Source organism: Gorilla gorilla, chromosome 19 (genome assembly GCF_029281585.2).
Source record: "Gorilla gorilla gorilla isolate KB3781 chromosome 19, NHGRI_mGorGor1-v2.1_pri, whole genome shotgun sequence".
Taxonomy (NCBI): Eukaryota; Metazoa; Chordata; class Mammalia; order Primates; family Hominidae; genus Gorilla; species Gorilla gorilla.
In genome coordinates, this window is record NC_073243.2 from 6684215 (window position 1) to 6828393 (window position 144179).

A 144179-nucleotide genomic window follows, 5' to 3' on the forward strand; every position below is an offset into this window, starting at 1 on the left:
GAACTTCAAGGATGAGGCTTGGTACGGATATGTTTTTATTTATTTTGAGTCGCAGTGGAATTATTTGGTTATATGATCAGTACTAAGTTTAACATTAAAAGAAACTGCCAAACTGCTTTCCAAAATGTCTGTACCATTTTGAAGTCCCACTAGCCAGGTGTGAATAGCAATTCTTCACATCATGTGGTATGGTCAGTTCTGCTCGTGTCAGCCACTCCAGTGGGTGTACAGTGGTACCTCAATGTGGTTTTAACTTGCATTTCCCTGATGACGGGTAATGTTAAGTATCTTTTCATTTGTGTATTGGACATCATCTCTTTTTAAATTAAAATATCTGTACAAATATTTGGTCCATTTAGGTCAAAATATTATGTTAAATGAGTTATTTGTGTTTTGTTATTTAGTTTTTTAGTTATGTGTACATTCTAGATGAAAGTTCGTTATCAGACATATTTAAAATTATTCTGTCCCAATCTGTGGTTTGCCTTTTCATTTTTTGATGCTATGTTTTAAATTGCAAAAGTCTTAATTTCATGAAGTCCAACTTACTATTTTTTTCCATTTTCATCCATCCTTTTCTTATCTAAAAAATTTTTAGCTATAGTAAGATTATTAAAAATTTTTCCTATTCAGTAAGCTTTATACTTTTTATATTTACATTATGTATAAAATACATGTTGAGTTAACTTGAGGATATGGTGTGAGGTAATTCTGAAGTTCATATTCTCCATTTAATATCCAATTTTATTAGTACCATCTTTATAAAGACATTGATTTCCTTATTGAATTATTTTGGCAACTTTGGCCATGTAAGGCTGGATATATTTCTAAATTATTTATTCTGTTTCACTGATATATATGTCTTCTTCATGCCAGTAAGTTTACTGTACTGGTTAGTGTAGCTTTACAATATGTCTTGAAATTTGGAAAGTTTTCCAACTTTATTCTTCTTTCTAAAACATGCTCTGGCTATTCTAGGACTTCCATATTTAAAAAAAAAATTAGAATCAGCTTTGTAATTTCTCCAAAAAGGCCTATAGGTTTGATTGGGATTGTGCCAAATCTGGAGATCAGTTTCAGAAGAATTATCATCTAATAAGTATGACATGTATATTTACCAATGAACTTGATACATATTTCTACCTATTCAATCTCTCGTATTAGTGATTTAGAAATTTTGGATCAGCATACCTTTTATTAAATTTATTCTGAATTATTTTATTATTTTTGAGGCTATTATAAGTTAAATTGCTTACATAATTTTATTTTCTAATTGGTGTTGATTGTGTATAGAAACACAATTGATTTTATTTATTGATCTTTCATCCTACAACTTTGTTAAATTCACTTCATACCTCTAGCACACTTCTGCAGATGCCTAAGGATTTTCTGTGTATATGTTTACATCATGTGAGAATAGTATTTTTCTTTCTTCCCAACTTGGGTGTCACTTATTTCTTATTTTCTTTTCTTTTCTCTTTATTTCTTTCTTCTTTCTGTCCATTCCTCCTTCCTTCCCTTCTTTCTTTCTCCCTGTTTTAGAATCAGTTTTGTAATTTATCCAAAAGGACCTATAAGGTTTCATGGGAATTCCACTGAATCTAGAGATCAATTTCAGGAGAATTATCATCTCATAAGAATTAAATATTTATCAATGAACTTGGTATATATTTCCACTTATTTAATATTGAATGCAATACTTTAAAGAACTAGGGAGAGAGGACATCATTGCATTTTTCATAATCTTATGTAGAAAGTATTAAGGCTTTCACCATTTTAAGTAAGATGTTTGCTATAGATTTTCTGTAAACACATAATCAGTTTGAAAATGTACTTTTCTATCCTCAGTTTGCTGGGAGTTTTTAATTTAAAAAATGTGTTACATTTTGTAAATTCCTTTTTTGCATCTATTGAGAGTGTCACGTGATTTTTCTTTTTTCTGTCAGCATGGTAGATTTTCAGTTGTTGAAACCAACTTGAGATAAGCCCCACTTGGTTAAAACACATTATCATTTTTAAATATTCCTAGACTCACTTTGCTAATATTGTATTAAGAATGTTGCCTCTAAGTTCATAATGGTTATCAGTCTGTCATTTTTGAGTTGTGATATCTGTATTTGTTTCTGATATCGAGAGAATCCACGTAAAACATCTACTTCTGTCATCAGTAATAATCTGACCAGGGATAACACCAACAGTTAGAGAGGAACCTGTCATTACCTGTGGCAGCAGAGATATCAGAGATTCCAAAAAGAAAAGCAAGGTTAAAATTTCAAATATAATCACATGAAATATCAGAAAGCCAGGGGATAGAAATATAGGAGAGCAAAATCTTAGAGGTCAAAACGAGTAGTTAAGTACTGCACATGATAATAAAAAGTAAAGTCTTTTCCTAAGGCAGAGCCTGGCTGCTGCCTAGCTTCTTTGACAATTCTTGGTAGGCTTTCATGGCTTTATAAGGGCTTATACTTTAGGTAAAGTTATAGTCAGGGAAACGGTGGGTGTAGGTTGGCTCTGTAGAAATGAAGCATTACAGGAGCACTGCAGTTAGAAAGAAACTGATACTGATGATACTTCGGTCACACTAATAATACATGCTAATGATAATCATAGCAATCATGGTAATGACAGAAAAAATATATATATAATATTAACATGCTTCTATTTGCACATATACATATGTGAATAGAAACATTGATTTAAAGACATGAAAGTATAGAAATAGCCTACACCTGATAAAGATATGCTCATACACAATAACAAACATCAGTATAAACAGAGATTTTGATGTATCACAGAATTCTCCAATAGATCACAATTTTGACACTATGGGAAGTGTCATTTTCAGAACTTTTCTTTATCTCCATTATCTCCATTCTCTATTTCCAACATTCCTGGAGACTGAACTCAAGGATCAGTAAATATTCTCAACCTTAACCATAGCAGACTTCATTCATCCCATATATGCTTGTTATTTTTCCCCATTGACAGAAGGCATTGTACCATGAAATATACAACATATCTCTGACACACCTGACGGAAACAAACAATGGGGAAAGATTGACTATTTAATCAATGGTGATGGGAAAACTGGCTAGCCATATGAAGAAAGCTGAAACTGGACCCCTTCCTTACACCTTATAAAATAATTAACTCAAGATGGATTAAAGACTTAAACATAAGATCTAAAACCATAAAAACTCTAGAAGAAAACCTAGCCAATACCATTCAGAACATAGGCATAGGCAAAGACTTCATGACTAAAACACCAAAAGCAGTGGCAACAAAAGCCAAAATTGAGAAACGGGATCTAATTAAACTAAAGATAGCTTCTGCACAGCAAAAGACACTATCATCGGAGTGAACACACAACCTACAGAGTGGGAGAAAATTTTTGCAATCTATCAATCTAACAAAGGGCTAATATCCAGAATCTACAAGGAACTTAAACAAATTTACAAGAAAAAAACAACCCCATCAAAAAGTGGGAAAAGGATATGAACAGACACTTCTCAAAAGAAGACATTTATGCGGCCAATAAACACATGAAAAAAAGCTCATCATAGGCTGGGCGTGGTGGCTCACGCCTGTAATCCCATCACTTTGGGAGGCCAAGGCGAGTGGATCACAAGGTCGGGAGTTTGAGACTTGCCTGGCCACTACGGTGAAACTCTGTCTCTACCAAAAACACACAAAAAAAACTTTAGCCAGGCGTGGTGGTATATATCTGTAATCCCAGCTACTCAAGAGGCTAAGGCAGGAGAATTGCTTGAACCCATTAGGTGGAGGTTGCAGTGAGCCGAAATTGTGCCACTGCACTCCACCCTGGGTGACAGAGTGAGGCTGTCTCGAAGAAAAAAAAAAAAAAAGCTCATCACCCCTGGTCCAATGAGATACCATCTCGCGCCAGTTAGAATGGCAATCATTAAAAAGTCAGGAAACAACAGGTGCTAGAGAGGATGTGGAGAAATAGGAATGCTTTTACACTGTTGGTGGGAGTGTAAATTAGTTCAACCATTGTGGAAGACAGTGTAGCAATTCCTCAAGGATCCAGAACTAGAAATACCATTTGACCTAACAGTCTCATTACTAGGTACACATCCAAAGGATTATAAATCATTCTACTATAAAGACACATTCACACATATGTTTATTGCAGCACTATTCACAATAGCAAAGACTAGGAACCAACCCAAATGCCCATCAATGATAGACTGGATAAAGAATATGTGGCACATATACACCATGGAATACTATGCAGCTATAAAAAAGGATGGATTAATGTCTTTTGCAGAGACATGGATGAAGCTGGAAACCATCATTCTCAGCAAACTATCACAAGAACAGAAAACCAAACACCACATGTTCTCACTCATAAGTGGGAGTTGAACAAAGAGAACACATAGACACAGGGAGGGGAACATCACACACTGGGGCCTGTCAGTGGGTAGGAAGGAAAGAGGAGGGATAGCATTAGGAGAAATACTTAATGTAGATGACGGGTTGATGGGTGCAGCAAACCACGACAGCACATGTATACCTATTTCACAAAACTGCAAGTTCTGCATATGTATCCCAGAACTTAAAGTGTATGTATGTGTGTATATATATACACACAAATGTAAATGTAAATGTAAATAAATTGAAAATGGTAAAAATAGAAATATGTTTCGTACACAAATAGTGACATAATAAAGCAAGATAGAATGTATGTTTGAGTTAAAAAAAGTTGCTTAGAAGACAACTTGAATTCCATTCCAAGGAACTAGTTTTCAAAAGTTTACAACCAGATTTCAGTTTGGCAAAAGGCAACAATGCTGTTTTGAAAATAATTTCTGAAAAGAGCTTCCCCAGCAGTTCCAAATGGCAGTCCTGATACAAGGAAGTAGGAGCAATTTTGTTACCACCAGGAACATTGAATTTATTTTCAGACCTTGAAATTCTGGGAGGCCCTCGAATAATAATCAACTACAATATTTTACTTTACATAGAAATATTGTTTTAATGTTAATATAAAAGCTTGTATATGAACTAAAATTGTCAATCTGCCACTTTTAAGAAAGAAGAATCCATTATGTCCCTAATCTATAGTGAGTTGATATGTTCCATAAGCAGTTCTGGAAGGAGGCTACACTTAGAGCATAAATTGGTATAGATCGCTTTGCTCTCACAGATAGCGACACAATATTTTCTGCTGAATGGGAAAAAGTTTGAAGGCATAAATCAAGATAAAGCAACCATCTGACAAAGAATTACAAAGAGGCCCCATACCTTTTTCTTAGTGAACGCCATGTGACACATTGATTTTCCACTGAAGATAAAAGCCAAAATCATGTGTCATCAATAGAAAGCAAGCAAAACTATTTGGTTCAATATGTTATGGTACTTAACAAAAAAAAACTTGCAGAGAAAAGACAAATCTAAAATGTTGCACATGATTCAAACAAGTCTGGATCAGAAGAGACATTTCAGAGGTCACCGCTAGAGAGTCAAGGATACATTAGAGAGAAATAAACTCCTGCTTTTTTGTTTATCTACTTACATACACAGATACTGTCTGATGAAGATGATTGATATCAGGTATGGTATTTGATGGTATAGTCATTTACAAAATAATTCATCCCTTATGATCTAATGCAATTTTCTTCATATTACACGTGTATATTTAAATACTTCCTTGTGAAGTGGCGGCTAGCCAGGCTGCTGTTAGCATATCCAGTACATTACTGCAAATTCCAAAATGGCAAATCCCACCGTTGAAATTTCAACCTCTCTAGCGTCCCTCGGCTGGAGTGCATAATCACGGCAAAAATCTGCAACATCAGAGGTGGCCGCCACAGACACAAAGTCTATGTTTCTCATTCCATTCTACCAAATCTAGTCAGCAGTCTGGGTGAGGGGGCTTGGCAGTATCTATGAGCAGAAAGCATTCAAATGGCTGGTATATGTGCTTCCGGGGAAACTAAGGGAAAAAAAGAGAGAGGGAGGGAGGGAGGGAGGGAACAAGAAAGAAGAAGGAAACTCAAGGAGAGAGGAAGGGAAGGAGGCTGGCAAGAAGGGATGGAGGGAGCAAGGGAGGGAGGAATAAAGGAAGGAAGTTACACCAAGTTTCAAAACTGGCCACGGACTGAGAAGGATTAAGAGACAAACGGAATTGAAAGCACTTATGTTCATACTCGGTATTTTTCTTACCCATTCTTGCAAATTAGTAATTTAAAAATTTTCATTTCCACAAATCCACGTGTTTTCTTGTTCCTCTCTCTCCGCTCTTTTTCCTTCTTTCCTTCCTGCCTTTCTTCTTTCTTTTCAACATAGGTTATATAAATGTGTGAGAGCTATCACTAGTCTACATTAATCATCAGGATTTTCCTGTATATTTCCAGTTAAGATGACCCATAATAATATTCTACTGTAATTTTGGAGGGTCCAAAGTACTAGATGGCATTTAGTGTTTTGGAAATCATGACAAGTCTAACAGGACTTTAAAAAACCTATCAAGACATCTGATGTGTTTTCTTGCCCATACACTCTTTAATGAGGTCTGCTTGACCCTTTCTTCTTCCCTTCTCTAGTCATGGGTCCTTCACACTGAAAACTAAGCTTTGCATCAGTGTTTGACGAACAGGTGACATAATAAACTGCAGTAACATTTTAAATTCAGCTCAAGATGGTAGATGAGAAATCTAAGCTTGTGAAGTGAGGTTTAGCATGCTGTTCAGTATGCAACAAATCTGAGTGTTGCTCACACAGGATTCATACCAATAGGCTCCTTCCAAAACCTTTCAATGCAAATTCTAGCAAATGCACACTTGGAAGAAAAATGTTCCATGAAGTTGTATATGGAAATTTATACTTTCAGCATTTATGTATATAATTTCAGGGGAAGTGGGATCAACTTAACATTATTAAACATAGTCCAATGATATTTACAACATAACTTCAGAAACATTTTATTACTAGAAGTATTTTAAAAAGGATGTACCATTTAGGATTTAAGACACACCCCACAAATGAAAAAACAAATTAGATTATAAACAACATTTAAAAAAAATTATGCCATCTCTTTCACTACAAAATCCTCCTGGGGGAAAAATATCTTTTCCTTCATTATTAAAGGATGTTATCAGAGCACACTGGAATTCTTTCAGATTTAGTCAGAAGGTTCTCTGGAGTTCAGAGATCTATTGGAGAATATTTTCTTTGAAAGTCCATGTCCTTTCCCCAGGCCTACATCATATATAAATAAACATTTCAGAAAAGGGGCCATGTTAGGAAAAAGTGGGTTGAAGATTGTAAGACCTGGTTCCTGGGTGCCAAATAATTCACAAGTTGGAATAAGCTGGGTTTTTGTAACACTTCTCTATGACTGCCATTGATACCGAACTATGCCAAGGAACTAAGTCCTACCAAGGAAAAGCAGGAGGAAAACAGGTGTAAGAAAACATTTCCTGTCAGTGTGTCCAGAGATAGCATGAGTCAACAGCGGCTCCTCATGAAGCCATCGATTCATAACACTGGAGTATCTAGAATGCATCTGGGTCGAATTATTAAAAAGAAAGTTCTTCTCAAGCTAGTTGTAATGGTAGCTAATTTAAAAAATTAATGTTCTGCGATTCTGATAAAAATCTATGTGGTGAACCAACAATAAAGGCGGCTGAAGATATTGGTATGAAATAGTTATTTTTCCTTATATACCTGGACGTTCATGTAAGAAATTATACTTTTGGAAGGTCTGTCATATTCTCAGTGTATAAGAGTGGAATCATTTTTAGAAGTTATTGTCAGAATTTTGCTTTAATAGTGCAATAAAGTGTGCATTCTCTCTCTCTCATTTTCATTCAACAGCCTCTACAAATTGAGCCTGGCTCAAAGGTCTTTCCCTCTTGGAATATGACTCCTCCCCTGTCCCTCTACATAGGCTATTCTATAACAAATTATTTGGCTGTCTTGATTTTTTCAGAGACCTCATGCTAGTAGTAGAGAGCCAGGAGAAAGTGAGATGTCCTATATAAAAGGCCTGCTAGAAAAAGAAATCAGCACTGAGTTCTAAGGATACTGAACAACTTTTTAAAAAACAAGCAAGCCATATTAAACACATTAGTTACAACCAAATTAGATAAAACAATGAAAATTATCCAAGAAGAAAAAGTACATCACCTGTCTAGGTTTAAAATTGCTTAAGGCTGCCATCCAAGGACCATCTATGATAACAAATACAGTAGTCTGTATTGACACAAAGTTTTAGTGATAGACGTAATTACATTCTTCTGCTGGTGGTGTTCTAGAATAAATGGAATATCTGCTGATCAAATCTGAATGCATCCCATAATATTAGCATGTAGGATCCCAGATCTGCAGGCACTATCTCTTTCTCAGATCTACACTTTGAATATTATGTTAGTTAAAATGAGAAGTATGTTAGAAAATGTCTTTTAGAAAAGAAATATTGGCTGAGTATGGTGGCTCATGCCTGTAATCCCAACACTCTGGGAGGCCAAGGTGAGAAGATCTCTTGAGCTCAAGAATTTGAGACCAGCTCGGGCAACATATCTATAAAAAATTTTAAAAATTAGCCAGTGTGGTGGTGCACACCTATAGGCACAGCTACTTCAGAGGCTGAATCAAGAGGATCACTGGAGCTTGGGAGTTTGAGGTTGCAGTGAACTATGAACATGGCACTGAACTCCAGTCTGGGCAACAGAGTGAGAACTTGTCTTCAAAAAAATAAAAAAGAAGAAAAAAATAGGAAACATTGTGTTCACATATGCTATGGTACTCTTTCTTATATAAACTATTTCTTTGCAGTATTCTAGAGGATTTAAGACAAATTTACCATTTAATAATTTCATATGGTATATTATTGCATTAGTATAGTATGTTATTATATAATTAGTATAAGTGACCAGTGCTGCAACAACCACATTCCAAAAAGTATTGTGATCCTCCAAAATTACAATGTCTAAATGACATTATTCTCCTTCATGAGACCATTATACCTTAATTTTTCAGCACCATGAAAATCTACAAACGCCCTCTAAACTATATTTAGAAAACGTGGGAAAAAAATAGATACAGTTTCAGAAGATACATATATTTTGAAAATTAGCCTTTTTGGAATAAATTATTCTTTATGACATATAAATAAACACATTTTTCAGACTGGCGGGGTAACATTTGCATCAGTCAAAATAATTAGATTACTAAAACCTGTAATCTTATTAGAAAAATGGTTTATTCAGAGAATCATTGGAATTATTAGCCTTCAAGCTGCTATATATTGAATCTGATCAAAATAATTAAGATAATATTATTTCATTTTTCAGTATAATATCTCCTTAGTATTTGTGTTTCTTATTTAATATGTGATTATATTTACTTCTGTGAATAATATGGATGAAGATCATTACAGTGTCAAGATCACTGGGTTCAGAACACAGAAACCTCAAGTCTATTCTTTTTTCTTAAATACCTGTAAGACTTTAAAGAAGACAGAGTTTCTGGACTCTAATTTCTCTATCTGTAGAATAAATGGGTTAGACCAAATAACTCCCTTCTGCTTATAAATTTTCTAATTATATGACTGAGCTTACACCTGGAAAACAGTCTATCTCCTGTATAAATTAATGATAGAAATGAAAACCACCATGTTTCATGAAATTAACCACATAAATATTAACATCAACTGCTCAGAAGGACTTAAGTGCAAGTATCACAGGAATTCTGAAGCACAGAGAACTAAATATAAGAAATGTAACACTTCGTATTTTCAAAGAAGATTTTAATAATATATGTAAACACAGTAGCCTGTTCATAAGAAAAAAGAAAAGTGACGTCTTAGCATATTCAGGGTTCAACCAAAACTACTACTGGAATGTAAATCAAAGTAATATTCACCTAACTGTCATAATTGGCATGAATAATTTTAAGTAAAACACTTTTGATATTAAATGTGAACAATAAGCCAAAACAGAGAAAATTAATCAATTGATCATTTATTGAAACTGAAATAAAAATATATAATTATTGAAGCCTCTTATATACATAAACCAATCATTGCTTAAATGAGCTGACATACTAGCTCCATAGTTTTATGTCACTAAGGAACTCTTTTGAACACAATAAAGAAACCAGAATTGAGCACAAAGAATGATGAACTGGGAAGTTCATGGCTTTCTATCTACTAATTAGGAGTACAATCATTCAGTCAAACAGCCACTCAACAAACATTTAGCATACAGCTTCTGGATACCAGGTACTGGTGTAGGTGCTAGAGCAACAAGGAAATATTCCCTGCATTCAGTGAGCTCACAGGCAAGTAAAAAAGTAAGTATAAAGACTGCATGACTGATTGGGAGTGGTGGCTCATGCCTGTAATCCCAGCACTTTGGGAGGCCAACGTGGGCAGATCACGAGGTCAAGAGATCGAGACCATCCTGGCCAACATAGTGAAACCCCGTCTCTACTAAAAATACAAAAATTAGCTGGGCACGGTGGTGCATGGCTTTAGTTACTTGGGAGGCTGAGGCAAGAGAATCAATTGAACCTGGAAGGTAAAGGTTGCAGTGAGCTGAGATCACACCACTGCACTCCAGCCTGGTGACAGAGTGAGACTCTGTCTCAAAAAAAAAAAAAAAAGACTCCATGATAAATGTGTATCTACAAAAGGGCACAAAGGAATGAGTAGCTAATCCCCAAAGCCATATGGAGCAGTCAGTATAAGCTTCAGGAAAAGAAACTGAAGTAAAAAACTAACCTGAATCTGAAAAAAATGAGTAGGTATTTTCCAAGCATGTTTCAGGGGAAAAGTTGCAGGATGCAGAAGTCCTCCCAAGTACAAAAAGAGAATGAACTCTGGACAACTGGCAATTTATGGCACACAGGAATCAGTAAATGTAGGGATGAGAGGCACACAGAAACGTGGGCAAAAACAGGAATTTTGACTTTATTCCATAAATCATGGAAAGCCACCAATGGGTTTTAAGTAATAAAATACTAAGACCGGGTTTGCATTTTAGAAAGATCAATTTGATTTCAGTGAGGAGGTCCAAAAATGAGAGCAGCAAGGCCAGATAGAAGGTCCTACTGCAACTAGCTATGGTTAGAGATGCAGACCAAAATTAAGGTGAAATCATTTAGAAGAAATAACGTGGATATAAGAGCCATTGGTTTGGCCTCTCCACATCATTTTTTTTAATTTTATTTTCATTTATTTATTTATTTTTTTTTTTGAGACAGAGTCTCGCTCTGTCACCAAGGCTGGAGTGCAGTGGCGTGATCTTGGCTCACTGCAAGTTCTGCCTCCCGGGTTCACACTATTCTCCTGCCTCAGCCTCCCGAGTAGCTGGGACTACAGGCACGCGCCACCACGCCCAGCTAATTTTTTCTATTTTTTAGTAGAGATGGGGTTTCACCGTGTTAGCCAGGATGGTCTCGATCTCCTGACCTCGTGATCCACCCACCTCGGCCTCCCAATGTGCTGGGATTACAGGCTTGAGCCACCATGCCCAGCTGGCCTCTCCACATCTTTACTGTTATACTGATAACATGGGGATGAAAATAAATATTATTTGTATTTAAACTATTATTGTTATGTGAAAATTAAACAAATAACATACTATGATAACATCTGAGGTTCAAGAAATATTAAGTCCTGAAAATAGGAAAGATGAAAGGAAGGAAACAGGGAGTGGGGAGGAAAGTAGGAGAAAGGAGAGAATATAGGAATGAGAGAGGAGGAAAATAATAAGAAAGAAGTAGAAAGCTAGGTATAGTTGCTCATGACTGTAATCCCAGCGCTTTGGGAGGCCGAGTCAGGCAGATCACAAGGTCAGGAGTTCAAGACCAGCCTGGCCAATATGGTGAAACCTTGTCTCCACTAAAAATACAAAAATTAGCTGGGTGTGGTGGCAGGCACCTATAGTCCCAGCTACTCGGGAGGCCGAGGCAGGAGAATCACTTGACCCTGGGAGGCAGAGGTTGCAGTGAGCTGAGATCACACCACTGCACTCCAGCCTGGGTGACAGAGAAAGATGCTGTCTCAAGAAAAAAAAAAAAAAGAAAAGAAAGAAGTAGAAAAAGATATAGTATTTCTTAATCAGCAGAAGCTACTCTTATTTTTCAATACTCTACCTTTCTAATGTGTCACTGACAAGGAAAGGTCTTGAATAATTGACTGAAGTCAGAATAGGTAAGGCACTCTACCTGTGGATACGTGAGAGGCCTTAAAAAGTTCATGGAAAATGTATATTATGAAAAAAACTAGGCAAAGGTTTCAATATTGGCAGCAAAATAAACTCATACTAATTTATTATAGCATGTTTGAACAGGATCTAGTTTGAGACAGTAAGAAGGAGTAGACATTAGTTTGAAAAGAGCCCCTAGCAGAGCAATGTAAATTCTGCTAAAATTGAAGCAAGAACAAACATTAGATTATGATGAAGCTTGAGTGAAAGAATGGTGAAATCACTGATGCTTTACAAGAAGCTTGAGGGGACAATGCACCAAAGAAATCAGTAGTTCACAAGCGGACAGCTTTTTTAAAGAAGAAACGAGATGATGTGGAAGATGAAGTCCACAGGGACAGATCATCCATATCAATTTGCAAGGAAAAAAATTAATCTTGTTTGTGCCCTAATTGAAGAGGACTGATAATCAACAGCACAAACAATAGCCAACATCGTAGACATCTTAATTGGTTCAGCTTACACAGTTCTGACTAAAAAATTAAAGTTGAACCAACTTTCCACTGCATGGGTGCCAAAAGTGTTGTGCTCAGATCAGCTGCAGACAAGAGGAGAGCTCTCAATGGAAATTTTAAAGAACTAGGGTCAAGATCCTGAAGGATTTCTTTGAAGAATTGTAACAGAAGATAAAACATGGCTTTCCCAGTATGATCCTGAGGGCAAAACACAATCAAAGCAATGGCTACCAAAGGTGGAAGTGGTCCAGTCAAAGCAAAAGGGGATCACTCAAGAGCAAAGGTCACGGCAACAGTTTTTTGGGGACATTCCAGGCATTTTGCTTGTTGACTTTGTGGAAGGTCAAAGAACAATAATATCTGCATATCATGAGAGTGTTTTGAATAAGTTAGCCAAAGTTTTAGGGCAAAATACCTGGGAAAGCTTTAGCAGACAGTCCTCTAACACCACAATGTTTCTGCTCATTCCTGTCATCGAGCAAAGGCAATTTTGTGAGAATCTCAATGGGAAATTGTCAGGCATCCACCTTACAGCTCTGATTTGGCTCCTTCTGACTTCTTTTTGTTTCCCAATCTCAACAAATGTGGAAAGGGCACCCATTTTTCTTAAGTTAATAATGTATAAGAGACTGCATTGACATTGTTAAGTTCCCAGGACCATCAGTTCTTTAGGGATGAAAACCGAAGATCACATTTTCAATGTTTATCTTTTAACTTCATTTTTCCACAAACTTTTTGAAGTTTCTCCATACAAATGTCTCCATACAAATGAGCACTTGCAAAATAAGCAGAGAGTCTCATTCAATGGACAGAAAGTTCTGTGCCATCTAAAAATTATCTTAAGCAAGTTCAATGTGTAGCAACAGACTGTATTGATAAATATCAGTTAGGTTGACTTCTGCAATGACCATGATGGAGTAACAAGAACTAGACTTTCTCTCCCTCCTGAAACAACCAAAAATATGGCCAAAATGTATGCCACGAAAGTTTGCAAGACCCTGTAAAGTCAGTCTCAAACAAGGTGAGCCTATCAACTGCCCTAATTTATGCCTGGAGAAAGTTTTCCAGCCCACTACTCCAGGAGAAGAGCCCAAGAGGAGCCCATTGTTCTCCCTGAGCTGAGGGGACAGAGCTGAGAGTCCACAGAAACCATCTTGACATGAGCTCTCAGGACAAGGTTTCCGAGAAGAAGGGGCTGCACAGAAAGAGAACTCCAGAGCTCTGCAAAGGGTCCCCCTAAAGTACATAGCTAAGTAATTGTTAGGACAGGCCTAGAGAAAAGTACCTACGGTTGGGGAAACAACACACAGATAAGATGAAAAGTAACAGTACACATGCTCACCAAGGTCCAGTAATAGTGCTTATTTTATCAGCCAACCCAGAAACACCTCAAGATTCCCAGGGATACCCAGAAGGATCTTGCCTCACTAGTTGGGAGTGATTAGCTCTAAAATGAGAACTGGTCTGATCCCACCTAATGAGTTTTTAAAGCAAGACCAAAAAGAGTCAAACTCTTTCCAACTAAACTTAAATACATACCAATACAAAGATCAAGAATATTTATATATACTTCCAGCACTCAATAAGATAAAAGTCACCGTATCTGACATCCAGACACAGTTTAGCAGAGACGCAACAGTAACAACAAAAGACAGAAGAACGTGGCTCATAATAAGGAGAAAAATCACTGAGTCAGAACTGATCCAGAGTAAATCAAGGTGCCAGAGTTATCAGTTAAGAACATTAAAATGCTTATTGAAACAGTATTCTATATGTTCTAAAATAGAGACATGCAAGATACACTAAAGGAGGCTGGGCGCAGTGGCTCACGCCTGTAATCTCAGCATTTTGCGAGGCCGAGGCAGGTGGATCACGAAGTCAGGAGTTCAGGACCAGCCTGACCAATATGGTGAAATCCCATCTCTACTAAAAATACAAAAATTAGCGGGACATAGTAGCATGCGGCTGTAGTCCCAGCTACATGGTAGGCTGATAGCACATTAGTCATTAAAGAAGAAAAGATAGACACCTCTCAAAATAAAATATAGAGAGAAAATAAATTTTTAAAAAACATGAACAGAGCAATAGTAGACAGTAAATTTCAAGTAACTGAATTTACGTGTAATCTCAGTTCCCAAAGGAGAGGAGAGGGAAGATGTGAAAACATTTGGGACTTTGAGTCAGGCAAAGCTTTCTTTGATATGACCCCACAGCATGATTTATATAATAATATATTGATAAGAAAAACTCATCAAATTTAAAAAAAAGAATCTGCTCTTCAAAAGAATCTATTAAGAGACTGAAAAGACAAGCTGCAGGCTGGGAGAAAATATTTGCAACTCATATATCTGATAAAGGGCTTGCATCAAAAATATATTTTAAAAGCTCAAAATTTAATAATGAAAAACAAACAACCCCATTTAAAACTTGGGTGAAAGACTGGAACAGACATTTCAAAGTAGACATTTGTTTGGTAAATAAGCACATATGCTCAACATAATTAATGCTTAGGGCAATGCAAATTAAAACCAAAATGAGACGCCACTATCTATTTTTAAATAGCTAAGATTAGCATGACTGATAATAGCCAAGCACTGGCTTGGATGTGGAGAAGCTGAAACTCTCATACACTGCTGATGGGAATACAAAAATGTGTAACCTTTGAAAAACAGTTCAAGAGTCCCTTAAAATGTTAAACATACTTCTGCCGTAAGACTCAGCCATTGCACTCCTGGGTATTTACCCAAGAGAGATAAAAGTAGGTGTTCATATAATGATATCAACACAAATGTTCATAGCACATGTATTCATAATAGCCCAAACTAGAAACAGTCTAAATATCAATCAATACATTAATGAATTAACTTGCTTTATCCGAATTAATTATGGATACATACTATAACATGAATGAATCTCAAAATAATTATACTAAGTGAAACAAGGCAGACTCTAGAGGTAAAACATGCAGAGAAAAAAACATAAAATGTCAGACAAAAAAGTGCATAGTGTAAAATTGTATTTATATACATTTTTTGACTGTATAAATTACTGTCCAGTGACAGAAAGCAGTTTGGTGGTTTTTAAGGGCCAGGAATGAGGGGCCAGAGAAATGTATTATAAAGAGGCATCAGGAAACTGGAGGTGAAGTATATTTCCATCACCTGGATTGTGTGCTGATGGTTTCTAAACTTTCAATATTTTTAGTTTCTCATATGTTATACAAAATAAAGCTTGTAATAAAAATCAAAAGATTGAGCCATCCTTATTTTCTCTATAAAAGAGCAGAATTCTCCTTTTAGAGATTTGGAAAGATTATTAAAAGATAAGTTACAAAATACAGTACCTGACACGTATAAAATATTAAATAAATATTAGCCATGCTTAATTATTTTGTTTTAAGTCTATATGAGTCAAGTTTTAGTAGAAATATGGGCTAGAAAAAAAAAACAGAAAGCGGGACTCTGTGATCCGACTTGGGCTTATAGAACAGACTGTACTAGTTTGTTCTCATGCTGCTAATAAAGTCCTACCCAAGACCGGGTAATTTATAAAGGAAAGAGGTTTAATGAACTCACAATTCCACATGGCTGGGGAGGCCTCACAGTCACGGCAGAAGGCAAAAAAGAAGCAAAGGCACATCTTAAATGGTAGCAGAGAAGAAAGCTTGTGTAGGAAAACTCCCATTTTAAAAGCATCAGATCTCGTGAGACTTATTCGCTACCAGGAGAACAGTAGGGGGAACCCGCCCCTATGATTCAATTATCTCCACCTGACTCCATCCTTGACATGCGGGGATAATTACAATCAAGGTGAGATTCGGCCGGAGACACAGCCGAATCATATCAATGACTAATGAGAGTTATGTCCAGAACCTAATGAAAACCTGTCTGAGGCCACATTCCCTGTAAAGCAGATTTGAGATAGAGATTTGTGTAGAGAACATTTAACTGGGTAAAATCCTAGGAACCAACAACTGTGGCGAAAAAGCTGAATTGGATAAAGGGAGTTGAGATGTGAGGCAGTCACAACAAATACCTCAGCTAATCTCAAGGGGGAGCTGAGAAGCTGGGGTGACCCTTCAGAGTTGCCCTAAATTGAGGCAGGAGTATGGAGTTTTAATACCTTTCACTGACCATTCTTCAGATACGAGTTGTCCCCAAGGATGGACATCAGCTTGACAAGTTATTAATTAGATCTCCTGAGAATAAATTCTAGAGAGAATCAGCTGAGAGGCATGATTTAGCAAATGAGAACCAAGTGAAAGGCGAAAGGGGTTTCCCCTTATAAAACCATCAGATCTCATGAGACTTATTCACTACCACTAGAACAGTGTGGGGAAAACTGCCCCCATGATCCACTTACCTCTCACTGGGTGCCTCCCACAACATGTGAATTATGGGAGCTACAGTGCAAGATGAGATTTCGGTGCAGACACAGCCAAGCCATATCAGACAGTAATAACTTTCAATTAAATATAGCTAGACGTTCTGTCAATGGGTCACAGCAGTCTAGAGAATACATTGAAAAACTCTGGGAACAGCAGATATAGAGGTCAGATCTAGAGATTTTGAACAAAGTTTAGTGCTACAATGCATTGGTGACCACAGACAAAAGGTGTCTGTTGTTGTTATAGTTTGTTTCTGTCTTGTTTTTCATCATGGGAGGACAAAAAGAAAAAATGGGGGCAATGGTGAAGGAGAAATGAAAAAGACCTGCTTTTCTATGGGTGGAAGCGACTAAACGAGAGAATAAATTTGGATTACACAACAAATGCAAATCAAGTTAGAAGCATGAAAGGCATGATTAAGGCCATGGTTCTAATAGATATCAGCCAGCGGAACCAGGATCATGCCACATCAAGAGAGGCTGCAGAGCCATTGCCTTCTCTCCTGTCAATGCTAAATTAATGAAATGGAACTCACAGAAGCACTATGTAATCAAATATTGGTGGGACACAAGCAAATTCTGAAAAAGTTTCATTGATCAATGATAATATCTTTTGGTGTAAATATCTCCTCAAAACAGTTCAGGAAAAAAAATAAAGCTATAATTTTCCTTTAGAAATATTTAACTTTGTTATACTAGTTTACTTATTTTTTACCTAATACATTCTGATATATTGTTATGTAGGTTAAAGATGCTCGATTCATGCCACTGTGGAAACCACACATAATTTAGGCAATAATGCAAATTCTTTTCAAATTCTTTTATCAGTGTATTCACTTTATTTTTATTTCTAACACAATTCAAAATTACAGGATGCTATCAAAGTGATGCTACAAAACCCCACTAAAATTTTTTCAATTCTTCAAATCACACACTTACACACACACACACACACACACACACACACACACACACACACACACACCACATGCATTCCCCGTACAGGCCTTTTTTGTGGGGGCCCTGAGTAAATAATTGCATTTTATTTTCAATTTTTCATTTTGAAATAATTAAAGACTTACCAAAAATGTTGCAAAACTACGTGCCTTTTTGAAGTAAAGTCTTGAAAAAGTTGTTTGGTATATCCTTTATAGTAAAAAAAGAAAACACGTGTATATTCTGTTGATTAAAGGCATGCTGAGATTGTTAGACATGTGATTTCATCAGAGACTCCAATATAGAGCACAGCTGTAACGACATCCTAAGAGTGTTCTAACTGAAATGTGTTGGAAGAAGGTTCTAATTTTTCTCAACCCTTCTCAAGTTGGCACTTAGCAGATTTCCACTCTATAAAAATAACTCCTGCTCTGCAACTAATGTTCACAGATAAGCTCCAAACATATTTACAGCTCCATTTAAGTATAATGTACACACAGTAAAATTCACCCTTTTCAATGTGCAATTTAATGGGTTATGGCAGATGAATATCATCATTTGACCACAATCATGATCAAGATACAGAAAATCTGCATCATCACAAAATGTTTTCTTTTGCTGTTTTGCATTTGATCTTTTCTCCATTCCTGAACACAGGCAACCACTAATCTGCTTCTGTTTCTACAGTTTGCATTTTCTAGAGTATCCTATTAGTGGAATGATACATTGGTGTCTTTCATGTCTAGCTTCTTTCACTGAGCATAATGCTTTTGATATTCATTTATATTGCTGTTGTATCAGTTTGCTCCTTTTTATTGTTGAGTGGTACTCCATCTACAACTGGTTTATCCATTTACAAGTTGATGGACACATCTGCTATGAACTTCAAGGATGAGGCTTGGTACGGATATGTTTTTATTTATTTTGAGTCGCAGTGGAATTATTTGGTTATATGATCAGTACTAAGTTTAACATTAAAAGAAACTGCCAAACTGCTTTCCAAAATGTCTGTACCATTTTGAAGTCCCACTAGCCAGGTGTGAATAGCAATTCTTCACATCATGTGGTATGGTCAGTTCTGCTCGTGTCAGCCACTCCAGTGGGTGTACAGTGGTACCTCAATGTGGTTTTAACTTGCATTTCCCTGATGATGGGTAATGTTAAGTATCTTTTCATTTGTGTATTGGACATCATCTCTTTTTAAATTAAAATATCTGTACAAATATTTGGTCCATTTAGGTCAAAATATTATGTTAAATGAGTTATTTGTGTTTTGTTATTTAGTTTTTCAGTTATGTGTACATTCTAGATGAAAGTTCTTTATCAGACATATTTAAAATTATTCTGTCCCAATCTGTGGTTTGCCTTTTCATTTTTTGATGCTATGTTTTAAATTGCAAAAGTCTTAATTTCATGAAGTCCAACTTACTATTTTTTTCCATTTTCATCCATCCTTTTCTTATCTAAAAAATTTTTAGCTATAGTAAGATTATTAAAAATTTTTCCTATTCAGTAAGCTTTATACTTTTTATATTTACATTATGTATAAAATACATGTTGAGTTAACTTGAGGATATGGTGTGAGGTAATTCTGAAGTTCATATTCTCCATTTAATATCCAATTTTATTAGTACCATCTTTATAAAGACATTGATTTCCTTATTGAATTATTTTGGCAACTTTGGCCATGTAAGGCTGGATATATTTCTAAATTATTTATTCTGTTTCACTGATATATATGTCTTCTTCATGCCAGTAAGTTTACTGTACTGGTTAGTGTAGCTTTACAATATGTCTTGAAATTTGGAAAGTTTTCCAACTTTATTCTTCTTTCTAAAACATGCTCTGGCTATTCTAGGACTTCCATATTAAAAAAAAAATTAGAATCAGCTTTGTAATTTCTCCAAAAAGGCCTATAGGTTTGATTGGGATGGTGCCAAATCTGGAGATCAGTTTCAGAAGAATTATCATCTAATAAGTATGACATGTATATTTACCAATGAACTTGATACATATTTCTACCTATTCAATCTCTCGTATTAGTGATTTAGAAATTTTGGATCAGCATACCTTTTATTAAATTTATTCTGAATTATTTTATTATTTTTGAGGCTATTATAAGTTAAATTGCTTACATAATTTTATTTTCTAATTGGTGTTGATTGTGTATAGAAACACAATTGATTTTATTTATTGATCTTTCATCCTACAACTTTGTTAAATTCACTTCATACCTCTAGCACACTTCTGCAGATGCCTAAGGATTTTCTGTGTATATGTTTACATCATGTGAGAATAGTATTTTTCTTTCTTCCCAACTTGGGTGTCACTTATTTCTTATTTTCTTTTCTTTTCTCTTTATTTCTTTCTTCTTTCTGTCCATTCCTCCTTCCTTCCCTTCTTTCTTTCTCCCTGTTTTAGAATCAGTTTTGTAATTTATCCAAAAGGACCTATAAGCTTTCATGGGAATTCCACTGAATCTAGAGATCAATTTCAGGAGAATTATCATCTCATAAGTATTAAATATTTATCAATGAACTTGGTATATATTTCCACTTATTTAATATTGAATGCAATACTTTAAAGAACTAGGGAGAGAGGACATCATTGCATTTTTCATAATCTTATGTAGAAAGTATTAAGGCTTTCACCATTTTAAGTAAGATGTTTGCTATAGATTTTCTGTAAACACATAATCAGTTTGAAAATGTACTTTTCTATCCTCAGTTTGCTGGGAGTTTTTAATTTAAAAAATGTGTTACATTTTGTAAATTCCTTTTTTGCATCTATTGAGAGTGTCACGTGATTTTTCTTTTTTCTGTCAGCATGGTAGATTTTCAGTTGTTGAAACCAACTTGAGATAAGCCCCACTTGGTTAAAACACATTATCATTTTTAAATATTCCTAGACTCACTTTGCTAATATTGTATTAAGAATGTTGCATCTAAGTTCATAATGGTTATCAGTCTGTCATTTTTGAGTTGTGATATCTGTATTTGTTTCTGATATCGAGAGAATCCACGTAAAACATCTACTTCTGTCATCAGTAATAATCTGACCAGGGATAACACCAACAGTTAGAGAGGAACCTGTCATTACCTGTGGCAGCAGAGATATCAGAGATTCCAAAAAGAAAAGCAAGGTTAAAATTTCAAATATAATCACATGAAATATCAGAAAGCCAGGGGATAGAAATATAGGAGAGCAAAATCTTAGAGGTCAAAACGAGTAGTTAAGTACTGCACATGATAATAAAAAGTAAAGTCTTTTCCTAAGGCAGAGCCTGGCTGCTGCCTAGCTTCTTTGACAATTCTTGGTAGGCTTTCATGGCTTTATAAGGGCTTATACTTTAGGTAAAGTTATAGTCAGGGAAACGGTGGGTGTAGGTTGGCTCTGTAGAAATGAAGCATTACAGGAGCACTGCAGTTAGAAAGAAACTGATACTGATGATACTTCGGTCACACTAATAATACATGCTAATGATAATCATAGCAATCATGGTAATGACAGAAAAAATATATATATAATATTAACATGCTTCTATTTGCACATATACATATGTGAATAGAAACATTGATTTAAAGACATGAAAGTATAGAAATAGCCTACACCTGATAAAGATATGCTCATACACAATAACAAACATCAGTATAAACAGAGATTTTGATGTATCACAGAATTCTCCAATATATCACAATTTTGACACTATGGGAAGTGTCATTTTCAGAACTTTTCTTTATCTCCATTATCTCCATTCTCTATTTCCAACATTCCTGGAGACTGAACTCAAGGATCAGTAAATATTCTCAACCTTAACCATAGCAGACTTCATTCATCCCATATATGCTTGTTATTTTTCCCCATTGACAGAAGGCATTGTACCATGAAATATACAACATATCTCTGACACACCTGACGGAAACAAACAATGGGGAAAGATTGACTATTTAATCAATGGTGATGGGAAAACTGGCTAGCCATATGAAGAAAGCTGAAACTGGACCCCTTCCTTACACCTTATAAAATAATTAACTCAAGATGGATTAAAGACTTAAACATAAGATCTAAAACCATAACAACTCTAGAAGAAAACCTAGCCAATACCATTCAGAACATAGGCATAGGCAAAGACTTCATGACTAAAACACCAAAAGCAGTGGCAACAAAAGCCAAAATTGAGAAACGGGATCTAATTAAACTAAAGATAGCTTCTGCACAGCAAAAGACACTATCATCGGAGTGAACACACAACCTACAGAGTGGGAGAAAATTTTTGCAATCTATCCATCTAACAAAGGGCTAATATCCAGAATCTACAAGGAACTTAAACAAATTTACAAGAAAAAAACAACCCCATCAAAAAGTGGGAAAAGGATATGAACAGACACTTCTCAAAAGAAGACATTTATGCGGCCAATAAACACATGAAAAAAAGCTCATCATAGGCTGGGCGTGGTGGCTCACGCCTGTAATCCCATCACTTTGGGAGGCCAAGGCGAGTGGATCACAAGGTCGGGAGTTTGAGACTTGCCTGGCCACTACGGTGAAACTCTGTCTCTACCAAAAACACACAAAAAAAACTTTAGCCAGGCGTGGTGGTATATATCTGTAATCCCAGCTACTCAAGAGGCTAAGGCAGGAGAATTGCTTGAACCCATTAGGTGGAGGTTGCAGTGAGCCGAAATTGTGCCACTGCACTCCACCCTGGGTGACAGAGTGAGGCTGTCTCGAAGAAAAAAAAAAAAAAAGCTCATCACCCCTGGTCCAATGAGATACCATCTCGCGCCAGTTAGAATGGCAATCATTAAAAAGTCAGGAAACAACAGGTGCTAGAGAGGATGTGGAGAAATAGGAATGCTTTTACACTGTTGGTGGGAGTGTAAATTAGTTCAACCATTGTGGAAGACAGTGTAGCAATTCCTCAAGGATCCAGAACTAGAAATACCATTTGACCTAACAGTCTCATTACTAGGTACACATCCAAAGGATTATAAATCATTCTACTATAAAGACACATTCACACATATGTTTATTGCAGCACTATTCACAATAGCAAAGACTAGGAACCAACCCAAATGCCCATCAATGATAGACTGGATAAAGAATATGTGGCACATATACACCATGGAATACTATGCAGCTATAAAAAAGGATGGATTAATGTCTTTTGCAGAGACATGGATGAAGCTGGAAACCATCATTCTCAGCAAACTATCACAAGAACAGAAAACCAAACACCACATGTTCTCACTCATAAGTGGGAGTTGAACAAAGAGAACACATAGACACAGGGAGGGGAACATCACACACTGGGGCCTGTCAGTGGGTAGGAAGGAAAGAGGAGGGATAGCATTAGGAGAAATACTTAATGTAGATGACGGGTTGATGGGTGCAGCAAACCACGACAGCACATGTATACCTATTTCACAAAACTGCAAGTTCTGCATATGTATCCCAGAACTTAAAGTGTATGTATGTGTGTATATATATACACACAAATGTAAATGTAAATGTAAATAAATTGAAAATGGTAAAAATAGAAATATGTTTCGTACACAAATAGTGACATAATAAAGCAAGATAGAATGTATGTTTGAGTTAAAAAAAGTTGCTTAGAAGACAACTTGAATTCCATTCCAAGGAACTAGTTTTCAAAAGTTTACAACCAGATTTCAGTTTGGCAAAAGGCAACAATGCTGTTTTGAAAATAATTTCTGAAAAGAGCTTCCCCAGCAGTTCCAAATGGCAGTCCTGATACAAGGAAGTAGGAGCAATTTTGTTACCACCAGGAACATTGAATTTATTTTCAGACCTTGAAATTCTGGGAGGCCCTCGAATAATAATCAACTACAATATTTTACTTTACATAGAAATATTGTTTTAATGTTAATATAAAAGCTTGTATATGAACTAAAATTGTCAATCTGCCACTTTTAAGAAAGAAGAATCCATTATGTCCCTAATCTATAGTGAGTTGATATGTTCCATAAGCAGTTCTGGAAGGAGGCTACACTTAGAGCATAAATTGGTATAGATCGCTTTGCTCTCACAGATAGCGACACAATATTTTCTGCTGAATGGGAAAAAGTTTGAAGGCATAAATCAAGATAAAGCAACCATCTGACAAAGAATTACAAAGAGGCCCCATACCTTTTTCTTAGTGAACGCCATGTGACACATTGATTTTCCACTGAAGATAAAAGCCAAAATCATGTGTCATCAATAGAAAGCAAGCAAAACTATTTGGTTCAATATGTTATGGTACTTAACAAAAAAAACTTGCAGAGAAAAGACAAATCTAAAATGTTGCACATGATTCAAACAAGTCTGGATCAGAAGAGACATTTCAGAGGTCACCGCTAGAGAGTCAAGGATACATTAGAGAGAAATAAACTCCTGCTTTTTTGTTTATCTACTTACATACACAGATACTGTCTGATGAAGATGATTGATATCAGGTATGGTATTTGATGGTATAGTCATTTACAAAATAATTCATCCCTTATGATCTAATGCAATTTTCTTCATATTACACGTGTATATTTAAATACTTCCTTGTGAAGTGGCGGCTAGCCAGGCTGCTGTTAGCATATCCAGTACATTACTGCAAATTCCAAAATGGCAAATCCCACCGTTGAAATTTCAACCTCTCTAGCGTCCCTCGGCTGGAGTGCATAATCACGGCAAAAATCTGCAACATCAGAGGTGGCCGCCACAGACACAAAGTCTATGTTTCTCATTCCATTCTACCAAATCTAGTCAGCAGTCTGGGTGAGGGGGCTTGGCAGTATCTATGAGCAGAAAGCATTCAAATGGCTGGTATATGTGCTTCCGGGGAAACTAAGGGAAAAAAAGAGAGAGGGAGGGAGGGAGGGAGGGAACAAGAAAGAAGAAGGAAACTCAAGGAGAGAGGAAGGGAAGGAGGCTGGCAAGAAGGGATGGAGGGAGCAAGGGAGGGAGGAATAAAGGAAGGAAGTTACACCAAGTTTCAAAACTGGCCACGGACTGAGAAGGATTAAGAGACAAACGGAATTGAAAGCACTTATGTTCATACTCGGTATTTTTCTTACCCATTCTTGCAAATTAGTAATTTAAAAATTTTCATTTCCACAAATCCACGTGTTTTCTTGTTCCTCTCTCTCCGCTCTTTTTCCTTCTTTCCTTCCTGCCTTTCTTCTTTCTTTTCAACATAGGTTATATAAATGTGTGAGAGCTATCACTAGTCTACATTAATCATCAGGATTTTCCTGTATATTTCCAATTAAGATGACCCATAATAATATTCTACTGTAATTTTGGAGGGTCCAAAGTACTAGATGGCATTTAGTGTTTTGGAAATCATGACAAGTCTAACAGGACTTTAAAAAACCTATCAAGACATCTGATGTGTTTTCTTGCCCATACACTCTTTAATGAGGTCTGCTTGACCCTTTCTTCTTCCCTTCTCTAGTCATGGGTCCTTCACACTGAAAACTAAGCTTTGCATCAGTGTTTGACGAACAGGTGACATAATAAACTGCAGTAACATTTTCAATTCAGCTCAAGATGGTAGATGAGAAATCTAAGCTTGTGAAGTGAGGTTTAGCATGCTGTTCAGTATGCAACAAATCTGAGTGTTGCTCACACAGGATTCATACCAACAGGCTCCTTCCAAAACCTTTCAATGCAAATTCTAGCAAATGCACACTTGGAAGAAAAATGTTCCATGAAGTTGTATATGGAAATTTATACTTTCAGCATTTATGTATATAATTTCAGGGGAAGTGGGATCAACTTAACATTATTAAACATAGTCCAATGATATTTACAACATAACTTCAGAAACATTTTATTACTAGAAGTATTTTAAAAAGGATGTACCATTTAGGATTTAAGACACACCCCACAAATGAAAAAACAAATTAGATTATAAACAACATTTAAAAAAAATTATGCCATCTCTTTCACTACAAAATCCTCCTGGGGGAAAAATATCTTTTCCTTCATTATTAAAGGATGTTATCAGAGCACACTGGAATTCTTTCAGATTTAGTCAGAAGGTTCTCTGGAGTTCAGAGATCTATTGGAGAATATTTTCTTTGAAAGTCCATGTCCTTTCCCCAGGCCTACATCATATATAAATAAACATTTCAGAAAAGGGGCCATGTTAGGAAAAAGTGGGTTGAAGATTGTAAGACCTGGTTCCTGGGTGCCAAATAATTCACAAGTTGGAATAAGCTGGGTTTTTGTAACACTTCTCTATGACTGCCATTGATACCGAACTATGCCAAGGAACTAAGTCCTACCAAGGAAAAGCAGGAGGAAAACAGGTGTAAGAAAACATTTCCTGTCAGTGTGTCCAGAGATAGCATGAGTCAACAGCGGCTCCTCATGAAGCCATCGATTCGTAACACTGGAGTATCTAGAATGCATCTGGGTCGAATTATTAAAAAGAAAGTTCTTCTCAAGCTAGTTGTAATGGTAGCTAATTTAAAAAATTAATGTTCTGCGATTCTGATAAAAATCTATGTGGTGAACCAACAATAAAGGCGGCTGAAGATATTGGTATGAAATAGTTATTTTTCCTTATATACCTGGACGTTCATGTAAGAAATTATACTTTTGGAAGGTCTGTCATATTCTCAGTGTATAAGAGTGGAATCATTTTTAGAAGTTATTGTCAGAATTTTGCTTTAATAGTGCAATAAAGTGTGCATTCTCTCTCTCTCATTTTCATTCAACAGCCTCTACAAATTGAGCCTGGCTCAAAGGTCTTTCCCTCTTGGAATATGACTCCTCCCCTGTCCCTCTACATAGGCTATTCTATAACAAATTATTTGGCTGTCTTGATTTTTTCAGAGACCTCATGCTAGTAGTAGAGAGCCAGGAGAAAGTGAGATGTCCTATATAAAAGGCCTGCTAGAAAAAGAAATCAGCACTGAGTTCTAAGGATACTGAACAACTTTTTAAAAAACAAGCAAGCCATATTAAACACATTAGTTACAACCAAATTAGATAAAACAATGAAAATTATCCAAGAAGAAAAAGTACATCACCTGTCTAGGTTTAAAATTGCTTAAGGCTGCCATCCAAGGACCATCTATGATAACAAATACAGTAGTCTGTATTGACACAAAGTTTTAGTGATAGACGTAATTACATTCTTCTGCTGGTGGTGTTCTAGAATAAATGGAATATCTGCTGATCAAATCTGAATGCATCCCATAATATTAGCATGTAGGATCCCAGATCTGCAGGCACTATCTCTTTCTCAGATCTACACTTTGAATATTATGTTAGTTAAAATGAGAAGTATGTTAGAAAATGTCTTTTAGAAAAGAAATATTGGCTGAGTATGGTGGCTCATGCCTGTAATCCCAACACTCTGGGAGGCCAAGGTGAGAAGATCTCTTGAGCTCAAGAATTTGAGACCAGCTTGGGCAACATATCTATAAAAAATTTTAAAAATTAGCCAGTGTGGTGGTGCACACCTATAGGCACAGCTACTTCAGAGGCTGAATCAAGAGGATCACTTGAGCTTGGGAGTTTGAGGTTGCAGTGAACTATGAACATGGCACTGAACTCCAGTCTGGGCAACAGAGTGAGAACTTGTCTTCAAAAAAATAAAAAAGAAGAAAAAAATAGGAAACATTGTGTTCACATATGCTATGGTACTCTTTCTTATATAAACTATTTCTTTGCAGTATTCTAGAGGATTTAAGACAAATTTACCATTTAATAATTTCATATGGTATATTATTGCATTAGTATAGTATGTTATTATATAATTAGTATAAGTGACCAGTGCTGCAACAACCACATTCCAAAAAGTATTGTGATCCTCCAAAATTACAACGTCTAAATGACATTATTCTCCTTCATGAGACCATTATACCTTAATTTTTCAGCACCATGAAAATCTACAAACGCCCTCTAAACTATATTTAGAAAACGTGGGAAAAAAATAGATACAGTTTCAGAAGATACATATATTTTGAAAATTAGCCTTTTTGGAATAAATTATTCTTTATGACATATAAATAAACACATTTTTCAGACTGGCGGGGTAACACTTGCATCAGTCAAAATAATTAGATTACTAAAACCTGTAATCTTATTAGAAAAATGGTTTATTCAGAGAATCATTGGAATTATTAGCCTTCAAGCTGCTATATATTGAATCTGATCAAAATAATTGAGATAATATTATTTCATTTTTCAGTATAATATCTCCTTAGTATTTGTGTTTCTTATTTAATATGTGATTATATTTACTTCTGTGAATAATATGGATGAAGATCATTACAGTGTCAAGATCACTGGGTTCAGAACACAGAAACCTCAAGTCTATTCTTTTTTCTTAAATACCTGTAAGACTTTAAAGAAGACAGAGTTTCTGGACTCTAATTTCTCTATCTGTAGAATAAATGGGTTAGACCAAATAACTCCCTTCTGCTTATAAATTTTCTAATTATATGACTGAGCTTACACCTGGAAAACAGTCTATCTCCTGTATAAATTAATGATAGAAATGAAAACCACCATGTTTCATGAAATTAACCACATAAATATTAACATCAACTGCTCAGAAGGACTTAAGTGCAAGTATCACAGGAATTCTGAAGCACAGAGAACTAAATATAAGAAATGTAACACTTCGTATTTTCAAAGAAGATTTTAATAATATATGTAAACACAGTAGCCTGTTCATAAGAAAAAAGAAAAGTGACGTCTTAGCATATTCAGGGTTCAACCAAAACTACTACTGGAATGTAAATCAAAGTAATATTCACCTAACTGTCATAATTGGCATGAATAATTTTAAGTAAAACACTTTTGATATTAAATGTGAACAATAAGCCAAAACAGAGAAAATTAATCAATTGATCATTTATTGAAACTGAAATAAAAATATATAATTATTGAAGCCTCTTATATACATAAACCAATCATTGCTTAAATGAGCTGACATACTAGCTCCATAGTTTTATGTCACTAAGGAACTCTTTTGAACACAATAAAGAAACCAGAATTGAGCACAAAGAATGATGAACTGGGAAGTTCATGGCTTTCTATCTACTAATTAGGAGTACAATCATTCAGTCAAACAGCCACTCAACAAACATTTAGCATACAGCTTCTGGATACCAGGTACTGGTGTAGGTGCTAGAGCAACAAGGAAATATTCCCTGCATTCAGTGAGCTCACAGGCAAGTAAACAAGTAAGTATAAAGACTGCATGACTGATTGGGAGTGGTGGCTCATGCCTGTAATCCCAGCACTTTGGGAGGCCAACGTGGGCAGATCACGAGGTCAAGAGATCGAGACCATCCTGGCCAACATAGTGAAACCCCGTCTCTACTAAAAATACAAAAATTAGCTGGGCACGGTGGTGCATGGCTTTAGTTACTTGGGAGGCTGAGGCAAGAGAATCAATTGAACCTGGAAGGTAAAGGTTGCAGTGAGCTGAGATCACACCACTGCACTCCAGCCTGGTGACAGAGTGAGACTCTGTCTCAAAAAAAAAAAAAAAAAGACTCCATGATAAATGTGTATCTACAAAAGGGCACAAAGGAATGAGTAGCTAATCCCCAAAGCCATATGGAGCAGTCAGTATAAGCTTCAGGAAAAGAAACTGAAGTAAAAAACTAACCTGAATCTGAAAAAAATGAGTAGGTATTTTCCAAGCATGTTTCAGGGGAAAAGTTGCAGGATGCAGAAGTCCTCCCAAGTACAAAAAGAGAATGAACTCTGGACAACTGGCAATTTATGGCACACAGGAATCAGTAAATGTAGGGATGAGAGGCACACAGAAACGTGGGCAAAAACAGGAATTTTGACTTTATTCCATAAATCATGGAAAGCCACCAATGGGTTTTAAGTAATAAAATACTAAGACCGGGTTTGCATTTTAGAAAGATCAATTTGATTTCAGTGAGGAGGTCCAAAAATGAGAGCAGCAAGGCCAGATAGAAGGTCCTACTGCAACTAGCTATGGTTAGAGATGCAGACCAAAATTAAGGTGAAATCATTTAGAAGAAATAACGTGGATATAAGAGCCATTGGTTTGGCCTCTCCACATCATTTTTTTTAATTTTATTTTCATTTATTTATTTATTTTTTTTTTTGAGACAGAGTCTCGCTCTGTCACCAAGGCTGGAGTGCAGTGGCGTGATCTTGGCTCACTGCAAGTTCTGCCTCCCGGGTTCACACTATTCTCCTGCCTCAGCCTCCCGAGTAGCTGGGACTACAGGCACGCGCCACCACGCCCAGCTAATTTTTTCTATTTTTTAGTAGAGATGGGGTTTCACCGTGTTAGCCAGGATGGTCTCGATCTCCTGACCTCGTGATCCACCCACCTCGGCCTCCCAATGTGCTGGGATTACAGGCTTGAGCCACCATGCCCAGCTGGCCTCTCCACATCTTTACTGTTATACTGATAACATGGGGATGAAAATAAATATTATTTGTATTTAAACTATTATTGTTATGTGAAAATTAAACAAATAACATACTATGATAACATCTGAGGTTCAAGAAATATTAAGTCCTGAAAATAGGAAAGATGAAAGGAAGGAAACAGGGAGTGGGGAGGAAAGTAGGAGAAAGGAGAGAATATAGGAATGAGAGAGGAGGAAAATAATAAGAAAGAAGTAGAAAGCTAGGTATAGTTGCTCATGACTGTAATCCCAGCGCTTTGGGAGGCCGAGTCAGGCAGATCACAAGGTCAGGAGTTCAAGACCAGCCTGGCCAATATGGTGAAACCTTGTCTCCACTAAAAATACAAAAATTAGCTGGGTGTGGTGGCAGGCACCTATAGTCCCAGCTACTCGGGAGGCCGAGGCAGGAGAATCACTTGACCCTGGGAGGCAGAGGTTGCAGTGAGCTGAGATCACACCACTGCACTCCAGCCTGGGTGACAGAGAAAGATGCTGTCTCAAGAAAAAAAAAAAAAAAAAAAGAAAGAAGTAGAAAAAGATATAGTATTTCTTAATCAGCAGAAGCTACTCTTATTTTTCAATACTCTACCTTTCTAATGTGTCACTGACAAGGAAAGGTCTTGAATAATTGACTGAAGTCAGAATAGGTAAGGCACTCTACCTGTGGATACGTGAGAGGCCTTAAAAAGTTCATGGAAAATGTATATTATGAAAAAAACTAGGCAAAGGTTTCAATATTGGCAGCAAAATAAACTCATACTAATTTATTATAGCATGTTTGAACAGGATCTAGTTTGAGACAGTAAGAAGGAGTAGACATTAGTTTGAAAAGAGCCCCTAGCAGAGCAATGTAAATTCTGCTAAAATTGAAGCAAGAACAAACATTAGATTATGATGAAGCTTGAGTGAAAGAATGGTGAAATCACTGATGCTTTACAAGAAGCTTGAGGGGACAATGCACCAAAGAAATCAGTAGTTCACAAGCGGACAGCTTTTTTAAAGAAGAAACGAGATGATGTGGAAGATGAAGTCCACAGGGACAGATCATCCATATCAATTTGCAAGGAAAAAAATTAATCTTGTTTGTGCCCTAATTGAAGAGGACTGATAATCAACAGCACAAACAATAGCCAACATCGTAGACATCTTAATTGGTTCAGCTTACACAGTTCTGACTAAAAAATTAAAGTTGAACCAACTTTCCACTGCATGGGTGCCAAAAGTGTTGTGCTCAGATCAGCTGCAGACAAGAGGAGAGCTCTCAATGGAAATTTTAAAGAACTAGGGTCAAGATCCTGAAGGATTTCTTTGAAGAATTGTAACAGAAGATAAAACATGGCTTTCCCAGTATGATCCTGAGGGCAAAACACAATCAAAGCAATGGCTACCAAAGGTGGAAGTGGTCCAGTCAAAGCAAAAGGGGATCACTCAAGAGCAAAGGTCACGGCAACAGTTTTTTGGGGACATTCCAGGCATTTTGCTTGTTGACTTTGTGGAAGGTCAAAGAACAATAATATCTGCATATCATGAGAGTGTTTTGAATAAGTTAGCCAAAGTTTTAGGGCAAAATACCTGGGAAAGCTTTAGCAGACAGTCCTCTAACACCACAATGTTTCTGCTCATTCCTGTCATCGAGCAAAGGCAATTTTGTGAGAATCTCAATGGGAAATTGTCAGGCATCCACCTTACAGCTCTGATTTGGCTCCTTCTGACTTCTTTTTGTTTCCCAATCTCAACAAATGTGGAAAGGGCACCCATTTTTCTTAAGTTAATAATGTATAAGAGACTGCATTGACATTGTTAAGTTCCCAGGACCATCAGTTCTTTAGGGATGAAAACCGAAGATCACATTTTCAATGTTTATCTTTTAACTTCATTTTTCCACAAACTTTTTGAAGTTTCTCCATACAAATGTCTCCATACAAATGAGCACTTGCAAAATAAGCAGAGAGTCTCATTCAATGGACAGAAAGTTCTGTGCCATCTAAAAATTATCTTAAGCAAGTTCAATGTGTAGCAACAGACTGTATTGATAAATATCAGTTAGGTTGACTTCTGCAATGACCATGATGGAGTAACAAGAACTAGACTTTCTCTCCCTCCTGAAACAACCAAAAAAATGGCCAAAATGTATGCCACGAAAGTTTGCAAGACCCTGTAAAGTCAGTCTCAAACAAGGTGAGCCTATCAACTGCCCTAATTTATGCCTGGAGAAAGTTTTCCAGCCCACTACTCCAGGAGAAGAGCCCAAGAGGAGCCCATTGTTCTCCCTGAGCTGAGGGGACAGAGCTGAGAGTCCACAGAAACCATCTTGACATGAGCTCTCAGGACAAGGTTTCCGAGAAGAAGGGGCTGCACAGAAAGAGAACTCCAGAGCTCTGCAAAGGGTCCCCCTAAAGTACATAGCTAAGTAATTGTTAGGACAGGCCTAGAGAAAAGTACCTACGGTTGGGGAAACAACACACAGATAAGATGAAAAGTAACAGTACACATGCTCACCAAGGTCCAGTAATAGTGCTTATTTTATCAGCCAACCCAGAAACACCTCAAGATTCCCAGGGATACCCAGAAGGATCTTGCCTCACTAGTTGGGAGTGATTAGCTCTAAAATGAGAACTGGTCTGATCCCACCTAATGAGTTTTTAAAGCAAGACCAAAAAGAGTCAAACTCTTTCCAACTAAACTTAAATACATACCAATACAAAGATCAAGAATATTTATATATACTTCCAGCACTCAATAAGATAAAAGTCACCGTATCTGACATCCAGACACAGTTTAGCAGAGACGCAACAGTAACAACAAAAGACAGAAGAACGTGGCTCATAATAAGGAGAAAAATCACTGAGTCAGAACTGATCCAGAGTAAATCAAGGTGCCAGAGTTATCAGTTAAGAACATTAAAATGCTTATTGAAACAGTATTCTATATGTTCTAAAATAGAGACATGCAAGATACACTAAAGGAGGCTGGGCGCAGTGGCTCACGCCTGTAATCTCAGCATTTTGCGAGGCCGAGGCAGGTGGATCACGAAGTCAGGAGTTCAGGACCAGCCTGACCAATATGGTGAAATCCCATCTCTACTAAAAATACAAAAATTAGCGGGACATAGTAGCATGCGGCTGTAGTCCCAGCTACATGGTAGGCTGATAGCACATTAGTCATTAAAGAAGAAAAGATAGACACCTCTCAAAATAAAATATAGAGAGAAAATAAATTTTTAAAAAACATGAACAGAGCAATAGTAGACAGTAAATTTCAAGTAACTGAATTTACGTGTAATCTCAGTTCCCAAAGGAGAGGAGAGGGAAGATGTGAAAACATTTGGGACTTTGAGTCAGGCAAAGCTTTCTTTGATATGACCCCACAGCATGATTTATATAATAATATATTGATAAGAAAAACTCATCAAATTTAAAAAAAAGAATCTGCTCTTCAAAAGAATCTATTAAGAGACTGAAAAGACAAGCTGCAGGCTGGGAGAAAATATTTGCAACTCATATATCTGATAAAGGGCTTGCATCAAAAATATATTTTAAAAGCTCAAAATTTAATAATGAAAAACAAACAACCCCATTTAAAACTTGGGTGAAAGACTGGAACAGACATTTCAAAGTAGACATTTGTTTGGTAAATAAGCACATATGCTCAACATAATTAATGCTTAGGGCAATGCAAATTAAAACCAAAATGAGACGCCACTATCTATTTTTAAATAGCTAAGATTAGCATGACTGATAATAGCCAAGCACTGGCTTGGATGTGGAGAAGCTGAAACTCTCATACACTGCTGATGGGAATACAAAAATGTGTAACCTTTGAAAAACAGTTCAAGAGTCCCTTAAAATGTTAAACATACTTCTGCCGTAAGACTCAGCCATTGCACTCCTGGGTATTTACCCAAGAGAGATAAAAGTAGGTGTTCATATAATGATATCAACACAAATGTTCATAGCACATGTATTCATAATAGCCCAAACTAGAAACAGTCTAAATATCAATCAATACATTAATGAATTAACTTGCTTTATCCGAATTAATTATGGATACATACTATAACATGAATGAATCTCAAAATAATTATACTAAGTGAAACAAGGCAGACTCTAGAGGTAAAACATGCAGAGAAAAAAACATAAAATGTCAGACAAAAAAGTGCATAGTGTAAAATTGTATTTATATACATTTTTTGACTGTATAAATTACTGTCCAGTGACAGAAAGCAGTTTGGTGGTTTTTAAGGGCCAGGAATGAGGGGCCAGAGAAATGTATTATAAAGAGGCATCAGGAAACTGGAGGTGAAGTATATTTCCATCACCTGGATTGTGTGCTGATGGTTTCTAAACTTTCAATATTTTTAGTTTCTCATATGTTATACAAAATAAAGCTTGTAATAAAAATCAAAAGATTGAGCCATCCTTATTTTCTCTATAAAAGAGCAGAATTCTCCTTTTAGAGATTTGGAAAGATTATTAAAAGATAAGTTACAAAATACAGTACCTGACACGTATAAAATATTAAATAAATATTAGCCATGCTTAATTGTTTTGTTTTAAGTCTATATGAGTCAAGTTTTAGTAGAAATATGGGCTAGAAAAAAAAAACAGAAAGCGGGACTCTGTGATCCGACTTGGGCTTATAGAACAGACTGTACTAGTTTGTTCTCATGCTGCTAATAAAGTCCTACCCAAGACCGGGTAATTTATAAAGGAAAGAGGTTTAATGAACTCACAATTCCACATGGCTGGGGAGGCCTCACAGTCACGGCAGAAGGCAAAAAAGAAGCAAAGGCACATCTTAAATGGTAGCAGAGAAGAAAGCTTGTGTAGGAAAACTCCCATTTTAAAAGCATCAGATCTCGTGAGACTTATTCGCTACCAGGAGAACAGTAGGGGGAACCCGCCCCTATGATTCAATTATCTCCACCTGACTCCATCCTTGACATGCGGGGATAATTACAATCAAGGTGAGATTCGGCCGGAGACACAGCCGAATCATATCAATGACTAATGAGAGTTATGTCCAGAACCTAATGAAAACCTGTCTGAGGCCACATTCCCTGTAAAGCAGATTTGAGATAGAGATTTGTGTAGAGAACATTTAACTGGGTAAAATCCTAGGAACCAACAACTGTGGCGAAAAAGCTGAATTGGATAAAGGGAGTTGAGATGTGAGGCAGTCACAACAAATACCTCAGCTAATCTCAAGGGGGAGCTGAGAAGCTGGGGTGACCCTTCAGAGTTGCCCTAAATTGAGGCAGGAGTATGGAGTTTTAATACCTTTCACTGACCATTCTTCAGATACGAGTTGTCCCCAAGGATGGACATCAGCTTGACAAGTTATTAATTAGATCTCCTGAGAATAAATTCTAGAGAGAATCAGCTGAGAGGCATGATTTAGCAAATGAGAACCAAGTGAAAGGCGAAAGGGGTTTCCCCTTATAAAACCATCAGATCTCATGAGACTTATTCACTACCACTAGAACAGTGTGGGGAAAACTGCCCCCATGATCCACTTACCTCTCACTGGGTCCCTCCCACAACATGTGAATTATGGGAGCTACAGTGCAAGATGAGATTTCGGTGCAGACACAGCCAAGCCATATCAGACAGTAATAACTTTCAATTAAATATAGCTAGACGTTCTGTCAATGGGTCACAGCAGTCTAGAGAATACATTGAAAAACTCTGGGAACAGCAGATATAGAGGTCAGATCTAGAGATTTTGAACAAAGTTTAGTGCTACAATGCATTGGTGACCACAGACAAAAGGTGTCTGTTGTTGTTATAGTTTGTTTCTGTCTTGTTTTTCATCATGGGACGACAAAAAGAAAAAATGGGGGCAATGGTGAAGGAGAAATGAAAAAGACCTGCTTTTCTATGGGTGGAAGCGACTAAACGAGAGAATAAATTTGGATTACACAACAAATGCAAATCAAGTTAGAAGCATGAAAGGCATGATTAAGGCCATGGTTCTAATAGATATCAGCCAGCGGAACCAGGATCATGCCACATCAAGAGAGGCTGCAGAGCCATTGCCTTCTCTCCTGTCAATGCTAAATTAATGAAATGGAACTCACAGAAGCACTATGTAATCAAATATTGGTGGGACACAAGCAAATTCTGAAAAAGTTTCATTGATCAATGATAATATCTTTTGGTGTAAATATCTCCTCAAAACAGTTCAGGAAAAAAAATAAAGCTATAATTTTCCTTTAGAAATATTTAACTTTGTTATACTAGTTTACTTATTTTTTACCTAATACATTCTGATATATTGTTATGTAGGTTAAAGATGCTCGATTCATGCCACTGTGGAAACCACACATAATTTAGGCAATAATGCAAATTCTTTTCAAATTCTTTTATCAGTGTATTCACTTTATTTTTATTTCTAACACAATTCAAAATTACAGGATGCTATCAAAGTGATGCTACAAAACCCCACTAAAATTTTTTCAATTCTTCAAATCACACACTTACACACACACACACACACACACACACACACACACACACACCACATGCATTCCCCGTACAGGCCTTTTTTGTGGGGGCCCTGAGTAAATAATTGCATTTTATTTTCAATTTTTCATTTTGAAATAATTAAAGACTTACCAAAAATGTTGCAAAACTACGTGCCTTTTTGAAGTAAAGTCTTGAAAAAGTTGTTTGGTATATCCTTTATAGTAAAAAAAGAAAACACGTGTATATTCTGTTGATTAAAGGCATGCTGAGATTGTTAGACATGTGATTTCATCAGAGACTCCAATATAGAGCACAGCTGTAACGACATCCTAAGAGTGTTCTAACTGAAATGTGTTGGAAGAAGGTTCTAATTTTTCTCAACCCTTCTCAAGTTGGCACTTAGCAGATTTCCACTCTATAAAAATAACTCCTGCTCTGCAACTAATGTTCACAGATAAGCTCCAAACATATTTACAGCTCCATTTAAGTATAATGTACACACAGTAAAATTCACCCTTTTCAATGTGCAATTTAATGGGTTATGGCAGATGAATATCATCATTTGACCACAATCATGATCAAGATACAGAAAATCTGCATCATCACAAAATGTTTTCTTTTGCTGTTTTGCATTTGATCTTTTCTCCATTCCTGAACACAGGCAACCACTAATCTGCTTCTGTTTCTACAGTTTGCATTTTCTAGAGTATCCTATTAGTGGAATGATACATTGGTGTCTTTCATGTCTAGCTTCTTTCACTGAGCATAATGCTTTTGATATTCATTTATATTGCTGTTGTATCAGTTTGCTCCTTTTTATTGTTGAGTGGTACTCCATCTACAACTGGTTTATCCATTTACAAGTTGATGGACACATCTGCTATGAACTTCAAGGATGAGGCTTGGTACGGATATGTTTTTATTTATTTTGAGTCGCAGTGGAATTATTTGGTTATATGATCAGTACTAAGTTTAACATTAAAAGAAACTGCCAAACTGCTTTCCAAAATGTCTGTACCATTTTGAAGTCCCACTAGCCAGGTGTGAATAGCAATTCTTCACATCATGTGGTATGGTCAGTTCTGCTCGTGTCAGCCACTCCAGTGGGTGTACAGTGGTACCTCAATGTGGTTTTAACTTGCATTTCCCTGATGATGGGTAATGTTAAGTATCTTTTCATTTGTGTATTGGACATCATCTCTTTTTAAATTAAAATATCTGTACAAATATTTGGTCCATTTAGGTCAAAATATTATGTTAAATGAGTTATTTGTGTTTTGTTATTTAGTTTTTCAGTTATGTGTACATTCTAGATGAAAGTTCTTTATCAGACATATTTAAAATTATTCTGTCCCAATCTGTGGTTTGCCTTTTCATTTTTTGATGCTATGTTTTAAATTGCAAAAGTCTTAATTTCATGAAGTCCAACTTACTATTTTTTTCCATTTTCATCCATCCTTTTCTTATCTAAAAAATTTTTAGCTATAGTAAGATTATTAAAAATTTTTCCTATTCAGTAAGCTTTATACTTTTTATATTTACATTATGTATAAAATACATGTTGAGTTAACTTGAGGATATGGTGTGAGGTAATTCTGAAGTTCATATTCTCCATTTAATATCCAATTTTATTAGTACCATCTTTATAAAGACATTGATTTCCTTATTGAATTATTTTGGCAACTTTGGCCATGTAAGGCTGGATATATTTCTAAATTATTTATTCTGTTTCACTGATATATATGTCTTCTTCATGCCAGTAAGTTTACTGTACTGGTTAGTGTAGCTTTACAATATGTCTTGAAATTTGGAAAGTTTTCCAACTTTATTCTTCTTTCTAAAACATGCTCTGGCTATTCTAGGACTTCCACATTAAAAAAAAAAATTAGAATCAGCTTTGTAATTTCTCCAAAAAGGCCTATAGGTTTGATTGGGATGGTGCCAAATCTGGAGATCAGTTTCAGAAGAATTATCATCTAATAAGTATGACATGTATATTTACCAATGAACTTGATACATATTTCTACCTATTCAATCTCTCGTATTAGTGATTTAGAAATTTTGGATCAGCATACCTTTTATTAAATTTATTCTGAATTATTTTATTATTTTTGAGGCTATTATAAGTTAAATTGCTTACATAATTTTATTTTCTAATTGGTGTTGATTGTGTATAGAAACACAATTGATTTTATTTATTGATCTTTCATCCTACAACTTTGTTAAATTCACTTCATACCTCTAGCACACTTCTGCAGATGCCTAAGGATTTTCTGTGTATATGTTTACATCATGTGAGAATAGTATTTTTCTTTCTTCCCAACTTGGGTGTCACTTATTTCTTATTTTCTTTTCTTTTCTCTTTATTTCTTTCTTCTTTCTGTCCATTCCTCCTTCCTTCCCTTCTTTCTTTCTCCCTGTTTTAGAATCAGTTTTGTAATTTATCCAAAAGGACCTATAAGCTTTCATGGGAATTCCACTGAATCTAGAGATCAATTTCAGGAGAATTATCATCTCATAAGTATTAAATATTTATCAATGAACTTGGTATATATTTCCACTTATTTAATATTGAATGCAATACTTTAAAGAACTAGGGAGAGAGGACATCATTGCATTTTTCATAATCTTATGTAGAAAGTATTAAGGCTTTCACCATTTTAAGTAAGATGTTTGCTATAGATTTTCTGTAAACACATAATCAGTTTGAAAATGTACTTTTCTATCCTCAGTTTGCTGGGAGTTTTTAATTTAAAAAATGTGTTACATTTTGTAAATTCCTTTTTTGCATCTATTGAGAGTGTCACGTGATTTTTCTTTTTTCTGTCAGCATGGTAGATTTTCAGTTGTTGAAACCAACTTGAGATAAGCCCCACTTGGTTAAAACACATTATCATTTTTAAATATTCCTAGACTCGACTTGCTAATATTGTATTAAGAATGTTGCATCTAAGTTCATAATGGTTATCAGTCTGTCATTTTTGAGTTGTGATATCTGTATTTGTTTCTGATATCGAGAGAATCCACGTAAAACATCTACTTCTGTCATCAGTAATAATCTGACCAGGGATAACACCAACAGTTAGAGAGGAACCTGTCATTACCTGTGGCAGCAGAGATATCAGAGATTCCAAAAAGAAAAGCAAGGTTAAAATTTCAAATATAATCACATGAAATATCAGAAAGCCAGGGGATAGAAATATAGGAGAGCAAAATCTTAGAGGTCAAAACGAGTAGTTAAGTACTGCACATGATAATAAAAAGTAAAGTCTTTTCCTAAGGCAGAGCCTGGCTGCTGCCTAGCTTCTTTGACAATTCTTGGTAGGCTTTCATGGCTTTATAAGGGCTTATACTTTAGGTAAAGTTATAGTCAGGGAAACGGTGGGTGTAGGTTGGCTCTGTAGAAATGAAGCATTACAGGAGCACTGCAGTTAGAAAGAAACTGATACTGATGATACTTCGGTCACACTAATAATACATGCTAATGATAATCATAGCAATCATGGTAATGACAGAAAAAATATATATATAATATTAACATGCTTCTATTTGCACATATACATATGTGAATAGAAACATTGATTTAAAGACATGAAAGTATAGAAATAGCCTACACCTGATAAAGATATGCTCATACACAATAACAAACATCAGTATAAACAGAGATTTTGATGTATCACAGAATTCTCCAATAGATCACAATTTTGACACTATGGGAAGTGTCATTTTCAGAACTTTTCTTTATCTCCATTATCTCCATTCTCTATTTCCAACATTCCTGGAGACTGAACTCAAGGATCAGTAAATATTCTCAACCTTAACCATAGCAGACTTCATTCATCCCATATATGCTTGTTATTTTTCCCCATTGACAGAAGGCATTGTACCATGAAATATACAACATATCTCTGACACACCTGACGGAAACAAACAATGGGGAAAGATTGACTATTTAATCAATGGTGATGGGAAAACTGGCTAGCCATATGAAGAAAGCTGAAACTGGACCCCTTCCTTACACCTTATAAAATAATTAACTCAAGATGGATTAAAGACTTAAACATAAGATCTAAAACCATAAAAACTCTAGAAGAAAACCTAGCCAATACCATTCAGAACATAGGCATAGGCAAAGACTTCATGACTAAAACACCAAAAGCAGTGGCAACAAAAGCCAAAATTGAGAAACGGGATCTAATTAAACTAAAGATAGCTTCTGCACAGCAAAAGACACTATCATCGGAGTGAACACACAACCTACAGAGTGGGAGAAAATTTTTGCAATCTATCCATCTAACAAAGGGCTAATATCCAGAATCTACAAGGAACTTAAACAAATTTACAAGAAAAAAACAACCCCATCAAAAAGTGGGAAAAGGATATGAACAGACACTTCTCAAAAGAAGACATTTATGCGGCCAATAAACACATGAAAAAAAGCTCATCATAGGCTGGGCGTGGTGGCTCACGCCTGTAATCCCATCACTTTGGGAGGCCAAGGCGAGTGGATCACAAGGTCGGGAGTTTGAGACTTGCCTGGCCACTACGGTGAAACTCTGTCTCTACCAAAAACACACAAAAAAAACTTTAGCCAGGCGTGGTGGTATATATCTGTAATCCCAGCTACTCAAGAGGCTAAGGCAGGAGAATTGCTTGAACCCATTAGGTGGAGGTTGCAGTGAGCCGAAATTGTGCCACTGCACTCCACCCTGGGTGACAGAGTGAGGCTGTCTCGAAGAAAAAAAAAAAAAGCTCATCACCCCTGGTCCAATGAGATACCATCTCGCGCCAGTTAGAATGGCAATCATTAAAAAGTCAGGAAACAACAGGTGCTAGAGAGGATGTGGAGAAATAGGAATGCTTTTACACTGTTGGTGGGAGTGTAAATTAGTTCAACCATTGTGGAAGACAGTGTAGCAATTCCTCAAGGATCCAGAACTAGAAATACCATTTGACCTAACAGTCTCATTACTAGGTACACATCCAAAGGATTATAAATCATTCTACTATAAAGACACATTCACACATATGTTTATTGCAGCACTATTCACAATAGCAAAGACTAGGAACCAACCCAAATGCCCATCAATGATAGACTGGATAAAGAATATGTGGCACATATACACCATGGAATACTATGCAGCTATAAAAAAGGATGGATTAATGTCTTTTGCAGAGACATGGATGAAGCTGGAAACCATCATTCTCAGCAAACTATCACAAGAACAGAAAACCAAACACCACATGTTCTCACTCATAAGTGGGAGTTGAACAAAGAGAACACATAGACACAGGGAGGGGAACATCACACACTGGGGCCTGTCAGTGGGTAGGAAGGAAAGAGGAGGGATAGCATTAGGAGAAATACTTAATGTAGATGACGGGTTGATGGGTGCAGCAAACCACGACAGCACATGTATACCTATTTCACAAAACTGCAAGTTCTGCATATGTATCCCAGAACTTAAAGTGTATGTATGTGTGTATATATATACACACAAATGTAAATGTAAATGTAAATAAATTGAAAATGGTAAAAATAGAAATATGTTTCGTACACAAATAGTGACATAATAAAGCAAGATAGAATGTATGTTTGAGTTAAAAAAAGTTGCTTAGAAGACAACTTGAATTCCATTCCAAGGAACTAGTTTTCAAAAGTTTACAACCAGATTTCAGTTTGGCAAAAGGCAACAATGCTGTTTTGAAAATAATTTCTGAAAAGAGCTTCCCCAGCAGTTCCAAATGGCAGTCCTGATACAAGGAAGTAGGAGCAATTTTGTTACCACCAGGAACATTGAATTTATTTTCAGACCTTGAAATTCTGGGAGGCCCTCGAATAATAATCAACTACAATATTTTACTTTACATAGAAATATTGTTTTAATGTTAATATAAAAGCTTGTATATGAACTAAAATTGTCAATCTGCCACTTTTAAGAAAGAAGAATCCATTATGTCCCTAATCTATAGTGAGTTGATATGTTCCATAAGCAGTTCTGGAAGGAGGCTACACTTAGAGCATAAATTGGTATAGATCGCTTTGCTCTCACAGATAGCGACACAATATTTTCTGCTGAATGGGAAAAAGTTTGAAGGCATAAATCAAGATAAAGCAACCATCTGACAAAGAATTACAAAGAGGCCCCATACCTTTTTCTTAGTGAACGCCATGTGACACATTGATTTTCCACTGAAGATAAAAGCCAAAATCATGTGTCATCAATAGAAAGCAAGCAAAACTATTTGGTTCAATATGTTATGGTACTTAACAAAAAAAACTTGCAGAGAAAAGACAAATCTAAAATGTTGCACATGATTCAAACAAGTCTGGATCAGAAGAGACATTTCAGAGGTCACCGCTAGAGAGTCAAGGATACATTAGAGAGAAATAAACTCCTGCTTTTTTGTTTATCTACTTACATACACAGATACTGTCTGATGAAGATGATTGATATCAGGTATGGTATTTGATGGTATAGTCATTTACAAAATAATTCATCCCTTATGATCTAATGCAATTTTCTTCATATTACACGTGTATATTTAAATACTTCCTTGTGAAGTGGCGGCTAGCCAGGCTGCTGTTAGCATATCCAGTACATTACTGCAAATTCCAAAATGGCAAATCCCACCGTTGAAATTTCAACCTCTCTAGCGTCCCTCGGCTGGAGTGCATAATCACGGCAAAAATCTGCAACATCAGAGGTGGCCGCCACAGACACAAAGTCTATGTTTCTCATTCCATTCTACCAAATCTAGTCAGCAGTCTGGGTGAGGGGGCTTGGCAGTATCTATGAGCAGAAAGCATTCAAATGGCTGGTATATGTGCTTCCGGGGAAACTAAGGGAAAAAAAGAGAGAGGGAGGGAGGGAGGGAGGGAACAAGAAAGAAGAAGGAAACTCAAGGAGAGAGGAAGGGAAGGAGGCTGGCAAGAAGGGATGGAGGGAGCAAGGGAGGGAGGAATAAAGGAAGGAAGTTACACCAAGTTTCAAAACTGGCCACGGACTGAGAAGGATTAAGAGACAAACGGAATTGAAAGCACTTATGTTCATACTCGGTATTTTTCTTACCCATTCTTGCAAATTAGTAATTTAAAAATTTTCATTTCCACAAATCCACGTGTTTTCTTGTTCCTCTCTCTCCGCTCTTTTTCCTTCTTTCCTTCCTGCCTTTCTTCTTTCTTTTCAACATAGGTTATATAAATGTGTGAGAGCTATCACTAGTCTACATTAATCATCAGGATTTTCCTGTATATTTCCAATTAAGATGACCCATAATAATATTCTACTGTAATTTTGGAGGGTCCAAAGTACTAGATGGCATTTAGTGTTTTGGAAATCATGACAAGTCTAACAGGACTTTAAAAAACCTATCAAGACATCTGATGTGTTTTCTTGCCCATACACTCTTTAATGAGGTCTGCTTGACCCTTTCTTCTTCCCTTCTCTAGTCATGGGTCCTTCACACTGAAAACTAAGCTTTGCATCAGTGTTTGACGAACAGGTGACATAATAAACTGCAGTAACATTTTCAATTCAGCTCAAGATGGTAGATGAGAAATCTAAGCTTGTGAAGTGAGGTTTAGCATGCTGTTCAGTATGCAACAAATCTGAGTGTTGCTCACACAGGATTCATACCAACAGGCTCCTTCCAAAACCTTTCAATGCAAATTCTAGCAAATGCACACTTGGAAGAAAAATGTTCCATGAAGTTGTATATGGAAATTTATACTTTCAGCATTTATGTATATAATTTCAGGGGAAGTGGGATCAACTTAACATTATTAAACATAGTCCAATGATATTTACAACATAACTTCAGAAACATTTTATTACTAGAAGTATTTTAAAAAGGATGTACCATTTAGGATTTAAGACACACCCCACAAATGAAAAAACAAATTAGATTATAAACAACATTTAAAAAAAATTATGCCATCTCTTTCACTACAAAATCCTCCTGGGGGAAAAATATCTTTTCCTTCATTATTAAAGGATGTTATCAGAGCACACTGGAATTCTTTCAGATTTAGTCAGAAGGTTCTCTGGAGTTCAGAGATCTATTGGAGAATATTTTCTTTGAAAGTCCATGTCCTTTCCCCAGGCCTACATCATATATAAATAAACATTTCAGAAAAGGGGCCATGTTAGGAAAAAGTGGGTTGAAGATTGTAAGACCTGGTTCCTGGGTGCCAAATAATTCACAAGTTGGAATAAGCTGGGTTTTTGTAACACTTCTCTATGACTGCCATTGATACCGAACTATGCCAAGGAACTAAGTCCTACCAAGGAAAAGCAGGAGGAAAACAGGTGTAAGAAAACATTTCCTGTCAGTGTGTCCAGAGATAGCATGAGTCAACAGCGGCTCCTCATGAAGCCATCGATTCGTAACACTGGAGTATCTAGAATGCATCTGGGTCGAATTATTAAAAAGAAAGTTCTTCTCAAGCTAGTTGTAATGGTAGCTAATTTAAAAAATTAATGTTCTGCGATTCTGATAAAAATCTATGTGGTGAACCAACAATAAAGGCGGCTGAAGATATTGGTATGAAATAGTTATTTTTCCTTATATACCTGGACGTTCATGTAAGAAATTATACTTTTGGAAGGTCTGTCATATTCTCAGTGTATAAGAGTGGAATCATTTTTAGAAGTTATTGTCAGAATTTTGCTTTAATAGTGCAATAAAGTGTGCATTCTCTCTCTCTCATTTTCATTCAACAGCCTCTACAAATTGAGCCTGGCTCAAAGGTCTTTCCCTCTTGGAATATGACTCCTCCCCTGTCCCTCTACATAGGCTATTCTATAACAAATTATTTGGCTGTCTTGATTTTTTCAGAGACCTCATGCTAGTAGTAGAGAGCCAGGAGAAAGTGAGATGTCCTATATAAAAGGCCTGCTAGAAAAAGAAATCAGCACTGAGTTCTAAGGATACTGAACAACTTTTTAAAAAACAAGCAAGCCATATTAAACACATTAGTTACAACCAAATTAGATAAAACAATGAAAATTATCCAAGAAGAAAAAGTACATCACCTGTCTAGGTTTAAAATTGCTTAAGGCTGCCATCCAAGGACCATCTATGATAACAAATACAGTAGTCTGTATTGACACAAAGTTTTAGTGATAGACATAATTACATTCTTCTGCTGGTGGTGTTCTAGAATAAATGGAATATCTGCTGATCAAATCTGAATGCATCCCATAATATTAGCATGTAGGATCCCAGATCTGCAGGCACTATCTCTTTCTCAGATCTACACTTTGAATATTATGTTAGTTAAAATGAGAAGTATGTTAGAAAATGTCTTTTAGAAAAGAAATATTGGCTGAGTATGGTGGCTCATGCCTGTAATCCCAACACTCTGGGAGGCCAAGGTGAGAAGATCTCTTGAGCTCAAGAATTTGAGACCAGCTTGGGCAACATATCTATAAAAAATTTTAAAAATTAGCCAGTGTGGTGGTGCACACCTATAGGCACAGCTACTTCAGAGGCTGAATCAAGAGGATCACTTGAGCTTGGGAGTTTGAGGTTGCAGTGAACTATGAACATGGCACTGAACTCCAGTCTGGGCAACAGAGTGAGAACTTGTCTTCAAAAAAATAAAAAAGAAGAAAAAAATAGGAAACATTGTGTTCACATATGCTATGGTACTCTTTCTTATATAAACTATTTCTTTGCAGTATTCTAGAGGATTTAAGACAAATTTACCATTTAATAATTTCATATGGTATATTATTGCATTAGTATAGTATGTTATTATATAATTAGTATAAGTGACCAGTGCTGCAACAACCACATTCCAAAAAGTATTGTGATCCTCCAAAATTACAACGTCTAAATGACATTATTCTCCTTCATGAGACCATTATACCTTAATTTTTCAGCACCATGAAAATCTACAAACGCCCTCTAAACTATATTTAGAAAACGTGGGAAAAAAATAGATACAGTTTCAGAAGATACATATATTTTGAAAATTAGCCTTTTTGGAATAAATTATTCTTTATGACATATAAATAAACACATTTTTCAGACTGGCGGGGTAACATTTGCATCAGTCAAAATAATTAGATTACTAAAACCTGTAATCTTATTAGAAAAATGGTTTATTCAGAGAATCATTGGAATTATTAGCCTTCAAGCTGCTATATATTGAATCTGATCAAAATAATTAAGATAATATTATTTCATTTTTCAGTATAATATCTCCTTAGTATTTGTGTTTCTTATTTAATATGTGATTATATTTACTTCTGTGAATAATATGGATGAAGATCATTACAGTGTCAAGATCACTGGGTTCAGAACACAGAAACCTCAAGTCTATTCTTTTTTCTTAAATACCTGTAAGACTTTAAAGAAGACAGAGTTTCTGGACTCTAATTTCTCTATCTGTAGAATAAATGGGTTAGACCAAATAACTCCCTTCTGCTTATAAATTTTCTAATTATATGACTGAGCTTACACCTGGAAAACAGTCTATCTCCTGTATAAATTAATGATAGAAATGAAAACCACCATGTTTCATGAAATTAACCACATAAATATTAACATCAACTGCTCAGAAGGACTTAAGTGCAAGTATCACAGGAATTCTGAAGCACAGAGAACTAAATATAAGAAATGTAACACTTCGTATTTTCAAAGAAGATTTTAATAATATATGTAAACACAGTAGCCTGTTCATAAGAAAAAAGAAAAGTGACGTCTTAGCATATTCAGGGTTCAACCAAAACTACTACTGGAATGTAAATCAAAGTAATATTCACCTAACTGTCATAATTGGCATGAATAATTTTAAGTAAAACACTTTTGATATTAAATGTGAACAATAAGCCAAAACAGAGAAAATTAATCAATTGATCATTTATTGAAACTGAAATAAAAATATATAATTATTGAAGCCTCTTATATACATAAACCAATCATTGCTTAAATGAGCTGACATACTAGCTCCATAGTTTTATGTCACTAAGGAACTCTTTTGAACACAATAAAGAAACCAGAATTGAGCACAAAGAATGATGAACTGGGAAGTTCATGGCTTTCTATCTACTAATTAGGAGTACAATCATTCAGTCAAACAGCCACTCAACAAACATTTAGCATACAGCTTCTGGATACCAGGTACTGGTGTAGGTGCTAGAGCAACAAGGAAATATTCCCTGCATTCAGTGAGCTCACAGGCAAGTAAACAAGTAAGTATAAAGACTGCATGACTGATTGGGAGTGGTGGCTCATGCCTGTAATCCCAGCACTTTGGGAGGCCAACGTGGGCAGATCACGAGGTCAAGAGATCGAGACCATCCTGGCCAACATAGTGAAACCCCGTCTCTACTAAAAATACAAAAATTAGCTGGGCACGGTGGTGCATGGCTTTAGTTACTTGGGAGGCTGAGGCAAGAGAATCAATTGAACCTGGAAGGTAAAGGTTGCAGTGAGCTGAGATCACACCACTGCACTCCAGCCTGGTGACAGAGTGAGACTCTGTCTCAAAAAAAAAAAAAAAAAGACTCCATGATAAATGTGTATCTACAAAAGGGCACAAAGGAATGAGTAGCTAATCCCCAAAGCCATATGGAGCAGTCAGTATAAGCTTCAGGAAAAGAAACTGAAGTAAAAAACTAACCTGAATCTGAAAAAAATGAGTAGGTATTTTCCAAGCATGTTTCAGGGGAAAAGTTGCAGGATGCAGAAGTCCTCCCAAGTACAAAAAGAGAATGAACTCTGGACAACTGGCAATTTATGGCACACAGGAATCAGTAAATGTAGGGATGAGAGGCACACAGAAACGTGGGCAAAAACAGGAATTTTGACTTTATTCCATAAATCATGGAAAGCCACCAATGGGTTTTAAGTAATAAAATACTAAGACCGGGTTTGCATTTTAGAAAGATCAATTTGATTTCAGTGAGGAGGTCCAAAAATGAGAGCAGCAAGGCCAGATAGAAGGTCCTACTGCAACTAGCTATGGTTAGAGATGCAGACCAAAATTAAGGTGAAATCATTTAGAAGAAATAACGTGGATATAAGAGCCATTGGTTTGGCCTCTCCACATCATTTTTTTTAATTTTATTTTCATTTATTTATTTATTTTTTTTTTTGAGACAGAGTCTCGCTCTGTCACCAAGGCTGGAGTGCAGTGGCGTGATCTTGGCTCACTGCAAGTTCTGCCTCCCGGGTTCACACTATTCTCCTGCCTCAGCCTCCCGAGTAGCTGGGACTACAGGCACGCGCCACCACGACCAGCTAATTTTTTCTATTTTTTAGTAGAGATGGGGTTTCACCGTGTTAGCCAGGATGGTCTCGATCTCCTGACCTCGTGATCCACCCACCTCGGCCTCCCAATGTGCTGGGATTACAGGCTTGAGCCACCATGCCCAGCTGGCCTCTCCACATCTTTACTGTTATACTGATAACATGGGGATGAAAATAAATATTATTTGTATTTAAACTATTATTGTTATGTGAAAATTAAACAAATAACATACTATGATAACATCTGAGGTTCAAGAAATATTAAGTCCTGAAAATAGGAAAGATGAAAGGAAGGAAACAGGGAGTGGGGAGGAAAGTAGGAGAAAGGAGAGAATATAGGAATGAGAGAGGAGGAAAATAATAAGAAAGAAGTAGAAAGCTAGGTATAGTTGCTCATGACTGTAATCCCAGCGCTTTGGGAGGCCGAGTCAGGCAGATCACAAGGTCAGGAGTTCAAGACCAGCCTGGCCAATATGGTGAAACCTTGTCTCCACTAAAAATACAAAAATTAGCTGGGTGTGGTGGCAGGCACCTATAGTCCCAGCTACTCGGGAGGCCGAGGCAGGAGAATCACTTGACCCTGGGAGGCAGAGGTTGCAGTGAGCTGAGATCACACCACTGCACTCCAGCCTGGGTGACAGAGAAAGATGCTGTCTCAAGAAAAAAAAAAAAAAAAAAGAAAGAAGTAGAAAAAGATATAGTATTTCTTAATCAGCAGAAGCTACTCTTATTTTTCAATACTCTACCTTTCTAATGTGTCACTGACAAGGAAAGGTCTTGAATAATTGACTGAAGTCAGAATAGGTAAGGCACTCTACCTGTGGATACGTGAGAGGCCTTAAAAAGTTCATGGAAAATGTATATTATGAAAAAAACTAGGCAAAGGTTTCAATATTGGCAGCAAAATAAACTCATACTAATTTATTATAGCATGTTTGAACAGGATCTAGTTTGAGACAGTAAGAAGGAGTAGACATTAGTTTGAAAAGAGCCCCTAGCAGAGCAATGTAAATTCTGCTAAAATTGAAGCAAGAACAAACATTAGATTATGATGAAGCTTGAGTGAAAGAATGGTGAAATCACTGATGCTTTACAAGAAGCTTGAGGGGACAATGCACCAAAGAAATCAGTAGTTCACAAGCGGACAGCTTTTTTAAAGAAGAAACGAGATGATGTGGAAGATGAAGTCCACAGGGACAGATCATCCATATCAATTTGCAAGGAAAAAAATTAATCTTGTTTGTGCCCTAATTGAAGAGGACTGATAATCAACAGCACAAACAATAGCCAACATCGTAGACATCTTAATTGGTTCAGCTTACACAGTTCTGACTAAAAAATTAAAGTTGAACCAACTTTCCACTGCATGGGTGCCAAAAGTGTTGTGCTCAGATCAGCTGCAGACAAGAGGAGAGCTCTCAATGGAAATTTTAAAGAACTAGGGTCAAGATCCTGAAGGATTTCTTTGAAGAATTGTAACAGAAGATAAAACATGGCTTTCCCAGTATGATCCTGAGGGCAAAACACAATCAAAGCAATGGCTACCAAAGGTGGAAGTGGTCCAGTCAAAGCAAAAGGGGATCACTCAAGAGCAAAGGTCACGGCAACAGTTTTTTGGGGACATTCCAGGCATTTTGCTTGTTGACTTTGTGGAAGGTCAAAGAACAATAATATCTGCATATCATGAGAGTGTTTTGAATAAGTTAGCCAAAGTTTTAGGGCAAAATACCTGGGAAAGCTTTAGCAGACAGTCCTCTAACACCACAATGTTTCTGCTCATTCCTGTCATCGAGCAAAGGCAATTTTGTGAGAATCTCAATGGGAAATTGTCAGGCATCCACCTTACAGCTCTGATTTGGCTCCTTCTGACTTCTTTTTGTTTCCCAATCTCAACAAATGTGGAAAGGGCACCCATTTTTCTTAAGTTAATAATGTATAAGAGACTGCATTGACATTGTTAAGTTCCCAGGACCATCAGTTCTTTAGGGATGAAAACCGAAGATCACATTTTCAATGTTTATCTTTTAACTTCATTTTTCCACAAACTTTTTGAAGTTTCTCCATACAAATGTCTCCATACAAATGAGCACTTGCAAAATAAGCAGAGAGTCTCATTCAATGGACAGAAAGTTCTGTGCCATCTAAAAATTATCTTAAGCAAGTTCAATGTGTAGCAACAGACTGTATTGATAAATATCAGTTAGGTTGACTTCTGCAATGACCATGATGGAGTAACAAGAACTAGACTTTCTCTCCCTCCTGAAACAACCAAAAAAATGGCCAAAATGTATGCCACGAAAGTTTGCAAGACCCTGTAAAGTCAGTCTCAAACAAGGTGAGCCTATCAACTGCCCTAATTTATGCCTGGAGAAAGTTTTCCAGCCCACTACTCCAGGAGAAGAGCCCAAGAGGAGCCCATTGTTCTCCCTGAGCTGAGGGGACAGAGCTGAGAGTCCACAGAAACCATCTTGACATGAGCTCTCAGGACAAGGTTTCCGAGAAGAAGGGGCTGCACAGAAAGAGAACTCCAGAGCTCTGCAAAGGGTCCCCCTAAAGTACATAGCTAAGTAATTGTTAGGACAGGCCTAGAGAAAAGTACCTACGGTTGGGGAAACAACACACAGATAAGATGAAAAGTAACAGTACACATGCTCACCAAGGTCCAGTAATAGTGCTTATTTTATCAGCCAACCCAGAAACACCTCAAGATTCCCAGGGATACCCAGAAGGATCTTGCCTCACTAGTTGGGAGTGATTAGCTCTAAAATGAGAACTGGTCTGATCCCACCTAATGAGTTTTTAAAGCAAGACCAAAAAGAGTCAAACTCTTTCCAACTAAACTTAAATACATACCAATACAAAGATCAAGAATATTTATATATACTTCCAGCACTCAATAAGATAAAAGTCACCGTATCTGACATCCAGACACAGTTTAGCAGAGACGCAACAGTAACAACAAAAGACAGAAGAACGTGGCTCATAATAAGGAGAAAAATCACTGAGTCAGAACTGATCCAGAGTAAATCAAGGTGCCAGAGTTATCAGTTAAGAACATTAAAATGCTTATTGAAACAGTATTCTATATGTTCTAAAATAGAGACATGCAAGATACACTAAAGGAGGCTGGGCGCAGTGGCTCACGCCTGTAATCTCAGCATTTTGCGAGGCCGAGGCAGGTGGATCACGAAGTCAGGAGTTCAGGACCAGCCTGACCAATATGGTGAAATCCCATCTCTACTAAAAATACAAAAATTAGCGGGACATAGTAGCATGCGGCTGTAGTCCCAGCTACATGGTAGGCTGATAGCACATTAGTCATTAAAGAAGAAAAGATAGACACCTCTCAAAATAAAATATAGAGAGAAAATAAATTTTTAAAAAACATGAACAGAGCAATAGTAGACAGTAAATTTCAAGTAACTGAATTTACGTGTAATCTCAGTTCCCAAAGGAGAGGAGAGGGAAGATGTGAAAACATTTGGGACTTTGAGTCAGGCAAAGCTTTCTTTGATATGACCCCACAGCATGATTTATATAATAATATATTGATAAGAAAAACTCATCAAATTTAAAAAAAAGAATCTGCTCTTCAAAAGAATCTATTAAGAGACTGAAAAGACAAGCTGCAGGCTGGGAGAAAATATTTGCAACTCATATATCTGATAAAGGGCTTGCATCAAAAATATATTTTAAAAGCTCAAAATTTAATAATGAAAAACAAACAACCCCATTTAAAACTTGGGTGAAAGACTGGAACAGACATTTCAAAGTAGACATTTGTTTGGTAAATAAGCACATATGCTCAACATAATTAATGCTTAGGGCAATGCAAATTAAAACCAAAATGAGACGCCACTATCTATTTTTAAATAGCTAAGATTAGCATGACTGATAATAGCCAAGCACTGGCTTGGATGTGGAGAAGCTGAAACTCTCATACACTGCTGATGGGAATACAAAAATGTGTAACCTTTGAAAAACAGTTCAAGAGTCCCTTAAAATGTTAAACATACTTCTGCCGTAAGACTCAGCCATTGCACTCCTGGGTATTTACCCAAGAGAGATAAAAGTAGGTGTTCATATAATGATATCAACACAAATGTTCATAGCACATGTATTCATAATAGCCCAAACTAGAAACAGTCTAAATATCAATCAATACATTAATGAATTAACTTGCTTTATCCGAATTAATTATGGATACATACTATAACATGAATGAATCTCAAAATAATTATACTAAGTGAAACAAGGCAGACTCTAGAGGTAAAACATGCAGAGAAAAAAACATAAAATGTCAGACAAAAAAGTGCATAGTGTAAAATTGTATTTATATACATTTTTTGACTGTATAAATTACTGTCCAGTGACAGAAAGCAGTTTGGTGGTTTTTAAGGGCCAGGAATGAGGGGCCAGAGAAATGTATTATAAAGAGGCATCAGGAAACTGGAGGTGAAGTATATTTCCATCACCTGGATTGTGTGCTGATGGTTTCTAAACTTTCAATATTTTTAGTTTCTCATATGTTATACAAAATAAAGCTTGTAATAAAAATCAAAAGATTGAGCCATCCTTATTTTCTCTATAAAAGAGCAGAATTCTCCTTTTAGAGATTTGGAAAGATTATTAAAAGATAAGTTACAAAATACAGTACCTGACACGTATAAAATATTAAATAAATATTAGCCATGCTTAATTATTTTGTTTTAAGTCTATATGAGTCAAGTTTTAGTAGAAATATGGGCTAGAAAAAAAAAACAGAAAGCGGGACTCTGTGATCCGACTTGGGCTTATAGAACAGACTGTACTAGTTTGTTCTCATGCTGCTAATAAAGTCCTACCCAAGACCGGGTAATTTATAAAGGAAAGAGGTTTAATGAACTCACAATTCCACATGGCTGGGGAGGCCTCACAGTCACGGCAGAAGGCAAAAAAGAAGCAAAGGCACATCTTAAATGGTAGCAGAGAAGAAAGCTTGTGTAGGAAAACTCCCATTTTAAAAGCATCAGATCTCGTGAGACTTATTCGCTACCAGGAGAACAGTAGGGGGAACCCGCCCCTATGATTCAATTATCTCCACCTGACTCCATCCTTGACATGCGGGGATAATTACAATCAAGGTGAGATTCGGCCGGAGACACAGCCGAATCATATCAATGACTAATGAGAGTTATGTCCAGAACCTAATGAAAACCTGTCTGAGGCCACATTCCCTGTAAAGCAGATTTGAGATAGAGATTTGTGTAGAGAACATTTAACTGGGTAAAATCCTAGGAACCAACAACTGTGGCGAAAAAGCTGAATTGGATAAAGGGAGTTGAGATGTGAGGCAGTCACAACAAATACCTCAGCTAATCTCAAGGGGGAGCTGAGAAGCTGGGGTGACCCTTCAGAGTTGCCCTAAATTGAGGCAGGAGTATGGAGTTTTAATACCTTTCACTGACCATTCTTCAGATACGAGTTGTCCCCAAGGATGGACATCAGCTTGACAAGTTATTAATTAGATCTCCTGAGAATAAATTCTAGAGAGAATCAGCTGAGAGGCATGATTTAGCAAATGAGAACCAAGTGAAAGGCGAAAGGGGTTTCCCCTTATAAAACCATCAGATCTCATGAGACTTATTCACTACCACTAGAACAGTGTGGGGAAAACTGCCCCCATGATCCACTTACCTCTCACTGGGTGCCTCCCACAACATGTGAATTATGGGAGCTACAGTGCAAGATGAGATTTCGGTGCAGACACAGCCAAGCCATATCAGACAGTAATAACTTTCAATTAAATATAGCTAGACGTTCTGTCAATGGGTCACAGCAGTCTAGAGAATACATTGAAAAACTCTGGGAACAGCAGATATAGAGGTCAGATCTAGAGATTTTGAACAAAGTTTAGTGCTACAATGCATTGGTGACCACAGACAAAAGGTGTCTGTTGTTGTTATAGTTTGTTTCTGTCTTGTTTTTCATCATGGGAGGACAAAAAGAAAAAATGGGGGCAATGGTGAAGGAGAAATGAAAAAGACCTGCTTTTCTATGGGTGGAAGCGACTAAACGAGAGAATAAATTTGGATTACACAACAAATGCAAATCAAGTTAGAAGCATGAAAGGCATGATTAAGGCCATGGTTCTAATAGATATCAGCCAGCGGAACCAGGATCATGCCACATCAAGAGAGGCTGCAGAGCCATTGCCTTCTCTCCTGTCAATGCTAAATTAATGAAATGGAACTCACAGAAGCACTATGTAATCAAATATTGGTGGGACACAAGCAAATTCTGAAAAAGTTTCATTGATCAATGATAATATCTTTTGGTGTAAATATCTCCTCAAAACAGTTCAGGAAAAAAAATAAAGCTATAATTTTCCTTTAGAAATATTTAACTTTGTTATACTAGTTTACTTATTTTTTACCTAATACATTCTGATATATTGTTATGTAGGTTAAAGATGCTCGATTCATGCCACTGTGGAAACCACACATAATTTAGGCAATAATGCAAATTCTTTTCAAATTCTTTTATCAGTGTATTCACTTTATTTTTATTTCTAACACAATTCAAAATTACAGGATGCTATCAAAGTGATGCTACAAAACCCCACTAAAATTTTTTCAATTCTTCAAATCACACACTTACACACACACACACACACACACACACACACACACACACACACACACACCACATGCATTCCCCGTACAGGCCTTTTTTGTGGGGGCCCTGAGTAAATAATTGCATTTTATTTTCAATTTTTCATTTTGAAATAATTAAAGACTTACCAAAAATGTTGCAAAACTACGTGCCTTTTTGAAGTAAAGTCTTGAAAAAGTTGTTTGGTATATCCTTTATAGTAAAAAAAGAAAACACGTGTATATTCTGTTGATTAAAGGCATGCTGAGATTGTTAGACATGTGATTTCATCAGAGACTCCAATATAGAGCACAGCTGTAACGACATCCTAAGAGTGTTCTAACTGAAATGTGTTGGAAGAAGGTTCTAATTTTTCTCAACCCTTCTCAAGTTGGCACTTAGCAGATTTCCACTCTATAAAAATAACTCCTGCTCTGCAACTAATGTTCACAGATAAGCTCCAAACATATTTACAGCTCCATTTAAGTATAATGTACACACAGTAAAATTCACCCTTTTCAATGTGCAATTTAATGGGTTATGGCAGATGAATATCATCATTTGACCACAATCATGATCAAGATACAGAAAATCTGCATCATCACAAAATGTTTTCTTTTGCTGTTTTGCATTTGATCTTTTCTCCATTCCTGAACACAGGCAACCACTAATCTGCTTCTGTTTCTACAGTTTGCATTTTCTAGAGTATCCTATTAGTGGAATGATACATTGGTGTCTTTCATGTCTAGCTTCTTTCACTGAGCATAATGCTTTTGATATTCATTTATATTGCTGTTGTATCAGTTTGCTCCTTTTTATTGTTGAGTGGTACTCCATCTACAACTGGTTTATCCATTTACAAGTTGATGGACACATCTGCTATGAACTTCAAGGATGAGGCTTGGTACGGATATGTTTTTATTTATTTTGAGTCGCAGTGGAATTATTTGGTTATATGATCAGTACTAAGTTTAACATTAAAAGAAACTGCCAAACTGCTTTCCAAAATGTCTGTACCATTTTGAAGTCCCACTAGCCAGGTGTGAATAGCAATTCTTCACATCATGTGGTATGGTCAGTTCTGCTCGTGTCAGCCACTCCAGTGGGTGTACAGTGGTACCTCAATGTGGTTTTAACTTGCATTTCCCTGATGATGGGTAATGTTAAGTATCTTTTCATTTGTGTATTGGACATCATCTCTTTTTAAATTAAAATATCTGTACAAATATTTGGTCCATTTAGGTCAAAATATTATGTTAAATGAGTTATTTGTGTTTTGTTATTTAGTTTTTCAGTTATGTGTACATTCTAGATGAAAGTTCTTTATCAGACATATTTAAAATTATTCTGTCCCAATCTGTGGTTTGCCTTTTCATTTTTTGATGCTATGTTTTAAATTGCAAAAGTCTTAATTTCATGAAGTCCAACTTACTATTTTTTTCCATTTTCATCCATCCTTTTCTTATCTAAAAAATTTTTAGCTATAGTAAGATTATTAAAAATTTTTCCTATTCAGTAAGCTTTATACTTTTTATATTTACATTATGTATAAAATACATGTTGAGTTAACTTGAGGATATGGTGTGAGGTAATTCTGAAGTTCATATTCTCCATTTAATATCCAATTTTATTAGTACCATCTTTATAAAGACATTGATTTCCTTATTGAATTATTTTGGCAACTTTGGCCATGTAAGGCTGGATATATTTCTAAATTATTTATTCTGTTTCACTGATATATATGTCTTCTTCATGCCAGTAAGTTTACTGTACTGGTTAGTGTAGCTTTACAATATGTCTTGAAATTTGGAAAGTTTTCCAACTTTATTCTTCTTTCTAAAACATGCTCTGGCTATTCTAGGACTTCCACATTAAAAAAAAAAATTAGAATCAGCTTTGTAATTTCTCCAAAAAGGCCTATAGGTTTGATTGGGATGGTGCCAAATCTGGAGATCAGTTTCAGAAGAATTATCATCTAATAAGTATGACATGTATATTTACCAATGAACTTGATACATATTTCTACCTATTCAATCTCTCGTATTAGTGATTTAGAAATTTTGGATCAGCATACCTTTTATTAAATTTATTCTGAATTATTTTATTATTTTTGAGGCTATTATAAGTTAAATTGCTTACATAATTTTATTTTCTAATTGGTGTTGATTGTGTATAGAAACACAATTGATTTTATTTATTGATCTTTCATCCTACAACTTTGTTAAATTCACTTCATACCTCTAGCACACTTCTGCAGATGCCTAAGGATTTTCTGTGTATATGTTTACATCATGTGAGAATAGTATTTTTCTTTCTTCCCAACTTGGGTGTCACTTATTTCTTATTTTCTTTTCTTTTCTCTTTATTTCTTTCTTCTTTCTGTCCATTCCTCCTTCCTTCCCTTCTTTCTTTCTCCCTGTTTTAGAATCAGTTTTGTAATTTATCCAAAAGGACCTATAAGCTTTCATGGGAATTCCACTGAATCTAGAGATCAATTTCAGGAGAATTATCATCTCATAAGTATTAAATATTTATCAATGAACTTGGTATATATTTCCACTTATTTAATATTGAATGCAATACTTTAAAGAACTAGGGAGAGAGGACATCATTGCATTTTTCATAATCTTATGTAGAAAGTATTAAGGCTTTCACCATTTTAAGTAAGATGTTTGCTATAGATTTTCTGTAAACACATAATCAGTTTGAAAATGTACTTTTCTATCCTCAGTTTGCTGGGAGTTTTTAATTTAAAAAATGTGTTACATTTTGTAAATTCCTTTTTTGCATCTATTGAGAGTGTCACGTGATTTTTCTTTTTTCTGTCAGCATGGTAGATTTTCAGTTGTTGAAACCAACTTGAGATAAGCCCCACTTGGTTAAAACACATTATCATTTTTAAATATTCCTAGACTCGACTTGCTAATATTGTATTAAGAATGTTGCATCTAAGTTCATAATGGTTATCAGTCTGTCATTTTTGAGTTGTGATATCTGTATTTGTTTCTGATATCGAGAGAATCCACGTAAAACATCTACTTCTGTCATCAGTAATAATCTGACCAGGGATAACACCAACAGTTAGAGAGGAACCTGTCATTACCTGTGGCAGCAGAGATATCAGAGATTCCAAAAAGAAAAGCAAGGTTAAAATTTCAAATATAATCACATGAAATATCAGAAAGCCAGGGGATAGAAATATAGGAGAGCAAAATCTTAGAGGTCAAAACGAGTAGTTAAGTACTGCACATGATAATAAAAAGTAAAGTCTTTTCCTAAGGCAGAGCCTGGCTGCTGCCTAGCTTCTTTGACAATTCTTGGTAGGCTTTCATGGCTTTATAAGGGCTTATACTTTAGGTAAAGTTATAGTCAGGGAAACGGTGGGTGTAGGTTGGCTCTGTAGAAATGAAGCATTACAGGAGCACTGCAGTTAGAAAGAAACTGATACTGATGATACTTCGGTCACACTAATAATACATGCTAATGATAATCATAGCAATCATGGTAATGACAGAAAAAATATATATATAATATTAACATGCTTCTATTTGCACATATACATATGTGAATAGAAACATTGATTTAAAGACATGAAAGTATAGAAATAGCCTACACCTGATAAAGATATGCTCATACACAATAACAAACATCAGTATAAACAGAGATTTTGATGTATCACAGAATTCTCCAATAGATCACAATTTTGACACTATGGGAAGTGTCATTTTCAGAACTTTTCTTTATCTCCATTATCTCCATTCTCTATTTCCAACATTCCTGGAGACTGAACTCAAGGATCAGTAAATATTCTCAACCTTAACCATAGCAGACTTCATTCATCCCATATATGCTTGTTATTTTTCCCCATTGACAGAAGGCATTGTACCATGAAATATACAACATATCTCTGACACACCTGACGGAAACAAACAATGGGGAAAGATTGACTATTTAATCAATGGTGATGGGAAAACTGGCTAGCCATATGAAGAAAGCTGAAACTGGACCCCTTCCTTACACCTTATAAAATAATTAACTCAAGATGGATTAAAGACTTAAACATAAGATCTAAAACCATAACAACTCTAGAAGAAAACCTAGCCAATACCATTCAGAACATAGGCATAGGCAAAGACTTCATGACTAAAACACCAAAAGCAGTGGCAACAAAAGCCAAAATTGAGAAACGGGATCTAATTAAACTAAAGATAGCTTCTGCACAGCAAAAGACACTATCATCGGAGTGAACACACAACCTACAGAGTGGGAGAAAATTTTTGCAATCTATCCATCTAACAAAGGGCTAATATCCAGAATCTACAAGGAACTTAAACAAATTTACAAGAAAAAAACAACCCCATCAAAAAGTGGGAAAAGGATATGAACAGACACTTCTCAAAAGAAGACATTTATGCGGCCAATAAACACATGAAAAAAAGCTCATCATAGGCTGGGCGTGGTGGCTCACGCCTGTAATCCCATCACTTTGGGAGGCCAAGGCGAGTGGATCACAAGGTCGGGAGTTTGAGACTTGCCTGGCCACTACGGTGAAACTCTGTCTCTACCAAAAACACACAAAAAAAACTTTAGCCAGGCGTGGTGGTATATATCTGTAATCCCAGCTACTCAAGAGGCTAAGGCAGGAGAATTGCTTGAACCCATTAGGTGGAGGTTGCAGTGAGCCGAAATTGTGCCACTGCACTCCACCCTGGGTGACAGAGTGAGGCTGTCTCGAAGAAAAAAAAAAAAAAGCTCATCACCCCTGGTCCAATGAGATACCATCTCGCGCCAGTTAGAATGGCAATCATTAAAAAGTCAGGAAACAACAGGTGCTAGAGAGGATGTGGAGAAATAGGAATGCTTTTACACTGTTGGTGGGAGTGTAAATTAGTTCAACCATTGTGGAAGACAGTGTAGCAATTCCTCAAGGATCCAGAACTAGAAATACCATTTGACCTAACAGTCTCATTACTAGGTACACATCCAAAGGATTATAAATCATTCTACTATAAAGACACATTCACACATATGTTTATTGCAGCACTATTCACAGTAGCAAAGACTAGGAACCAACCCAAATGCCCATCAATGATAGACTGGATAAAGAATATGTGGCACATATACACCATGGAATACTATGCAGCTATAAAAAAGGATGGATTAATGTCTTTTGCAGAGACATGGATGAAGCTGGAAACCATCATTCTCAGCAAACTATCACAAGAACAGAAAACCAAACACCACATGTTCTCACTCATAAGTGGGAGTTGAACAAAGAGAACACATAGACACAGGGAGGGGAACATCACACACTGGGGCCTGTCAGTGGGTAGGAAGGAAAGAGGAGGGATAGCATTAGGAGAAATACTTAATGTAGATGACGGGTTGATGGGTGCAGCAAACCACGACAGCACATGTATACCTATTTCACAAAACTGCAAGTTCTGCATATGTATCCCAGAACTTAAAGTGTATGTATGTGTGTATATATATACACACAAATGTAAATGTAAATGTAAATAAATTGAAAATGGTAAAAATAGAAATATGTTTCGTACACAAATAGTGACATAATAAAGCAAGATAGAATGTATGTTTGAGTTAAAAAAAACTGCTTAGAAGACAACTTGAATTCCATTCCAAGGAACTAGTTTTCAAAAGTTTACAACCAGATTTCAGTTTGGCAAAAGGCAACAATGCTGTTTTGAAAATAATTTCTGAAAAGAGCTTCCCCAGCAGTTCCAAATGGCAGTCCTGATACAAGGAAGTAGGAGCAATTTTGTTACCACCAGGAACATTGAATTTATTTTCAGACCTTGAAATTCTGGGAGGCCCTCGAATAATAATCAACTACAATATTTTACTTTACATAGAAATATTGTTTTAATGTTAATATAAAAGCTTGTATATGAACTAAAATTGTCAATCTGCCACTTTTAAGAAAGAAGAATCCATTATGTCCCTAATCTATAGTGAGTTGATATGTTCCATAAGCAGTTCTGGAAGGAGGCTACACTTAGAGCATAAATTGGTATAGATCGCTTTGCTCTCACAGATAGCGACACAATATTTTCTGCTGAATGGGAAAATGTTTGAAGGCATAAATCAAGATAAAGCAACCATCTGACAAAGAATTACAAAGAGGCCCCATACCTTTTTCTTAGTGAACGCCATGTGACACATTGATTTTCCACTGAAGATAAAAGCCAAAATCATGTGTCATCAATAGAAAGCAAGCAAAACTATTTGGTTCAATATGTTATGGTACTTAACAAAAAAAAAAACTTGCAGAGAAAAGACAAATCTAAAATGTTGCACATGATTCAAACAAGTCTGGATCAGAAGAGACATTTCAGAGGTCACCGCTAGAGAGTCAAGGATACATTAGAGAGAAATAAACTCCTGCTTTTTTGTTTATCTACTTACATACACAGATACTGTCTGATGAAGATGATTGATATCAGGTATGGTATTTGATGGTATAGTCATTTACAAAATGATTCATCCCTTATGATCTAATGCAATTTTCTTCATATTACACGTGTATATTTAAATACTTCCTTGTGAAGTGGAGGCTAGCCAGGCTGCTGTTAGCATATCCAGTACATTACTGCAAATTCCAAAATGGCAAATCCCACAGTTGAAATTTCAACCTCTCTAGCGTCCCTCGGCTGGAGTGCATAATCACGGCAAAAATCTGCAACATCAGAGGTGGCCGCCACAGACACAAAGTCTATGTTTCTCATTCCATTCTACCAAATCTAGTCAGCAGTCTGGGTGAGGGGGCTTGGCAGTATCTATGAGCAGAAAGCATTCAAATGGCTGGTATATGTGCTTCCGGGGAAACTAAGGGAAAAAAAGAGAGAGGGAGGGAGGGAGGGAACAAGAAAGAAGAAGGAAACTCAAGGAGAGAGGAAGGGAAGGAGGCTGGCAAGAAGGGATGGAGGGAGCAAGGGAGGGAGGAATAAAGGAAGGAAGTTACACCAAGTTTCAAAACTGGCCACGGACTGAGAAGGATTAAGAGACAAACGGAATTGAAAGCACTTATGTTCATACTCGGTATTTTTCTTACCCATTCTTGCAAATTAGTAATTTAAAAATTTTCATTTCCACAAATCCACGTGTTTTCTTGTTCCTCTCTCTCCGCTCTTTTTCCTTCTTTCCTTCCTGCCTTTCTTCTTTCTTTTCAACATAGGTTATATAAATGTGTGAGAGCTATCACTAGTCTACATTAATCATCAGGATTTTCCTGTATATTTCCAATTAAGATGACCCATAATAATATTCTACTGTAATTTTGGAGGGTCCAAAGTACTAGATGGCATTTAGTGTTTTGGAAATCATGACAAGTCTAACAGGACTTTAAAAAACCTATCAAGACATCTGATGTGTTTTCTTGCCCATACACTCTTTAATGAGGTCTGCTTGACCCTTTCTTCTTCCCTTCTCTAGTCATGGGTCCTTCACACTGAAAACTAAGCTTTGCATCAGTGTTTGACGAACAGGTGACATAATAAACTGCAGTAACATTTTAAATTCAGCTCAAGATGGTAGATGAGAAATCTAAGCTTGTGAAGTGAGGTTTAGCATGCTGTTCAGTATGCAACAAATCTGAGTGTTGCTCACACAGGATTCATACCAACAGGCTCCTTCCAAAACCTTTCAATGCAAATTCTAGCAAATGCACACTTGGAAGAAAAATGTTCCATGAAGTTGTATATGGAAATTTATACTTTCAGCATTTATGTATATAATTTCAGGGGAAGTGGGATCAACTTAACATTATTAAACATAGTCCAATGATATTTACAACATAACTTCAGAAACATTTTATTACTAGAAGTATTTTAAAAAGGATGTACCATTTAGGATTTAAGACACACCCCAGAAATGAAAAAAAACAAATTAGATTATAAACAACATTTAAAAAAAATTATGCCATCTCTTTCACTACAAAATCCTCCTGGGGGAAAAATATCTTTTCCTTCATTATTAAAGGATGTTATCAGAGCACAGTGGAATTCTTTCAGATTTAGTCAGAAGGTTCTCTGGAGTTCAGAGATCTATTGCAGAATATTTTCTTTGAAAGTCCATGTCCTTTCCCCAGGCCTACATCATATATAAATAAACATTTCAGAAAAGGGGCCATGTTAGGAAAAAGTGGGTTGAAGATTGTAAGACCTGGTTCCTGGGTGCCAAATAATTCACAAGTTGGAATAAGCTGGGTTTTTGTAACACTTCTCTATGACTGCCATTGATACTGAACTATGCCAAGGAACTAAGTCCTACCAAGGAAAAGCAGGAGGAAAACAGGTGTAAGAAAACATTTCCTGTCAGTGTGTCCAGAGATAGCATGAGTCAACAGCGGCTCCTCATGAAGCCATCGATTCGTAACACTGGAGTATCTAGAATGCATCTGGGTCGAATTATTAAAAAGAAAGTTCTTCTCAAGCTAGTTGTAATGGTAGCTAATTTAAAAAATTAATGTTCTGCGATTCTGATAAAAATCTATGTGGTGAACCAACAATAAAGGCGGCTGAAGATATTGGTATGAAATAGTTATTTTTCCTTATATACCTGGACGTTCATGTAAGAAATTATACTTTTGGAAGGTCTGTCATATTCTCAATGTATAAGAGTGGAATCATTTTTAGAAGTTATTGTCAGAATTTTGCTTTAATAGTGCAATAAAGTGTGCATTCTCTCTCTCTCATTTTCATTCAACAGCCTCTACAAATTGAGCCTGGCTCAAAGGTCTTTCCCTCTTGGAATATGACTCCTCCCCTTTCCCTCTACATAGGCTATTCTATAACAAATTACTTGGCTGTCTTGATTTTTTCAGAGACCTCATGCTAGTAGTAGAGAGCCAGGAGAAAGTGAGATGTCCTATATAAAAGGCCTGCTAGAAAAAGAAATCAGCACTGAGTTCTAAGGATACTGAACAACTTTTTAAAAAACAAGCAAGCCATATTAAACACATTAGTTACAACCAAATTAGATAAAACAATGAAAATTATCCAAGAAGAAAAAGTACATCACCTGTCTAGGTTTAAAATTGCTTAAGGCTGCCATCCAAGGACCATCTATGATAACAAATACAGTAGTCTGTATTGACACAAAGTTTTAGTGATAGACGTAATTACATTCTTCTGCTGGTGGTGTTCTAGAATAAATGGAATATCTGCTGATCAAATCTGAATGCATCCCATAATATTAGCATGTAGGATCCCAGATCTGCAGGCACTATCTCTTTCTCAGATCTACACTTTGAATATTATGTTAGTTAAAATGAGAAGTATGTTAGAAAATGTCTTTTAGAAAAGAAATATTGGCTGAGTATGGTGGCTCATGCCTGTAATCCCAACACTCTGGGAGGCCAAGGTGAGAAGATCTCTTGAGCTCAAGAATTTGAGACCAGCTCGGGCAACATATCTATAAAAAATTTTTAAAATTAGCCAGTGTGGTGGTGCACACCTATAGGCACAGCTACTTCAGAGGCTGAATCAAGAGGATCACTTGAGCTTGGGAGTTTGAGGTTGCAGTGAACTATGAACATGGCACTGAACTCCAGTCTGGGCAACAGAGTGAGAACTTGTCTTCAAAAAAATAAAAAAGAAGAAAAAAATAGGAAACATTGTGTTCACATATGCTATGGTACTCTTTCTTATATAAACTATTTCTTTGCAGTATTCTAGAGGATTTAAGACAAATTTACCATTTAATAATTTAATATGGTATATTATTGCATTAGTATAGTATGTTATTATATAATTAGTATAAGTGACCAGTGCTGCAACAACCACATTCCAAAAAGTATTGTGATCCTCCAAAATTACAATGTCTAAATGACATTATTCTCCTTCATGAGAACATTATACCTTAATGTTTCAGCACCATGAAAATCAACAAACGCCCTCTAAACTATATTTAGAAAACGTGGGAAAAAATAGATACAGTTTCAGAAGATACATATATTTTGGAAATTAGCCTTTTTGGAATAAATTATTCTTTATGACATATAAATAAACACATTTTTCAGACTGGCGGGGTAACATTTGCATCAGTCAAAATAATTAGATTACTAAAACCTGTAATCTTATTAGAAAAATGGTTTATTCAGAGAATCATTGGAATTATTAGCCTTCAAGCTGCTATATATTGAATCTGATCAAAATAATTAAGATAATATTATTTCATTTTCAGTATAATATCTCCTTAGTATTTTTGTTTCTTATTTAATATGTGATTATATTTACTTCTGTGAATAATATGGATGAAGATCATTACAGTGTCAAGATCACTGGGTTCAGAACACAGAAACCTCAAGCCTATTCTTTTTTCTTAAATACCTGTAAGACTTTAAAGAAGACAGAGTTTCTGGACTCTAATTTCTCTATCTGTAGAATAAATGGGTTAGACCAAATAACTCCCTTCTGCTTATAAATTTTCTAATTATATGACTGAGCTTACACCTGGAAAACAGTCTATCTCCTGTATAAATTAATGATAGAAATGAAAACCACCATGTTTCATGAAATTAACCACATAAATATTAACATCAACTGCTCAGAAGGACTTAAGTGCAAGTATCACAGGAATTCTGAAGCACAGAGAACTAAATATAAGAAATGTAACACTTCGTATTTTCAAAGAAGATTTTAATAATATATGTAAACACAGTAGCCTGTTCATAAGAAAAAAGAAAAGTGACGTCTTAGCATATTCAGGGTTCAACCAAAACTACTACTGGAATGTAAATCAAAGTAATATTCACCTAACTGTCATAATTGGCATGAATAATTTTAAGTAAAACACTTTTATTTGATATTAAATGTGAACAATAAGCCAAAACAGAGAAAATTAATCAATTGATCATTTATTGAAACTGAAATAAAAATATATAATTATTGAAGCCTCTTATATACATAAACCAATCATTGCTTAAATGAGCTGACATACTAGCTCCATAGTTTTATGTCACTAAGGAACTCTTTTGAACACAATAAAGAAACCAGAATTGAGCACAAAGAATGATGTACTGGGATGTTCATGGCTTTCTATCTACTAATTAGGAGTACAATCATTCAGTCAAACAGCCACTCAACAAACATTTAGCATACAGCTTCTGGATACCAGGTACTGGTGTAGGTGCTAGAGCAACAAGGAAATAGTCCCTGCATTCCGTGAGCTCACAGGCAAGTAAACAAGTAAGCATAAAGACTGCATGACTGATTGGGAGTGGTGGCTCATGCCTGTAATCCCAGCACTTTGGGAGGCCAACGTGGGCAGATCACGAGGTCAAGAGATCGAGACCATCCTGGCCAACATAGTGAAACCCCGTCTCTACTAAAAATACAAAAATTAGCTGGGCACGGTGGTGCACGGCTGTAGTTACTTGGGAGGCTGAGGCAAGAGAATCAGTTGAACCTGGAAGGTAAAGGTTGCAGTGAGCTGAGATCACACCACTGCACTCCAGCCTGGTGACAGAGTGAGACTCTGTCTCAAAAAAAAAAAAAAGACTCCATGATAAATGTGTATCTACAAAGGGCACAAAGGAATGAGTAGCTAATCCCCAAAGCCATATGGAGCAGTCAGTATAAGCTTCAGGAAAAGAAACTGAAGTAAAAAACTAACCTGAATCTGAAAAAAATGAGTAGGTATTTTCCAAGCATGTTTCAGGGGAAAAGTTGCAGGATGCAGAAGTCCTCCCAAGTACAAAAAGAGAATGAACTCTGGACAACTGGCAATTTATGGCACACAGGAATCAGTAAATGTAGGGATGAGAGGCACACAGAAACGTGGGCAAAAACAGGAATTTTGACTTTATTCCATAAATCATGGAAAGCCACCAATGGGTTTTAAGTAATAAAATACTAAGACCAGGTTTGCATTTTAGAAAGATCAATTTGATTTCAGTGAGGAGGTCCAAAAATGAGAGCAGCAAGGCCAGATAGAAAGTCCTACTGCAACTAGCTATGGTTAGAGATGCAGACCAAAACTAAGGTGAAATCATTTAGAAGAAAGAACGTGGATATAAGAGCCATTGGTTTGGCCTCTCCACATCATGTTTTTAAATTTTATTTTCATTTATTTATTTATTTTTTTTTTTGAGACAGAGTCTCGCTCTGTCACCAAGGCTGGAGTGCAGTGGCGTGATCTTGGCTCACTGCAAGTTCTGCCTCCCGGGTTCACACTATTCTCCTGCCTCAGCCTCCCGAGTAGCTGGGACTACAGGCACGCGCCACCACGCCCAGCTAATTTTTTCTATTTTTTAGTAGAGATGGGGTTTCACCGTGTTAGCCAGGATGGTCTCGATCTCCTGACCTCGTGATCCACCCACCTCGGCCTCGCAATGTGCTGGGATTACAGGCTTGAGCCACCATGCCCAGCTGGCCTCTCCACATCTTTACTGTTATACTGATAACATGGGGATGAAAATAAATATTATTTGTATTTAAACTATTATTGTTATGTGAAAATTAAACAAATAACATACTATGATAACATCTGAGGTTCAAGAAATATTAAGTCTTGAAAATAGGAAAGATGAAAGGAAGGAAACAGGGAGTGGGGAGGAAAGTAGGAGAAGGGAGAGAATATAGGAATGAGAGAGGAGGAAAATAATAAGAAAGAAGTGGAAAGCTAGGTACGGTGGCTCATGACTGTAATCCCAGCACTTTGGGAGGCCGAGTCAGGCAGATCACAAGGTCAGGAGTTCAAGACCAGCCTGGCCAATATGGTGAAACCTTGTCTCCACTAAAAATACAAAAATTAGCTGGGTGTGGTGGCAGGCACCTATAGTCCCAGCTACTCGGGAGGCTGAGGCAGGAGAATCACTTGACCCTGGGAGGCAGAGGTTGCAGTGAGCTGAGATCACACCACTGCACTCCAGCCTGGGTGACAGAGAAAGATGCTGTCTCAAAAAAACAAAAAAAAAAAGAAAGAAGTAGAAAAAGATATAGTGTTTCTTAATCAGCAGAAGCTACTCTTATTTTTCAATTCTCTACCTTTCTAATGTATCACTGACAAGGAAAGGTCTTGAATAATTGACTGAAGTCAGAATAGGTAAGGCACTCTACCTGTGGATACATGAGAGGCCTTAAAAAGTTCATGGAAAATAAATGTATATTATGAAAAAAACTATGCAAAGGTTTCAATTTTGGCAGCAAAATAAACTCATACTAATTTATTATAGCATGTTTGAACAGGATCTAGTTTGAGACAGTAAGAAGGAGTAGACATTAGTTTGAAAAGAGCCCCTAGCAGAGCAATGTAAATTCTGCTAAAATTGAAGCAAGAACAAACATTAGGTTATGATGAAGCTTGAGTGAAAGAATGGTGAAATCACTGATGCTTTACAAGAAGCTTGAGGGGACAATGCACCAAAGAAATCAGTAGTTCACAAGCAGACAGCTTTTTTAAAGAAGAAACGAGATGATGTGGAAGATGAAGTCCACAGGGACAGATCATCCATATCAATTTGCAAGGAAAAAAATTAATCTTGTTTGTGCCCTAATTGAAGAGGACTGATAATCAACAGCACAAACAATAGCCAACATCGTAGACATCTTAATTGGTTCAGCTTACACAGTTCTGACTAAAAAATTAAAGTTGAACCAACTTTCCACTGCATGGGTGCCAAAAGTGTTGTGCTCAGATCAGCTGCAGACAAGAGGAGAGCTCTCAATGGAAATTTTAAAGAACTAGGGTCAAGATCCTGAAGGATTTCTTTGAAGAATTGTAACAGAAGATAAAACATGGCTTTCCCAGTATGATCCTGAGGGCAAAACACAATCAAAGCAATGGCTACCAAAGGTGGAAGTGGTCCAGTCAAAGCAAAAGGGGATCACTCAAGAGCAAAGGTCACGGCAACAGTTTTTTGGGGACATTCCAGGCATTTTGCTTGTTGACTTTGTGGAAGGTCAAAGAACAATAATATCTGCATATCATGAGAGTGTTTTGAATAAGTTAGCCAAAGTTTTAGGGCAAAATACCTGGGAAAGCTTTAGCAGACAGTCCTCTAACACCACAATGTTTCTGCTCATTCCTGTCATCAAGCAAAGGCAATTTTTTGAGAGTCTCAATGGGAAATTGTCAGGCATCCACCTTACAGCTCTGATTTGGCTCCTTCTGACTTCTTTTTGTTTCCCAATCTCAACAAATGTGGAAAGGGCACCCATTTTTCTTAAGTTAATAATATATAAGAGACTGCATTGACATTGTTAAGTTCCCAGGACCATCGGTTCTTTAGGGATGAAAACCGAAGATCACATTTTCAATGTTTATCTTTTAACTTCATTTTTCCACAAACTTTTTGAAGTTTCTCCATACAAACGTCTCCATACAAATGAGCACTTGCAAAATAAGCAGAGAGTCTCATTCAATGGACAGAAAGTTCTGTGCCATCTAAAAATTATCTTAAGCAAGTTCAATGTGTAGCAACAGACTGTATTGATAAATATCAGTTAGGTTGACTTCTGCAATGACCATGATGGAGTAACAAGAACTAGACTTTCTCTCCCTCCTGAAACAACCAAAAAAATGGCCAAAATGTATGCCACAAAAGTTTGCAAGACCCTGTAAAGTCAGTCTCAAACAAGGTGAGCCTATCAACTGCCCTAATTTATGCCTGGAGAAAGTTTTCCAGCCCACTACTCCAGGAGAAGAGCCCAAGAGGAGCTCATTGTTCTCCCTGAGCTGAGGGGACAGAGCTGAGAGTCCATAGAAACCATGTTGACATGAGCTCTCAGGACAAGGTTTCTGAGAAGAAGGGGCTGCACAGAAAGAGAACTCCAGAGCTCTGCAAAGGGTCCCCCTAAAGTACATAGCTAAGTAATTGTTAGGACAGGCCTAGAGAAAAGTACCTACAGTTGGGGAAAGAACACACAGATAAGATGAAAAGTAACAGTACACATGCTCACCAAGGTCCAGTAATAGTGCTTATTTTATCAGCCAAACCAGAAACACCTCAAGATTCCCAGGGATACCCAGAAGGATCTTGCCTCACTAGTTGGGAGTGATTAGCTCTAAAATGAGAACTGGTCTGATCCCACCTAATGAATTTTTAAAGCAAGACCAAAAAGAGTCAAACTCTTTCCAACTAAACTTAAATACATACCAATACAAAGATCAAGAATATTTACATATACTTCCAGCACTCAATAAGATAAAAGTCACCGTATCTGACATCCAGACACAGTTTAGCAGAGACGCAACAGTAACAACAAAAGACAGAAGAACGTGGCTCATAATAAGGAGAAAAATCACTGAATCAGAACTGATCCAGAGTAAATCAAGGTGCCAGAGTTATCAGTTAAGAACATTAAAATGCTTATTGAAACAGTATTCTATATGTTCTAAAATAGAGACATGCAAGATACACTAAAGGAGGCTGGACGCAGTGGCTCACGCCTGTAATCTCAGCATTTTGCGAGGCCGAGGCAGGTGGATCACGAAGTCAGGAGTTCAGGACCAGCCTGACCAATATGGTGAAATCCCATCTCTACCAAAAATACAAAAATTAGCGGGGCATAGTAGCATGCGGCTGTAGTCCCAGCTACATGGTAGGCTGATAGCACATTAGTCATTAAAGAAGAAAAGATAGACACCTCTCAAAATAAAATATAGAGAGAAAATAAATTTTTAAAAAACATGAACAGAGCAATAGTAGACAGTAAATTTCAAGTAACTGAATTTACGTGTAATCTCAGTTCCCAAAGGAGAGGAGAGGGAAGATGTGAAAACATTTGGGACTTTGAGTCAGGCAAAGCTTTCTTTGATATGACCCCACAGCATGATTTATATAATAATATATTGATAAGAAGAACTCATCAAATTTAAAAAAAAGAATCTGCTCTTCAAAAGAATCTATTAAGAGACTGAAAAGACAAGCTGCAGGCTGGGAGAAAATATTTGCAACTCATATATCTGATAAAAGGCTTGCATCAAAAATATATTTTAAAAGCTCAAAATTTAATAATGAAAAACAAACAACCCCATTTAAAACTTGGGTGAAAGACTGGAACAGACATTTCAAAGTAGACATTTGTTTGGTAAATAAGCACATATGCTCAACATAATTAATGCTTAGGGCAATGCAAATTAAAACCAAAATGAGACGCCACTATCTATTTTTAAATAGCTAAGATTAGCATGACTGATAATAGACAAGCACTGGCTTGGATGTGGAGAAGCTGAAACTCTCATACACTGCTGATGGGAATACAAAAAAGTGTAACCTTTGAAAAACAGTTCAAGAGTCCCTTAAAAAGTTAAACATACTTCTGCCGTAAGACTCAGCCATTGCACTCCTGGGTATTTACCCAAGAGAGATAAAAGTAGGTGTTCATATAATGATATCAACACAAATGTTCATAGCACATGTATTCATAATAGCCCAAACTAGAAACAGTCTAAATATCAATCAATACATTAATGAATTAACTTGCTTTATCAGAATTAATTATGGATACATACTATAACATGAATGAATCTCAAAATAATTATACTAAGTGAAACAAGGCAGACTCTAGAGGTAAAACATGCAGAGAAGAAAACATAAAATGTCAGACAAAAAAGTGCATAGTGTAAAATTGTATTTATATACATTTTTTGACTGTATAAATTACTGTCCAGTGACAGAAAGCAGTTTGGTGGTTTTTAAGGGCCAGGAATGAGGGGCCAGAGAAAATGTATTATAAAGAGGCATCAGGAAACTGGAGGTGAAGTATATTTCCATCACCTCGATTGTGTGCTGATGGTTTCTAAACTTTCAATATTTTTAGTTTATTATATGTTATACAAAATAAAGCTTGTAATAAAAATCAAAAGATTGAGCCATCCTTATTTTCTCTATAAAAGAGCAGAATTCTCCTTTTAGAGATTTGGAAAGATTATTAAAAGATAAGTTACAAAATACAGTACCTGACACGTATAAAATATTAAATAAATATTAGCCATGATTAATTATTTTGTTTTAAGTCTATATGAGTCAAGTTTTAGTAGAAATATGGGCTAGAAAACAAAAGAAACAGAAAGCGGGACTCTGTGATCCGACTTGGGCTTATAGAACAGACTGTACTAGTTTGTTCTCATGCTGCTAATAAAGTCCTACCCAAGACCGGGTAATTTATAAAGGAAAGAGGTTTAATGAACTCACAATTCCACATGGCTGGGGAGGCCTCACAGTCACGGCAGAAGGCAAAAAAGAAGCAAAGGCACATCTTAAATGATAGCAGAGAAGAAAGCTTGTGTAGAGAAACTCCCATTTTAAAAGCATCAGATCTCGTGAGACTTATTCGCTACCAGGAGAACAGTAGGGGGAACCCACCCCTATGATTCAATTATCTCCACCTGACTCCGTCCTTGACATGCGTGGATAATTACAATCAAGGTGAGATTCGGCCGGAGACACAGCCGAATCATATCAATGACTAATGAGAGTTATGTCCAGAACCTAATGAAAACCTGTCTGAGGCCACATTCCCTGTAAAGCAGATTTGAGATAAAGATTTGTGTAGAGAACATTTAACTGGGTAAAATCCTAGGAACCAACAACTGTGGCGAAAAAGCTGAATTGGATAAAGGGAGTTGAGATGTGAGGCAGTCACAACAAATACCTCAGCTAATCTCAAGGGGGAGCTGAGAAGCTGGGGTGACCCTTCAGAGTTGCCCTAAATTGAGGCAGGAGTATGGAGTTTTAATACCTTTCACTGGCCATTCTTCAGATACGAGTTGTCCCCAAGGATGGACATCAGCTTGACAAGTTATTAATTAGATCTCCTGAGAATAAATTCTAGAGAGAATCAGCTGAGAGGCATGATTTAGCAAATGAGAACCAAGTGAAAGGCGAAAGGGGTTTCCCCTTATAAAACCATCAGATCTCATGAGACTTATTCACTACCACTAGAACAGTGTGGGGAAAACTGCCCCCATGATCCACTTACCTCTCACTGGGTCCCTCCCACAACATGTGAATTATGGGAGCTACAGTGCAAGATGAGATTTCGGTGCGGACACAGCCAAACCATATCAGACAGTAATAACTTTCAATTAAATATAGCTAGACTTTCTGTCAATGGGTCACAGCAGTCTAGAGAATACATTGAAAAACTCTGGGAACAGCAGATATAGAGGTCAGATCTAGAGATTTTGAACAAAGATTAGTGCTACAATGCATTGGTGACCACAGACAAAAGGTGTCTGTTGTTGTTATAGTTTGTTTCTGTCTTGTTTTTCATCATGGGAAGACAAAAAGAAAAAATGGGGGCAATGGTGAAGGAGAAATGAAAAAGACCTGCTTTTCTATGGGTGGAAGCGACTAAACAAGAGAATAAATTTGGATTACACAACAAATGCAAATCAAGTTAGAAGCATGAAAGGCATGATTAAGGCCATGGTTCTAATAGATATCAGCCAGCGGAACCAGGATCATGCCACACCAAGAGAGGCTGCAGAGCCATTGCCTTCTCTCCTGTCAATGCTAAATTAATGAAATGGAACTCACAGAAGCACTATGTAATCAAATATTGGTGGGACACAAGCAAATTCTGAAAAAGTTTCATTGATCAATGATAATAGCTTTTGGTGTAAATATCTCCTCAAAACATTTCAGGAAAAAAAATAAAGCTATAATTTTCCTTTAGAAATATTTAACTTTGTTATACTAGTTTACTTATTTTTTACCTAATACATTCTGATATATTGTTATGTAGGTTAAAGATGCTCGATTCATGCCACTGTGGAAACCACACATAATTTAGGCCATAATGCAAATTCTTTTCAAATTCTTTTTTTTTTTCTTATACTTTAAGTTTTAGGGTACATGTGCACATTGTGCAGGTTAGTTACATATGTATACATGTGCCCTTCTGGTGCGCAGCACCCACTAACTCGTCATCTAGTCAAATTCTTTTATCAGTGTATTCACTTTATTTTTATTTCAAACACAATACAAAATTACAGGATGCTATCAAAGTGATGCTACAAAACCCCACTAAAATTTTTTCAATTCTTCAAATCACACACTTACACACACACACACACACACACACACACCCCACATGCATTCCCCGTACAGGCCTTTTTTGTGGGGGGCCTGAGTAAATAATTGCATTTTATTTTCAATTTTTCATTTTGAAATAATTAAAGACTTACCAAAAATGTTGCAAAACTACGTGCCTTTTTGAAGTAAAGTCTTGAAAAAGTTGTTTGGTATATCCTTTATAGTAAAAAAAAGAAAACACCTGTGTATTCTGTTGATAAAAGGCATGCTGAGATTGTTAGACATGTGATTTCATCAGAGACTCCAATATAGAGCGCAGCTGTAACGACATCCTAAGAGTGTTCTAACTGAAATGTGTTGGAAGAAGGTTCTAATTTTTTTCAACCCTTCTCAAGTTGGCACTCAGCAGATTTCCACTCTATAAAAATAACTCCTGCTCTGCAACTAATGTTCACAGATAAGCTCCAAACATATTTACAGCTCCATTTAAGTATAATGTACACACAGTAAAATTCACCCTTTTCAATGTGCAATTCAATGGGTTATGGCAGATGAATATCATCATTTGACCACAATCATGATCAAGATACAGAAAATCTGCATCATCACAAAATGTTTTCTTTTGCTGTTTTGCATTTGATCTTTTCTCCATTCCTGAACACAGGCAACCACTAATCTGCTTCTGTTTCTACAGTTTGCATTTTCTAGAGTATCCTATTAGTGGAATGATACATTCGTGTCTTTCATGTCTAGCTTCTTTCACTGAGAATAATGCTTTTGCTATTCATTTATATTGCTGTTGTACCAGTTTGCTCCTTTTTATTGTTGAGTGGTACTCCATCTACAACTGGTTTATCCATTTACAAGTTGATGGACACATCTGCTATGAACTTCAAGGATGAGGCTTGGTACGGATATGTTTTTATTTATTTTGAGTGGCAGTGGAATTATTTGGCTATATGATCAGTACTAAGTTTAACATTAAAAGAAACTGCCAAACTGCTTTCCACAATGTCTGTACCATTTTGAAGTCCCACTAGCCAGGTGTGAATAGCAATTCTTCACATCATGTAGTATGGTCAGTTCTGCTCGTGTCAGCCACTCCAGTGGGTGTACAGTGGTACCTCAATGTGGTTTTAACTTGCATTTCCCTGATGACGGGTAATGTTAAGTATCTTTTCATTTGTGTATTGGACATCATCTCTTTTTAAATTAAAATATCTGTACAAATATTTGGCCCATTTAGGTCAAAATATTATGTTAAATGAGTTATTTGTGTTTTGTTATTTAGTTTTTTAGTTATGTGTACATTCTAGATGAAAGTTCTTTATCAGACATATTTAAAATTATTCTGTCCCAATCTGTGGTTTGCCTTTTCATTTTTTGATGCTATGTTTTAAATTGCAAAAGTCTTAATTTCATGAAGTCCAACTTACTATTTTTTTCCATTTTCATCCATCCTTTTCTTATCTAAAAAATTTTTAGCTATAGTAAGATTATTAAAAATTTTTCCTATTCAGTAAGCTTTATACTTTTTATATTTACATTATGTATAAAATACATGTTGAGTTAATTTGAGGATATGGTGTGAGGTAATTCTGAAGTTCATATTCTCCATTTAATATCCAATTTTATTAGTACCATCTTTATAAAGACATTGATTTCCTTATTGAATTATTTTGGCAACTTTGGCCATGTAAGGCTGGATATATTTCTAAATTATTTATTCTGTTTCACTGATATATATGTCTTCTTCATGCCAGTAAGTTTACTGTACTGGTTAGTGTAGCTTTACAATATGTCTTGAAATTTGGAAAGTTTTCCAACTTTATTCTTCTTTCTAAAACATGCTCTGGCTATTCTAGGACTTCCACATTAAAAAAAAAAAATTAGAATCAGCTTTGTAATTTCTCCAAAAAGGCCTATAGGTTTGATTGGGATTGTGCCAAATCTGGAGATCAGTTTCAGAAGAATTATCATCTAATAAGTATGACATGTATATTTACCAATGAACTTGATACATATTTCTACCTATTCAATCTCTCGTATTAGTGATTTAGAAATTTTGGATCAGCATACCTTTTATTAAATTTATTCTGAATTATTTTATTATTTTTGAGGCTATTATAAGTTAAATTGCTTACATAATTTTATTTTCTAATTGGTGTTGATTGTGTATAGAAACACAATTGATTTTATTTATTGATCTTTCATCCTACAACTTTGTTAAATTCACTTCATACCTCTAGCACACTTCTGCAGATGCCTAAGGATTTTCTATGTATATGTTTACATCACGGGAGAATAGTATTTTTCTTTCTTCCCAACTTGGGTGTCACTTATTTCTTATTTTCTTTTCTTTTCTCTTTATTTCTTTCTTCTTTCCGTCCATTCCTCCTTCCTTCCCTTCTTTCTTTCTCCCTGTTTTAGAATCAGTTTTGTAATTTATCCAAAAGGACCTATAAGGTTTCATGGGAATTCCACTGAATCTAGAGATCAATTTCAGGAGAATTATCATCTCATAAGTATTAAATATTTATCAATGAACTTGGTATATATTTCCACTTATTTAATATTGAATGCAATACTTTAAAGAACTAGGGAGAGAGGACATCATTGCATTTTTCATAATCTTATGTAGAAAGTATTAAGGCTTTCACCATTTTAAGTAAGATGTTTGCTATAGATTTTTTGTAAACACATAATCAGTTTGAAAATGTACTTTTCTATCCTCAGTTTGCTGGGAGTTTTTAATTAAAAAAATGTGTTACATTTTGTAAATTCCTTTTTTGCATCTATTGAGAGTGTCACGTGATTTTTCTTTTTTCTGTCAGCATGGTAGATTTTCAGTTGTTGAAACCAACTTGAGATAAGCCCCACTTGGTTAAAACACATGATCATTTTTAAATATTCCTAGACTCGACTTGCTAATATTGTATTAAGAATGTTGCATCTAAGTTCATAATGGTTATCAGTCTGTCATTTTTGAGTTGTGATATCTGTATTTGTTTCTGATATCGAGAGAATCCACGTAAAACATCTACTTCTGTCATCAGTAATAATCTGACCAGGGATAACACCAACAGTTAGAGAGGAACCTGTCATTACCTGTGGCAGCAGAGATATCAGAGATTCCAAAAAGAAAAGCAAGGTTAAAATTTCAAATATAATCACATGAAATATCAGAAAGCCAGGGGATAGAAATATAGGAGAGCAAAATCTTAGAGGTCAAAACAAGTAGTTAAGTACTGCACATGATAATAAAAAGTAAAGTCTTTTCCTAAGGCAGAGCCTGGCTGCTGCCTAGCTTCTTTGACAATTCTTGGTAGGCTTTCATGGCTTTATAAGGGCTTATACTTTAGGTAAAGTTATAGTCAGGGAAACGGTGGGTGTAGGTTGGCTCTGTAGAAATGAAGCATTACAGGAGCACTGCAGTTAAAAAGAAACTGATACTGATGATACTTCGGTCACACTAATAATACATGCTAATGATAATCATAGCAATCATGGTAATGACAGAAAATATATATATAATATTAACATGCTTCCATTTGCACATATACATATGTGAATAGAAACATTGATTTAAAGACATGAAAGTATAGAAATAGCCTACACCTGATAAAGATATGCTCATACACAATAACAAACATCAGTATAAACAGAGATTTTGATGTATCACAGAATTCTCCAATAGATCACAATTTTGACACTATGGGAAGTGTCATTTTCAGAACTTTTCTTTATCTCCATTATCTCCATTCTCTATTTCCAACATTCCTGGAGACTGAACTCAAGGATCAGTAAATATTCTCAACCTTAACCATAGCAGACTTCATTCATCCCATATATGCTTGTTATTTTTCCCCATTGACAGAAGGCATTGTACCATGAAATATACAACATATCTCTGACACACCTGACGGAAACAAACAATGGGGAAAGATTGACTATTTAATCAATGGTGATGGGAAAACTGGCTAGCCATATGAAGAAAGCTGAAACTGGACCCCTTCCTTACACCTTATAAAATAATTAACTCAAGATGGATTAAAGACTTAAACATAAGATCTAAAACCATAACAACTCTAGAAGAAAACCTAGCCAATACCATTCAGAACATAGGCATAGGCAAAGACTTCATGACTAAAACACCAAAAGCAGTGGCAACAAAAGCCAAAATTGAGAAATGGGATCTAATTAAACTAAAGATAGCTTCTGCACAACAAAAGACACTATCATCGGAGTGAACACACAACCTACAGAGTGGGAGAAAATTTTTGCAATCTATCCATCTAACAAAGGGCTAATATCCAGAATCTACAAGGAACTTAAACAAATTTACAAGAAAAAAACAACCCCATCAAAAAGTGGGAAAAGGATATGAACAGACACTTCTCAAAAGAAGACATTTATGCGGCCAATAAACACATGAAAAAAAGCTCATCATAGGCTGGGCGTGGTGGCTCACGCCTGTAATCCCATCACTTTGGGAGGCCAAGGCGAGTGGATCACAAGGTCAGGAGTTTGAGACTTGCCTGGCCACTATGGTGAAACTCTGTCTCTACCAAAACACACAAAAAAACTTTAGCCAGGCGTGGTGGTATATATCTGTAATCCCAGCTACTCAAGAGGCTAAGGCAGGAGAATTGCTTGAACCCATTAGGTGGAGGTTGCAGTGAGCCGAAATTGTGCCACTGCACTACACCCTGGGTGACAGAGTGAGGCTGTCTCGAAGAAAAAAAAAAAAAAAGCTCATCACCCCTGGTCCAATGAGATACCATCTCGCGCCAGTTAGAATGGCAATCATTAAAAAGTCAGGAAACAACAGGTGCTAGAGAGGATGTGGAGAAATAGGAATGCTTTTACACTGTTGGTGGGAGTGTAAATTAGTTCAACCATTGTGGAAGACAGTGTAGCAATTCCTCAAGGATCCAGAACTAGAAATACCATTTGACCTAACAGTCTCATTACTAGGTACACATCCAAAGGATTATAAATCATTCTACTATAAAGACACATTCACACATATGTTTATTGCAGCACTATTCACAGTAGCAAAGACTAGGAACCAACCCAAATGCCCATCAATGATAGACTGGATAAAGAATATGTGGCACATATACACCATGGAATACTATGCAGCTATAAAAAAGGATGGATTAATGTCTTTTGCAGAGACATGGATGAAGCTGGAAACCATCATTCTCAGCAAACTATCACAAGAACAGAAAACCAAACACCACATGTTCTCACTCATAAGTGGGAGTTGAACAAAGAGAACACATAGACACAGGGAGGGGAACATCACACACTGGGGCCTGTCAGTGGGTAGGAAGGAAAGAGGAGGGATAGCATTAGGAGAAATACTTAATGTAGATGACGGGTTGATGGGTGCAGCAAACCACGACAGCACATGTATACCTATTTCACAAAACTGCAAGTTCTGCATATGTATCCCAGAACTTAAAGTGTATGTATGTGTGTATATATATATACACACAAATGTAAATGTAAATGTAAATAAATTGAAAATGGTAAAAATAGAAATATGTTTCGTACACAAATAGTGACATAATAAAGCAAGATAGAATGTATGTTTGAGTTAAAAAAAACTGCTTAGAAGACAACTTGAATTCCATTCCAAGGAACTAGTTTTCAAAAGTTTACAACCAGATTTCAGTTTGGCAAAAGGCAACAATGCTGTTTTGAAAATAATTTCTGAAAAGAGCTTCCCCAGCAGTTCCAAATGGCAGTCCTGATACAAGGAAGTAGGAGCAATTTTGTTACCACCAGGAACATTGAATTTATTTTCAGACCTTGAAATTCTGGGAGGCCCTCGAATAATAATCAACTACAATATTTTACTTTACATAGAAATATTGTTTTAATGTTAATATAAAAGCTTGTATATGAACTAAAATTGTCAATCTGCCACTTTTAAGAAAGAAGAATCCATTATGTCCCTAATCTATAGTGAGTTGATATGTTCCATAAGCAGTTCTGGAAGGAGGCTACACTTAGAGCATAAATTGGTATAGATCGCTTTGCTCTCACAGATAGCGACACAATATTTTCTGCTGAATGGGAAAATGTTTGAAGGCATAAATCAAGATAAAGCAACCATCTGACAAAGAATTACAAAGAGGCCCCATACCTTTTTCTTAGTGAACGCCATGTGACACATTGATTTTCCACTGAAGATAAAAGCCAAAATCATGTGTCATCAATAGAAAGCAAGCAAAACTATTTGGTTCAATATGTTATGGTACTTAACAAAAAAAAAAACTTGCAGAGAAAAGACAAATCTAAAATGTTGCACATGATTCAAACAAGTCTGGATCAGAAGAGACATTTCAGAGGTCACCGCTAGAGAGTCAAGGATACATTAGAGAGAAATAAACTCCTGCTTTTTTGTTTATCTACTTACATACACAGATACTGTCTGATGAAGATGATTGATATCAGGTATGGTATTTGATGGTATAGTCATTTACAAAATGATTCATCCCTTATGATCTAATGCAATTTTCTTCATATTACACGTGTATATTTAAATACTTCCTTGTGAAGTGGAGGCTAGCCAGGCTGCTGTTAGCATATCCAGTACATTACTGCAAATTCCAAAATGGCAAATCCCACAGTTGAAATTTCAACCTCTCTAGCGTCCCTCGGCTGGAGTGCATAATCACGGCAAAAATCTGCAACATCAGAGGTGGCCGCCACAGACACAAAGTCTATGTTTCTCATTCCATTCTACCAAATCTAGTCAGCAGTCTGGGTGAGGGGGCTTGGCAGTATCTATGAGCAGAAAGCATTCAAATGGCTGGTATATGTGCTTCCGGGGAAACTAAGGGAAAAAAAGAGAGAGGGAGGGAGGGAGGGAACAAGAAAGAAGAAGGAAACTCAAGGAGAGAGGAAGGGAAGGAGGCTGGCAAGAAGGGATGGAGGGAGCAAGGGAGGGAGGAATAAAGGAAGGAAGTTACACCAAGTTTCAAAACTGGCCACGGACTGAGAAGGATTAAGAGACAAACGGAATTGAAAGCACTTATGTTCATACTCGGTATTTTTCTTACCCATTCTTGCAAATTAGTAATTTAAAAATTTTCATTTCCACAAATCCACGTGTTTTCTTGTTCCTCTCTCTCCGCTCTTTTTCCTTCTTTCCTTCCTGCCTTTCTTCTTTCTTTTCAACATAGGTTATATAAATGTGTGAGAGCTATCACTAGTCTACATTAATCATCAGGATTTTCCTGTATATTTCCAATTAAGATGACCCATAATAATATTCTACTGTAATTTTGGAGGGTCCAAAGTACTAGATGGCATTTAGTGTTTTGGAAATCATGACAAGTCTAACAGGACTTTAAAAAACCTATCAAGACATCTGATGTGTTTTCTTGCCCATACACTCTTTAATGAGGTCTGCTTGACCCTTTCTTCTTCCCTTCTCTAGTCATGGGTCCTTCACACTGAAAACTAAGCTTTGCATCAGTGTTTGACGAACAGGTGACATAATAAACTGCAGTAACATTTTCAATTCAGCTCAAGATGGTAGATGAGAAATCTAAGCTTGTGAAGTGAGGTTTAGCATGCTGTTCAGTATGCAACAAATCTGAGTGTTGCTCACACAGGATTCATACCAACAGGCTCCTTCCAAAACCTTTCAATGCAAATTCTAGCAAATGCACACTTGGAAGAAAAATGTTCCATGAAGTTGTATATGGAAATTTATACTTTCAGCATTTATGTATATAATTTCAGGGGAAGTGGGATCAACTTAACATTATTAAACATAGTCCAATGATATTTACAACATAACTTCAGAAACATTTTATTACTAGAAGTATTTTAAAAAGGATGTACCATTTAGGATTTAAGACACACCCCAGAAATGAAAAAAAACAAATTAGATTATAAACAACATTTAAAAAAAATTATGCCATCTCTTTCACTACAAAATCCTCCTGGGGGAAAAATATCTTTTCCTTCATTATTAAAGGATGTTATCAGAGCACAGTGGAATTCTTTCAGATTTAGTCAGAAGGTTCTCTGGAGTTCAGAGATCTATTGCAGAATATTTTCTTTGAAAGTCCATGTCCTTTCCCCAGGCCTACATCATATATAAATAAACATTTCAGAAAAGGGGCCATGTTAGGAAAAAGTGGGTTGAAGATTGTAAGACCTGGTTCCTGGGTGCCAAATAATTCACAAGTTGGAATAAGCTGGGTTTTTGTAACACTTCTCTATGACTGCCATTGATACTGAACTATGCCAAGGAACTAAGTCCTACCAAGGAAAAGCAGGAGGAAAACAGGTGTAAGAAAACATTTCCTGTCAGTGTGTCCAGAGATAGCATGAGTCAACAGCGGCTCCTCATGAAGCCATCGATTCGTAAAACTGGAGTATCTAGAATGCATCTGGGTCGAATTATTAAAAAGAAAGTTCTTCTCAAGCTAGTTGTAATGGTAGCTAATTTAAAAAATTAATGTTCTGCGATTCTGATAAAAATCTATGTGGTGAACCAACAATAAAGGCGGCTGAAGATATTGGTATGAAATAATTATTTTTCCTTATATACCTGGACGTTCATGTAAGAAATTATACTTTTGGAAGGTCTGTCATATTCTCAATGTATAAGAGTGGAATCATTTTTAGAGGTTATTGTCAGAATTTTGCTTTAATAGTGCAATAAAGTGTGCATTCTCTCTCTCTCATTTTCATTCAACAGCCTCTACAAATTGAGCCTGGCTCAAAGGTCTTTCCCTCTTGGAATATGACTCCTCCCCTTTCCCTCTACATAGGCTATTCTATAACAAATTACTTGGCTGTCTTGATTTTTTCAGAGACCTCATGCTAGTAGTAGAGAGCCAGGAGAAAGTGAGATGTCCTATATAAAAGGCCTGCTAGAAAAAGAAATCAGCACTGAGTTCTAAGGATACTGAACAACTTTTTAAAAAACAAGCAAGCCATATTAAACACATTAGTTACAACCAAATTAGATAAAACAATGAAAATTATCCAAGAAGAAAAAGTACATCACCTGTCTAGGTTTAAAATTGCTTAAGGCTGCCATCCAAGGACCATCTATGATAACAAATACAGTAGTCTGTATTGACACAAAGTTTTAGTGATAGACGTAATTACATTCTTCTGCTGGTGGTGTTCTAGAATAAATGGAATATCTGCTGATCAAATCTGAATGCATCCCATAATATTAGCATGTAGGATCCCAGATCTGCAGGCACTATCTCTTTCTCAGATCTACACTTTGAATATCATGTTAGTTAAAATGAGAAGTATGTTAGAAAATGTCTTTTAGAAAAGAAATATTGGCTGAGTATGGTGGCTCATGCCTGTAATCCCAACACTCTGGGAGGCCAAGGTGAGAAGATCTCTTGAGCTCAAGAATTTGAGACCAGCTCGGGCAACATATCTATAAAAAATTTTAAAAATTAGCCAGTGTGGTGGTGCACACCTATAGGCACAGCTACTTCAGAGGCTGAATCAAGAGGATCACTTGAGCTTGGGAGTTTGAGGTTGCAGTGAACTATGAACATGGCACTGAACTCCAGTCTGGGCAACAGAGTGAGAACTTGTCTTCAAAAAAATAAAAAAGAAGAAAAAAATAGGAAACATTGTGTTCACATATGCTATGGTACTCTTTCTTATATAAACTATTTCTTTGCAGTATTCTAGAGGATTTAAGACAAATTTACCATTTAATAATTTAATATGGTATATTATTGCATTAGTATAGTATGTTATTATATAATTAGTATAAGTGACCAGTGCTGCAACAACCACATTCCAAAAAGTATTGTGATCCTCCAAAATTACAATGTCTAAATGACATTATTCTCCTTCATGAGAACATTATACCTTAATGTTTCAGCACCATGAAAATCAACAAACGCCCTCTAAACTATATTTAGAAAACGTGGGAAAAAATAGATACAGTTTCAGAAGATACATATATTTTGGAAATTAGCCTTTTTGGAATAAATTATTCTTTATGACATATAAATAAACACATTTTTCAGACTGGCGGGGTAACATTTGCATCAGTCAAAATAATTAGATTACTGAAACCTGTAATCTTATTAGAAAAATGGTTTATTCAGAGAATCATTGGAATTATTAGCCTTCAAGCTGCTATATATTGAATCTGATCAAAATAATTAAGATAATATTATTTCATTTTTCAGTATAATATCTCCTTAGTATTTTTGTTTCTTATTTAATATGTGATTATATTTACTTCTGTGAATAATATGGATGAAGATCATTACAGTGTCAAGATCACTGGGTTCAGAACACAGAAACCTCAAGCCTATTCTTTTTTCTTAAATACCTGTAAGACTTTAAAGAAGACAGAGTTTCTGGACTCTAATTTCTCTATCTGTAGAATAAATGGGTTAGACCAAATAACTCCCTTCTGCTTATAAATTTTCTAATTATATGACTGAGCTTACACCTGGAAAACAGTCTATCTCCTGTATAAATTAATGATAGAAATGAAAACCACCATGTTTCATGAAATTAACCACATAAATATTAACATCAACTGCTCAGAAGGACTTAAGTGCAAGTATCACAGGAATTCTGAAGCACAGAGAACTAAATATAAGAAATGTAACACTTCATATTTTCAAAGAAGATTTTAATAATATATGTAAACACAGTAGCCTGTTCATAAGAAAAAAGAAAAGTGACGTCTTAGCATATTCAGGGTTCAACCAAAACTACTACTGGAATGTAAATCAAAGTAATATTCACCTAACTGTCATAATTGGCATGAATAATTTTAAGTAAAACACTTTTATTTGATATTAAATGTGAACAATAAGCCAAAACAGAGAAAATTAATCAATTGATCATTTATTGAAACTGAAATAAAAATATATAATTATTGAAGCCTCTTATATACATAAACCAATCATTGCTTAAATGAGCTGACATACTAGCTCCATAGTTTTATGTCACTAAGGAACTCTTTTGAACACAATAAAGAAACCAGAATTGAGCACAAAGAATGATGTACTGGGATGTTCATGGCTTTCTATCTACTAATTAGGAGTACAATCATTCAGTCAAACAGCCACTCAACAAACATTTAGCATACAGCTTCTGGATACCAGGTACTGGTGTAGGTGCTAGAGCAACAAGGAAATAGTCCCTGCATTCCGTGAGCTCACAGGCAAGTAAACAAGTAAGCATAAAGACTGCATGACTGATTGGGAGTGGTGGCTCATGCCTGTAATCCCAGCACTTTGGGAGGCCAACGTGGGCAGATCACGAGGTCAAGAGATCGAGACCATCCTGGCCAACATAGTGAAACCCCGTCTCTACTAAAAATACAAAAATTAGCTGGGCACGGTGGTGCACGGCTGTAGTTACTTGGGAGGCTGAGGCAAGAGAATCAGTTGAACCTGGAAGGTAAAGGTTGCAGTGAGCTGAGATCACACCACTGCACTCCAGCCTGGTGACAGAGTGAGACTCTGTCTCAAAAAAAAAAAAAAAAGACTCCATGATAAATGTGTATCTACAAAGGGCACAAAGGAATGAGTAGCTAATCCCCAAAGCCATATGGAGCAGTCAGTATAAGCTTCAGGAAAAGAAACTGAAGTAAAAAACTAACCTGAATCTGAAAAAAATGAGTAGGTATTTTCCAAGCATGTTTCAGGGGAAAAGTTGCAGGATGCAGAAGTCCTCCCAAGTACAAAAAGAGAATGAACTCTGGACAACTGGCAATTTATGGCACACAGGAATCAGTAAATGTAGGGATGAGAGGCACACAGAAACGTGGGCAAAAACAGGAATTTTGACTTTATTCCATAAATCATGGAAAGCCACCAATGGGTTTTAAGTAATAAAATACTAAGACCAGGTTTGCATTTTAGAAAGATCAATTTGATTTCAGTGAGGAGGTCCAAAAATGAGAGCAGCAAGGCCAGATAGAAAGTCCTACTGCAACTAGCTATGGTTAGAGATGCAGACCAAAACTAAGGTGAAATCATTTAGAAGAAAGAACGTGGATATAAGAGCCATTGGTTTGGCCTCTCCACATCATGTTTTTAAATTTTATTTTCATTTATTTATTTATTTTTTTTTTTGAGACAGAGTCTCGCTCTGTCACCAAGGCTGGAGTGCAGTGGCGTGATCTTGGCTCACTGCAAGTTCTGCCTCCCGGGTTCACACTATTCTCCTGCCTCAGCCTCCCGAGTAGCTGGGACTACAGGTACGCGCCACCACGCCCAGCTAATTTTTTCTATTTTTTAGTAGAGATGGGGTTTCACCGTGTTAGCCAGGATGGTCTCGATCTCCTGACCTCGTGATCCACCCACCTCGGCCTCGCAATGTGCTGGGATTACAGGCTTGAGCCACCATGCCCAGCTGGCCTCTCCACATCTTTACTGTTATACTGATAACATGGGGATGAAAATAAATATTATTTGTATTTAAACTATTATTGTTATGTGAAAATTAAACAAATAACATACTATGATAACATCTGAGGTTCAAGAAATATTAAGTCTTGAAAATAGGAAAGATGAAAGGAAGGAAACAGGGAGTGGGGAGGAAAGTAGGAGAAGGGAGAGAATATAGGAATGAGAGAGGAGGAAAATAATAAGAAAGAAGTGGAAAGCTAGGTACGGTGGCTCATGACTGTAATCCCAGCACTTTGGGAGGCCGAGTCAGGCAGATCACAAGGTCAGGAGTTCAAGACCAGCCTGGCCAATATGGTGAAACCTTGTCTCCACTAAAAATACAAAAATTAGCTGGGTGTGGTGGCAGGCACCTATAGTCCCAGCTACTCGGGAGGCTGAGGCAGGAGAATCACTTGACCCTGGGAGGCAGAGGTTGCAGTGAGCTGAGATCACACCACTGCACTCCAGCCTGGGTGACAGAGAAAGATGCTGTCTCAAAAAAACAAAAAAAAAAAAGAAAGAAGTAGAAAAAGATATAGTGTTTCTTAATCAGCAGAAGCTACTCTTATTTTTCAATTCTCTACCTTTCTAATGTATCACTGACAAGGAAAGGTCTTGAATAATTGACTGAAGTCAGAATAGGTAAGGCACTCTACCTGTGGATACATGAGAGGCCTTAAAAAGTTCATGGAAAATAAATGTATATTATGAAAAAAACTATGCAAAGGTTTCAATTTTGGCAGCAAAATAAACTCATACTAATTTATTATAGCATGTTTGAACAGGATCTAGTTTGAGACAGTAAGAAGGAGTAGACATTAGTTTGAAAAGAGCCCCTAGCAGAGCAATGTAAATTCTGCTAAAATTGAAGCAAGAACAAACATTAGGTTATGATGAAGCTTGAGTGAAAGAATGGTGAAATCACTGATGCTTTACAAGAAGCTTGAGGGGACAATGCACCAAAGAAATCAGTAGTTCACAAGCAGACAGCTTTTTTAAAGAAGAAACGAGATGATGTGGAAGATGAAGTCCACAGGGACAGATCATCCATATCAATTTGCAAGGAAAAAAATTAATCTTGTTTGTGCCCTAATTGAAGAGGACTGATAATCAACAGCACAAACAATAGCCAACATCGTAGACATCTTAATTGGTTCAGCTTACACAGTTCTGACTAAAAAATTAAAGTTGAACCAACTTTCCACTGCATGGGTGCCAAAAGTGTTGTGCTCAGATCAGCTGCAGACAAGAGGAGAGCTCTCAATGGAAATTTTAAAGAACTAGGGTCAAGATCCTGAAGGATTTCTTTGAAGAATTGTAACAGAAGATAAAACATGGCTTTCCCAGTATGATTCTGAGGGCAAAACACAATCAAAGCAATGGCTACCAAAGGTGGAAGTGGTCCAGTCAAAGCAAAAGGGGATCACTCAAGAGCAAAGGTCACGGCAACAGTTTTTTGGGGACATTCCAGGCATTTTGCTTGTTGACTTTGTGGAAGGTCAAAGAACAATAATATCTGCATATCATGAGAGTGTTTTGAATAAGTTAGCCAAAGTTTTAGGGCAAAATACCTGGGAAAGCTTTAGCAGACAGTCCTCTAACACCACAATGTTTCTGCTCATTCCTGTCATCAAGCAAAGGCAATTTTTTGAGAGTCTCAATGGGAAATTGTCAGGCATCCACCTTACAGCTCTGATTTGGCTCCTTCTGACTTCTTTTTGTTTCCCTATCTCAACAAATGTATAAAGGGCACCCATTTTTCTTAAGTTAATAATATATAAGAGACTGCATTGACATTGTTAAGTTCCCAGGACCATCGGTTCTTTAGGGATGAAAACCGAAGATCACATTTTCAATGTTTATCTTTTAACTTCATTTTTCCACAAACTTTTTGAAGTTTCTCCATACAAACGTCTCCATACAAATGAGCACTTGCAAAATAAGCAGAGAGTCTCATTCAATGGACAGAAAGTTCTGTGCCATCTAAAAATTATCTTAAGCAAGTTCAATGTGTAGCAACAGACTGTATTGATAAATATCAGTTAGGTTGACTTCTGCAATGACCATGATGGAGTAACAAGAACTAGACTTTCTCTCCCTCCTGAAACAACCAAAAAAATGGCCAAAATGTATGCCACAAAAGTTTGCAAGACCCTGTAAAGTCAGTCTCAAACAAGGTGAGCCTATCAACTGCCCTAATTTATGCCTGGAGAAAGTTTTCCAGCCCACTACTCCAGGAGAAGAGCCCAAGAGGAGCTCATTGTTCTCCCTGAGCTGAGGGGACAGAGCTGAGAGTCCATAGAAACCATGTTGACATGAGCTCTCAGGACAAGGTTTCTGAGAAGAAGGGGCTGCACAGAAAGAGAACTCCAGAGCTCTGCAAAGGGTCCCCCTAAAGTACATAGCTAAGTAATTGTTAGGACAGGCCTAGAGAAAAGTACCTACAGTTGGGGAAAGAACACACAGATAAGATGAAAAGTAACAGTACACATGCTCACCAAGGTCCAGTAATAGTGCTTATTTTATCAGCCAAACCAGAAACACCTCAAGATTCCCAGGGATACCCAGAAGGATCTTGCCTCACTAGTTGGGAGTGATTAGCTCTAAAATGAGAACTGGTCTGATCCCACCTAATGAATTTTCAAAGCAAGACCAAAAAGAGTCAAACTCTTTCCAACTAAACTTAAATACATACCAATACAAAGATCAAGAATATTTACATATACTTCCAGCACTCAATAAGATAAAAGTCACCGTATCTGACATCCAGACACAGTTTAGCAGAGACGCAACAGTAACAACAAAAGACAGAAGAACGTGGCTCATAATAAGGAGAAAAATCACTGAATCAGAACTGATCCAGAGTAAATCAAGGTGCCAGAGTTATCAGTTAAGAACATTAAAATGCTTATTGAAACAGTATTCTATATGTTCTAAAATAGAGACATGCAAGATACACTAAAGGAGGCTGGGCGCAGTGGCTCACGCCTGTAATCTCAGCATTTTGCGAGGCCGAGGCAGGTGGATCACGAAGTCAGGAGTTCAGGACCAGCCTGACCAATATGGTGAAATCCCATCTCTACCAAAAATACAAAAATTAGCGGGGCATAGTAGCATGCGGCTGTAGTCCCAGCTACATGGTAGGCTGATAGCACATTAGTCATTAAAGAAGAAAAGATAGACACCTCTCAAAATAAAATATAGAGAGAAAATAAATTTTTAAAAAACATGAACAGAGCAATAGTAGACAGTAAATTTCAAGTAACTGAATTTACGTGTAATCTCAGTTCCCAAAGGAGAGGAGAGGGAAGATGTGAAAACATTTGGGACTTTGAGTCAGGCAAAGCTTTCTTTGATATGACCCCACAGCATGATTTATATAATAATATATTGATAAGAAGAACTCATCAAATTTAAAAAAAAGAATCTGCTCTTCAAAAGAATCTATTAAGAGACTGAAAAGACAAGCTGCAGGCTGGGAGAAAATATTTGCAACTCATATATCTGATAAAAGGCTTGCATCAAAAATATATTTTAAAAGCTCAAAATTTAATAATGAAAAACAAACAACCCCATTTAAAACTTGGGTGAAAGACTGGAACAGACATTTCAAAGTAGACATTTGTTTGGTAAATAAGCACATATGCTCAACATAATTAATGCTTAGGGCAATGCAAATTAAAACCAAAATGAGACGCCACTATCTATTTTTAAATAGCTAAGATTAGCATGACTGATAATAGACAAGCACTGGCTTGGATGTGGAGAAGCTGAAACTCTCATACACTGCTGATGGGAATACAAAAAAGTGTAACCTTTGAAAAACAGTTCAAGAGTCCCTTAAAAAGTTAAACATACTTCTGCCGTAAGACTCAGCCATTGCACTCCTGGGTATTTACCCAAGAGAGATAAAAGTAGGTGTTCATATAATGATATCAACACAAATGTTCATAGCACATGTATTCATAATAGCCCAAACTAGAAACAGTCTAAATATCAATCAATACATTAATGAATTAACTTGCTTTATCAGAATTAATTATGGATACATACTATAACATGAATGAATCTCAAAATAATTATACTAAGTGAAACAAGGCAGACTCTAGAGGTAAAACATGCAGAGAAGAAAACATAAAATGTCAGACAAAAAAGTGCATAGTGTAAAATTGTATTTATATACATTTTTTGACTGTATAAATTACTGTCCAGTGACAGAAAGCAGTTTGGTGGTTTTTAAGGGCCAGGAATGAGGGGCCAGAGAAATGTATTATAAAGAGGCATCAGGAAACTGGAGGTGAAGTATATTTCCATCACCTCGATTGTGTGCTGATGGTTTCTAAACTTTCAATATTTTTAGTTTATTATATGTTATACAAAATAAAGCTTGTAATAAAAATCAAAAGATTGAGCCATCCTTATTTTCTCTATAAAAGAGCAGAATTCTCCTTTTAGAGATTTGGAAAGATTATTAAAAGATAAGTTACAAAATACAGTACCTGACACGTATAAAATATTAAATAAATATTAGCCATGATTAATTATTTTGTTTTAAGTCTATATGAGTCAAGTTTTAGTAGAAATATGGGCTAGAAAACAAAAGAAACAGAAAGCGGGACTCTGTGATCCGACTTGGGCTTATAGAACAGACTGTACTAGTTTGTTCTCATGCTGCTAATAAAGTCCTACCCAAGACCGGGTAATTTATAAAGGAAAGAGGTTTAATGAACTCACAATTCCACATGGCTGGGGAGGCCTCACAGTCACGGCAGAAGGCAAAAAAGAAGCAAAGGCACATCTTAAATGGTAGCAGAGAAGAAAGCTTGTGTAGAGAAACTCCCATTTTAAAAGCATCAGATCTAGTGAGACTTATTCGCTACCAGGAGAACAGTAGGGGGAACCCACCCCTATGATTCAATTATCTCCACCTGACTCCGTCCTTGACATGCGTGGATAATTACAATCAAGGTGAGATTCGGCCGGAGACACAGCCGAATCATATCAATGACTAATGAGAGTTATGTCCAGGACCTAATGAAAACCTGTCTGAGGCCACATTCCCTGTAAAGCAGATTTGAGATAGAGATTTGTGTAGAGAACATTTAACTGGGTAAAATCCTAGGAACCAACAACTGTGGCGAAAAAGCTGAATTGGATAAAGGGAGTTGAGATGTGAGGCAGTCACAACAAATACCTCAGCTAATCTCAAGGGGGAGCTGAGAAGCTGGGGTGACCCTTCAGAGTTGCCCTAAATTGAGGCAGGAGTATGGAGTTTTAATACCTTTCACTGGCCATTCTTCAGATACGAGTTGTCCCCAAGGATGGACATCAGCTTGACAAGTTATTAATTAGATCTCCTGAGAATAAATTCTAGAGAGAATCAGCTGAGAGGCATGATTTGCCAACACTCCCAATAGCTGGGCAAACTTCAGTTTTGAGGGAGGATTTGGGTCACACACAAAAGTCTCCACAACCAATTATTCATGGGAAATTCTATGTAGGCAGAGCTATTTCATGGCCAGTTAATCAAAACTACATAATCTATTTGGTTAAGCAAAAGAAATTAAAAAGATAAAATAAAATCTATATATTAACACTCAAAAGTTTTTAATGCATTTGCCTTGCATTTCGTATATTTTGCCTTGCATTTCATATGTTTTGCCTTGCATTTGTTTATTTGCTTTTAAGAACCTTTAGAGAACAATAATTACTAATATAATATGCAGTAGCACAGCATAGACGAGGGAAGATAACTCTCTCCCTTTTCCCAGAACCTGGAACAGCTAAAGATCCTAAGCATTGTCAGCTTTGGTATCTGACATAGTTTGGATGTTTGTCCCCTTCAAATCTCACGTTAAAATGTGATCCCCAATGTTGGAGACAGATGCCTCCTGAATGGCTTGGTGCTGTCCTCTTGCTAATGAATGAGTTCTTACCCTGTGAGTTCATGCGATATCTGGTTGTTTAAAAGAGACTGACACCTCCTCCCTGTCTCTCTTGCTTCCTCTCTCACCATGTGATATGCTGGTTTCCCTTCACCTTCCACCATGATTGGAAGGTTCCTGAGGCCCTCCCTGGAAGCAGGTGCCGGTACTATGCTTCATGTACAGCCTTCAGAACAAGGAGCCAAATAAACCTCATTTCTTTATAAATTTCCCAGCCTCAGGTATTTCTTTATAACAATGCAAATGGGCTAACAGAGTATCATTCATGGACAGTGAGTGTATTAGTCAATTTTCATGCTGCTGATAAAGACATACCCAAGACTGGGTAATTTATAAAGAAAAAGAGGTTTAATGAATTCACATATCTGCACCGCTACCTGTATAAATATGGAAATATCTTCACCGCTACCTGTACAAACATGGAAATATCTACACCGCTACCTGTATAAACATGGAAATATCTACACCGCCATCTGTATAAACATGGAAATAACTACACCGCTATCTCTATAAATATAGAAATATCTACACCGCTGTCTCTATAAACATGGAAATATCTACAACGCTATCTGTAGAAACATGGAAATATCTACACCGCTATCTCTATAAACATGGAAGTATCTACACCGCTATCTCTATAAACATGGAAATATCTACACCACTCTCTGTATAAACATGGAAACATCCACACCGCTATCTGTATAGACAAGAAAATATCTACACCGCTATCTGTATAAACATGGAAATATCTACACCGCTATCGGTATAAACATCCGTATTTGCTCTTAATTTATACCCAAGGCTGGGGTGTTTCATATGATAAAAAGACCAAATACAGAATTAGTCTATATTTGGTCTGGCAATTGATCTCTGCAATAATCAAACCTCAAAGACAATCAAACCTGAAATCTAAGCTACATATTAAATAGCTTGGTTTTTAGGTTGCACGTTGCTGTGTATGCTGGCTTCATAGAAAATGCAAGTAGCAATGGCCATTTTTTAATAGTCATTAGCCTTGAAGCTCTCCTAGTTTTGAATCACATAGAAATAGAAATCAAATCTCACTAGATTTTTTTTTTTTGAAACAGGGTCTGGCTTCTTTGCCCAGGCTGAAGAGCAGGGCATGATCTTGGCTCACACCTCTGCCTCTCGGACTCAAGCCATCCTCCCACCTCAGCCTTGGAGTAGCTGGGACCACAGGCATGTGCCACCATATCCAGCTAATACTTTTATTTTTGTACAAATAGGGTTTGTCATCTTTCCCAGGCAGGCCTCAAACTCCAAGACTCAAGCAATCCACCTGCCTTGAATTCCCAAAGTACTGGGTTTACAGGTGACAGCCACTGCGCCCAGCAACTAAACTTCTAAAAATCAATTTTACATAAAATTATCTAAGCGTGCAAGGAAAGATAAGAAGCCTAAGGAACCAGTGAGTTGAAGAATAAATGCAGTTTAAATCATACATGTAAACAACATGATGTGATGTGGTAGGAATCATCTAACATGCTTTAAAGCATGAGTAAAAAGTCTTTTCTTAGAAAACTGGATCTTAGTTTAGGATATCTTTAGATAAGAGTATGAAAAGTCATATCATATTGATAAGTAAAGTGCTTCCTTTGGCTAATTTTAAGGATAGGACATTTACTTTCATATAATTCATAGGAATCTTAGACTTAAAAATAAAATTTCCCTTCTCAAATCCTTACTTTCATACATTTTTTGCATTTCTTTCACTTTTGTGTTAATGGCCTATGTCTCAACATGTTCTATTAAGCCTTCTGGAAACACATACTTTGTTTCCAGCCTCTTCAGAGAACCATCACTCCACTTCCTAGGCTTCTGAAGAAGCAGACCCAAGCTTATAGTTATTACATATTTCTAAATCTAGGTGACCAAGAAAAATTGATACTTCTCCCATCATACCTTTAAGTTAATAATCAGGTGTATGCTGAGAGGTAAAGACCCAAGAGTGTTGGTTGTCTAGTTGTGCAGCTGTATAAACAAATCTTAATGCTTGAAAATATTCAAAGGTTATTCTCACGTTGATTGTTGGTAACTATGTGTAACAACATGAAAAGAAAAAAAATCAAAGAATTACGTCTGAGGATAATACACAATCTCTAAGGGTAAGAAGAGCAACAAAAATTCTGCTTCAATTACCACCGAAATAATATATTTATCCTGTAAAATCTATGGTGGCTGGTTGTAAAAATTAGGCATTAGCAAACTGATAAAGACTTTTTAATGAAAACATTATGAAACATAGTTTTTAAAAAGTTAAATACACCCACACCAGTTTTTCACATTCTTTGGGCTGCTTTAATGCTGCCATTAAATAATTGATTTAGTTGTGACATAGATCCTATGTTCCATTGAGTCTACCATTCATAAAGATGCAATGTAAGGTAACAAAAATATAAATTGTGTGTGTGAGGGGGAGAAGTCAAGAGTATTTTTATGTGACAGAAGTTAAGTTGTTATCAGTGTAAAATAGTCTGCTACAAATACAGGACTCTGTATGTTAGTTTCACTAACCAGAAAGAAATAAATTACAGCAGATACACACACACACACACCAAAAAAGGGAAAAGAAACAAAGCTTAGCACCACAGAAAACCACCAAACTAGAGAGATAAACAATAAGAAAGGAAGAAGTGAACAAGTAATCTAAAAAACAACTAATGAAATGGTAGAAGGAAGTCCTAATTTATCAATAATAAACTTGAATAGAAGTGGATTAAACTCTAGTTAAAAGATATAAAGTGGATGAATGGATTCAGATAGCAAAACCCACCTATGTGCTGCCTACATGATACTTACCTCATTATTAAAGACAAATAGACTGAAAGTGAAGAGATGGAAAAATATATTTTATGCAAACAAATGAAAAGCAAGCAGGAGTAGCCACAGTCATGTCATATTTTAAAAGGCTTTAAATAAAAAAACTATATAAAAAAAGAATGTCGCTGTATAATGAAATGATAAAAAGCCCAATTCAATAAGAGGACATAACATATATATTACTTAGGTGTAACTATATATGTACCCAACACCAGAACAACCAGATATATAAAGCAAATATTAGATTTAAAGGTAGAGATAGACTGCAATACAGTATTAGTAGGAAATTTCAACACTCCACTTTAAAAATGGACAGATTATATGAAGAGAAAATCAACCAAAAAATGACAGACTCAAACTATACCATAGACCAAATGGACATAGCAGGTAAAGAAGATCTCACCTGATATGGTTTGGCTGTATATCCCCACCCAAATCTCATCTTGATTATAGCTCCCATAATTCATACATGTTGTGGGAGGGAACCAGTGGGAGATAATTGAATCATGGGGGCGGTTTCCCCCATACTGTTCTTGTGGTAGTGAATACGTCTAACAAGATCTGATGGTTTTATAAGGGGGAACCCTTTCACTTGGTTCTCAATTCTATTTTGTTTGCTACCATGTAAGATGTGCCTTTCGCCTTCCATCATGATTGGGAGACCTCCCCAGCCACGTGGAACTATGAGTCCACTAAACCTCTTTTTCTCTGTAAATTACCCAGTCTCGGGTATGTCTTTATCAGCAGTATGAAAACAGACTAATACATCATCCAGCAGCTGCAGAATACAAATTATTCTCAACTGTACACCAAACATTCTCTAGGACCAATCATACATTATGACACATAATAAGTCTTAACAAACTTAAGAAGACAGATATCATATGAAGTATCTTTTCTGATTACAGTGATATAAAGCCAGAAATCAACAACAGGAAAGCCCTTGGAAATTTTATAAAAACATGGAAATTAAATAGCATGCACCCAAGAAATCAATAGGTCTCATTAAGACATTAATACGAAAATTTCAAAAGTCGCTGAGACAAGTAAGAATGAAAATCCAACATACCCAAAGCTATGGAATGTAGCAAAAGCAGTTCTAAGAGGGAAATTTATAGCAATAAAAGCCTACACCAAAAATGAAGAAAGATTTTCAAATCACAAAGCAAAATTATACACTTCAAGTAACTAGAACATCAAAAACAAACTAAACCCAAAATTGGTAGAAGGAAGGAAATAATAAAGCTCACAGCAGATTTAAAGGAAACAGACACTAAAAAATATTTCAAAAGGTAAATAAGACAAAGTGTAAAGGTAAAACTGACAAACCTTTAGCTAAACTAAGACAAAAGGAGAGAAAATTCAAATAAATAAAAGATGAAAAAGGAGACATTACAACTGATACACCACAGAAATATAAGGGACTGTAAGACATTACTCATAACTATATGCCAACAAATTTGATAATGTAGAATAAAATGAATAAATTTCTGCACACATACAACTACCAAGATTAAATTGTGAGGAAATATAACATCTGAACACATCAATAATGAGTTTGGAAATTGAATCAATAATAAGACATCTTCCATCAAAACAACAACAACAACAACCAACACCCAGGACCTGATGTCTTCACTGCTGAATTCTACCAAACAGTTAAAGAATAACTACCAATTCTCCACAAACTTTTCCACAAAAGGAATGAGGAAGGAATACTTCCATACTCATCTTATGAGGCTCGCAATATCCTGATTCTAAAACCAGACAAGGACACGCACAAAATGAAAATAACAGGCCAATATTCCTGGAGAACATAGATACAAAAATTCTCAACAAGATACAAGTGAACTGACTTCGACAGCACACTAAAAAGAGTATTCACTATAATCAAGTGGGATTCATCCCAGGGATGAAAGGATGGCTTAACGTGCACAAATCAGTAAATATGATACACCACCACAATAGAAAGAAAAACAAAAACCATGTGATCATTTCAACAGATGCAAAAAGAACACTTGACAAAAGTAAACATTCGTTTATGATAAAAACTGTCAAGAAAGTAGGTATAGGAGTGTACCTCAACGCAGTAAAGGCCATATGTGACAAACCCACAGCTAACATCTTATTTATGGTGAATAGTTAAATGCTTTTCCTCTATGATATGGAGGAAGTCAAGGATGTCAACTTCTACCACTTCTATTTAGCATAGTACTGGAGGTCAGAGCCAGAGCAATTAGACAAAAGAAATAAATAAGAGGGATCCAAACTGGAAAGAAGGAAGTCAGATTGTTTCTGTTTGTAGAAAATGTGATCTCACATACATATGTATACATCTATATATATGATCATATAGATATATATGATCTCTCTCTCTTTAGGGTTCTTTCTATATATACTTATATAGAGTGAGAACCCTAAAGACTTGACCAAAAACTACTAGAAATAATAAATAAATTCAGTAAAGTTGTAGTATACAAAATCAACACAGAAAATTCAGTGGTGTTTCTATACACTAATAGTGAACTATCTGAAAAAGTCATCAAGAAAAGAATTCCATTTACAATAGCTACCAAGAAATCTGCAGATAAATTTAATCAAGGTCGTGAAAGATCTCTTCAATGAAAACTATAACACACTGATGGAAAAATTTACGATACACAAAAAATGGACACTATATACTCATGGAATGGAAGAATTGATACTATTGAAATGACCATACTAACAAAATGTCCCACAGATTCAATGCAATCCCTATCAAAATACCAATGAAATTCTTCACAGAAATAGAAAAAAATACCCTAAAATGTGTATGAAACCAGAAAAGACCCCAAATAACCAAAGCAATCCTGTGCAAAAATAACAAAGCTGGAGGCACCACACTACCTGACTTCAAAATATACTACAAAGCCATAGTAAGCAAAACAGCATGGCACTGCCATAAAGCAAACACATAGACCAATGGAAGAGAATATACAGCTCAGAAATAAATTCTCATAACTAAAGTCAACTGATTTTCAAAAAAGGAGTCAAGAGCACACACAGGGGTAAAGACAGTCTCTTCATTAAATGGTACTGAGAAGATTGGATATCTACATGTGGGATAATGAAATCAGACCCCTATCTTTTACCTTATACAAAAATCAACTCAAATGCGATTAAAGACCTAAAGGTAAGATTGAAAACTATGAAAAACTACTAGAAGATAACATGTGGGAAATTCTCTATAACTTTGGGTTGTACAAGGATTTTTTAAATGAGACGTCAAAAGCACAGGCAACAAAAGCAAAAATAGATAAATGGGGTTTCATCAAACTAAAATGCTTTTGCACAGCAAAGGAAACTTAACAGAGTGAAAAAACAACTTACAGAATGGGATACAATATTTGCAAACTATACTTCTGCTAAGGAATTAATGCCCAGATTATATAAGAAACTTAAACAACTCAACAGCAAAAACATAAATAACTTATTTAAAAATGGGCAAAACTGGGAGGCTGAGGCAGGTGGATTGCCTGAGGTCAGGAGTTTGAGACCAGCCTGACCAATATGGTGAAATCATTTCTCTACTAAAAATACAAAAATTTAGCCAAACATGATGGCGTGTGCCTGTAACCCCGGCTACTCAGCAGGCTGAGGCAGGGGAATTGCTTGAAAGAGGGAGATGGAGGTTGTCGTGAGCCCCGATTGCACCACTGTACTCCAGCTTGGGCAACAGAGCAAGACTCCTTCTCAAAAAAAAAAAAAAAAAGGACAAAATAAACTAAAAGACATGCCACAAGAGAAAATATAGAAATGGTCAAGACGAATATATAATAAAATCATGTTCAACATCACTAACCATCAGGGAAATGCAAATCAAAACCACAATGAGATACCAGTTCACCCATTAGAATGGCTATTACCAAAAAGGTAAAAGATAACAAGAGTTGGCAAGGAAGTGGAGAAAAGGGAACACTTACACACTGTTGATGGGGTTGTAAACTAGTACAACCGTTAAGCAAAACTTTATGGAAATTCGCTAAAAAATAAAAAAAAAAAACAATCATTCGATCACATAACCCAGCAATCCCACTACTGGGTATACATCCATAGGAAATGAAATCATTGTGTTTGAAAAATATCTGCACTCTTATGTTTACTGTAGCACTATTTCTAATAATCAGATATGGAATCAATCTATGTGTCTAAAAACAAACAAGTGAATTATATATATGCAATATATATTATGTATATTATATATAATATATATTATGTATATTATATATAATATATAATGTATATAATATATATTATGTATATTATATATAATATATATTATGTACATAATATACATTATGTATATTATATATAATATACATAATATACATTATGTATATTTTATATAATATATATTATGTATATAATATATATTATGTATATTATACATAATGTATATTATGTATATTATATAATATATATGATGTATAATATATATAATATATTATGTATATTATATATAATATATATTATGTATATTATATATAATATATATTATGTATATTATATATAATATATATTATGTATATTATATATAATATATATTATGTATAATATACATAATATGTTACGTATATTATATACATAATATATATTATGTATATAATATACATTGTATATTATGTATATTATATATAATATATATAACGTATAATATATAATATACGTTATGCATATTATATATAATATACATAACGTATATTATATATAACATACATAACGTATATTATGTATATTATATATATTACATATAATATACATTTTTATATATAATTATAATTATATATAATTTTATGTGTAATTATAATTATACATAAAATTAATTATATATATATATATATATGTATATGGACACACACACAATGAACTACTATTCAACCATAAAAAAAGAATGAAATTCTGCCAGTTGCAACAACATGGATGACCCTGTAGGATACAATGTTAAGTGAAATAAGCCAGACACAGAAAGCAAATACCGCATGATCTCTCTCATATGTGGAATCTTAAAAAAAAAAAGTTAATAGAGAAGTAGAGTAGAATAGTGGTTACCAAACAGTGAGGAAGAAGTGGGGAGGGCAAAATGGAGATAGATTGGTTAACAGTTATGAAATCACAATTATATAGGAAGAATAAGTTGTAGTGTTCTTTGCAAAGCAGGGTGACTAGTTAAAAGTAAAGTATTGTATATTACAAAGTATCTAGAAGAAAGGATTTTGAAATTTCTTATGAAAAAGAAATGATGAATGCATGAGGTAATTAATACACTAAGTATCCTTATTGGATCATTAGACAACATACATATTCATTGAAACATCAAATTGTATCCTATAAATCTATATAATTACAATGTGAAAATTTTTTAAAAATAAATTAATGAATTAAATAACAATTTTAAAATGTTCTCAATCACCAACACAAAGTTTAGGAGCTTTGTTCTTGACTCAGCCTTAAGACTGAAAACTAATGTGTTAGAAATATTTGTAGATCCTCTCAATTTTGAAAGAATCCTAGCTAAACTACTGAAATATAAAATATATTCTATGTAATATGCTCTTAGGTATATTCTTAGGTGAACTCTGCTTTTAGATGAAGCTTATAAAAATGAAAAACGTATCTGAAATAAAATTTTAAAGTATTCGGAAAATTACAGCTTAATCTATTAAAGACAAATTTTCTATACCGTAACCTTTTTATATGCTTTTGAAATGGGATATACAATTATTTTCCCTGATGTGAAACAAAATATAGAAAGTTGGCATTTTATCTAAGAAGTTAACTTAGGAAGGAAGAGTGAGAGGCAGAGGAATGAGGCAAGAAAGGAAGGCTGATGATGGGATACCTTATCAAGTTGCCTAATGCTGTATTGGAACCTCATAGGCCTTCTAAGGAGTTTTATTACATAATGCAAGACTCCTCAATCTGGGAGGAGGAAAGGGCTTTATTTTTGAGTGGTCACAGGTTGCCCCATGGGCATAAACTCTACCAAGCTTCTAGGTTACACCTACATGAGCATCCCACCTGCTTAAGTGAGAGCAGCCACAAACTGTGGGCCATTCCAGGTAAGTGTCATATCACACCTGCACCAACTAGTCAAAGCCTGGGTCAAAGCCTGTGCAGAACTGATTGCTACAGCAGAGGCTAAAATAAGAAATGGGGCTAAGAGAATGAAAAGCAGTGCCCATATGTATCCAAAAACAGGTTGAAGATATCTTTAGGAAGGAACAGATAATTTTTTTTATTCATACAATAACAGATGCATATGAACTCCTCGAGTAGTCACCCATTCCTGTCAGCCCTTGGGCTTCATAACTAAATCACTCTTCCTTTGTAATCAAGTCCCACATTTTCAGCTATCTCTCTATGTTTATTATCTTAAATATTTCTTTGCTCTATACTCTTCCCCTAGTCTTCAACCAATTTCTTTCTTTATTGTCCCAACCCACAGACTGTTATTTCCACTTCGATGTCCCATAGAAGCTTCAAGGGTTTGAAATACCTAAAAAACAACTCATCTTTCTCCCTAAAACTGCCTCTCCTTCTCCCACTTCAAAATTTCAACTAATGACTCCCCCTGTTATTCCCACCAGAATCCTGAATGATCCGTTTCTCCTCATTCACTCCATACATGTAAATCTCATTAAGGTTACTTTCTAGATATTTCATGAATCCTTTCCATTCATTCTGTACTAGAAAGTGTTCCCAGTTTAGACCCTGGTGGTTGGTGGCCTCTTACCTAGGCGCTCTCTCTCTCTCTCTCTCTCTGTGGGTGTGGGTGTGGGTGTGAGTGTGTCCTGAGAATTTATTTACTTCTGGTTTTTGTTCGTTTTTTAGTATCCAGAATCTACAGGGAACTTAAATCAATTAGAAAAAAAAATAACCCAATTAAAAAATGAGCAGAGGACATGAACAAACACTTCTCAAAAGAACACATACAAATGGCCAACAAATACACGAAAAAAAAATGATTAGAATCACTAATCATCAGAAAAATGCAAATCAAAACACAATGAGATACCATTTCATACCGGTTGGAATGGCTATTATTAAAAAGTCAAAATACAACAGATGCCAGCAGGGCTGTAGACAAGAGGAAGTGTCTGTATATTTTTAGCTATAGCTCTACTTCAAACGTGTCCCCCTTACAGCCAAAAGAGCGGCCTATCTAAAGGACTGTTCTGATCAGCTCACTTACCTGACTGAAACCTTCAGTGACTCCCATGGCCTGCAGGTCAATGCACTAATTCATGACTATAACATCTGAGATATCCTTGATCTGGCTACTGGTCTAGCCCTCTCTGACTCACGCTTTATAAACCATGCATTCTGGAACTTTTTAGTTGTTTCCCACATCAGCATGCTACTTCCCATCCATGTAGATTTGCAGAGACCTCCTCATCTTTTTAATTCCCAGTTCCCACTCTCAACATGGGCCATCTCCTACCCACACTTCAAAACCTAAGCAAAACAACACCTTCCGTGACACCTCCATGCTGAGTCAGATGCCATCCCCTTTGTATTGTAGTTCTTTGCTTGTGTGCCTTTGTCTCACTTTGTTCTCTTTAAAATAAACTCCATGAGGACAATGATCACCTGCTATTTGTGTTAATATCTGCACCAAGTGGCATAGTGTCTGGAGTATAGTAGGATCTATTTTCAAGGAACAAAAGATGATATCTATACCAATAGACATGAATTAGCGCTTTTTTTTAAACATAAGCTCCCTTTGAACTAAGTCAATGTTTACAAGAAGAGTTATACTAAAAGGTTCACTTTTGCTGCTTACGTTTCATTTATTTCAGGCAATTAATTCATTGTTATTGGTAAATCGATACTTTTTATTGATACTGAAAAGAGAGAAATAAACTAATGACTATCTCTGTTAGAGTAGATTTGTTCATATCTATCAGTAAAATGTTAATTATCTGAAAGTCAATAATAAAACATAAACTGTGATCTTAAATGTTTTTTAGGGGCTCAAAAATAATTAGAATTCATGTCAGCATATAAAAAAAGATCAGAGTATTTTTAAGGTAGGATAAAATTTTATTTTAGTTTCTTAGGGATTTTTGTGACCTTATAGAGTTCAACTAATTATAATTTTAAAAATAGGATTGATAGAGTTTTAGAATTAGAAACAATTTATAGATTATTTTATTTTTCTTTTGAGGAATCAGGTCATCAGAAGATCAAGGAACACCTATAATGTCACTGGATCCTAATTTAATTTAAATTTTAGAATCCAGGTATTCTAACTCCTGTCTTGATACTATTTCTACTTCATTATGTTGCTTCCCAGGGCTTTAAAAAATAAAAGCTGGGAAATTACATTTGCTTTGCATATACAGCACCAATTATCAAATTCAGCATAAAAGCATAACATGTATACATCAAAAAGAAAACATAAAAACTTCATATTAAAAGCATCTCAAAACAATTGAATATAATAGGGAAACCTTATACAAATGCAACACTCCCCCATTAATAAAAAGAAACCAAATGGAGAAAAAAGAAATTCAATATAAACATGTTGGAATATAACCTAATTCATTTTAATCCAATGCTTCAAATTGAAAAAAATTAGCACTAATGTTATTTTCCTTCATCATTACAATCTTGCTTTTCATTACATTATGCTATGTTTTGTATTAAACATAAAATCAATTTTTCACCTTAACACATGCTAGAAATACAGTCACCATGTTGGAAATCAGTAGAAAGTGTCTTTGTTTCTACTTTTTTTTTTTCTCTGAAAAAGCTTTGGGAAAAAAATCATTTACAATGTTTAATTTTAATAACTTAAAGAATGTAATTGATTTTTGTTTGTTTTTGACATGGAGTTTCACTCTTGTCACTCAGGCTGGAGTACAATGTCATGATCTCGGCTCACTGTAACCTCCACCTCCCAGGTTCAAATGATTCTCCTGTCTCAGCCTCCCGAGTAGCTGGGATGACAGGCACTCGCCACCACACCTGGCTAATTTTTGTATTTTTAGTAGAGATGGGGTTTCATCATGTTGGCCAGGCTGGTCTCAAACTCCTGACCTCAGGCGATCCGCCCCCCTTGGCCTCCCAAAGAGCTGGGACTACAGGCGTGAGCCACCGCGCCCAGCCAATTGAATAGTTTTTAACTCAGAGGATAAATGCTTGAGGGGATGGAAAGCCCATTCCTCATGATGTGATTATTTCACACTGCATGCCTGTATCAAAACATCTCATGTACCCCACAAATATATAAACCTCCTATGTACCCACAAAAATTTTATAAAATAATGAAAATATTTTAAAACTAAAAAAATTGTTTTTTTAATTTAGCAAATTTATTTAAATAAAATCATTCTTCCTCATCCTCAGTCCTGGGATCTACCAGAAAGAATTAGCAACATCTTAAAGATGACAAAGTGTTAAAGATAAGCTGCTATTAAGTAAAAGTGTGAAGTGTGGAGGGGACAAGCTGGATGCCTGAACCATTTTGTTCTATCTTTAGGACAGTGAAAGAGCAAGAAGCAGGGATGGGGTGGGGGACACATATTCTGTTGAGCATTGTCACCACTATATTCGCTGAAATTCATCTGCATGCTTGTATGTATACTTTTGATTCGCCTGATACACTGAAAATTATATGAAATTGTTCTCTATTCTTTAGATAATTATAATCTAAGTGCTAATATGAAGCTTAGAATTTATATGAAATATTTATGCCCACAACAAGACATTTCAGCTATTTCCTAGATAATAATCTCACTTCACCCTGCACAAAACAGGCACATGATCATGTCACTCTGACCTGGTTTGAGTCCAAGGAGGCTATTGTTTTTAAAATAATTTAGGTTAGTAGTTAAAATATGAACTTTGGGCCAGGAGTGGTGGCTCATGCCTATAATCCCAGCACTTCGGGAGGCTGAGGCGCGCGGATGACTTGAAGTCAGGAGTTGGAGACTGGCCTGGCCAACATGCTGAAACCCCATTTCTACTAAAAAAAAAAAAATACAAAAATTAGCTGGGTGTGGGGGCGGGCACCTATAATCCGAGCTACTTGGGAGACTGAGGGGGAGAATTGCTTGAGCCTGGGAAGTGGAGGTTGCAGTGAGCAGAGATCTTACCACTACACTCCAAAACAAACAACAAACAAAAAAATTCTAGAGTCACACTGAAAATCTTAACAACCTGCTTCTACTACTCATTTTTTTTAATTTTTATTTTGACCTGATTTTAGACTGATAGTAAAATGCACAAATAACACAAAGTGCCCCCTATGTCCCTCACCCTACTTCCCCTAATACTAACATTTTCAGAGCCATCCTTATTTTCTCTATAAAAGAGCAGAATTCTCCTTTTAGAGATTTGGAAAGATTATTAAAAGATAAGTTACAAAATACAGTACCTGACACGTATAAAATATTAAATAAATATTAGCCATGCTTAATTATTTTGTTTTAAGTCTATATGAGTCAAGTTTTAGTAGAAATATGGGCTAGAAAACAAAAGAAACAGAAAGCGGGACTCTGTGATCCGACTTGGGCTTATAGAACAGACTGTACTAGTTTGTTCTCATGCTGCTAATAAAGTCCTACCCAAGACCGGGTAATTTATAAAGGAAAGAGGTTTAATGAACTCACAATTCCACATGGCTGGGGAGGCCTCACAGTCACGGCAGAAGGCAAAAAAGAAGCAAAGGCACATCTTAAATGGTAGCAGAGAAGAAAGCTTGTGTAGGGTAACTCCCATTTGAAAACCATCAGATCTCGTGAGACTTATTCGCTACCAGGAGAACAGTAGGGGGAACACGCCCCTATGATTCAATTATCTCCACCTGACTCCGTCCTTGACATGCGGGGATAATTACAATCAAGGTGAGATTCGGCCGGAGACACAGCCGAATCATATCAATGACTAATGAGAGTTATGTCCAGAACCTAATGAAAACCTGTCTGAGGCCACATTCCCTGTAAAGCAGATTTGAGATAGAGATTTGTGTAGAGAACATTTAACTGGGTAAAATCCTAGGAACCAACAACTGTGGCGAAAAAGCTGAATTGGATAAAGGGAGTTGAGATGTGAGGCAGTCACAACAAATACCTCAGCTAATCTCAAGGGGGAGCTGAGAAGCTGGGGTGACCCTTCAGAGTTGCCCTAAATTGAGGCAGGATTATGGAGTTTTAATACCTTTCACTGGCCATTCTTCAGATACGAGTTGTCCCCAAGGATGGACATCAGCTTGACAAGTTATTAATTAGATCTCCTGAGAATAAATTCTAGAGAGAATCAGCTGAGAGGCATGATTTGCCAACACTCCCAATAGCTGGGCAAACTTCAGTTTTGAGGGAGGATTTGGGTCACACACAAAAGTCTCCACAACCAATTATTCATGGGAAATTCTATGTAGGCAGAGCTATTTCATGGCCAGTTAATCAAAACTACATAATCTATTTGGTTAAGCAAAAGAAATTAAAAAGATAAAATAAAATCTATATATTAACACTCAAAAGTTTTTAATGCATTTGCCTTGCATTTCGTATGTTTTGCCTTGCATTTCATATGTTTTGCCTTGCATTTGTTTATTTGCTTTTAAGAACCTTTAGAGAACTATAATTACTAATATAATATGCAGTAGCACAGCATAGACGAGGGAAGCTAACTCTCTCCCTTTTCCCAGGACCTGGAACAGCTAAAGATCCTAAGCATTGTCAGCTTTGGTATCTGACATAGTTTGGATGTTTGTCCCCTTCAAATCTCACGTTAAAATGTGATCCCCAATGTTGGAGACAGATGCCTCCTGAATGGCTTGGTGCTGTCCTCTTGGTAATGAATGATTTCTTACCCTGTGAGTTCATGCGATATCTGGTTGTTTAAAAGAGACTGACACATCTTCCCTGTCTCTCTTGCTTTCTCTCTCACCATGTGATATGCTGGTTTCCCTTCACCTTCCACCATGATTGGAAGGTTCCTGAGGCCCTCCCTGGAAGCAGGTGCCAGTACTATGCTACACGTACAGCCTTCAGAACAAGGAGCCAAATAAACCTCATTTCTTTATAAACCACCCAGCCTCAGGTATTTCTTTATAACAATGCAAATGGGCTAAAAGAGTATCATTCATGGACAGTGAGTGTATTAGTCAATGTTCAAGCTGCTGATAAAGACATACCCAAGACAGGGTAATTTATAAAGAAGAAGAGGTTTAATGAATTCACATATCTGCACCGCTACCTGTATAAATATGGAAATATCTTCACCGCTACCTGTACAAACATGGAAATATCTACAATGCCATCTCTATAAACATGGAAATATCTACACCGCCATCTGTATAAACATGGAAATATCTACACCGCCATCTCTATAAACATGGAAATATCTAAACCGCCATCAGTATGAACATGGAAATATCTACACCGCTATCTGTATAAAGATGGAAATATCTACACCACCATCTCTATAAACGTGGAAATATCAACACCGCCATCTGTATGAACATGGAAATAACTACACCGCCGTCTGTATGAATATGGAAATATCTACACCGCCGTCTGTATGAACATGGAAATATCTACACTGCTATCTGTATGAACATGGAAATATCTACACCGCTATCTGTATGAACATGGAAATATCTACAACGCTATCACTATAAACATGGAAATATCTACACCGCCATCTGTACAAACACGGAAATGTCTAAACCGCCTTGTCTATAAACATGGAAATATCTACACTGCCATCTGCATAAACATGGAAGTATCTACACCGCTATCTGTATATACATGGAAATATCTACACCGCTATCCATATAAACATGGAAATATCTACACCGTTATCTGTATAAATGTGGAAATAACTACACCGCTCTGTCTACAAACACGGAAATATCTACACCGCTATCTGTATAAACACGGAAATATCTAAACTGCTATCTGTAAAACAGGGAAATATCCACACCGCTATCTCCATAAATATGGAAATATCTACACTGCTACCTGTATAAACCTTGAAATATTTACACCGCTATATGTATAAAAATGGAAATATCTACAATGCTATCTGTATAAACATGGAAATATCTAAACCGCCATCTCTATAAACGTGGAAATATCTACACAGCTATCTGTATGAACATGGAAATATCTACATTGCTATCTGTATAAACAAGGAAATATCTAGACCACCATCTCTATAAATATGGAAATATCTACTCCGCTATCTGTATAAACAAGGAAATATCTAGACCACCATCTCTATAAAAATGGAAATATCTACACCGCTATCTCTATAAACTCTGAAATCTCTACACCGCTATGTGTATCAACATGGAAATATCTTCACCGCTATCTGTGTAAACATGGAAATATCTAAACCGCCCTCTGCATAAACATGGAAATATCTACACCGCCATCTCTATAAACATGGAAATATGTACACTGCCATCTGTAAGAACATGAAAATATCTACACCGCGATCTCCATAAACATGGAAATAGCTATACCGCCATCTCTATAAAGATGGAAATATCTGCACCGCCATCTGTATGATCATGGAAATATCTACACCGCCATCTGCATTAAGATGGAAATATCGACACCGCTATCTGCATAAACTTGGAAATATCTACACCGCTATCTGTAAAAACATGGATATATCTACACCGCTATCTCTATAAACATGGAAATATCTACACCGCCAATTCTGTAAACATGGAAATATCTACATCGCCACCTGTATGAACATGAAAATATCTACACCGCCATCTCTATAAACATGGAAATAGCTATACCGCCATCTCTATAAAGATGGAAATATATAAACCGCCATCTGTATGAACATGGAAATATCTACACCGCTACCTCTATAAAGAAGGAAATATCTATAACGCCATCGGTATAAACATGGAAATATTTCCACCGCTATCTGTATAAAGATGGAAATATCTACACCGCTATCTGAATAAACATGGAAATATCTACACAGCCATCGGTATAAACATGGAAATATCTACACCGCCATCTGTATGAACATGGGAAAATCTGCACCGCCATCTGTATGAACAAGGAAATATCTACAACGCCATCTGTTTTAAGATGGAAATATCTGCACCGCTATCTGTATAAACATGGAAATATCTACACCGCTATCTGTATAAACTTGGAAATATCTACACTGCTATCTGTATAAACATGGAAATATCTGCACCGCTATCTCTATAAACATCGAAATATCTACACCACTATCTGTATAAACATGGAAATATCCACATCGCTATCTGTGTAAACATGGAAATATCTTCACCGCGATCTGTATAAACATGGAAATAACTACACCGCTATCTCTATAAACATGTAAATATCTACAACGCTATCTGTGTAAACATGGAAATGTCTACACCGCTCTCTGTGTAAACATGGAAATATCTACATCACTATCTGTATAAACATGGAAATATCTACACCGCGATCTCTACAAACATGGAAATACCTGCACCGCCATCTGTATAAACATGGAAATATCTACACCTCCATCTCTATAAACATGGAAATATCTACACCGCCATCTGTATGAACATGGAAATATCTACAACCCCATCTCTATAAACGTGGAAATATCTACACTGCTATCTGTATGAACATGGAAATATCTACACTGCTATCAGTATAGAATTGGAAATATCTACACCGCTATCTCTATAAACATGTAAATATCTACAACGCTATCTGTGTAAACATGGAAATGTCTACACCGCTCTCTGTGTAAACATGGAAATATCTACATCACTATCTGTATAAACATGGAAATATCTACACCGCCATCTCTACAAACATGGAAATATCTGCACCGCCATCTGTATAAATATGGAAATATCTACACCTCCATCTCTATAAACATGGAAATATCTACACCACCATCTGTATGAACATGGAAATATCTACAACGCCATCTCTATAAACGTGGAAATATCTACACTGCTATCTGTATGAACATGGAAATATCTACACTGCTATCAGAATAGAATTGGAAATATCTACACCGCTATCTCTATAAACATGGAAATATCTACACCGCTATCTGTATAAACAAGAAAATATCTAGACCACCATCTCTATAAACGTGTAAATATCTACACCGCTATCTGTATAAACTTGGAAATATCTACACAGCTATCTGTATAAACATGGAAATATCTACACCGCTATCTCTATAAACTTCGAAATAACTACAACGCTATCTCTATAAACATGGAAATATCTAGACCGCCATCCCTATAAACATGGAAATATCTACACCGCCATCTGTATAAACATGGAAATATCTATACCGCTATCTGTATAAACATGGAAATATCTACAACGCTATCTCTATAAATATGGAAATATCTGCAGCGCTATCTCCATAAACTTGGAAATATCTACACCTCTATGTGTATCAATATGGAAATATCGACACCACTATCTCTGTAAACATGGAAGTTTCTAAACCGCCCTCTGTATAAACATGGAAATATCTACACCGCCATCTCTATAAACATGGAAGTATCTACACCGCCATCTGTATAAACATTTAAAAATCTAAACCGCCATCTCTATAAACATGGAAATGTCTACACAGCCGTCTGTATGAACATAGAAATACCTACACCGCCATCTCTATAAACCTGGAAATATCTACACCGCTATCTGCATGAACATGGAAATATCTACATTGCAATCTGTATCAAAATGGAAGTATCTACACCGCTATCTATATAAACATGGAAATATCTACCCCGCTATCTGTATAAACAAGGAAATATCTAGACCGCCATCTCTATAAACATGGAAATATCTACACAGCTATCTCTACAAACTCTGAAATCTCTCCACCGCTATGTGTATCAACATGGAAATATCTACACCGCTATCTCTGTAAACATGGAAATATCTAAACCCCCTCTGTATAAACATGGAAATATCTACACCGCTATCTCTATAAACATGGAAATATATACACTGCCATCTGTATGAACATGAAAATATCTACACCGCCATCTCTATAAACATGGAAATCGCTATACCGCCATCTCAATAAAGATGGAAATATCTACACCGCCATCAGTATGAAGATGGAAATATCTACACCGCTATCTCTATAAAGAAGGAAATATCTACACCGCCATCTGTATAAAATGGAAATATCTACACCGCTATCTGAATAAACATGGAAATATCTACACCGCCTTCGCTATAAACATGGAAATAACTACACTGCCATCTGTATAAACATGGAAATATCTATACCGCTACCTATATAAACAATGAAATATCTGCAATGCTCTTTCTATATACATGGAAATATCTACACCGCTGTCTCTATAAACTTAGAAATATCTACACTGCTATGTGTATCAACATGGAAATATCTACACCGCCATCTGTATGAACATGAAAATATCTTCACCGCCATCTGTATGAACGTGGATATATCTACACTGCCATCTAGATGAACACGGAAATATCTACACCGCTATCTGTATGAACATGTAAATATCTACAGAGCTTTCTACATATACATGGAAATATCTACACAGCTTTCTATATAAACATGGAAATAACTGCACCTCCATCTCTATAAACATGGAAATATCTGCACCGCCATCTGTATGAACATAGAAATATCTGTATGAACATGGCAATATCTACACCGCTATCTGTATGAACATGGAAATATCTACACCGCTATCTGTATGAACATGCAAATATCTACACCGCTATCTAGATGAACATGGAAATATCTACACCGCTATCTGTATGAACATGAAAATATCTTCACCGCCATCTGTATGAACATGGAAATATCTACACCGCTATCTGTATCAACATGGAAATATCTACACTACTATCTGTATAAAAATGGAAGTATCTACACCGCTATCTGTATAAACATTTAAATACCTACTCTGCTATCTGTATAAACAAGGAAATATCTAGACCGCCATATCTATAAACATGGAAATATCTACACTGCTATCTCTATAAACTCTGAAATCTCTACACCGCTATGTGTATCAACATGGAAATATCTACACCGCTATCTCTCTAAACATAGAAATATCTAAACCGCCCTCTGTATAAACATGGAAATATCTACACCGCCATCTGTATGAACACGGAAATATCTACACCGCCATCTGTAGGAACATGGAAATATCTACACCGCCATCTGTATTAAGATGGAAATATCTACACCGCTATCTGTATAAACATGGAAATATCTACACCGCTATCTGTATAAACTTGGAATTATCTACACCGCTACCTGTATAAACATGGAAATATCCACACCGCTATCTCCATAAATATGGAAATATCTACACTGCTACCTGTATAAACCTTGAAATATTTACACCGCTAAATGTATAAAAATGGAAATATCTACAACGCTATCTGTATAAACATGGAAATATCTAAACCGCCATCTCTATAAACGTGGAAATATCTACACAGCTATCTGTATGAACATGGAAATATCTACATTGCTATATGTATAAACAAGGAAATATCTAGACCACCATCTCTATAAACATGGAAATATCTACTCCGCTATCTGTATAAACAAGGAAATATCTAGACCACCATCTCTATAAACATGGAAATATCTACACCGCTATCTCTATAAACTCTGAAATCTCTACACCGCTATGAGTATCAACATGGAAATATCTTCACCGCTATCTGTGTAAACATGGAAATATCTAAACCGCCCTCTGCATAAACATGGAAATATCTACACCGCCATCTCTATAAACATGGAAATATGTACACTGCCATCTGTAAGAACATGAAAATATCTACACCGCGATCTCCATAAACATGGAAATAGCTATACCGCCATCTCTATAAAGATGGAAATATCTGCACCGCCATCTGTATGAACATGGAAATATCTACACCGCCATCTGCATTAAGATGGAAATATCGACACCGCAATCTGTATAAACTTGGAAATATCTACACCGCTACATGTAAAAACATGGATATATCTACACCGCTATCTCTATAAACATGGAAATATCTACACCGCCAATTCTGTAAACATGGAAATATCTACATCGCCACCTGTATGAACATGAAAATATCTACACCGCCATCTCTATAAACATGGAAATAGCTATACCGCCATCTCTATAAAGATGGAAATATATAAACTGCCATCTGTATGAACATGGAAATATCTACACCGCTACCTCTATAAAGAAGGAAATATCTATAATGCCATCGGTATAAACATGGAAATATTTCCACCGCTATCTGTATAAAGATGGAAATATCTACACCGCTATCTGAATAAACATGGAAATATCTACAAAGCCATCGGTATAAACATGGAAATATCTACACTGCTATCTCTATAACCATGGAAATAACTACACTGATATCTGTATAAACATGGAAATATCTACACCGCCATCTCTATGAACATGGAAATATCTACACCGCCATTTGTATGAACATGGAAATATCTACACCGCCATCTCTATGAACATGGAAATATCTACACCGCCATTTGTATGAACATGGAAATATCTACACCGCCATCTGTATGAACATGGAAAGAACTTCACCGCTATCTGTATAAACATGGAAATATCTACAACGCCATCTCTATAAACTTGGAAATAACAACACCACTATCTCTATAAACATGGAAATATCTAGACCGCCATCTCTATAAACATGGAAATATCTACACCACCATCTGTATAAACATGGAAATATCTATACCGCTATCTGCATAAACATGGAAATATCTACGCCACCATCTCTATGATCATGGAAATATCTACACCGCCATCTGTACGAACATGGAAATATCTACACCGCCATCTGTATGAACATGTAAATATCTACACCGCCATCTGTATGAACTTGGAAACATCTACACCGCTAACTGTATGAACATGGAAATATCTACAACGCTATCTGTATGAACATGGAAATATCTACACTGTTATCTGTATGAACATGGAAATATCTACACCGCAATGTGTATGAACATGGAAATATCCACACCGCTATCTGTACGAACATGGAAATATCTACACCGCTATCTGTATGAAGATGGAAATACCTACAAAGCTATCTGTATATCAACGGAAATATCTACACTGCTATCTCTATAAACAGGGAAATAACTACACTGCTATCTGTAAAAACATGGAAATATCTGCACCGCCACCTGTATGAACCTGGAAATATCTACACCGCCATCTGTACGAACATGGAAATATCTACACCGCCATCTGTATGAACATGGAAATATCTACACCGCCATCCATATGAACATTTAAATAACTACACCGCTAACTGTATGAACATGGAAATATCTTCACCGTTATCTGTATGAACATGGAAATAACTACACCGCTGTCTGTATTAACATGGAAATATCTACACCGCTATCTGTATGAACATGGAAATATCTACACCGCTATCTGTATGAACATGCAAATATCTACACAGCTATCTGCATATCAATGGAAATATATACACTGCTATCTCTATAAACATGGAAATAACTACACTGATATCTGTATAAACATGGAAATATCTACACCGCCATCTCTATGAACATGGAAATATCTACACCGCCATTTGTATGAACATGGAAATATCTACACCGCCATCTCTATGAACATGGAAATATCTACACCCCCATTTGTATGAACATGGAAATATCTACACCGCCATCTGTATGAACATGGAAATATCTTCACCGCCATCTGTATGAACATGGATATATCTACACAGGCATCTGGATGAACATGGAAATATCTACACGGCTATCTGCATGAACATGGAAATATCTAAATAGCTATCTGCATATACATTGAAATATCTACACAGATTTCTCTATAAATATGGAAATAACTACAGTGCTATCTCTATAAACTTCGAAATATCTACCCTGAAATCTGTATGAACATGGAAATATCTACACTGCCATCTGTACCAACATGGAGATATCTACACCGACATCTGTATTAAGATGGAAATATATACACCGCCATCTGTATAAACATGGAAATAGCTGCCCAACTATCTGTATAAACATGGAAATATCTACACCGCTATCTGCATAAACATGGAAATACCCACACCGCTATCTGTGTAAACATGGAAATGTCTACACCGCTTTCTGTGTAAACATGGAAATATCTACACCGCCGTCTGTGTAAACATGAAAATATCTACACCGCCATCACTATAAACATGGAAATATCTACACCGCAATCTGTATGAACATGGAAATATCTACACCGCCATCTGTATAAACGTGGAAATATCTACACCGCTATCTGTATGAACTTGGAAATATCTACACTGCTATCTGTATAAAATTGGAATTATCTATACTGCTATCTCTATAAACATGGAAATATCTACACGGCTATCTGTATAAACATTTAAATATCTACACCGCTATCTGTAAAAACATGGAAATATCTTCACCGCTATCTGTATAAACATGGAAATATCTACAACGCTGTCTCTATAAACTTGGAAATAACTACACCACTATCTCTATATACATGGAAATATCTAGACCGCCATGTCTATAAACATGGAAATATCTACACCACCATCAGTATAAACATGGAAATTTCTATACCGCTATCTGCATAAACATGGAAATATCTACACCGCCATCTCTATGAACATGGAAATATCTACACCGCCGTCTGTACGAACATGGAAATATCTACACTGCCATCTCTATGAACATGTAAATATATACACCACCATCTGTATGAACATGGAAATATCTACGCCGCTAACTGTATGAACATGGAAATATCTACACCGCTATCTGTATGAACATGGAAATATCTACACCGTTATCTGTATGAACATGGAAATATCTACACCGCTATCTGTATGAACATGGAAATATCTACACCGCTATCTGTATGAACATGCAAATATCTACACTGCTATCTGTATGAACATGCAAATATCTACACAGCTATCTGCATATCAATGGAAATATCTACACTGCTATCTGTATAAACATGGAAATAACTACACTGCTATCTGTATAAAAATGGAAATAACTACACCGCAACCTGTATGAACATGCAAATATCTACACTGTCATCCGTACGAACATTGAAATATCTACACCGCCATCTGTGGAAACATGTAAATATCTACACCGCCATCTGTATGAACATGGAAATATCTACACCGCTAACTGTATGAACATGGATATATCTACACCGCTATCTCTATGAACATGGAAATATGTACACCGCTATCTGTATGAACATGGAAATATCAACACCGCTAATTGCATGAACATGGAAATATCTACACCGCTATATTTATGAACATGGAAATATCTACCCCGCCATCTGTATGAACATGGAAATATATACACTGCCATCTGTATGAGCATGGAAATATCTACACCGCCATCTCTATGAACATGGAAATATCTACACCGCCATCTGTATGAACATGGAAATATCTTCACTGCCATCTGTATGAACATGGATATATCTACACCGGCATCTGGATGAACATGGAAATATCTACACTGCTAACTGCATGAACATGGAAATATCCACACAGCTATCTGCATATACATGGAAATATCTACACAGATTTCTCTATAAATATGGAAATAACTACAGTGCTATCTCTATAAACTTCGAAATATCTACACCGCCATCTGTATGAACATGGACATATCTACACCGCCATCTGTATTAAGATGGAAATATCTACACCGCTATCTGTATAAACATGGAAATATCTGCCCAACTATCTGTATAAAAATGAAATATCTGCACCGCTATCTGTATAAACATGGAAATATCCACACCGCTATCTGCATAAACATGGAAATATCCATTCCTCTATCTGTGTAAACATGGAAATGTCTACACCGCTATCTGTGTAAACATGAAAATATCTACACCGCCATCTCTATAAACATGGAAATATCTACACCGCCATCTGTATGAACATAGAAATATCTACACCGCCATCTCTATAAACGTGGAAATATCTACACCGCTATCTGTATGAACTTGGAAATATCTACATTGCTATCTGTATAAAATTGGAATTATCTACACCACTATCTCTATAAACATGGAAATATCTACACCACTATCTGTATAAACATGGAAATATCTACACCGCTATCTGTATAAACATGGAAATATCTTCACCGCTATCTGTATAAACATGGAAATATCTACAACGCCATCTCTATAAACTTGGAAATAACAACACCACTATCTCTATAAACATGGAAATATCTAGACCGCCATCTCTATAAACAAGGAAATATCTACACCACCATCTGTATAACCATGGAAATATCTATACCGCTATCTGCATAAACATGGAAATATCTTCGCCACCATCTCTATGATCATGGAAATATCTACACCACCATCTGTACGAACATGAAAATATCTACACCGCCATCTGTATGAACATGTAAATATCTACACCGCCATCTGTATGAACATGGAAACATCTACACCGCTAACTGTATGAACATGGAAATATCTACACCGCTATCTGTATGAACATGGAAATATCTACACCGTTATCTGAATGAACATGGAAATATCTACACCGCTATGTGTATGAACATGGAAATATCTACACCGCTATCTGTATGAACATGGAAATATCTACACCGCTATCTGTATGAGCATGGAAATATCTACAAAGTTATCTGTATATCAACAGAAATATCTACACTGCTATCTCTATAAACAGGGAAATAACTACACTGCTATCTGTAATAACATGGAAATAGCTACACCGCCACCTGTATGAACCTGGAAATATCTACACCGCCATCTGTACGAACATGGAAATATCTACACCGCCATCTGTATGAACATGGAAATATCTACACCGCCATCCATATGAACATTTAAATAACTACACCGCTAACTGTATGAACATGGAAATATCTTCACCGTTATCTGTATGAACATGGAAATAACTACACCGCTGTCTGTATGAACATGGAAATATCTACACCGCTATCTGTATGAACATGGAAATATCTACACCGCTATCTGTATGAACATGCAAATATCTACACAGCTATCTGCATATCAATGGAAATATATACACTGCTATCTCTATAAACATGGAAATAACTACACTGATATCTGTATAAACATGGAAATATCTACACCGCCATCTCTATGAACATGGAAATATCTACACCGCCATTTGTATGAACATGGAAATATCTACACCGCCATCTCTATGAACATGGAAATATCTACACCCCCATTTGTATGAACATGGAAATATCTACACCGCCATCTGTATGAACATGGAAATATCTTCACCGCCATCTGTATGAACATGGATATATCTACACAGGCATCTGGATGAACATGGAAATATCTACACCGCTATCTGCATGAACATGGAAATATCTAAATAGCTATCTGCATATACATGGAAATATCTACACAGATTTCTCTATAAATATGGAAATAACTACAGTGCTATCTCTATAAACTTCGAAATATCTACCCTGAAATCTGTATGAACATGGAAATATCTACACTGCCATCTGTACCAACATGGAGATATCTACACCGACATCTGTATTAAGATGGAAATATATACACCGCCATCTGTATAAACATGGAAATAGCTGCCCAACTATCTGTATAAACATGGAAATATCTACACCGCTATCTGCATAAACATGGAAATACCCACACCGCTATCTGTGTAAACATGGAAATGTCTACACCGCTTTCTGTGTAAACATGGAAATATCTACACCGCCGTCTGTGTAAACATGAAAATATCTACACCGCCATCACTATAAACATGGAAATATCAACAGCGCAATCTGTATGAACATGGAAATATCTACACCGCCATCTGTATAAACGTGGAAATATCTACACCGCTATCTGTATGAACTTGGAAATATCTACACTGCTATCTGTATAAAATTGGAATTATCTATACTGCTATCTCTATAAACATGGAAATATCTACACGGCTATCTGTATAAACATTTAAATATCTACACCGCTATCTGTAAAAACATGGAAATATCTTCACCGCTATCTGTATAAACATGGAAATATCTACAACGCTGTCTCTATAAACTTGGAAATAACTACACCACTATCTCTATATACATGGAAATATCTAGACCGCCATGTCTATAAACATGGAAATATCTACACCACCATCAGTATAAACATGGAAATTTCTATACCGCTATCTGCATAAACATGGAAATATCTACACCGCCATCTCTATGAACATGGAAATATCTACACCGCCGTCTGTACGAACATGGAAATATCTACACTGCCATCTCTATGAACATGTAAATATATACACCACCATCTGTATGAACATGGAAATATCTACGCCGCTAACTGTATGAACATGGAAATATCTACACCGCTATCTGTATGAACATGGAAATATCTACACCGTTATCTGTATGAACATGGAAATATCTACACCGCTATCTGTATGAACATGGAAATATCTACACCGCTATCTGTATGAACATGCAAATATCTACACTGCTATCTGTATGAACATGCAAATATCTACACAGCTATCTGCATATCAATGGAAATATCTACACTGCTATCTGTATAAACATGGAAATAACTACACTGCTATCTGTATAAAAATGGAAATAACTACACCGCAACCTGTATGAACATGCAAATATCTACACTGTCATCCGTACGAACATTGAAATATCTACACCGCCATCTGTGGAAACATGTAAATATCTACACCGCCATCTGTATGAACATGGAAATATCTACACCGCTAACTGTATGAACATGGATATATCTACACCGCTATCTCTATGAACATGGAAATATGTACACCGCTATCTGTATGAACATGGAAATATCAACACCGCTAATTGCATGAACATGGAAATATCTACACCGCTATATTTATGAACATGGAAATATCTACCCCGCCATCTGTATGAACATGGAAATATATACACTGCCATCTGTATGAGCATGGAAATATCTACACCGCCATCTCTATGAACATGGAAATATCTACACCGCCATCTGTATGAACATGGAAATATCTTCACTGCCATCTGTATGAACATGGATATATCTACACCGGCATCTGGATGAACATGGAAATATCTACACTGCTAACTGCATGAACATGGAAATATCCACACAGCTATCTGCATATACATGGAAATATCTACACAGATTTCTCTATAAATATGGAAATAACTACAGTGCTATCTCTATAAACTTCGAAATATCTACACCGCCATCTGTATGAACATGGACATATCTACACCGCCATCTGTATTAAGATGGAAATATCTACACCGCTATCTGTATAAACATGGAAATATCTGCCCAACTATCTGTATAAAAATGAAATATCTGCACCGCTATCTGTATAAACATGGAAATATCCACACCGCTATCTGCATAAACATGGAAATATCCATTCCTCTATCTGTGTAAACATGGAAATGTCTACACCGCTATCTGTGTAAACATGAAAATATCTACACCGCCATCTCTATAAACATGGAAATATCTACACCGCCATCTGTATGAACATAGAAATATCTACACCGCCATCTCTATAAACGTGGAAATATCTACACCGCTATCTGTATGAACTTGGAAATATCTACATTGCTATCTGTATAAAATTGGAATTATCTACACCACTATCTCTATAAACATGGAAATATCTACACCACTATCTGTATAAACATGGAAATATCTACACCGCTATCTGTATAAACATGGAAATATCTTCACCGCTATCTGTATAAACATGGAAATATCTACAACGCCATCTCTATAAACTTGGAAATAACAACACTACTATCTCTATAAACATGGAAATATCTAGACCGCCATCTCTATAAACAAGGAAATATCTACACCACCATCTGTATAACCATGGAAATATCTATACCGCTAACTGTATGAACATGGAAATATCTACACCGCTATCTGTATGAACATGGAAATATCTACACCGTTATCTGAATGAACATGGAAATATCTACACCGCTATGTGTATGAACATGGAAATATCTACACCGCTATCTGTATGAACATGGAAATATCTACACCGCTATCTGTATGAGCATGGAAATATCTACAAAGTTATCTGTATATCAACGGAAATATCTACACTGCTATCTCTATAAACAGGGAAATAACTACACTGCTATCTGTAATAACATGGAAATAGCTACACCGCCACCTGTATGAACCTGGAAATATCTACACCGCCATCTGTACGAACATGGAAATATCTACACCGCCATCTGTATGAACATGGAAATATCTACACCGCCATCCATATGAACATTTAAATAACTACACCGCTAACTGTATGAACATGGAAATATCTTCACCGTTATCTGTATGAACATGGAAATAACTACACCGCTGTCTGTATGAACATGGAAATATCTACACCGCTATCTGTATGAACATGGAAATATCTACACCGCTATCTGTATGAACATGCAAATATCTACACAGCTATCTGCATATCAATGGAAATATATACACTGCTATCTCTATAAACATGGAAATAACTACACTGATATCTGTATAAACATGGAAATATCTACACCGCCATCTGTATGAACTTGGAAACATCTACACCGCTAACTGTATGAACATGGAAATATCTACAACGCTATCTGTATGAACATGGAAATATCTACACTGTTATCTGTATGAACATGGAAATATCTACACCGCAATGTGTATGAACATGGAAATATCCACACCGCTATCTGTACGAACATGGAAATATCTACACCGCTATCTGTATGAAGATGGAAATACCTACAAAGCTATCTGTATATCAACGGAAATATCTACACTGCTATCTCTATAAACAGGGAAATAACTACACTGCTATCTGTAAAAACATGGAAATATCTGCACCGCCACCTGTATGAACCTGGAAATATCTACACCGCCATCTGTACGAACATGGAAATATCTACACCGCCATCTGTATGAACATGGAAATATCTACACCGCCATCCATATGAACATTTAAATAACTACACCGCTAACTGTATGAACATGGAAATATCTTCACCGTTATCTGTATGAACATGGAAATAACTACACCGCTGTCTGTATTAACATGGAAATATCTACACCGCTATCTGTATGAACTTGGAAATATCTACACCGCTATCTGTATGAACATGCAAATATCTACACAGCTATCTGCATATCAATGGAAATATATACACTGCTATCTCTATAAACATGGAAATAACTACACTGATATCTGTATAAACATGGAAATATCTACACCGCCATCTCTATGAACATGGAAATATCTACACCGCCATTTGTATGAACATGGAAATATCTACACCGCCATCTCTATGAACATGGAAATATCTACACCCCCATTTGTATGAACATGGAAATATCTACACTGCCATCTGTATGAACATGGAAATATCTTCACCGCCATCTGTATGAACATGGATATATCTACACAGGCATCTGGATGAACATGGAAATATCTACACGGCTATCTGCATGAACATGGAAATATCTAAATAGCTATCTGCATATACATTGAAATATCTACACAGATTTCTCTATAAATATGGAAATAACTACAGTGCTATCTCTATAAACTTCGAAATATCTACCCTGAAATCTGTATGAACATGGAAATATCTACACTGCCATCTGTACCAACATGGAGATATCTACACCGACATCTGTATTAAGATGGAAATATATACACCGCCATCTGTATAAACATGGAAATAGCTGCCCAACTATCTGTATAAACATGGAAATATCTACACCGCTATCTGCATAAACATGGAAATACCCACACCGCTATCTGTGTAAACATGGAAATGTCTACACCGCTTTCTGTGTAAACATGGAAATATCTACACCGCCGTCTGTGTAAACATGAAAATATCTACACCGCCATCACTATAAACATGGAAATATCTACACCGCAATCTGTATGAACATGGAAATATCTACACCGCCATCTGTATAAACGTGGAAATATCTACACCGCTATCTGTATGAACTTGGAAATATCTACACTGCTATCTGTATAAAATTGGAATTATCTATACTGCTATCTCTATAAACATGGAAATATCTACACGGCTATCTGTATAAACATTTAAATATCTACACCGCTATCTGTAAAAACATGGAAATATCTTCACCGCTATCTGTATAAACATGGAAATATCTACAACGCTGTCTCTATAAACTTGGAAATAACTACACCACTATCTCTATATACATGGAAATATCTAGACCGCCATGTCTATAAACATGGAAATATCTACACCACCATCAGTATAAACATGGAAATTTCTATACCGCTATCTGCATAAACATGGAAATATCTACACCGCCATCTCTATGAACATGGAAATATCTACACCGCCGTCTGTACGAACATGGAAATATCTACACTGCCATCTCTATGAACATGTAAATATATACACCACCATCTGTATGAACATGGAAATATCTACGCCGCTAACTGTATGAACATGGAAATATCTACACCGCTATCTGTATGAACATGGAAATATCTACACCGTTATCTGAATGAACATGGAAATATCTACACCGCTATCTGTATGAACATGGAAATATCTACACCGCTATCTGTATGAACATGCAAATATCTACACTGCTATCTGTATGAACATGCAAATATCTACACAGCTATCTGCATATCAATGGAAATATCTACACTGCTATCTGTATAAACATGGAAATAACTACACTGCTATCTGTATAAAAATGGAAATAACTACACCGCAACCTGTATGAACATGCAAATATCTACACTGTCATCCGTACGAACATTGAAATATCTACACCGCCATCTGTGGAAACATGTAAATATCTACACCGCCATCTGTATGAACATGGAAATATCTACACCGCTAACTGTATGAACATGGATATATCTACACCGCTATCTCTATGAACATGGAAATATGTACACCGCTATCTGTATGAACATGGAAATATCAACACCGCTAATTGCATGAACATGGAAATATCTACACCGCTATATTTATGAACATGGAAATATCTACCCCGCCATCTGTATGAACATGGAAATATATACACTGCCATCTGTATGAGCATGGAAATATCTACACCGCCATCTCTATGAACATGGAAATATCTACACCGCCATCTGTATGAACATGGAAATATCTTCACTGCCATCTGTATGAACATGGATATATCTACACCGGCATCTGGATGAACATGGAAATATCTACACTGCTAACTGCATGAACATGGAAATATCCACACAGCTATCTGCATATACATGGAAATATCTACACAGATTTCTCTATAAATATGGAAATAACTACAGTGCTATCTCTATAAACTTCGAAATATCTACACCGCCATCTGTATGAACATGGACATATCTACACCGCCATCTGTATTAAGATGGAAATATCTACACCGCTATCTGTATAAACATGGAAATATCTGCCCAACTATCTGTATAAAAATGAAATATCTGCACCGCTATCTGTATAAACATGGAAATATCCACACCGCTATCTGCATAAACATGGAAATATCCATTCCTCTATCTGTGTAAACATGGAAATGTCTACACCGCTATCTGTGTAAACATGAAAATATCTACACCGCCATCTCTATAAACATGGAAATATCTACACCGCCATCTGTATGAACATAGAAATATCTACACCGCCATCTCTATAAACGTGGAAATATCTACACCGCTATCTGTATGAACTTGGAAATATCTACATTGCTATCTGTATAAAATTGGAATTATCTACACCACTATCTCTATAAACATGGAAATATCTACACCACTATCTGTATAAACATGGAAATATCTACACCGCTATCTGTATAAACATGGAAATATCTTCACCGCTATCTGTATAAACATGGAAATATCTACAACGCCATCTCTATAAACTTGGAAATAACAACACCACTATCTCTATAAACATGGAAATATCTAGACCGCCATCTCTATAAACAAGGAAATATCTACACCACCATCTGTATAACCATGGAAATATCTATACCGCTATCTGCATAAACATGGAAATATCTTCGCCACCATCTCTATGATCATGGAAATATCTACACCACCATCTGTACGAACATGAAAATATCTACACCGCCATCTGTATGAACATGTAAATATCTACACCGCCATCTGTATGAACATGGAAACATCTACACCGCTAACTGTATGAACATGGAAATATCTACACCGCTATCTGTATGAACATGGAAATATCTACACCGTTATCTGAATGAACATGGAAATATCTACACCGCTATGTGTATGAACATGGAAATATCTACACCGCTATCTGTATGAACATGGAAATATCTACACCGCTATCTGTATGAGCATGGAAATATCTACAAAGTTATCTGTATATCAACGGAAATATCTACACTGCTATCTCTATAAACAGGGAAATAACTACACTGCTATCTGTAATAACATGGAAATAGCTACACCGCCACCTGTATGAACCTGGAAATATCTACACCGCCATCTGTACGAACATGGAAATATCTACACCGCCATCTGTATGAACATGGAAATATCTACACCGCCATCCATATGAACATTTAAATAACTACACCGCTAACTGTATGAACATGGAAATATCTTCACCGTTATCTGTATGAACATGGAAATAACTACACCGCTGTCTGTATGAACATGGAAATATCTACACCGCTATCTGTATGAACATGGAAATATCTACACCGCTATCTGTATGAACATGCAAATATCTACACAGCTATCTGCATATCAATGGAAATATATACACTGCTATCTCTATAAACATGGAAATAACTACACTGATATCTGTATAAACATGGAAATATCTACACCGCCATCTCTATGAACATGGAAATATCTACACCGCCATTTGTATGAACATGGAAATATCTACACCGCCATCTCTATGAACATGGAAATATCTACACCCCCATTTGTATGAACATGGAAATATCTACACCGCCATCTGTATGAACATGGAAATATCTTCACCGCCATCTGTATGAACATGGATATATCTACACAGGCATCTGGATGAACATGGAAATATCTACACCGCTATCTGCATGAACATGGAAATATCTAAATAGCTATCTGCATATACATGGAAATATCTACACAGATTTCTCTATAAATATGGAAATAACTACAGTGCTATCTCTATAAACTTCGAAATATCTACCCTGAAATCTGTATGAACATGGAAATATCTACACTGCCATCTGTACCAACATGGAGATATCTACACCGACATCTGTATTAAGATGGAAATATATACACCGCCATCTGTATAAACATGGAAATAGCTGCCCAACTATCTGTATAAACATGGAAATATCTACACCGCTATCTGCATAAACATGGAAATACCCACACCGCTATCTGTGTAAACATGGAAATGTCTACACCGCTTTCTGTGTAAACATGGAAATATCTACACCGCCGTCTGTGTAAACATGAAAATATCTACACCGCCATCACTATAAACATGGAAATATCTACAGCGCAATCTGTATGAACATGGAAATATCTACACCGCCATCTGTATAAACGTGGAAATATCTACACCGCTATCTGTATGAACTTGGAAATATCTACACTGCTATCTGTATAAAATTGGAATTATCTATACTGCTATCTCTATAAACATGGAAATATCTACACGGCTATCTGTATAAACATTTAAATATCTACACCGCTATCTGTAAAAACATGGAAATATCTTCACCGCTATCTGTATAAACATGGAAATATCTACAACGCTGTCTCTATAAACTTGGAAATAACTACACCACTATCTCTATATACATGGAAATATCTAGACCGCCATGTCTATAAACATGGAAATATCTACACCACCATCAGTATAAACATGGAAATTTCTATACCGCTATCTGCATAAACATGGAAATATCTACACCGCCATCTCTATGAACATGGAAATATCTACACCGCCGTCTGTACGAACATGGAAATATCTACACTGCCATCTCTATGAACATGTAAATATATACACCACCATCTGTATGAACACGGAAATATCTACGCCGCTAACTGTATGAACATGGAAATATCTACACCGCTATCTGTATGAACATGGAAATATCTACACCGTTATCTGAATGAACATGGAAATATCTACACCGCTATCTGTATGAACATGGAAATATCTACACCGCTATCTGTATGAACATGCAAATATCTACACTGCTATCTGTATGAACATGCAAATATCTACACAGCTATCTGCATATCAATGGAAATATCTACACTGCTATCTGTATAAACATGGAAATAACTACACTGCTATCTGTATAAAAATGGAAATAACTACACCGCAACCTGTATGAACATGCAAATATCTACACTGTCATCCGTACGAACATTGAAATATCTACACCGCCATCTGTGGAAACATGTAAATATCTACACCGCCATCTGTATGAACATGGAAATATCTACACCGCTAACTGTATGAACATGGATATATCTACACCGCTATCTCTATGAACATGGAAATATGTACACCGCTATCTGTATGAACATGGAAATATCAACACCGCTAATTGCATGAACATGGAAATATCTACACCGCTATATTTATGAACATGGAAATATCTACCCCGCCATCTGTATGAACATGGAAATATATACACTGCCATCTGTATGAGCATGGAAATATCTACACCGCCATCTCTATGAACATGGAAATATCTACACCGCCATCTGTATGAACATGGAAATATCTTCACTGCCATCTGTATGAACATGGATATATCTACACCGGCATCTGGATGAACATGGAAATATCTACACTGCTAACTGCATGAACATGGAAATATCCACACAGCTATCTGCATATACATGGAAATATCTACACAGATTTCTCTATAAATATGGAAATAACTACAGTGCTATCTCTATAAACTTCGAAATATCTACACCGCCATCTGTATGAACATGGACATATCTACACCGCCATCTGTATTAAGATGGAAATATCTACACCGCTATCTGTATAAACATGGAAATATCTGCCCAACTATCTGTATAAAAATGAAATATCTGCACCGCTATCTGTATAAACATGGAAATATCCACACCGCTATCTGCATAAACATGGAAATATCCATTCCTCTATCTGTGTAAACATGGAAATGTCTACACCGCTATCTGTGTAAACATGAAAATATCTACACCGCCATCTCTATAAACATGGAAATATCTACACCGCCATCTGTATGAACATAGAAATATCTACACCGCCATCTCTATAAACGTGGAAATATCTACACCGCTATCTGTATGAACTTGGAAATATCTACATTGCTATCTGTATAAAATTGGAATTATCTACACCACTATCTCTATAAACATGGAAATATCTACACCACTATCTGTATAAACATGGAAATATCTACACCGCTATCTGTATAAACATGGAAATATCTTCACCGCTATCTGTATAAACATGGAAATATCTACAACGCCATCTCTATAAACTTGGAAATAACAACACCACTATCTCTATAAACATGGAAATATCTAGACCGCCATCTCTATAAACAAGGAAATATCTACACCACCATCTGTATAACCATGGAAATATCTATACCGCTATCTGCATAAACATGGAAATATCTTCGCCACCATCTCTATGATCATGGAAATATCTACACCACCATCTGTACGAACATGAAAATATCTACACCGCCATCTGTATGAACATGTAAATATCTACACCGCCATCTGTATGAACATGGAAACATCTACACCGCTAACTGTATGAACATGGAAATATCTACACCGCTATCTGTATGAACATGGAAATATCTACACCGTTATCTGAATGAACATGGAAATATCTACACCGCTATGTGTATGAACATGGAAATATCTACACCGCTATCTGTATGAACATGGAAATATCTACACCGCTATCTGTATGAGCATGGAAATATCTACAAAGTTATCTGTATATCAACGGAAATATCTACACTGCTATCTCTATAAACAGGGAAATAACTACACTGCTATCTGTAATAACATGGAAATAGCTACACCGCCACCTGTATGAACCTGGAAATATCTACACCGCCATCTGTACGAACATGGAAATATCTACACCGCCATCTGTATGAACATGGAAATATCTACACCGCCATCCATATGAACATTTAAATAACTACACCGCTAACTGTATGAACATGGAAATATCTTCACCGTTATCTGTATGAACATGGAAATAACTACACCGCTGTCTGTATGAACATGGAAATATCTACACCGCTATCTGTATGAACATGGAAATATCTACACCGCTATCTGTATGAACATGCAAATATCTACACAGCTATCTGCATATCAATGGAAATATATACACTGCTATCTCTATAAACATGGAAATAACTACACTGATATCTGTATAAACATGGAAATATCTACACCGCCATCTCTATGAACATGGAAATATCTACACCGCCATTTGTATGAACATGGAAATATCTACACCGCCATCTCTATGAACATGGAAATATCTACACCCCCATTTGTATGAACATGGAAATATCTACACCGCCATCTGTATGAACATGGAAATATCTTCACCGCCATCTGTATGAACATGGATATATCTACACAGGCATCTGGATGAACATGGAAATATCTACACCGCTATCTGCATGAACATGGAAATATCTAAATAGCTATCTGCATATACATGGAAATATCTACACAGATTTCTCTATAAATATGGAAATAACTACAGTGCTATCTCTATAAACTTCGAAATATCTACCCTGAAATCTGTATGAACATGGAAATATCTACACTGCCATCTGTACCAACATGGAGATATCTACACCGACATCTGTATTAAGATGGAAATATATACACCGCCATCTGTATAAACATGGAAATAGCTGCCCAACTATCTGTATAAACATGGAAATATCTACACCGCTATCTGCATAAACATGGAAATACCCACACCGCTATCTGTGTAAACATGGAAATGTCTACACCGCTTTCTGTGTAAACATGGAAATATCTACACCGCCGTCTGTGTAAACATGAAAATATCTACACCGCCATCACTATAAACATGGAAATATCTACAGCGCAATCTGTATGAACATGGAAATATCTACACCGCCATCTGTATAAACGTGGAAATATCTACACCGCTATCTGTATGAACTTGGAAATATCTACACTGCTATCTGTATAAAATTGGAATTATCTATAATGCTATCTCTATAAACATGGAAATATCTACACGGCTATCTGTATAAACATTTAAATATCTACACCGCTATCTGTAAAAACATGGAAATATCTTCACCGCTATCTGTGTAAACATGGAAATATCTACAACGCTGTCTCTATAAACTTGGAAATAACTACACCACTATCTCTATATACATGGAAATATCTAGACCGCCATGTCTATAAACATGGAAATATCTACACCACCATCAGTATAAACATGGAAATTTCTATACCGCTATCTGCATAAACATGGAAATATCTACACCGCCATCTCTATGAACATGGAAATATCTACACCGCCGTCTGTACGAACATGGAAATATCTACACTGCCATCTCTATGAACATGTAAATATATACACCACCATCTGTATGAACATGGAAATATCTACGCCGCTAACTGTATGAACATGGAAATATCTACACCGCTATCTGTATGAACATGGAAATATCTACACCGTTATCTGTATGAACATGGAAATATCTACACCGCTATCTGTATGAACATGGAAATATCTACACCGCTATCTGTATGAACATGCAAATATCTACACTGCTATCTGTATGAACATGCAAATATCTACACAGCTATCTGCATATCAATGGAAATATCTACACTGCTATCTGTATAAACATGGAAATAACTACACTGCTATCTGTATAAAAATGGAAATAACTACACCGCAACCTGTATGAACATGCAAATATCTACACTGTCATCCGTACGAACATTGAAATATCTACACCGCCATCTGTGGAAACATGTAAATATCTACACCGCCATCTGTATGAACATGGAAATATCTACACCGCTAACTGTATGAACATGGATATATCTACACCGCTATCTCTATGAACATGGAAATATGTACACCGCTATCTGTATGAACATGGAAATATCAACACCGCTAATTGCATGAACATGGAAATATCTACACCGCTATATTTATGAACATGGAAATATCTACCCCGCCATCTGTATGAACATGGAAATATATACACTGCCATCTGTATGAGCATGGAAATATCTACACCGCCATCTCTATGAACATGGAAATATCTACACCGCCATCTGTATGAACATGGAAATATCTTCACTGCCATCTGTATGAACATGGATATATCTACACCGGCATCTGGATGAACATGGAAATATCTACAATGCTAACTGCATGAACATGGAAATATCCACACAGCTATCTGCATATACATGGAAATATCTACACAGATTTCTCTATAAATATGGAAATAACTACAGTGCTATCTCTATAAACTTCGAAATATCTACACCGCCATCTGTATGAACATGGACATATCTACACCGCCATCTGTATTAAGATGGAAATATCTACACCGCTATCTGTATAAACATGGAAATATCTGCCCAACTATCTGTATAAAAATGAAATATCTGCACCGCTATCTGTATAAACATGGAAATATCCACACCGCTATCTGCATAAACATGGAAATATCCATTCCTCTATCTGTGTAAACATGGAAATGTCTACACCGCTATCTGTGTAAACATGAAAATATCTACACCGCCATCTCTATAAACATGGAAATATCTACACCGCCATCTGTATGAACATAGAAATATCTACACCGCCATCTCTATAAACGTGGAAATATCTACACCGCTATCTGTATGAACTTGGAAATATCTACATTGCTATCTGTATAAAATTGGAATTATCTACACCACTATCTCTATAAACATGGAAATATCTACACCACTATCTGTATAAACATGGAAATATCTACACCGCTATCTGTATAAACATGGAAATATCTTCACCGCTATCTGTATAAACATGGAAATATCTACAACGCCATCTCTATAAACTTGGAAATAACAACACCACTATCTCTATAAACATGGAAATATCTAGACCGCCATCTCTATAAACAAGGAAATATCTACACCACCATCTGTATAACCATGGAAATATCTATACCGCTATCTGCATAAACATGGAAATATCTTCGCCACCATCTCTATGATCATGGAAATATCTACACCACCATCTGTACGAACATGAAAATATCTACACCGCCATCTGTATGAACATGTAAATATCTACACCGCCATCTGTATGAACATGGAAACATCTACACCGCTAACTGTATGAACATGGAAATATCTACACCGCTATCTGTATGAACATGGAAATATCTACACCGTTATCTGAATGAACATGGAAATATCTACACCGCTATGTGTATGAACATGGAAATATCTACACCGCTATCTGTATGAACATGGAAATATCTACACCGCTATCTGTATGAGCATGGAAATATCTACAAAGCTATCTGTATATCAACGGAAATATCTACACTGCTATCTCTATAAACAGGGAAATAACTACACTGCTATCTGTAATAACATGGAAATAGCTACACCGCCACCTGTATGAACCTGGAAATATCTACACCGCCATTTGTACGAACATGGAAATATCTACACCGCCATCTGTATGAACATGGAAATATCTACACCGCCATCCATATGAACCTTTAAATATCTACACCGATAACTGTATTAACATGGAAATATCTACGCCGTTATCTGTATGAAGATGGAAATAACTACACCGCTGTCTGTATTAACATGGAAATATCTACACCGCTATCTGTATTAACATGGAAATATCTACACCGCTATCTGTATGAACATGCAAATATCTACACAGCTATCTGCATATCAATGGAAATAACTACACTGCTATCTCTACAAACATGGAAATAACTACACTGCTATCTGTATAAACATGGAAATATCTACAGCGCCATCTCTATGAACATGGAAATATCTACACCGCCATCTGTATGAACATGGAAATATCTACACCGCCATCTCTATGAACATGGAAATATCTACACCGCCATTTGTATGAACATCGAAATATCTACACCGCCATCTGTACGAACATGGAGATATCTACACCGACATCTGTATTAAGATGGAAATATATACACCGCCATCTGTATGAACATGGAAATATCTGCCCAACTGTCTGTATAAACATGGAAATATCTGCACCGCTATCTCTATGAACATGGAAATATCTACACCGCTATCTGCATAAACATGGAAATATCCACACCGCTGTCTGTGTAAACATGGAAATGTCTACACCGCTTTCTGTGTAAACATGGAAATACCTACACCGCTATCTGTGTAAACATGGAAATATCTACACCGCAATCTGTGTAAACATGAAAATATCTACACCGCCATCTCTATAAACATGGAAATATCTACAGCGCCATCTGTATGACCATGGAAATATCTACACTGCCATCTGTATAAACTTGGAAATATCTACACCGCTATCTGTATGAACTTGGAAATATCTACACTGCTATCTGTATAAAATTGGAATTATCTACACCACTATCTCTATAAACATGGAAATATCTACACCGCTATCTGTATAAACATGGAAATATCTACAACGCTGTCTCTAAAAACTTGGAAATAACTACACGACTATCTCTATAAACATGGAAATATCTAGACTGCCATCTCTATAAACATGGAAATATCTACACGACCATCTGTATAAACATGCAAATATCTATACCGCTATCTGCATAAACATGGAAATATCTACACTGCCATCTCTGTGAACATGGAAATATCTACACCGCCATCTGTACGAACATGGAAATATTTACACCGCCATCTGTATGAACATGGAAATATCTACACCGCCATCTGTATGAACATGGAAATATCTACACCGCTATCTGTATGAACATGGAAATAGCTTCACTGCTATCTGTATGAACATGGAAATATCTACGCAGCTATCTGTATGAACATGCAAATATCTACACGGCTATCTGTATATCAATGGAAATATCTACACTGCTATCTCTATAACCATGGAAATAATAACTACACTGACATCTGTATAAACATGGAAATATCTGCACCGCCATCTGTATGAACATGGAAATATCTATGCCGCCATCTCTATAAACGTGGAAATAACTACGCCGCTATCTGTATGAACATGGAAATATCTACATTGTTATCTGTATAAAATTGGAATTATCTACACCACTATCTCTATAAATATGGAAATATCTACACCACTATCTGTATAAACATGGAAATATCTACACCGCTATCTGTATAAACATGGAAATATCTTTACCGCTATCTGTATAAACATGGAAATATCTACAACGCCCTCTCTATAAACTTGGAAATAACTACACCACTATCTCTATAAACATGGAAATATCTAGACCGCCATCTCTATAAACATGGAAATATCTACACCACCATCTGTATAAACATGGAAATATCTATACCGCTATCTGCATAAACATGGAAATATCTATGCCACCATCTCTATGAACATGGAAATATCTACACCGCCATCTGTACGAACATGGAAATATCTGCACCGCCATCTGTATGAACATGTAAACATCTACACCGCCATCTGTATGAACATGGAAACATCTACACCGCTAACTGTATGAACATGGAAACATCTACACCGCTATCTGTATGAACATGGAAATATCTACACCGTTATCTGTAGGAACATGGAAATATCTACACCGCTATGTGTATGAACATGGAAATATCTACACCGCTATCTGTATGAACATGGAAATATCTACACCGCTATCTGTATGAACATGCAAATATCTACAAAGCTATCTGTATATCAACGGAAATATCTACACTGCTATTTCTTTAAACATGGAAATAACTACACTGCTATCTGTAAAAACATGGAAATATCTACACCGCCACCTGTATGAACCTGGAAATATCTACACCGCCATCTGTACGAACATGGAAATATATACACCGCCATCTGTATGAACATGGAAATATCTACACCGCCATCTGTATGAACATGGAAATATCTACGCCACCATCTCTATAAACGTGGAAATATCTACGCCGCTATCTGTATGAACTTGGAAATATCTACATTGCTATCTGTATAAAATTGGAATTATCTTTACCGCTATCTGTATAAACATGGAAGTATCTACAACGCCCTCTCTATAAACTTGGAAATAACTACACCACTATCTCTATAAACATGGAAATATCTACACTGCTATCTGTATGAACATGGAAATATCTACACCGTTATCTGTATGAACATGGAAATATCTACACCGCTATCTGTATGAACATGCAAATATCTACACAGCTATCTGTATATCAATGGAAATATCTACACTGCTATCTCTATAACCATGGAAATAACTACACTGCTATCTGTATAAACATGGAAATATCTACACCGCCATCTCTATTAACATGGAAATATCTACACCGCCATTTGTATGAACATGGAAATATCTACACCGCCATCTGTATGAACATGGAAATATCTTCACCGCCATCTGTATGAACATGGATATATCTACACCAGCATCTGGATGAATATGGAAATATCTACACTGCTATCTGCATGAACATGGAAATATCTACACAGCTATCTGCATATACATGGAAATATAGACACAGATTTCTCTATAAATATGGAAATATCTACAGCGCTATCTCTATAAACTTCGAAATATCTACACCGCCATCTGTATGAACATGGAAATATCTACACCGCAATCTGTACGAACGTGGACATATCTACACCGCCATCTATATTAAGATGGAAATATCTACACCACTATCGGTATAAACATGGAAATATCTGCCCAACTGTCTGTATAAACATGGAAATATCCACACCGCTATCTGTAAAAACTTGGAAATATCTACAGCGCTATCTGCATAAACATAGAAATAACCACACCGCTATCTGTGTAAACATGGAAATGTCTACACAGCTATCTTTGTAAACATGGAAATATCTACAGCGCCATCTGTGTAAACATGAAATTATCTACACCGCCATCTGTATAAACATGGAAATATCTACACTGCCATCTGTATGAACATGGAAATATCTACACCGCCATCCCTATAAACGTGGAAATATCTACACCGCTATCTGTATGAACTTGGAAATATCTACACTGCTATCTGTATAAAATTGGAATTATCTACACCACTATCTCTATAAACATGGAAATACCTACACCGCTATATGTATAAACATGGAAATATCTACACCGCTATCTGCATAAACATGGAAATATCTTCACCGCTATCTGTAGAAACATGGAAATATCTACAACGCTGTCTTTATAAACTTGGAAAAATCTACACCACTATCTCTATAAACATGGAAATATCTAGACCGCCATGTCTATAAACATGGAAATATCTACACCACCATCTGTATAAACATGGAAATATCTACACAGCCATCGCTATGAACATGGAAATATCTACACCGCCATCTGTACGAACATGGAAATATCTACACCGCCATCTCAATGAACATGTAAATATCTACACTGCCATCTGTATTAACATGGAAATATCTACACCGCTAAAAAAAGAACATGCAAATATCTACAAAGCTCTCTGTATATCAACGGAAATATCTACACTGCTATCTCTTTAAACATGGAAATAACTACACTGCTATCTGAAAAAACATGGAAATATCTACACAGCCACCTTTATGAACCTGGAAATATCTACACCGCCATCTGTACGAACATGGAAATATATACACCGCCATCTGTATGAACATGGAAATATCTACACCGCCATCTGTATGAACATGAAAATATCTACGCCACCATCTCTATAAACGTGGAAATATCTACGACGCTATCTGTATGAACTTGGAAATATCTACATTGCTATCTGTATAAAATTGGAATTATCTACACCACTATCTCTATAAACATGGAAATATCTACACCACTATCTGTATAAACATGGAAATATCTACACCGCTATCTGTATAAACATGGAAATATCTTTACCCCTATCTGTATAAACATGGAAATATCTACAACGCCCTCTCTATAAACTTGGAAATAACTACACCACTATCTCTATAAACATGGAAATATCTACACCGCTATCTGTATGAACATGGAAATATCTACACCGCTATCTGTATGAACTTGGAAATATCTACACCGTTATCTGTATGAACATGGAAATATCTACACCACTATCTGTATGAACATGCAAATATCTACACAGCTATCTGTATATCAATGGAAATATCTACACTGCTATCTCTATAACCATGGAAATAACTACACTGCTATCTGTATAAACATGGAAATATCTGCACCGCCATCTCTATGAACATGGAAATATCTACACCGCCATTTGTATGAACATGGAAATATCTACACCGCCATCTGTATGAACATGGAAATATCTTCACCGCCATCTGTATGAACATGGATATATCTACACCAGCATCTGGATGAACATGGAAATATCTACACTGCTATCTGCATGAACATGGAAATATCTACACAGCTATCTGCATATACATGGAAATATAGACACAGATTTCTCTGTAAATATGGAAATACCTACAGCGCTATCTCTATAAACTTCGAAATATCTACACCGCCATCTGTATGAACATGGAAATATCTACACCGCAATCTGTACGAACATGGACATATGTACACCGCCATCTCAATGAACATGTTAATATCTACACCGCCATCTGTATGAACATGGAAATATCTACACTGCTGACTGTATGAACATGGAAATATCTACACCGCTATCTCTATGAACATGGAAATATCTACACCGCTATCTGTATGAACATGGAAATATCTACACCGCTATCTGTATGAGCATGCAAATACCTACACAGCTATCTGTATATCAATGAAAATATCTACGCTGCTATCTCTATAAACATGGAAATAACTACACTGCTATCTGTATAAACATGGAAATATCTACACCGCCATCTCTATGAACATGGAAATATCTACACCGCCATATGTATGAACATGGAAATATCTACACAGCCATCTCTATGAACATGTAAATATCTACACCGCCATTTGTATGAACATGGAAATATCTACAACGCCATCAGTATGAACATGGAAATATCTTCACAGCCATTTGTATTAAGATGGATATATCTACACCGTCATCTGGATGAACATGGAAATATCTACACCGCTATCTGCATGAACATGGAAGTATCTACACAGCTATCTGCATATAGATGGAAATATCTACACAGATTTCTCTATAAATATGGAAATAACTACAGCGTTATCTCTATAAACTTTGAAATATCTACACCGCCATCTGTATGAACATGGAAATACCTACACGGCCATCTGTACGAACATGGAGATATCTACACCGCCATCTGTATTAAGATGGAAATATCTGCACCACTATCTGTATAAACATGGAAATATCCGCACCGCTATCTGTATATACATGGAAATATCTACACCGCTATCTGCATAAACATGGAAAAATCCACACCACTATCTGAGTAAACATGGAAATATCTACACCGCCATCTGTGTAAACATGAAAATATCTACACCGCCATCTCTATAAACATGGAAATATCTACACCGCTATCTATATGAACATGCAAATATCTACACAGCTATCTGTATATCAATGGAAATATCTACACTGCTATCTCTATAAACATGGAAATAACTACACTGCTATCAGTATAAACATGGAAATATCTACACCGCCACCTGTATGAACATGGAAATATCTACACTGCCATCCGTACGAACATGGAAATATCTACAACGCCATCTGTATGAACACGTAAATATCTACACCACCATCTGTATGAACATGGAAATATCTACACCGCTAACTGTATGAACATGGAAATATCTACACCGCTAACTGTATGAACATGGAAATATATACACCGCTATCTGTATGAACATGCATATATCTACACAGCTATCTGTATATCAATGGACATATCTATACTGCTATCTCTATAACCATGGAAATAACTACACTGCTATCTGTATAAACATGGAAATATCTACACCGCCATCTCTATGAACATGGAAATATCTACACCGCCATTTGTATGAGCATGGAAATATCTACCCCGCCATCTCTATGAACATGGAAATATCTACACAGCCATTTGTATGAACATGGAAATATCTACTCCGCCATCTGTATGAACATGGAAATATCTACACCGCTATCTGTATCAACTTGGAAATATCTACACAGCTATCTGTATAAAATTGGAATTATCTACACCACTATCTCTATAAACATGGAAATATCTACACCGCTATCTGTATAAACATATAAATATCTACACCGCTATCAGTATAAACATGGAAATATCTTCACCGCTATCTGTATAAACATGGAAATACCTAAAACGCCATCCCTATAATCTTGGAAATAACTACACCACTCTCTCTATAAACATGGAAATGTCTAGACCGCCATCTCTATAAACATGGAAATATTTACACCACCTTCTGTATAAACATGGAAATATCTATACCGCTATCTGCATAAACATGGAAATATCTATACCGCTATCTGCATAAACATGGAAATATCTACACCGCCATCTCTATGAACATGGAAATACCTACACCGCCATCTGCACGAACATGGAAATATCTACACCGCCATCTTTATGAACATGTAAATAACTACACCGCCATCTGTATGAACATGGAAATATCTACACCGCTAACTGTATGAACATGGAAATATCTACAACGCTATCTCTATGAACATGGAAATATCTACACCGTTATCTGTATGAACATGGAAATATCTACACCGCTATGTGTATGAACAAGGAAATATCTACACCGCTATCTGTATGAACATGGAAATATCTACACCGCTATCTGTATGAACATGCAAATATCTACAAAGCTATCTGTATATCAACGGAAATATGTACACTGCTATCTCTATAAACATGGAAATAACTACACTGCTATCTGTAAAAACATGTAAATATGTACACCGCCACCTGTATGAACATGGAAATATCTACACTGCCATCCATACGAACATGGAAATATCTACACCGCCATCTGTATAAACATGGAAATATCTATACCGCCATCGCTATGAACATGCAAATATCTACACCGCCATTTGTATGAACCTGGAAATATATACACCGCTATCTGTATAAACATGGAAATTTCTGCCCAACTATCTGTATAAACATGGAAATATCTGCACCGCTATCTGTATAAACATGCAAATATCTACACCGCTATCTGCATAAACATGGAAATACCTACACCGCTATCTGTATGAACATGGAAATATCTACACCGCTATCTGCATGAACATGGAAATATCTTCACAGCTATCTGCATATACATGGAAATATCTACACAGATTTCTCTATATATATGGAAATAACTACAGCGTTATATCTATAAACTTCAAAATATCTACACCGCCATCTGTATGAACATGGAAATATCTACACCGCCATCTGTATAAACGTGGAAATATCTACTCCGCTATCTGTATGAACTTGGAAATATCTACACTGCTATCTGTATAAAATTGGAATTATCTACACCACTATCTCTATAAACATGGAAATATCTACACCGCTATCTGTATAAACATTTAAATATCTACAACGCTATCTGTATAAACATGGAAATATCTTCACCGCTATCTGTATAAACATGGAAATATCTACAACGCTGTCTCTATAAACTTGCAAATAACTACACCACAATCTCTATAAACATGGAAATATCTAGACCGCAATCTCTATAAACATGGAAATATCTACACCACCATCTGTATAAACATGGAAATATCTTCACCGCTATCTGCATGAACATGGAAATATCTACACCGTTATCTGTATGAACTTGGAAATATCTACCCCGCTATCTGTATGAACATGCAAATATATACACAGCTATCTGTATATCAATGGAAATATCTACACTGCTATCTCTATAAAGATGGAAATAACTACACTGCTATCTGTATAAACATGGAAATATCTACACTGCCACCTGTACGAACATGGAAATATCTACACTGTCATCCGTACGAACATGGATATATCTAAACCGCCATCTGTATGAACATGTAAATATCTACACCGCCATCTGTATGAACATGGAAATATCTACACCGCTATCTGCATGAACATGGAAATATCTTCACAGCTATCTGCATATACACGGGAATATCTACACAGATTTCTCTATAAATATGGAAATAACTACAGCGCTATATCTATAAACTTCGAAATATCTAAACCGCCATCTCTATGAACATGGAAATATCTACACCGCCCTCTGTACGAACATTTACATATCTACACCACCATCTGTATTAAGATGGAAATATCTACACCGGTATCTGTATAAACATGGAAATATCTGCACCACTATCTATAAACATGGAAATAACCGCACCGCTATCTGTATAATCATGGAAATATCTACACCGCTATCTGCATAAACATGGAAATATCCACACCGCTATCTGTGTAAACATGGAAATGTCTACACCGCTATCAGTGTAAACATGAAAATATCTACACCGCCATCTCTATAAACATGGAAATATCTACACCGCCATCTTTATGAACATGGAAATATCTACACCGCCATCTCTATAAACGTGGAAATATCTACACCGCTATCTGTATGAACTTGGAAATATCTACACCGCTATCTGTATAATATTGGAATTATCTACACCACTATCTCTATAAACATGGAAATATCTACACCGCTATCTGTATGAACATGGAAATATCTTCACAGCCATCTGTATGAAGATGGAAATATCTTCACCGCCATCTGGATGAACATGGAAATATCTACACCGCTATCTGTAGGAACATGGAAATGTCTACACTGCTATCTGTATGAACATGGAAATATGTACACCGCTATCTGTAAGAACATGGAAATTTCTACACCGCTATCTGTATGAACATGGAAATATCTACACCGCTATCTGTAAGACCATGGAAATATCTACAAACCTATCTGTACATAAATGGAAATATCTAAACTGCTATCTCTATAAACATGGAAATAACTACACCACTATCTCTATAAACATGAAAATAACTACACCGCCATCTCTATGAACATGGAAATATCTACACCGCCATTTGTATGAACATGGAAATATCTACACCGCCATCTGTATGAACATGGACATATCTTCACCGCCATCTGCATGAACATGGAAATATCTACACCGCCATCTGGATGAACATGGAAACATGTTCACCCCTACGAGTATGAAGATGGAAATATATATTCCACTATCTGTACGAACATGGAAATATCTACACCGCTATCTGAATGAACATGGAAATAACTACACTGCTACCTGTATGAATATGAAAATATCGGCACAGCTAACTGCATATACATGGAAATATCTACACAGCTTTCTCTATAAACAAGGAAATAACTACACCGCTATCTCTATAAACATGGAAATAACTACACCGCCATTTGTATGAACATGGAAACATCTACACTGCCATCTGTAGGAACATGGAAATATCTACAACGCCATCTGTATTAAGATGGAAATATCTACACGGCTATCTGTATTAACATGCAAATATCTACACCGCAATCTGAATAAACATAGAAATATCTACAACACCATCTGTATGAACATGGAAATATCTACACCGCTATCTGTATGAACATGGAAATATCTACACCGCTATCTGTACGAACTTGGAAATATCTACCCTGCTATCTGTATAAAATTGGAATTATCTACACCACTATCTCTATAAACATGGAAATATCGACACCGCT